The sequence below is a fragment of the Schistocerca cancellata genome, chromosome 7 (genome assembly GCF_023864275.1).
Source record: "Schistocerca cancellata isolate TAMUIC-IGC-003103 chromosome 7, iqSchCanc2.1, whole genome shotgun sequence".
Taxonomy (NCBI): Eukaryota; Metazoa; Arthropoda; class Insecta; order Orthoptera; family Acrididae; genus Schistocerca; species Schistocerca cancellata.
Genome location: NC_064632.1, coordinates 365,912,948 through 366,057,126, shown reverse-complemented (window position 1 = coordinate 366,057,126; position 144,179 = coordinate 365,912,948). Strand labels below are relative to the sequence as shown.

At 40.5% G+C, this 144,179-nt stretch overlaps 1 protein-coding gene across 1 annotated transcript; it reads left to right on the top strand.

Annotated features, from left to right (window-relative positions):
• Positions 1-40,088: 40,088 nt before the first annotated feature.
• Positions 40,089-109,992, top strand: LOC126092304 (UBX domain-containing protein 1-like). Its single transcript, XM_049907827.1, has 7 exons — positions 40,089-40,249; positions 40,423-40,476; positions 73,402-73,593; positions 79,875-80,126; positions 91,516-91,759; positions 101,880-102,060; positions 109,785-109,992. The coding sequence occupies exons 1-7, from the start codon at positions 40,194-40,196 to the stop codon at positions 109,829-109,831; spliced, it is 1,026 nt and encodes a 341-aa protein (XP_049763784.1). The 5' UTR covers positions 40,089-40,193; the 3' UTR covers positions 109,832-109,992.
• The last annotated feature ends 34,187 nt before the right edge of the window (positions 109,993-144,179 follow it).

Genomic DNA, 144,179 nt, shown 5'->3' with positions numbered 1-144,179 from the left:
CAGTGCAGGATCCGTACTAAAGCGTAAATTGTAAAATAAATTTTACAACAGTATCCTAGTTCAAAAACAATCTTTTCGTTGTTAAATTGTCAAAAATGTATATTTTTTAGAATTATCTGGCCCTTATGAGTGTTGTTCGTGAAGTACTCCGTTGTATATTGTGAGCTACTATAGTACCTTCTGTAAACGTCAGCAACAATATCTTTTCGGAAAATCGTTTCCCTTTACTACAGTGTAGCAACTTAACGTCACTAGTGCAACAGTATCACCTTTTACTTCTCATTGACCTAAGTAGTTTTTTAAATTTTACGGTCAGAGTTCAGCTCCAACGTTGCAATATTGTGTTTTGTACATATTACAACTATCACGTCGTGATCCATTTAGTTACCCACATCAACGTTGGTTAATACTGTCGACGTTTATGTTAAATTAACACTGTTTCGACATTGTTATTACGAGTTTATTAATAAGCATAATCTCTGCGAATTTCGAGAAACAAAGTGATTTTCGAGAAAACTGTAAATTTTATCGCAGCATTGTAGCTTCAGATATTAAAGATAACTTGTAACACTTGTAGCATAAAAGTTCCTAGAATTAAAACAGTATCAACTAGGTTAATTTGAAATTACTGTCCAAATAAACATTAGACCAGTCAGAATACAGCCCCCTGTGAAAGTTTTTCTCGGGCATGAGATGTCTTAGCTGTAGTTTGTAATCAACGGGAAATCTCCTGGACTGCTGTTAAGCAATTGGATCTGCTTGAAATGGATGAGATTATCTAAATTCAAAGAGTCATGTACCAGATGTACTAATACCAAATGTGAGCCAGTGACTATGCTCTCCAATGGCTAGCGTCACCTTTGCAGAATGTACAGGATCTATCAGCGCTCATCGACTTGACTGGATGGCGTGTCATTCGTAGGTCCAGAGGCACTGTACAGGAGAGTCAAGTCGACAACTGCTATCAAGTATTCGAATGAAGCGCCAGTGTAACGACTGAATTCACGACGTCCAGAGATTCATGGCTCTATATGACATTTTCATTTATTTGGAGAGATGCATACGGTGCCTGAAGACGGCATAGTGAAATGCTGAAACTAGTAGCCTTCAAAACAAAATAAAATAAAATAGAATCTTAAGTTGCACGGCTGTTGGTGAATTTCATTGCCACTGACAGTTATACGTGCTATCTTCCAACGACACTGAACTGAGCTTGTGAGGCACACTTCACCTATTGAGAAACCTGGTGTCTCCCTCGTCAACGAGAGGCAATCATAAAAGAATAAGACTCTGTTAATCGACAGCAGTTCAGACTTAAAGCAAATAATGGTACCTCTTGGGGAAATGGCAGCAAAGAATGGAGGAGGAAATCACTTGTTTCACTCTATGTACACCCCTGGAGGTCTCATTCAACATTACAGCAGCCAAGGAACAAGGTGCCACCAATTGCTGATTGTTGAGCGCGTTAGAAACAATTATACCTGTCATCTGTGATGTTGTTGTTATGGTCTTCAGTCCTGAGACTGGTTTGATGCAGCTCTCCATGCTACTGTACCCTGTGCAAGCTTCTTCACCTCCCAGTACTTACTGCAACCTACATCCTTCTGAATCTGCTTAGTGTATTCATCTCTTGATCTCCCTCTACGAGTTTTACCCTCCACGCTGCCCTCCAGTGCTAAATTTGTGATCCCCTGATGCCTCAGAACATGTCCTGCCAACCGGTCCCTTTTTCTTATCAAGTTGTGCCACAAACTCCTCTTCTCCCCAATTCTATTCAATACCTCCTCATTAGTTATGTGATCTACCCATTTAATCTTCAGAGCATTCTTCTGTAGCACCACATTTCGAAAGCTTCTATTATCTTCTTGTTCAAACTATTTATCGACCATGTTGCACTTCCATACCTGGCTACACTCCATACAAATACTTTCAGAAACGACTTCCTGACACTTAAATCCATACTCGATGTTAACAAATTTCTCTTCTTCAGAAACGCTTTCCTTGCCATTGCCAGTCTACATTTTATGTCCTCTCTACTTCGACCATCATTGCTCCCCAAATAGCAAAACTACTTTACTACTTTAAGTGTCTCATTTCCTAATCTAATTCCCTCAGCATCACCCGACTTAATCCGTCTACATTCCATTATTCTCGTTTTGGTTTTGTTGATGTCGATCTTATATCCTCCTTTCAAGATACTGTCCATTCCGTTCAACTGCTCTTCCAAGTCCTTTGCCGTCTATGACAGAATGATAATGTCATCGGCGAACCTCAAAGTTTTTATTTCTTCTCCATGGATTTTAATACCTACTCCGAATTTTTCTTTTGTTTCCTTTACTGGTTGCTCAAACTAAAGATTGAATAACATCGTGGAGAGGCTACAATCCTGTCTCACTCCCATCCCAACCACTGCTTCCCTTTTGCGCCCCTCGACTCTTATAACTGCCATCTGGTTTCTGTACAAATTGTAAATAGCCTTCCGCTCCCTGTATTTTACCCCTGCCACCTTCAGAATTTGAAAGAGAGTATTCCAGTCACCATTGTCAAAAGCTTTCTCTAAGTCTACAAATGCTAGAAACGTAGGTTTGCCTTTCCTTAATCTTTCTTCTAAATAAGTCGTAGGGTCAGTATTGCCTCACGTGTTCCAACATTTCTACGGAAACCAAACTGATCTTCCCCGAGATCGGCTTCTAGTAGTTTTTCCATTCGTCTGTAAAGAATTCGCGTTAGTATTTTGCAGCCGTGACTTATTAAACTGATAGTTCGGTAATTTTCACATCTGTCAACACCTGCTTTCTTTGGGATTGGAATTATTATATTATTTTTGAAGTGTGAGGGTATTTCGCCTCTCTCATATATCCTGCTCACCAGATGGTAGAGTTTTGTCAGGACTGTCTCTCCCAAGGCCGTCATCTGTGATGAGAGGCCGTATTTGGATCAATCTAGCTGCTGGCACAGAAGGTAGAGAGGATCAACCATGCTCCAGAGTTTTAAAGAAGTTCACAATCTGCACCATTGTGCCCAGATCTAATCGGTGCTCTCTGGTTCTTAGCCAAGTAAAAGGCTTGAACCAGAAACTTTGATGGTTCTGTGACAAGCTACGCTGTGACACCATGGACTTTCTCTAAATATTAAAGATTGTAAGTTAACACCTAAAGGGACCAAAGATCTATTATGGGTCAGAGGGTGCTATACACGTGACTGACGCTATGAGAGAATACACAAGGGATCTTAGCTAGGCAGCTGTCCATAAACTCTAGATAATGATAGCTGTAGGAGACTCTGGAGAATTAGAGTAAGAGCCAAAGAAAGGATCCCACAGATGAAATAATTAAAGTCCCTGTAGCCCTTGCTAAAGCCTTTGCTATAAAGTCCCAGAATTTGAAGTAGTCCTAAAACGTAATGGAGCTCATATACTACTGGATACAGAAAGCTACCTAAAACTCGAAACAGACTGTACTCAGATTTCTTCGGTAAATCTAAGTGTATATCTAAAGAAGAGGCTCATGATAAATGGAAGTGATGTATTTGTTACAATAAAAAAGAAACACAACTTCACCGAGATAGAAATTGAAGAAGCATACGAGATTGGGTAGGACTCAGCATCAATGGTGGGCATAAAGTTGTACCTGGATCTTTCTATGAACCACCAGCGTCACCCCCAGATATAACAGATAACTTCAGAGAAAACCTCATATCGTTAGTACAAATGTTCCACAACTATTAAGTCATGACTGGAAGAGATTTTAACCATCCAACATTACACTGGGATAACTACAGAGGGAGCGTGACAAGACATCCTTTGAAACATTAGTAAATGCCTTTTAAATAGAAAACCACGTAGAACAAATAATTCAGTAGCCCACTCGTGATGGAATATGTTAGACATAATTGCAACTAATAGATCTAACCTCTTTCACAATGATTTTAACAAAAATGATTATTAAAGTACAAAGAGCCGGTAAAACAAGTAGGAAGATTTATATAGTTATCAGGCAGCCGTGTCACATGTCAAAGTGGATCTCAAAACATTTACCTCTCGGCATGTAGAAAAACGGTGGTTCAAGATTAAAATCAAATGGCTCTATGTACTATGGGACTTAATATCTGAGGTCATCACTCCCCTAGACTTAGAACTACTTAAACCTAACAACATCACACACATCCACGCCCGGGGCAGGATTCGAACCTGCGACCGTAGCAGCAGCGCCATTCCCGAATGAAGCGCCTAGAATCGCTCGGCCACAGCGACCGGCCAAGATTAAAAGAACGGTTTAGCATATTCTGCACACCTACGTACTTGGCAGAATACTTCATCACGGAAGGCGCAGTCAATGGCATACACTCACAGAAAATAAACTTTTAAAGAAACAGCAACTTCTGTAGTTAAGGGGCAAAACGAAGTATAGCGTTACAGACAGTTCCTGAACGAAACGTACTTGGCTGTCAAAAGGGCAATACGCTGCAAAGCAAAAGCAGAAATTCTTAATCATATTTTCGAATATTCCTTGACTGAGGAAGAGAAAGATGCATTGCAAAGCAGCACTCCAGAGATGAGTGATATAGATATTAGTATCAGTGGCGTTGAGAAGCAGCTATGATTGCTAAAGTTAAACTATGCTCCAAAACTCAACGGAATCGTAGCTAAGATTCTATACCAAATCTGCAGCATGTTAGTTCCTATTTTAACCATACCATACCATAGAGCCCTTGATGCAAAAACAGTGGTAAATGATTTGTAGAAAAGCACGGACCACACCCTTCTACAAGAAAGACAACAAAAGTTATCCACAGAGCTACTGTCCAGTTTCATTGAGATCCATCTGTTGTAGGATCCTAGAATATATTCCGAACTCAAAGGGGTAATGATTACGTTCTCCATGGCAATCAGCATGAATTCCGAAAACATCGATCATCCGAAACCCAACTTGCGCATTCTTACATGACATCTTGAAAGCCTTGGATCAAGGAAATCAGGCAGATGTAGTATTTACTGACTGTATCGGTACCACACAAACGTGTATTAGCAAATGCATGATTATATGGGGTATCAAAAAAAATTGTGACGGGGTTAAGAATTTCTTGATATAAACAGGACGCAGCATGTTACCTAGGCTGGAGAGTCACCGACATGAGTAGAAGAAACTTCAGCTATGTAGAAGGGAAATGTGTAGGATCCCTTTTTGTTCATTTTGTACACCAACGACCTGGCACACAAAGTTAACAGCAACCTCAGATTTTTCACAGACGATGCAGTTATCTATAGCGAAGAACTGTCTTAAAAAAATGCTTCAGAAACATCCAGTCTGATTTTGATAAGATTTCAAATTGGTACAAAGACTGTCGGCTTTGAAACTTCCTAGCAGATTAAATCTGTGTGCCGGATCGAGACTCGAACTCGGGACCTTTGCCTCTCAGGAGCAAGTGCTCTATCAGCTGAACTACCCAAGCACGACTTAAGACCCGACCTTACAGCTTCAATTCTGTCAGTATCTCGTCTCCTACCTTCTAAATTTCACAGAAGCTCTTCTGCGAACCTTGCAGAACTAGCACTCCTGGAAGAAAGGGTATTGCGGAGACGTGGCTTAGCCATAGCCTGGGGGATGGGGGATTCATATCAGCGCACACTCCGCTGCGGAGTGAAAATCTCATTCTGGAAACATACCCCAGGCTGTGGCTAAGCCATGTCTCCGCAATATCCTTTCTTCCAGGAGTGCTAGTTCTGCGAGGTTCACAGAAGAGCTTCTGTAAAGTTTGGAAGATAGGAGACAAGGTACTGGTAGAATTGAAGCTGTGAGGGCGGGTCGTGAGTCGTGCTTGGGTAGCTCAGACGGTAGAGCACTTGCCTGTGAAAGGCTTAAGTCCCGAGTTCGAGTCTCGGTCCGGAACACAGTTTTAATCTGCCAAGAAGTTTCATATCAGTGCACACTCCGCTGCAGAGTGAAAATCCCATTCTGGAAACATCCCCCAGGCTGTGGCTAAAAATGGCAATCACAGAAGTTGCAAATAAATACATAGACAAAAGAAAGGAACTGTGAAGAGACCATGGTTAACAGAAGAAATACTTCAGTTGATCGATGAAAGAAGGAAGTACAAAAATGTTCAGGGAAATTCAGGAATACAGAAAGTCGCTGAGGAATGAAATAAACAGGAAGCTAAGACGGAATGGCTGCATGAAAAATGGGGAGAAATCGGAAAAGCAATTATTGTCGAAAAGACTGACTCAGCATATCATCATCATCATCATTTAAGACTGATTATGCCTTTCAGCGTTCAGTCTGGAGCATAGCCCCCCTTATACAGTTCCTCCATGATCCCCTATTCAGTGCTAACATTGGTGCCTCTTCTGATGTTAAACCTATTACGTCAAAATCATTCTTAACCGAATCCAGGTACCTTCTCCTCGGTCTGCCCCGACTCCTCCTACCCTCTACTGCTGAATCCATGAGTCTCTTGGGTAACCTTGCTTCTCCCATGCGTGTAACATGACCCCACCATCTAAGCCTGTTCGCCCTGACTGCTACATCTATAGAGTTCATTCCCAGTTTTTCTTTGATTTCCTCATTGTGGACACCCTCCTGTCATTGTTCCCATCTACTAGTACCTGCAATCATCCTAGCTACTTTCATATCCGTAACCTCAACCTTGTTGATAAGGTAACCAGAATCCACCCAGCTTTCGCTCCCATACAACAAAGTTGGTCGAAAGATTGAACGGTGCACAGATAACTTAGTCTTGGTACTGACTTCCTTCTTGCAGAAGAGAGTAGATCGTAGCTGAGCGCTCACTGCATTAGCTTTGCTACACCTCGCTTCCAGTTCTTTCACTATGTTGCCATCCTGTGAGAATATGCATCCTAAGTACTTGAAACCGTCCACCTGTTCTAACTTTGTTCATCCTATAGGGAATTCAAAATAACCTTCGGTGAAATTAAAACCTAGGATGGCAACATTAAGAGTGGAACTGGAATTCCACTATTAAATGCAGAAGAGAGAGTGGATAGGTGGAAAGAGTAAATTGAAGGCCTCTATGAGGAAGGAGGAAGATTTATCTGATGTGATAGAAGAAGAAACAAGAGTCGATTTAGAAGAGATAGAGTATCCAGTATTAGATTCAGAATGTAGCAGAGCTTTGGAGGACTTAAGATCAAATAAGACGGGATGGATAACATTCCACCACAATTTCTAAAATCATTGGGGAAGTGGCAACAAAACGACTATTCACGTTGTGTGCAGAATATATGAGTCTGGGGAAATAGCATTTGACTTTCGGAAAAATATCATCCACACAATTAGGAAGACTGCAAGAGTTGACAACTGCGAGAATTATCGCAGAGTCAGCTTAACAGTTCATGCATCCAAGTTGCTGACAAGAATAATATACAGGAAAATGGAAAATAAAATTGAGAACGCGTCAGATGACGATCAGTTTCGCTTTAGAAAAGGTAAAGGCACGAGAAAGGCAGTTCTGACATTGTGGTTGATAATCGAAGCAAGACTAAAGAAAAATCAAGACATGTTCATAGGATTTTCTTCCTGGAAAAAGCGTTCGACAGTGTAAAATGGTGCAAGTTGTTCGAAATTCTGTGAAAAATAGGGGTAAGCTAAAGGGCGAGGCGGCTAGTATAATATACGCACAAGAGCCAAGAGGGAAAATAATAGGAGTGAAATGAAATGAAATGATCGAATGTCATTGTTGGCCGGGAGTCCCCATGCGGGGGAGTTCGGCCGCCGTATTGCAAGTCCTTCTTAGTTGACGCCACTTCGGCGACTTGCGGGTCAATGTTGAAAATGATGGTGAAGGACACACAACACCCAGTCCCCAGCCGGGAATCGAACCCGGGCCCCTCGCGTGGTAGACGGAAACGTTACTGCTATGCTATGGGGAGCGCTTCAATAGGGGTGAAGCGCTCGGATTAAAAAGAGTGTAAGACAGGGATGTGGTCTTTCGCCGCTCCTGTTCAATCTGTCCATAGAAGGAGCAATGATGGAAATAAAAGAAAGATTCAAGAGTGGAATTAAAATTCAAGGTGAAAGTATATGAATGATACGATTCGTTAATGACATTGCTATCCTGACTGAAAGTGAAGGAGAAGTACATGATCTGCTGGATGAAATGTAGAGTCTATTGATTACAGAATATGGATTGAGAGTAAATCGAAGAAAGACGAAAGTAATGAGAAGTAGCAGAAATGAGAACAGCGTGAGACTTAACATCAGGATTGACGGTCACGAAGTAGATGAAGTTTAGGAATTCTGCTACCTAGGTAGCAAAATAATCAATGACAGACGGAGCAAAGAGGACATCAAAAGCAGACGAGCACTGGCAAAAAGAGCATTCTTGGCTAAGAGAAATCCAGTGGCATTCACCACTTTTCTCCTGAAGAAGTGTAGAGTCATCAGAATTACGACATTCTTCCTCGATGCTCTCGGAGGTACGCTACCTGGAAGAAAGGAATTTGCATCACTTTCCCTCCTCCTTTCAAAAAGTCTGTATATATGAGTCACTAATGCATTGACATTGCTTGACAATACCCCAAATCCTGTTCACTTAAACCTATACAGACATGATCGAAAACCCCCAAAAATAACACTTGATAATAACAAAAACAGACTCGTAATGCACACCGACCACATCAGAACAGTGAAAAAGACTAGCTCACACACTATTCCAAAAACACTCCATAAACCATGTCATATCACTATTTACCCACACGATCTAAACCCATGAGGCAACGTGTGTGGGGTAAATCCGGGAGAGGTGTCGCTTGCGGTATAGACAGCGCATCCCTCGTAGTTTCAGCCAAGACCAACTTAGCGTGTGCTCAATGGACGCCAGGCTACAATAAAAGCGTTTACTTCCAGTATATCCACTTTGGATGGCGAACTGCGACTGTGATTTAAACTGGCGATTTATCTGGTAATACATATGCAACCAGTCGCTTTTTTTAGTTTGTTGATACGATTTATTAAACCATGACATGTTTTCGAGCCACTGCAGGCTCGTCATCAGATTGAGGTGTAGACGAAGAGTACCTAGATGCAGTGCTGATGCTGCAGACGGAACTGACGGAAATTCAGTAATCGGTGACGTAGCTTTTATGAAACCTAAAGTTTCTTGTGTTTTAGGTACGTAAGTGTACTGCCTTATAGTATCCATATAAAATCTGCTCGTATAGTGTACATTATCAAACTATATACACTAATATACACAGTATTTAGGTGCACTTGGTTTTACACTGATTCACAGAAAGTAAACACTGGATGTTTTTATAAAGAATGTGGATATGATAGATATTTGATAGATATTACACTTTAATTCATCATGATCTTTGGCATGACATACATTGTACTGTCTTACAGTAGAAATATTACTAGTACAGATATTATATTCAAGTAAATTTTGCTTGCTGCAGGAGTGTTTTTATATTTGCAATATAAATGTAATATGGGTTAAAAGGTGTACAAAGATAAACAAATAAAGTGGAATATTTACTTTGTAATTAATTTTTTTATATAAATTACAGAAGCCATAGCTGTCGCAAGTCAAGGAGAACAAAATTAATGCAGGAAGATCAATATGTGTTATTGTTGTCATTGTTGTTGTTTTGGCATCAGGACATCCTGGAAATTCTGGAAGAAAAAGTTGTGTGTTGATTCAGTTTGTTCATTTAGGTTTTTTTTGAGATGATTTTAGTTTGTGGATGTAAATCTCTAATTTTTCAAGGAGCTCCATCTGTACTCCTTTCTCATCAATACGTAGCACAGAAAGATTGTGATTGATATGGCCAACAGAGTGTTCGTGATGAGCAATGTTTGATACAAAGCTGGACTTACTTAAGTTTTTCAGTCGAAAGGAGTCCATATGTTCTTTCGCTACTGCAGGATTTCTCCCTGTTTGACCTATGTAGAAGTAAGAACAGAAGCATGTGAGTTTGTATATGTCAGAATTTTTATGCCAGTCTCCAGTGGATTTATTATTGTGAACAGTCTTATTTTGTAGTTTATTGTCAGAGTGGAAGGACATTTTTATGTTGTGTGGTCTGAAAAGATTTTCAAGTTTATACGACACCTTGCCAAGGAATGGAAGACAGAAAGATTTTGGCATTTCTGCCTTAGCTTGTAATGGTGATGGTGCTTAAGTTTACTTTGCATTTTTCAGCTAGGCTGTTTACCAAAGAGGTGTTACAATCATTGTCTTGAGCTATAGATTTAAGTACAGTGTATTCATTTCTTTACGTTCTATGTTGACAGCTTGGGTCAATGACTTCGTGGGGTCTGCGCCACACTCGATTCCTACCATCAGCTCTTACCATCTGAAATTGGGTCAATGCCTGAAATTTGATGTTCTCAGCACCCTCTTCTCACTGTGGATCTAGGAACACTGAATTCTTTAACGATTTCCGAAGTGGAATATCTCTTGCGTCTAGCTCCAATTACCATTCACAGAGCGAGGTAGCTAAGTGGTTAGCACACTGGTCTCGCATCCGGGAGGATGACGGTTCAAACCCGTGTCCGGCATTCCTGATGTAGGTTTTCCGTGATTTCCCTAAATCACTTGAGGCAGATGGGGGGATGGTTCCTTCGAAAGGGCACCGCCGATTTCCGTCTCCATCCTTCCCCAATCCGAGATTGTGTGTCGTCTCTGATCTCGTCATCGACGGGACGTTAAACACTAATCTCTTCCTCCTCCTCCTCCAACTACCATTCCACGTTCAAAGTCTGTTAATTCTAGTCGTGCAACCATAATCACATCGGAAACCCTTTAATACCTTGTGTACCTGACACTACCGCTGCCTGTATATGTGCATATCGCTGTTCCGTGAGTCTTATCATCTCAGTGTAATTGTTACACCAATATATGCCTTTATTTGAACCACGTTCAAGATCCACTGTACCGGTTTGCCAAGGCATTAGCTTGTTATTGTCGATGTTTGTTAAACCGTTTACTTTGTATTTACTTATAATAAATTGAGTTAGCTGACTTCCTTGTTTAATTTCGTAGATAATTGAAATCCTTTATTATTATATAATTATGTGGTATCTGTTCTTTCGGACATACCCGAAAGACCAGCTGAAAACATTAATTCCTACGTATCCTGTATCGTTATTTTGTTGGGCAGCGATTTTATTATGTCAGATGCACAAGACAGGTTTATATATCCGATTAAATCAACACATTTTTAGACCACCGGCACCCACAAAATACTAAATCCGACAAATTACAGATATCACCCACACGTCCTTATAGTTTTGCTGTTAATGATTCTGCTTCAAACTGACAGCTGTTTAAATAGGATAGCGGAGCAACTGTTACGCCAGTGTACCGCTTCTAGTGATGTATTAACGACGCCGCTGAAGCCCGTTGCTCTAGAAGTACTGTACTGCAAGAAACGTGTTTTACTGTTGTGGTGGCACGGTTTGCAGTGCCGAGCCTGGCCCATCTCACAACGAATCAACAGTCTTGTTACTGGAATTGGAATGCCAACACCTAGGACTTCCCAGCTCCCAGTGGCTGCTGTAGTGCTGTGCCACAATACTCGCATAGATCTGTAAATACAAAAATAGTTATAAGTTCAGGTTCTAAAATGTCGGATAAAATATATATAAATCGAAGTGTTCGACTAGGGTGCAGTCTATCACCCATTTTATTTAATTTATGTACTGACAACACAGTTATGAAGTGGAAAGATTCAATACACTTAGGAATTAAAATAGGATCTAGTGTAGCATTAAATACTCTGTTATGACCAGATAATAATACAGGAAACAGAAAGAGCAGTATGTACAGTAGGCCAAAAGTCGAATATTACAATTAACTATATCGTCAAATAAACAAAGCTAATGGCTTTCAAAGGAAAGAATCCAATCAGGTCGAAAATAATAATAAATGAGAAACTTTTATAACAAGTATCACACTTAAATTATCTAAAACGTGATATTAGTTTTAATTATGACAGATATATTGAGAAGAAGGTTGATAAATATCAAGCTGTCTGCGGAGCAATTCGAAGAACTTTGTGAACAAAAACATGGAAAGAAACGTAAATGAAATTCTATAAAGTTATGGCTTTACTTACTCTTGTATAGGATTCCGAATCATGGACAGTAACAAAGCAAAAGAAAAATCACGCATACGGGCAGCAGAAATGAAGTTCACGACATGTTTAAGAGTCTGTAATAAAATGAATAAAATTAGGTATTGAACAGTAACACCAGGTTTAAAAATCTTTACAGTTAATGATGAGGTAGAAGAGAAGAGAATAGAATGAAATGGAAGGAGCATGTTGATAGAATGACAGAAGACAGATTCCCGAAAAAGATAATGAATTATCGGCCGACTGGGAAGAGAGAACTAGGTAGACCTAGTAAGACGTGTATGAATGGATGGATGGATGGATGATAGAGACCAGAACAAATCACTACAACAATACAATAATTTCGGTAATGGTTAGTCATATTAAAATGGAGAACAATGTGATGAAATGTCGCAATAATAAACAAAAATAGTCAGCATTCGCACAATAAACAATTTAGAATGCAGGATATGACAGCACGCTAATGGTGGGTAATCGTCACATCAACAAACTTTTGCTTCCCAGCGGAATTAAGCTACTGAAATATGTAACAAAATTGCACAGATAATTAGTGTTATTTAAGGTACATATTCAATAAACAGTAAGTTATTTTAAGTCAGTAGCAAGATTATTATTCATAATTAACTTACAGCTGCAAACAAGGCGATCTTACTGGCATCTAGACAGATGAAGGTGTGTGAAGTAAATAGGACTCTAAGGAACTTCCTTTGTTTCACATAGAAAAAATAATGACTTTATTCCCTTCACTGGAGAACATCGAGTGTAACGACATACATATCTCTCTGCGTGCTACTTAAACAAACGACAAAATTTAATTTATTACAATTCATACTATAATATCACTCATCTACGCAGTACAGCTACAGTAATCTTGGAATCTCCTCTTGTGTTTCTCAACCTCACAACATCTCTGAAGAGCCCCATGTCCTGCTCATTATCTTAAATAGTAGGAAACATTTCACTACTATGCACCATGCCATGATTACGCAAACACAGCTTCTAACTCTTCATTCCACACTTACAATATAAAAATGGCAATGGTTCCACTTGCAACTAAAAGTGACGCTGGAGAACTCTATCTCAATAAATTACCCTTAACGTATTACCTGTAACAATATGTGGTCTGCCTCCATTAAACTCGTACTCTCGGCATCTCTTTTGTCTGTCCAGTGGGTTTTCAACTAATTATATTCGAACATCCTTCGGAATATTGTCAACAGTTCCCCTTATTCTTTCCTAGAAAACATATTTCCGAACCTAGCCTCACAAATGAATCACATATGGTACTATCACTGGCAATATTTTAACAATTATTCCCATTAGCCTCTCTCTTTTTAATGCTCACCACAGATTGAATTCCTCCGAAAATGCTTGGCTTTCTTGTACTCCTGCTCACCCAAAACAACTTCCTGGCGTCTTGTGCCATTACATAATATTAATTAAACCTTGGCATAATTTTATGCAATTTAACTGGTCTTTACCTGGTTAACTGGTGGCACCTTCCCGCATATCCACACTCGCAGCAGTTTCCTGTCTCTGAAGGTTGACTGTGACATGACCTCTATTCATAATGTTTACTTTCAGGTTCACCTCGTAACCTTCACCTACTGCACACTTGTCGCGGGTTTCAGATTGTGGTTACGTTACAAACAGGACATAGCACATGTCAGCAGCTTTCTCTGTACATCTGTGACCTAGTCTTCGTGCAGCCATTCCTAGCCTCTGACATACACTCCTCAAGAGATTCAGCCCTTTCGACTTGATCACGAACTTCACCTTCAGTCCGGAACCTCACTGCTTCTACGGTCGCAGGTTCGAATCCTGCCTCTGGAATGGATGTGTGTGATGTCCTTAGGTTAGTTAGGTTTAAGTAGTTCTAACTCTAGGGGCTGATGACCTCAGATGTTAAGTCCCATAGTGCTAAGAGCCATTTGAATCATTTGAACGAACTTCACGAGCACGTCCACGTTACATTTTCTACGCTCTCCCTGTTTGTGGAGAAATACAGGGTGAACGTTAGTAAAACCGAGAAACTGCAGGGACGGTTTCCTGACTGGAAATGAAGGGAAAAAAGGGACTGTATCCGGAAATGGACGGTGTGCGTGCGACGACAATAAGTCGTCTGGGAACACAGTACACAGTTGCATCGCATCCACTTCACAACAGATGTTCAAATTGACCTACATGGGGCTGCAATTGATAGGGGCAGTAGCGGTTGTCAAGCAGTATACACATAATCGAACTTTATCTTACACTTTGTTGATGGGCCACTTGCCTGGAGCTTGCACTAGACTTCGTCTCAGTACCCTGTAGAGCCCGGTCCTCCAAACCTGGTGTACCCACGGCCCACCGCCTCCCTCCACGTTCGTCTGTCTGGAAGGACCCATTATCACACAACGCCCAAAAACAGCTTGAAATGTGTGATGTGGCTGATGTCTCTGTGGGTACTTGTTTTGGATAGCCGTGCTCCCTCTCGACCATTTTTATCCGCTCGGCCGTAACAAATCCATCTCGGCTTTGTAACCGCTCTTTAGAGAGTGGTTATACAGAAACGAGGATTAGATTAAACTCTGTAATACGAAATGACCTAAGAGCCAAAAAACGGTAGTAGTATTTCGAAGTAATAGTAAGTTGAAATTTGACAAAGAGCAGATATTCGAAATAGATTAACGCAAAGTAGTACAAAGGGAATCCAAGGAAGACATAACAGAGCTGCGTTTTGTTTTGAATGTAATACATAAACCCATGCGCAGCATTGTTAGGTCTCTTGAGTTTTTGTTTTCAGCGGTGGCGAGTGTGTTCGCATTTCTTCCGTGGTAGTCGGAATTTTGGGATTAAAAGCCGAATTAAATCGCATTCTTAGAACTGGATTAGACATTGGAGTGGTGGAGAATAGATTATTTTGGGATAAATTCAGAGACGGAGTCAATTAGAGGTGATTGGGTGTACGAACATTGATATTCAAGTGAATGGTGATTGTACGTGTTAAACGAAACGCTACGATCGTATACTTACGATTGCGAAGAGATTTATTGACAATACGGAAACTTTTATGTTGAATTAGGACTTTATTCTCTGTATGCGAATTATTAAAGAGTACTGGGAGCGAAAATAGTTTGGACCTTGCTAAAGAAAAGAAAAAACAATTCCTTGAGGTCTATGTTTATGTGCTGCTCCGTGACTCTGCTGTCAATATCTTTATTCTTTGCTTTTGTGTAACTTCTGTGTTTTTTCAGTAAATGTGTTTTTTTCGTATCCAGGGTGTAATTATAAAGTTAATAAAATGTTTACTTGCCTTTAAAATAATATTTTTCATCAGGTTGTGGGCCCAGTACACGTGTAAAGGCAAACAACATAGTTTAATTAAAACAATATTTGAAATGAGCCTATGTCTGTAAAGAAACATGATTGCTAACGGCGATTATAAGGTCAGCACTGATAAGCTTGAAGGACCTGAGGACTGGGCCAAGTAGAAATGGCATATTTCTATGGTGCTGCGTTCATATGGACTAGAAGATATTATTAACGGTACGCGTGAACGTGTAGAGCTGCCGCATATGCGACAAGTGCACAAAAAGAAGCGTATGTGGAATGGCACAAGGACGACGCAAAGGCAGCAAGTCTTATAGCAAGTGCGCTCAGTAAACCTGCTGCAGAACTCGTCTTAACGTGCAAGAATGCTAAAGAAATCTGGGACAAATTACGCGCCCAATTTGAACGTAGCAGTACTCAGCGTTTGAATATGTTGATTTAAACATTTTCCCGTGTTAAACCTGATGAAACGGTAGATATTAGTGCACATGTGGCCAAACTGCAAAAATTATTTGTGGACCTGAACGACGAATTAGCAAAACATGAAGAAAATACGCTATCTGAAAGAATCTTAAATGGTCGAATTTTGACTGCACTGGGAAAAGACTACGACAATTTTAAGGATTTCTGGGATACGATACCGACAGAAAAGCAAAGCTTGAATTTATTAACTGAAAAACTCTGTACTATTGAACTGCGTGAACAAGACATTAATGGAAGTGCAGCTTTCGCCGTTTCTAAAACAAGAAAACGCAAACAAGTAATCAGCAAGTAAAGATGACGAAGTCACAATTAAAACAGAAGTTTCCCTGTAATATACGTAAACAATTAGGTCACTGGGCAGCAGAGTGCCCACAGAACACTCGTGACAGCAATAAAAAAAAAGAGAAGAAGCGAGAAAGTGAACACGCTGCATTTACTTCATACGCTATGGGTGTGGGTACCAGTAATCACAGTGACCCAAATAAATGGTATTGCGACAGTGGCGCTACAAATCATATCACTCCCAACGAACAGTATTTTGTTTCGTATAGTGAATATGATGCTCCTCAAGTAATTTCATTCGGAAAACAAGATGTCAAAATGTGTGCGTACGGTCAAGGAACAGTTTACATCCAAATTCGACGAAACAATAAATGGTACAATGCGAGAATGGACAATGTTTTGTACGTCCCTGATGCAAGTGCTAATCTGTTTTCTGTGAGAGCCATTGCCTGCAGAGGCTACAGTACTAATTTTAGTTATAATAACGTCTGTGTTCGAAAACAAGTCAATGGCAATATTGTTATGACAGGTTATGTGAAAAATGGACTTTATGTGTTGAACTTGCGTGTTGTTAAAAATGCAAAAATGAATCATGTGAACTTGATGACTTCATCCAAAACATTGCAAGTGTACCATGAAAGGTTTGGTCATCAAAATAAACAACATGTGAAGAATATTTTAAAAGGAATGAACATTAATGTGGAAGATGCTAAGAGTGAATTTTGTGACGGCTGTGCGGTTGGAAAGATGCATAAGCTGCCATTCAAAACACGAACAACACGCTCTACCAGTACTGGTGAATTAATCCACGCGGATGTCAATGGACCAACGAGCACGAAATCTTTTGGAGGTAAGCATTATTATGTATGTTTCAAAGACGATTTTAGTAAATTTCGTCGAATTTTCTTTTTAAGACACAAAAGTGAAGTGTGTTCAGTGCTTAATCAGTTTTTAAATGAAGTACGAACTAATGGACATGTTGTCAAACAATTTAGATGTGATGGTGGCAAAGAATTTAACAATAAGAATGATCCGAATTCATCTAAAGATGACCATTGTAAATCTCCTAGGCTGTACACTTCTGGAGGAAGTCAAACTCAAGAAAAAATTGGCACTCTCGATTCTAGAGAAAGTCAAGAGTCGAGCAAATCTGATGAAAATAAAGAATTAACAGAATTTCTAAAAGCTGAATGTGCTGAATCTTCTAATGAAGAGAAACAGAAGAATAAAAGACAACGAAGAAAAGCCCGCATCTCGTGGTTGTGCGGTAGCGTTATCGCTTCCCACGCCCGGGTTCCCGGGTTCGATTCCCGGCGGGGTCAGGGATTTTCTCTGCCTCGTGATGGCTGGGTGTTGTGTGCTGTCCTTAGGTTAGTTAGGTTTAAGTAGTTCTAAGTTCTAGGGGACTGATGACCATAGATGTTAAGTCCCATAGTGCTCAGAGCCATCTGAACCACAACGAAGAAAACCAACCTGATGGAAAGTGGTGAATTTTGTATGGCAACAAAAGTTGATGCACTTGACTACAAAGATCCAAACTGTTTTTCAGAAATATGGCATGCAAGAGACAAAGCAATAATTTCATGATTTTTTTTTTTGGAGGAAGTGTTAAAAGAAAAGAAAAAAAATTCCTTGAGGTCTTTGTTTATGTGCTGCTCCGTGACCCTGCTGTCAATATCTTTATTCTTTGATTTTGTGTAACTTCTGTGTTTTTTTCAGTAAATGTGTTTTTTTCGTATCCAGGATGTAATTATAAAGTTAATAAAATGTTTTCTTGCCTTTAAAATAATATTTTTCATCAGACCTTATAACACTAGTATCTTTGCCGCTCGTTGTCAAGATGATTCCGCTAATAAACGAGAAGTGAAAAATAGTGCCCGTTAAAAGACTAAACTTCTGCTGAACAGCCATTGAAAGGATTCGAACCCATAATTAACATCGTGTCGTGAGAATTGAGAAGCTTAGACATTGTAAGGGCCAAGGACATATTTATAATTTATCGGACATTAATGGCAAAGGATAGTTTGATGGGAAAGCATATCTTTGGTGATAGGTACACGAAGGAATGTAGTACTGACTGACTGTTATCATACCGAAACAATACACACTAGGATCAACTCTCCTTTCATTGATCCCCCAGTGCCATGTCTCATTAATTTAAGAGCTTAATTGTGTCAATAAAACAGAAGTATACGAGACATTCTCAGTGTTTACTAAACTCCATAATCAGCTATTACATAGACAATAATATCTGTGAACATTCAAGGATTATTGAAGGAAGCTGCTAAACCTTTTTACAAACAGATTTAATAGCGTTCAACGAATGCATACAGACTGCTAAAGTAACTAAATCAAATTACTCAGGGAAACAAACTAGTAAAAAAAAAGACTGAAACTCAATTGATCTTACTCCAGAGTAGTAAAAGAAAAACTGTCTTTGGATCCGTCGTGGTAGAAAGTCTATGAAATATCTCTAGAAAAAACGCGATCAATTTTCAACTGCCAGTTCACACGACTAGATTCACAACGTAATTCAGAGCTGTTTTATGCGCGACCCACATGGCAGGGAATTGTTCTTAACTAGCCGGTACAATATGTGCACAAACTTTTGAGATCAGCTCTGCTGCTGGGGGGAGGGGGGGGGGGGCAGGGGGGCAGGGGAGGGGGGGACAGCGAAGCGATATCTGTGCAGTCGCGACGACGGTGGGTGTGAGGGCATAGCTTGTTCTCGAGATGAATATCGAACTACCCTTCCGCTTACAGTACGCTTTGTCAATCACACAGCCTGCAAAAACAAGGCATACACATCACGTGATCAGAGGAACTGTCTTTAGTCAGCGCCAACTACCGCGGCAACGGTCCATTTCCAGACACATTTTCATAGGACCTTTTTTCCTCCATTTCCAGTCAGAAATCTGTCCCTGCAGTTTGTCGGTTTTATTAATGTTCACACTGTATGTGCGTCTGTAACATTCTGGCCACAACACAACTATCAGCAACCTCTGTGTCTCTACCACAATATCTAAAGGAACATATAGCTTCAGTTCCCTGGGCATCTGGCCCAGGAACCGCAGCCTCTGAAACAACACCCATTAACCTCCAGCGTAGTAGACACTGCTGCACTTGTTGAACCCCTGTTGCTGACCCCACGCTTAATCACTTTGATACACCCACACTCATTCCTTCTACCAAAGACTCCACAATTCTACATTATACACGAGCCGGAACTTCTATGTTACACTCCTTGACTTTAGCAAAGTTATCATTCTGCACCATGTGTAAACTCTCAGGAATTTGTATAAAGTCACGACTCTCTTTATTTATTATCTTCCCATTCTCCAACTAGCCACACCAATCGTCAAATTCTGTCTTCCCCCTTAGCTGACTGACAGGTTAAACCAGACCAATGGTAGCTGGACATATTGGGAAAAGAGGCAAACTATCCATAGATCAGTCCCTGTCCCTTTCAGTTTTCTCCTTCTCTCTCATCTCTGCTTCCTCTCTTTCCCTTCTTTCCGTCCTCTCCAAAATCGTTCTATTCCTCACTTTCTAAGACTCGGTTTCAACCCACCAGCTGTCAAGTTTTCTCTGCAATTACTCTGCGTACCTTGGAGTTTTGAGAGAAGCTGTTTCTTTCCACTTGTCCTGAAGTGCACACTGTCACTCTGATTTGCATTTTCTGCTTGCGTCGAATCCACTTCAGCTTCTTCTATTTTTAACACGTTGTCTATGGTAAAACTCGCGGTACTGAAAACTTTGCTTCTTTTTATCAGTTAAACGCCAAAACGACAAATACGCTTAAACGTATTACTACAACACACTTAATACTTCAATATGCTTACACACTGAGTCCACAAATGCAGTTACGCATCTGACCAAAGACTTGTCATGATACTCGCAAACACGATAGGAGGAAGGGCAGCATTGTTTAACATGTTTGCTATCTGTAATGTATGCTGTTACATTTACAATGAGTTGTCATAACTTAGATATAATGCACTGAAAATAGCTGCACAGTAGCTGAAATCGACCTACAATAAACAGATTAAAAATTTATGACTGATTCTGCCCTTCCTCCTACCGTGAATCTCATTAATATGGTTGTGGAGCAAGCTGTTCCTGATGGAACCAAACCAGATGAAAGGGGGAAAAAAACAGGGAGACTGTAGTCAGCCCACCATGTGTTGTCGAGACTGCAACCCTGCACTAGTTGAGTCATCTTCTCCATCCACAGATGGCAGCTGTAGGTGTTGTAGATTCTTCTTCTGTCACTAGGGATTGTGGTGGGTTTGGAGGCCGGCGGCAGCCCGACTGTCAAAAGTACTGTATGTCGCTCAGTCGCACACTGCCAGCATACGGAAGCGACCACCACCTCACAGCAAGTGACGAGGTCCGTATGGGCGGCGAGGTGGCAGGTAGCGTCCAGTAGGCTATCTGCAACGCACATGTCCAGGATTTCTGACGCCAGTGCCCAGTATGCGGTACGGGACCCAGTTAAGTGAGTCGCACCACCAGCGTACTGTATCAGCGGCACTCACTGGTGGTCGGAAATCTTGCAGCAGGAGTCATCTCCATGGTGGATACCTGTAACCCCAGTGAGCTAGGCCATGAGGTGCGATGTTGTCTACACTGTCAATGGCAGAAGGCAGCTGTCGTTCCTGGCACTCAACCGGCTGCTTCCCATGGCAGGAGTATATCTCACTGATGGAGTGGGCCTAGGATAGTCCTGCTGCGCCGTGACACCATGTCGGTCTGGCGTACTTAGTACAAGAGGCAAGTATGGCAATAAAGATCTGAACTCGTGACTGCTGATGATGGCTACATGTCGTCCTCTCATCAGGGTAACCCCCACACCCTGATAGTACTGCTGGGCTGTCAATGACGCTGCTACAAAATGACAGCTGTTTATAAAGGATAGCGGCACGCCTGTTATGCCAATGAGCTGCTTCTGGTCACTTTCTTGACAACATCACTGAACCCTATCAGTGGAGAAATCCCCTTGCCTGTACTGCAAGAACCGTGTCTTACTGTTGTGCTGACAGGATATGGAGAGCCGAGCCTGGTCCATATCACGACGAATCAACAGCCTTATTACTGCAACTGGAATGCCAATCTGTTGTGCTTGGCAGCTACCATAAGCTGCTGCAATGCTTTACTGCGAATCCCGCACAGACTTGCCCACAAAATACACTGACGCAAAAAAAATCTCGACACCAAGAAGGAGTTGTGTGACATAAACGAATCTTGGTAGACATCTTTCGACATCAGAAAGATGAAGTCTATTTAGATGCTGTGCCAGTCACGTAAGAGTGGCACTAGTAGGGCCATATGAGGGTGCAAATCAGGTTTGCTTAAAATACACGCTGTAATGGTCGTGAGCATTGGTTACATTTGAGATTCGATGTGATGAGTTGATGTTACTCAAGAATGCCTTTAAGGTGACAAAGATGCCGTTGTCAGTACCTTACGGGGTTTAAACGAGATCCTGTGACAGGTCTACAAGAAGCTGGATGTTCCTTCTGCAATATTACAGAGACTTGGCAGGAATGTAGCCACTGTACATAATTGCTGACTGCAGTCATCACGAGAATGTTTGGTTGCAAGAAGAACTGGCTCCATACAGCTACGTGGCACTACTGGGAGTGAAGACCATCACGTTCAGAATATGGCCAGTCGCATCGTACTGCATCTGCAGCAGCAATTTGAAGAGCAGTTGGGACCACAGTGACACAACGAAATGTTTCAAATTCGTTACTTCAGGGAGAGCTGCGATCCAGGTGCACTGTAATGTGCATTCCACTGACCCCAGACCACCACTATTTTCGACATGGTATCAAGTGAGAGCTCACTGAAGGGCAGGGTGGAGGTCTGTTGTGTTTGCTAATGAAAGTTGGTTCAAACGGTTCAAATGGCTCTGAGCACTATGGGACTCAACTTCTGAGGGCATTAGTCGCCTAGAACTTAGAACTAGTTAAACCTAACTAACCTAAGGACATCACACACATCCATGCCCGAGGCAGGATTCGAACCTGCGACCATAGTGGTCCCGAGGTTCCAGACTGCAGCGCCTAGAACCGCACGGCCACTTCGGCCGGCAAAGTTGGTTCAACGTTGGTGCCAGTGGTGGCCATGTGTTAGTGATAAGGGAGCCAGGTGAATGCCTGAAACACATTGGATCTACACTTGGCGTTATGGTCTGGGGTGTAATCCGTATGACAGCAGCAGCGGCCTTGTGGTTATTCCACTGACCAAAAATCTGTACATCAGTAAGGTGATTCGACCTGTTGTGCTGCCATTCATGAACAGCATTCCAGGGGTGTTTTCCAACAGGACAACGCTCGCCCACATACTGCTGTTGTGGCACAACATGCTCTAGAGATTGTATACATGTAACCTTGGCTTGCCCAGTCAGCAGATACGTTTTCAATCAAGCAGATATGGACATCATCAGACGAAAATTTCAGCATCATTCACAACCAGAATTTACTGTCCCTGTATTGGCTAACGGTATGCAATAAGCATGGAACTCCATCCCACAAACTGACATATAGCAGTTGTACACCACAATGCATGCACATTGGCATGCTTAAATTCAACGTTCTGACATTAACACTAGTTATTAATACACCACATTTCTTAATTGAAACAGCTTTTCTGGTGCTTACGTTAACCTTTTATCTTGCAACTTTAATCAAAGATATGTTACCTAGACAAATGTATTCTTAGAATTTCATTATTCTACATTAATTATTTTTTGTCAGTGTAAGTGTAGTAGTGGCATTGCTTTCCATATATATCTTATATGGTGAGAACCTAACACTACTACGTACTTTAGAGTTATATACTGATATGACATATGGGAGATAGACATCCCAACCTTTTTGATGGCTGTTTACATAACAGCTCGATATTTTGGCAATAATATCGACATGCTCCCTGTTTTTCATTTGATTGAAAGCAAAAAGAACTAGTTCTGAGTTTTCGAATGTTGTTGGCAACACTGCGCCGACGCAGACTCTTCGAGTATTTGCTGCAATAAATAATTATAAAAAAATGTTGTTATTAAGGTGTTTTTAAACGTTTATAGTTGTTATAAATATAATCTAAGTGTTGTTAAATTAGTGGAAGTGTTAGTGAAGTATAAAATAAGATTAAACGGGGTAAGAAGCGTATTTTTCTTCGCTCGCCTGTAGCACGAATCCTAGGCCTAATTTCACGCGCGCGAATTATAAGTAAGTATTGAATTAAACTTACAGGTAATTGTTTCCAGTTGATATAAATATAAGTGTTGTTACATTAGTGGAAACGTTAGTGAAGTTTTAAAGAAGATTAAATGGGGTAAGAAGTTTATTTTCCTTCTCGCGCCTATAGCACGGATTTTAGGTTCAATTTCACGCGCGCGTATCGTAAGCTAACAGTGACTTAAACTTATATGTAATCACCAGTTTTTTTATTCAGTACTCTTTCAATTTATTTATATCTGCCTGAACAGTTTCTAGGGTCCTTTGTTTACGTTTTAGTCAGTTCTTAAATCAGTTTATACGATTTCTGTTTTTACCATGAGTGAGAAGTGTGTAACATGCCGTACGATCGTTAGTTCTGGGGTGTGGTATGATGGGTGCTGTAGTTTCTTTCATTGTGGCGAATGTAGTGGCTTGGGAAATGGGGACCTAAATGAGGCTCACCAGTGGTATTGTAGGATCTGCAGCAGAGACAGGAAAATACTGGAACAGGAAGGGAAAATTGCAGCTCTTCAAGCAGACTTACACAAGGCAAGGGAGGATTTGGACAGGTTAAAGAGGGAGAAGGGTGAACAGAGGTGGGAAGTGGCAACAGGTAATAGGGGGAACAGGCAAAGGAGAGCATCAGACAGCTTTGTCATAAATCTTGAAAATAGATTTGACCTGTTGCCTCAGTCAGAATCGGATGAGCCTCATGTAGCTGAAGCTATAGAAAGGGCACAACAAGCTTCCAAGGACTTGAAAAAGGTAGGAAAATTTGTAAAGAGAAAGAAAGTTCTGTTGTTAGGTAGCTCCCATGGTAGAGGTGTTGCCCAACTACTGCAGGAAAATCTAGGTCCAGAGTACCAGGTCACAAACGTTTTCAAGCCTAGTGCAGATCTGGGTCAGGTAACAGAGGATGTAGGTTCTTTATGGAAGGATTTCACAAAGGAGGATGCCATGGTTATAGTGGGTGGTCTGGGAATTAGCATTGACAGAGACTCTGAATATTCTATAGAGAGTGTCCTGTTGAAGATAGCATCAGCAACGAAGCATATGAGTGTGGAATTTGAGTCTGTGTTCAGACACCATGATCGGCCTCATTTGAACTCTTTCATCAGGAGGGTGAATTTGGACTTGGAGTGGCTGCTTAGGACAGATATAGGGTCCCATATTGGTTTGATTCCTGTGGATGCTATCGATAGGTGGGACTACACTAGGCATGGCCTTCACCTCAATAGGAAAGGGAAGGGAAAACTGTCTGGGTTGATTGCAGAAAACTTAAGGGGGGACACTGTCACAAGTAGTAAAATACCAGTAGTCAAGGTGTCAGAGGGATGCCTTTTTTAGGATAGGGAAAGGGGAAATAAAACGAGTTTTAAGAGAGATTGCCAGACACATTCAGTTTGAGAAAACAAATGACAGGAGTCAGATTTTAGCATACAGCCTCCATTGTAACAATGTTTAACAGGAAGTAATCAGAAACTGCCAGTTCATCTTCGCCAAAGCAGTTATACTCATTAGTATGCAGTATCAGTTATCTTTATTACACTAGAACATTCCAGGAATCAGAAATAAAGTTGATGAACTACTCATTTGTATTGATGAAATGAATTCATCTAACCAAATTGACATATCTGCCTCTCTGAACATCAAGTGACCGCTGGTATAGATATGTTAGACATTTCAGGATTTAAGCTAGCTTCCTACTTCTGCAGGGCGGATATAGATGGAGGAAAAGTTGCCATATTTATTAAAAACTGCCATAAATTCAAGAACATTGACATTAATAAATTCTGTTTAGAGCAGCATCTAGAAGCATGTGCAACAGAAGCAGAGTTCCATAACAGATCCTATATAATAGTAACTATTTACTGAGTTCAATGCAGGAAATTATAATCTATTCATAAATCATCTAGAAGTTCTTTTGGGTTATTTAACAGGAAGGAACAAAGAAATTATGATTGCTGGTAACTGTAATACAGATTTTCTAATGCAATCTTCCAGTAAACAGTTACTCCAGTTAGTAATGTTGCCTTTCAATCTAACTCATACTGTAAACCTTCCAACTAGGATCACCAAATCCTCAAGGACAGCCATTGATAACATTTTTATAGACAAATCAAAGGAACAAAATCATATCATAAAACTTGTAATAAATGGACTATCAGATCATGACATGCAGCTCCTTGTTTTAGATGTAAATTCTAAGCAGATTATCAAGACTGATAAATCTGAGTACAGGAGAGTAGTCAATCACCTAAAAATTTAGTGTTTTAGAAAATGACTCAAAGATATGAACTAGAAAGATGTTTATAGTGATAATGACATGAATGAAAGATATAACACATTCATGAACAATGTCAGTACCATGTTTGAAAACTGTTTTCCTCTAAAAGTTACTCAAATTAAACAGAAGTCTATAATAAAACCATGGATTATACAAGGAATAAAGATTTCCTGTAAGACAAAAAGGAAAATGTATCTGTTGACAAAGAATGGCTCCAATGCTGAAGATTTAGCTAACTACAAGGAATACTGTAAAATATTTAAAAAAGTAATCAGACATCTAAACAAATGCACTATGAAAAGAAGATAGCAATGTCAGGGAACGTAATAAAAACAATATGGAATATAGCGAAAGAGGAGAAAGGAACAGGAGCAAATAGTATTAAGGGTAGATGACACATCAGTAACCGATGGGGAAAGTGTGGCAAATCTATTTAACAAGTACTTTATATCTGTTACTGATAAAATGGGATTGTCAGGATCATTAAATAATGCCCTTGAATATCTGAAACTAGCCTCTACAAATAGCTTCAGGTGCATGAATATGTCATTCACTTCTCCACAAGAAATAACTTCCATTATAAAATCTTTAAAAACAAAGCATTCTAGTGGTTGCGATGAAATATCAACAAAGATAATTAAGGCAAGTTCTTGTGAGTTTAGTACAATTCTAAGTTACTTGTGTAACCAGTCAATTATAACTGAGACATTTCCTGACTGGCTAAAATATGCAGATGTTAAGCCTCTATTCAAGAAAGGGGATAAAGAGATACCATCAAACTATTGAACAATTTCAGTTTTGCCAGCATTCTCAAAAATTTTAGATAAAGTAACGTACAGGCAGCTTCTCAACTATCTGACAACAAATAACATATTATCAAGAATACAGTTTGGATATCGAGAAGGCTATTTACAACTACAGTGAAAATTTACTTAATTGATTAAATAACAAATTACAAGCAGCAGGTATTTTCTGTGATTTGTCAAAAGCATTTGATTGTGTGAACCACAACATCCTTTTAAATAAATTAGAATTCTATGGCGTCATGGGCAGTGCTGCAAAATGGATCAAGTTGTACCTCACTAACAGGAAACAAACGGTGTTAGTGTGAGAGACTAGTGAATTAAGTCATCAGTCATCATCAGAATGGGTAGAAATTACATGTGGTGTCCCACAAGGATCCATCTTAGGGCCATTGCTTTTTCTTGTGTACATTAATGATCTCTCATCAGTTACACTGCCAGAAGTAGAGTTCCTTTTGTTTGCAATAAATAGTATGTCGAGTGTAGTTCTAGAAAGAGCTGCTAATGATATTTTCATGGATATTAATAAATGATTTAAGGCCAACTCACTGACATTAAACTTCGAAAAGACTCACTATATGTAACTCAGGACCTGTAAGAGGTTTCCACCCAGCATATGCATATAGTATGAAGAAGAGCAGATAGAAGTGGTTGACAGTCTTAAATTCTTGGGATTACAACTTGATAATAAATTCAGATGGAAGGAGTACACCACAGAACTGCAGAAACGCCTTAACAAATCTGTATTGGCAATTCGAGTGTTAGCTGACATAGGCGACAAAAAAATGAAAAAGTTTGCATACTTTGCCTACTTTCATTCCATAATGTCATATAGTATAACATTTTGGGGTAACTCTTTGAGTCAAACAAAAGTTTTCAGAGCCCAAAAGCGTGTAATACATATTATTTGTGGGGTAAATTCAGAGACGTCCTGTAGAAACCTCTTCAAAGAACTGGGTATACTAACTACTGCCTCTCAGTATATTTACTCCTTAATGAAATTTGTCCTAAATAATATATCTCTTTTTCCAACAAACAGCTCAGTTCATACATACAATACCAGGAACAAAAATGATCTGCACAAAGACTTAAAAGCACTTACTTTAGTTCAAAAAGGGGTCCACTAATCAGGAAAGCTCATCTTCAATAATTTGCCAGCAAACATAAAAAATTTAGTTACAAATAGAGATCAGTTTAAAAGGAGCCTGAAAGACTTACTAGTGGCCAACTCCTTCTACTCCATTGACGAATTTTTCAATAGAAACAAATGATGTTCTACATATATTCATACTATTAGTATTTTTATTTCAACTTAAAAAAATATTGACATGTTCCACATCCACGAGGATCTCCTCAACACGGATCTACAGAATGAAAAACTAATCTAATCTCTAGTAGATGGCACATTTGTTTCTTCATACCAGATAAAAAATTAGTAGTCTCATCTTCGATTATTATGTTGGGAATGCCAAACTTTGGCAACCAGTTTTTCACCATGGTATGGAACTGCACCCATTGTGAGAAAATGTGAAATTGATCCATAATGGTCAATATGTTATGTTTACCCTCTAGTGTTCGATTGAAAGGCCATATAATATCCATTCCCACCATTTCAAATGGTTTGAATGCTTCTGAAAACCTTTGTAATGGCACCTCTTGATAGTTATGGTCAGCACATTGTGTGCACTTACAGCATTCTTGACATACTGCTTAGTATCCTGTCTCCTAGTTCTCCACCAAAACTTTTTTGTTACCCATTGATCAGTTGTTCTGTGACCTCTATGATCCACTAAAACATGGTCATGTGCTTGCTGTAACACTCTATTCTTCAAAGCTCCAGTTATTATTGCACATGGTCTCCACTTTGTCATTCTAAACAACAAGCTCTCCTGTGTGGTAAACTACAGTGATGCCCTAAATCCCTGTCTGTCAGCGTCAGCAGCCTGTGTTTCTTGTCACTCAGCACAGCTTTTACCTGGCACTTGCAAGACTCCAACCTTCATACTCAAGCCATCGGCATTGCTATCCTTTTTGCCTGGTTTATGTACAACAACATAATCATATTCACTTAATTTCAGAGCCAATCACGTTAGCCAGCTTGAAGGAACCTTAAGTTCTAGCAACCACATCAGTACAGCATGGTCTGTTACAACTTTAAGTTTTCTCCTTTACAGGTGACAATTAAAATACGTAATACTATAGATGACATCCAATATCTCCTTTTCAGTTGTGGAATAATTCCACTCTGCTTTATTTAACTATCTCATGTGTATGTCACTGTGAATTCCTTGCCATCCACATTTTGGGAGAGACTACATCCAGTGGCCAGACTGCTTGCATCACAGTATAAAACAAACCCTTCCTCAAAATCTGGAAACACCAATACCAGACTCTTTATCAATGTTTGCTTTAAATTCTCAATTCAGTCTCACAGTCCGCAGATTATTGGAATTTCGCTCCTTTCCTTAACAAATGGTTTAACGGTTTAATAATTTTGGCAAATCCTTAACAAATGGTCTGTAATAATTTGCATGATACTAGGGATGATGGTAGCTGCTTTGTAGTATGTGGTGGTCACATGCAACAGACATGTATCAGTTTCACGTCCTCCTGACTAACTACATGGCAGAGATAATTCGCCTCTGTTGATGCAAATTGATATTTATCAACACTGAGTGTCAAACATGTTGTACATAGTGCCTGGAACATGTCCTCTAGTTGTTGCAAATGTTCTTACATGTCTTTAGAAAATACAATTATGTAATAAATATAAAACAGACACTGTTTCGATTTCAATCTTCTGAGTACTTCACCTAACAGTTTTTGGAAAGTAGCTGCCGACAATGTCCCTCAAAATTCCATTTAAAGAACGTTAATCTTAAAAGATAAATCCTGAAATATCAGCAAAACAATTGGGGCAGATGTCATTGCCACAACAAATAAAATTTGAAGTCTTATCTCCAATACAAAAGCGTTTATTCGATTTCACAACCACTAAAGGACTTACCTTCCATAAGCCAAGAAGGACAACGATTGTAAAAAGGGCATAACAACAATTTTGTCTCTACATGCGATGACCATGTCTACATCTGCAACCACAAAGAAACTGATAAACTTTTGAAAGAGACAGAAGAGGAAAGCAATCATGGTCCTAGGATGAGATACAAAAGCTACATACCAAAAGTTATACTAGGTACTGTTTCTTGACTTGTAACTTTTTATTTTAATAATTGCGTATATAAAATGAATGAAACTGTGCTTGAAATCTGATTCAGTATGGCAGATTGTCAGATATATGGAACTTCTGCAGTAGGCATCAATATAGGAGATTTAGTAATTCATATTGTAAGATAACCTACAAGAAGATTCCAAAACCTGTTCCAAATTATATTTGCTAAATTGAGTTACATGGTGTGTAATGTTCATCATCAGCCATTTGACAGCCACTACTACATTAAGGCCTGTTCTAGGCTTTTCCATACAATCCTTGGCTACACTTATTCACATTGGTACTTCATATTTTGTAATGATGTTTCCTCATCTTCCTCTAGGATCTTGAATCGATATTTTCTTTCGTCTTGGAATATAGTAAGCAAACCTTCTTGGCCCATCTACCATCCATTAGACCAACTGCATGTCTCATAGACTATAACTTTCTTTTATTCCAGTTATAATTATGTTTTCTACTCCAGTCTATTTCTTGATCAATTGACTCATTTTCTGTCCCTCCCAACAATTTCCAGCACCCACTTCTTAAATTCTCGCCAAGCAAGCACAGTTTTAGAATGGCTTTCACATTAAAAGTTCATCTCTCATTGCTATATGTCAAAACTGGGAACACACTGATTGTAAACTTCTTTCCTTGTTAATAGAGATGGGGAAGATGTGAACTACAAAAGACTTCCATTTTTTGACCCTTTCTTTATTCACCCAGCTTTGAAAAATGGCATCATCCCACCATGCTATGTTTTAAAATATTTTATTTGCACTACTAGTTTTGGACTCTGTTAATTCTCATGTTCATCTAAACAACATACAATTGACTATAATAAAACAAAAGAGCAAAAACGTGAAAGTCTTGTAACATTAGACGTAGAGTTAAACAAAGATAGTAGTTACCTATGGTAACAGGCGTGGATATGTCATGTCAATTTGTTCAAAAATTGCCTGCCTTATGTGTTTGTGCACATGCTCACCAACTGTACTCTTCTAAAATACAAGGTGCATGACATAAAAGTGCTTTCAAGAACTATAACATTGTGACACTATTAAAATGTCACTTCTAGCCAAAAACACCACAAAAACAGACCTTGTAATGTTTACTACATATCACATTATATACACTCATTCATATAACTATCACATATGCCTGACTGCGTGGGAAAATTTTAAGTGTCATTCAGATGCGACATTTTAATAGCAGTTACGTTATTGTTCTAAAAACTATTTTCATGTCATGTACCTTGTATTTTAGAAGATCACTGTTGACGACCACACTGTGCACAAATATACATGGCACATGATTTTTTTAGCGAATTGGCATGATGTGTCTACATTTTGTTACCATAGATAAATAGTATGTGTGTGTTTAAATCCAATGTAATTATATGACTTTCAGGTTTTTGCTGTTTCCTTTTATTATGGTATGTTGTACATTTTTAAAATCACTTGACAATTATCAGTGTTTGAAACTAGTATTGCAAATAAAATATTTTGAAACACAGCCGGGTGGGATAATATCTTTTTCAAATTTATTGAGACTGTGGGACCCACCCAGAAGAAAATGATCACACAGCTTTATTTATTGTTTCAAGATTTACATGCTATCAACTTCGAAGTCAAATGGCTACATCCTAAGGCACCTTACAGAGATGTGAAAAAGCATGTACATCTGCAGTTTGTCATCTTCTTGCCATATATTGCACAAAGCTTAAGATTTTTCATGAATTCTGTTGTTATTAATAATATTTCTTTTCTTCCAGCACAACTCCAATTTCTTCTTCTGGCTAGGGGTCCAATCAACTGACCCTCAGTCCAGGAAAATATTTTCTACAAAACTATGATGTCAAAAAGTGTCACAAATACTTAATACGAATTGTTAAGAAATGTACAATCTGTTGTGTTCTGAACAGACACATATAGAATCCACTACATCAAAAAGGTAAGAAAAAAAAAGAGACGAATAGCGTGTTTGTGACAGAGTAAATAAAACTTCTGAAGGATCAATCAGATATGATGGTTCATGGTGCAACGACCATTGGATAGCCCACTATTATGACTGAAGACAGACCCACATCACTCAGAAAACAGAAAATCCAAAACATGCTACAGAAGAATCAGAAGGTTACCAACTTCCTACTCTACTCTGATAAACAAACAACAGAAGAATCAGAAGGTTAACAAACTTCCTGCTCCACTATGACGAAACCAGTGTGGCATCACACTACCAGGTGAAAACCCAGTATATTAATAAACACCAATATATTATTTCGTAAATAAATAGATTCACAAATGACCTTATACTTAGATTCTTCTGTTTTGGAAAACAATTATTGGTTTGCTTTTCTTAGGTTACAACTATTTTCCTTTCTCTGACAAAAAGTCAATACACTATTTTTAACTCATTTTTGTCTTGCAGTCTAAAATTCTAGCTTCTTTACATTTTCTTGCCCTAATGCCTTACATAGATTTTCGATACCAGCATACTTTTCGCCATTTAGCTAACTGAAAAATTTTTACATTTATCCATCAGTTACTTTCATCTGACCATGAATTAGCGCAACTATTATAAGTTTCCTTGTTTAAAACTTGTTACTTTGACCTTTCGATTATGCTACTCCATTCAGAGTTCTATCTATCTCCAGAGGACAACCTGAGTGCATCGGTATGCATGAAATAGTATGCGTTCCTAATATGTTCCAAAACGCCATGCATAAAAACGGATTTTCTGGTGCTCATACCTCATGTTCCATTGATGATACAAAGGTAAGGTACAGTGTTCTGGATAGGCCTTGGGCTAGGAGCCATTTCTATACATAACAAAAGGATTACCTTAGTGTCACTGTTACACAGTACAGGTTCAAAGTATGAATATTATACTCTTCCTCATGCTCAGGCAAATGGAGCAAATTGGCTGGTTCTTTTTGCATTTGATGTTGTCTGTGTTGGTACTGATGGAACTTGTGGAGGCACCATTAGTTCATGGCCAGTTCGTCGGAAATACCCAAAAACGGTTCTTTTTACCATAGTTTCTCCTTCACCAGCGGACCAAAACCCAGCTGAAGGTTCAAAGCAAATGCCTGAAATTTTACGATATCCTAAGATCCCCATCTCAAAGCAACTTTGAAATTTTTTGATATCTCTATTAATTTCCAAACTACAGAGGTTCAAATTTATCCTACTTCCACACGTAAAATTCGGTGTGAGGCCACATGTAAATAATAAATAACTGTAGCAAATTACTCAGATTTTAACGGTTTATACTTTAGGCGCTTATCTAGAGGAGCCATCTCCCTCTTTTCAAAAATCTTTATTCGTTATTGAGAGACACTCCAATACTATGTTTTTTGGGTACCAAAGCCCAGTCGCGGATTCCCAGATGACTATGCACAATAAATAGCTGTAATTTCTATAATGTATTGCTAAGATCCCGATATCGATTGCTAAGATCCCGATATCGAGCAACTTTGAAAATTTTCTTCATATCTTTATCCATTTCTGAGATACATAGGTTCAAATTTACTCTACCTGTACACATAAAAGACACACATAAATCCGGTGTGAGGCGAAAACGTAGTTTATAAAGTGACTTGGCGCGGAGAAATACGCTGTAAAGTACATCCGTCATCATCTGGGAACCCATGTTGTAGTACTGAAGCACATGCAAAATTTGTTTGCACATTAAAACGGGTTTGGGATGTTAAATTGGTTTTGCATTGTTTTAGTTTCAGATAAGTAAATTGTCTAAACTTTACTGACAAATATATTTCTTCTTGCATGAGTAATATGCCCTGCTGCAATATGGAAAAGAAGAAAACCAGCAGAAAATGCTCCTGTTGGCACACAAAAAATACGAATATGTTCCTGTTTTTTTAAAAGACACTGGCTGAAATGTGGGGAACCAGCTGTCTCATTCTAACTTCCTCAGTACCTTTCAAAATATTCACAAAAAATTTAACATGCACATAAACTTCAGTTAATGACAAAAATTACAAGGTCAACGTCTATTGCGATATGTGGTAACTGGAAGAAGTCCACGGGCTACTTCAGTGGAGTTCCATGCAAAATTTATTTTATTTTAAAATTGTTTTCATTCTGGAAAACAAATAAAATCACTGCTAATATATTACTCAGTTTAGCTGTAGTGTACACTCCTGGAAATGGAAAAAAGAACACAATGACACCGGTGTGTCAGACCCACCATACTTGCTCCGGACACTGCGAGAGGGCTGTACAAGCAATGATCACACGCACGGCACAGCGGACACACCAGGAACCGCGGTGTTGGCCGTCGAATGGCGCTAGCTGCGCAGCATTTGTCCACCGCCGCCGTCAGTGTCAGCCAGTTTGCCGTGGCATACGGAGCTCCATCGCAGTCTTTAACACTGATAGCATGCCGCGACAGCATGGACGTGAACCGTATGTGCAGTTGACGGACTTTGAGCGAGGGCGTATAGTGGGCATGCGGGAGGCCGGGTGGACGTACCGCCGAATTGCTCAACACGTGGGGCGTGAGGTCTCCACAGTACATCGATGTTGTCGCCAGTGGTCGGCGGAAGGTGCACGTGCTCGTCGACCTGGGACCGGACCGCAGCGATGCACGGATGCATGCCGAGACCATAGGATCCTACGCAGTGCCGTAGGGGACCGCACCGCCATTTCCCAGCAAATTAGGGACACTGTTGCTCCTGGGGTATCGGCGAGGACCATTCGCAACCGTCTCCATGAAGGTGGGCTACGGTTCCGCACACCGTTAGGCCGTCTTCCGCTCACGCCCCAACATCGTGCAGCCCGCCTCCAGTGGTGTCGCGACAGGCGTGAATGGAGGGACGAATGGAGACATGTCGTCTTCAGCGATGAGAGTCGCTTCTGCCTTGGTGCCAATGATGGTCGTATGCGTGTTTGGCGCTGTGCAGGTGAGCGCCACAATCAGGACTGCATACGACCGAGGCACACAGGGCCAACACCCGGCATCATGGTGTGGGGAGCGATCTCCTACACTGGCCGTACACCACTGGTGATCGTCGAGGGGACACTGAATAGTGCACGGTACATCCAAACCGTCATCGAACCCATCGTTCTACCATTCCTAGACCGGCAAGGGAACTTGCTGTTCCAACGGGACAATGCACGTCCGCATGTATCCCGTGCCACCCAACGTGCTCTAGAAGGTGTAAGTCAACTACCCTGGCCAGCAAGATCTCCGGATCTGTCCCCCATTGAGCATGTTTGGGACTGGATGAAGCGTCGTCTCACGCGGTCTGCACGTCCAGCACGAACGCTGGTCCAACTGAGGCGCCAGGTGGAAATGGCATGGCAAGCCGTTCCACAGGACTACATCCAGCATCTATACGATCGTCTCCATGGGAGAATAGCAGCCTGCATTGCTGCGAAAGGTGGATATACACTGTACTAGTGCCGACATTGTGCATGCTCTGTTGCCTGTGTCTATGTGCCTGTGGTTCTGTCAGTGTGATCATGTGATGTATCTGACCCCAGGAATGTGTCAATAAAGTTTCCCCTTCCTGGGACAATGAATTCACGGTGTTCTTATTTCAATTTCCAGGAGTGTATATTTGTATGACATTCTTCAGAGTGCAGTGAAACATTTCAGTATTTCCATTAACCTGTTAGTGGTATGCAGTAGTCTAGGCAGTTTATAAACACAAATCTTCATCAAGGCTTACAACATATTACACTGAAACTGTGGTTCTTGATCTGTTATTACCTATTCTGATGTTCCAAATTTGGTAATCCAGGAATTAAAAAACACCATTGCTACTATCTCTGTTTCAATGTTTTAAAGTGGAACAACTCATGTGCACTTCCTGAATCTACCCATACAAGTTAAACAGTAAGTAAATTCATTGGAGGGTAGCTGAGGACACATTGTAAAATGTGCATGAGCTGAAAATATTCGTTGACAATGAGTAATTATGTAACAGGTGATTCAGTATGCCTTGTAGTTTTGCTCTTCTGCCAAGTTGTGCGTATTGTAGTCCAACACTGCACATCTAACTTTGCTTTTGACCATTCAGATTTGGATGATACAAGTTTCCTGAAAATTTCACATCAAGCTAAGCCACCCTGTGGTAGTGTTCAAAAACTGTGATCTTAAATCGTTTTGGTGTATTTGGAGGGCAAGTTCCAATTAATATGTCACACCACAACTGGGAATAATTGAACTGCTTACATTTCGTTGAACTCTACATATTCTTATTCTTGTGAGATTGCAGTAGCTAGTTCCTTGTTATGCATGATTAATTTAGAAGTACACATCCTCTTTGTAGTGAAGCAGCTAAAATCACTTAATAAAAGCATTGCCTGCAGTCCTGATTGTATTCCAGTCAGGTTCCTTTCAGAGTATGCAGATACAATAGCTCCATACTTTAACAGTCATATACAACCACTCACTCATCGCAATACTTGTACCTAAAACTGGAAAGTTGCACAAGTCATACTAACATGCAAGAAAGGAGATAGGAGTAATGCGCTGAATTAAAGACCCATTTCGCTAATGTCGATTTTCAGTAGAATTTTGGAACATATACTGTGTTTAGACATTATGGGTTTCCTCAAAGAAAAAAATTTACAGACAAACAGCCAACTTGGATTCAGAAACTATCGTTCTTGTGAAACTCATCTAGCTCTTTATTCTCATGAAGTAATGAGTGCTCTCGACAGGAGATGTCAAATTGATTCCATCCTTTTATATCTCCAGAAGGCTTTTTACACCATTCCTCACAAGCGATCTCTCGGTTGCGCGATTGGATTCGAGAGTTCCTGTCAGAAAGGTTACACTTCATAGTAATTGACGGAAAGTCATCGAGTAAAACAAAAGTAATATCTGGCGTCCCCCAAGAATGTGTTAGAGGCTCTCTGTCGTTCATGATCTACATAAACAATTTAGGAGTCAATCTGAGCAGCCCTCTTAAATTGTTAGAGATGATGCTGTTATTCTAAAGTCATCAGATGATCAGAACAAACTGCAAAACGATTTACACAAGATATCTGTATTATGAGAAGAGTGGCGATTGGCTCTAAATAATGAAATTGTGGAAGTCATTCACATAAGCACTAAGAGGAATTGGCTAAATTTCGGTTAAAGGATAAAATACGCAACCGTAAAAGCTATAAATTCCGCTAAATACTTAGGAACCCAACCAAAGACTGCGATTTGTTGGCAGAACACTTCGAAAACGCAACAGGTCTACTACAGAGACTGCTTACACTGTGTTGTCCGCCATCTTCTGGACTACTGCTGTGTGGTGTGGGATCTGCGTAAGGTAGGATTGATGGAGGACATCGAAAAAGTTCAAAGAAGAGAAATAGGGGTGAGTCATGCATATGATACGCTAAGTGGGGCGGCGATTTTCATTGTGGCAGGATCTTTCACAAAATTTCAATCGCCAACTTTGTCCACAAGGTACGCCTCTTGCTGAATCGCGCAAAGTGCCATATACCAATTTTCTTTCATCTCTTCTATCGTTGCAAATCTTTGTCCTTTCAGCGGGGTGTTCAACTTTGGAAATTAAAAAAACGGCCGCAGGGGCTAGGACTGGAGAGTACAGAAGATAAGGCACCACAGTGATTTCGTTTTTTGTGCAATAGTCACGTGCCAACAGGGGTGAATGTGCGGGTGTGTCATCGTGATGCAAGAGCCACGAGTTGTCTCCACATTTCAGACCGTTTCCTTCTCATATTTTCTAGGAGGCGTCGCATCACGTCCCAATAGTACCATCGAGTAATGGTTTGTCCCTTGGCACTAATTCATAATGAACTAATCCTTCAAAGTCAAAGAAAACTATCGCCATGGCTTTGATATTTGACCTGGTCTTGGAGAACATTTCCGGACCGATACTCAAGATTGAAACTTGGTCTCAGCACCATAACTCTTGAGGAACATCTCGTTCTCATACAAAAGCTCTTTACAGATTGCGAGGCGAAAGTCTTTCTGGTCCTGACTCTTGAGCTGTGGGACGAACTTGGCAGCGACGCGATGCATTCCAAGATTGTCAGGATTTCATGACGTGATCCAACTGAACAGTCAGTCTTTGATTGGCACACACAATTTCGTTGACGTTCCTGACATGAGCATTGTCAGTAGACGTCGAAGGGCGTCGTCAACGAGGGTAGTCTTTAATTTCCGTCTGTCGATTTTTAATCTGTGTGATCCATTCGCAATACCGATGTCTCTGTAAAGGTTTCCTTGAGTTTCACGCAAAATTTAATGCAGACGCGTTGCTCCTCTAACCTGCCATCTCGAAATTCACAAACTGTGCGACACTATGTTCTGCTCAATACAGCACAGAACAATAACTAACAGACATACAACAATGGAACTTCCGGCAGTTACACATTAAACACAAACGTGTGCAGGGGTGCCAGTCGCATTTCGTTCCAACACATCATTGGCGCGAAATTACGAGTACAATTGTTTTGGAATTTTTTGAACAGACCTCATAGGATGGAATGACCATCATAATAAAATAAGAATAAATCAGAGCTTGCACGGAAAGATTTAAGTGTTCGTTTTTCCCACGAGGTATTCGAAAGTGGAATGGTAGAGAAATAGCTTGAAGGTGGTTTGGTGAGCCCTCTGCGAGGCATTTAATTGTGAATTGCAGAGTAATTATCCATATGTAGCTGTAGATGCATCATCTCCAATTTTTCCACCCTAGGCTTATAATCAGCAGCTACATTTTCCACAACAGACACATGACACAAATCAACTGAGGACTAAGAAATATTCTGGAGATAATGAAGTTACAATGATATAGCCTTTTCATTCTTTTATATGAACACACAAGTTAATGAGGCATGATTTGTGTAGACTGGTACCACTAGCTCACAAAAAAAGGAAAGCTGTATTCATTCTATTATTGCAAACTTTGATAAAGCTCAGGTTCCACCAGCGAGGTAAGATTAAACTCGTTGAGTTCTTCGTACTTTCAGGCTTTGTAGGGATTCAGACTGTGTTTTGTGAAAGTTGTTTCTGGTATCAGACGATGGGGAGTGCCTCACGTCAGTAAAATGTCTGGCTGCACTGAAGTATTGGACCAGATATTGACAGCTTGACCATACAGACCTGGCTCCAGAGAACACCAGGCTGTGTGTGAGTTCTGTCATTCTGAAAGTGGCTGCTAAGACTGTGCTATGGTTGTCTACTCCCATATTGCTTCCAAATTCTCATTTTGCTTGCTTTCTTTGTTATTTTTCGCTTGTTGTTTTATATCTACTGCTGGAATTTACTTTTACTTTATGTAGTTTATGCTGTTAAAGAGATGAATACAGTTAGCAAGCTCGAAATTGTTTACATTGTAGTAGTTATTCGGGGATTAAAAGGCTTGCACAATATAGAGCAGTGTGGAGAGCTGGATCAAAACATTCTTTGGACTGGAGACCACAAGAACAACAACAACAACATTATTATGGCGATAATTGTCACTGTTTAAATAATCTGCTGTTCTTTGCCCATTATGCTGGTATTAAAAAACGAGTCTCCATAAAGTAAATACGCGGTAAAGGTAGAACAGCTAAACTCAAACAGAGACTTACAGGAGTTTCTAGGTTTACATCGTTTATAATTCTAATGTCTTTTTTTCGTATTCTGCTGTCAAATCACCCAAGAATATGACTCCACATGTAAGGTGGGAAAGAGATTAAGCATACTAGGTCTCTTAATAATTTTTCAAATGACATCCATATTTTGAATAACACTAAAGCTGATGCCATTTAAATTTACCATCACAAACTCAATGATGGAGTGAATAAGTCTGGTCACACATACAGACGACTATTCATACACCTAGAACTTAAATTGACATGATAGACACACACTCGCTGGCATATAGCAAGCTATTAAAAGTGTTGCATCCTTCACAAGTTAGGAGCCATTGTAATTGAAAAACATTTCCTTGCATGCTACCTTTTCTTCTGTTAAACGTTTCTTCTTTGTGTTAGTCTCAGTGGAAACTATACACTAACGGCATTCCTGTTGCAAAAGAAAACAACCAGAGACGTTTTTTATTTGGTTTGGACAAAAAATTATACAACATTGAAGTAATTTATGGGCATAGAGTAATAAGTGAATTTAAAATATATGTATAAATGTATTTAAAGTAATCTCCAATGGGCCAGTAGTATATTGTACAGTCTTGTATTAATTTTGCGGGAAAGGTTTGAGTACCGTAATACGTTTTGGTCCTAAGTCACAAAAACAAAATCATCAAAATGTAAATTTAGTCAGTTGATCATATTTCTAATAGGACAGCAACGACATTATATTCGTTGAGTTGCTACAAAAAATGCGTCCGCGAAAGGGTTCAGAGATAACCTTTGGTAAGCACGTAAACAAAGAGGCAAGCGGAATATCTTACAGTCGAATATTTTTGGCAGTGCTTCACCGTTGTATGTGTTTGATATAACGTGAGAGGAAAGAAGTGGACATTGTTTATTAAAAAGAAATATTAAAAAATCGGATTGCAATGGCAACCCAGGACATTGAAACGTTAATTGATATGGGATTCCCGAAAGAAAAAGCGTTAGTATTATTGTGTCCCTTTTTGACCAGCTTCAGCTTTAAGAATAATGTGATTATTCATCGTGTACAACAACGAAGGATTGGGACACATCGAGTACCATGAGTTGCCATTAGTTCTTTTGAGCGGAATAATGAACCGACTGAAACATACTTTTCTTTTTTGTGTAATTTAGGGTACGAGCTTTGGAGGTTACCGGAAATCAAGGTGTGGAGCCGGCAATGGAATGGTGAGTTACTAGTACGTGATAAAGCTGTAAGAATGGAGCTCAGTGTTTGTGATTTCGATGTAAACTATCACGAAAAATGTGTGGTAATAGATATGTCGTGCATAAACTACGAAAAATTCAAGTGGTTCCACTACATAACTTGTAGCGAGAAGTGCCTGTCTTTTAATTTAGAAAATATCCTCCATATATGCTACTATACGATTGACATTTCTAGGCGTTATGCAACGTTCTCAGGTATTTTGTTTCATTTGAATATTATCCCATTGCAAGTTTTGAATATTGCCATTTATAAATGTAATACCTTATTTACCATATAATAAAATCACTTGTAATAACACATGAATCAGTGATTCTGTTCAGTCACAACAAATGGTGCAGGAAGTCATGCAGTGACCAGTAGTGAATCAGGCTGTTAAGCCACCAGACATGACATTTGCGTCAGCAACAAAAAAATGCACTGTACACAAAAGCTTCGTAAACGTCGACTTAACAATGAATTCTGGACACACAAACAATTGCAAACAGTCTCTTACTGGAAATTGTTTTTGCTCTAAAGACACAATAAGATGCAAAGGTTGCACTTCTGTTCAACCATCTTGTTGCAACAGCTAGATAAGGAAATAATTTAGCACTACACTAACAAATGCATTTTTTTGGGGGAGGGGGGTGTTGTTTGTAATAAAAACTGAAATCATTTATGTAGTGACATTTTTAATAAATTTATTTACTGTAACAACAATGTACACTTATCACCTGGAAAGGTAACAGTACAATATAAAGTGAAGTAGAGCATGGTAACACAGCTGTCAAAAGTGACTACACACAGTATTGTCAGCTAGGTAACATCGGCTGCAGCTTAACACAAATGACTTCTTCCAGTTCAAGTATAGGGAGCTAATTGCCCAACTTAAGTTAACACAGTGTATGGTTGAGCATTTTTTCCATTATAGTGAGAAAAAATGATTTAGGGACAAAAGATCACAGACAACTTGTTCAAACTATGAGGGCACAATGAATTGGTTATGTCTGATGAATTACGATGTGACACTCAAGTTTTTGGACTTGGAGATCTGGTTGAGCGAAACGACAAGCCCCTCAGCTAAACTTTTAAGCACTGCTGATTCCACAGCTCAGCAGATGGGGAAAGAAAAAAAAATGTCACCCCTGAATTTACTCTCTTGTCATAGTGAAATATTTTTAAATTCAGGTAACTTATGGAGGAATAAAGGCACTATGCACTGAAAGTATCCATGCATCTGCATATCTAGAAGAGACATTTTAAATACTGTTGGTCCTTTGCTAAGCGGTTGTGGGTCATTCCAAATCAAGTTACCCAGTGTGCCTGCTCAACAATGTTAAAGTTTGGTAAAACTTTCTACAGAATCTCATTCAGGATTTGAATGGACTAATGCCGAGCTTCAGCTCCATTTATAACTTGCTGTAGATGCTAGTGCTGTTTTCGCAACTTCAATTTTCTTTGGAACTTTAAACACATGAATAAATTCTCAAGTTTGGCCAGCAGTGATTCCTGACCCAATACTGTTAGGGACCTGTAATAAATCATCTTGGAAAAACTTTCTCGTCCGGAAAACAGAAATAAAACGAATGAAGATCGGAAATCATTTACCATTGCACAATTTCCCTTAAACCTGCATGAAAATATTACAGTGACAAATGTTTGCCACATTCCAACAAGGTATCGACGTGAGTAGAAGGCACTGGAAACATGATAATGTGTTAGTGCAAATTGTCAGTTTGCCTGTAGAAAGATTTGCATCAAATATATTCACCATGTTATTGCCTCCTGAATATATCAACAATGTTCAACAACTACATTTTGCCTGTATATGTCTCCATGTATATCTTATAATTAGCACCTTTTGTATTACAATTCTGAACACTAAAGCTCTGTTCCTAGCCATTCTTGACGGCAATCAGGCATACGGTCTTTTGATTGTAAACTACAAACTGTATGTCTGACTCATATTTTCCACTGGGCTGTGCACAAAAATTAGTTTTACATTCTGACGTGTTGGACAGACGCACACACATGCACACACTCACACTGACTGAATGTGACGCACATGCAATGACACACCAATTTGGATGTAACCCAAAAAGATTTGATAAACAACCTCAGGCTGATTGCTGTTTCAAAAAGCAACAAACATTAGCTTTAAATCATTAGTGGCAAATTGGCCTCCTTTTGCTTCCTAACTTCTTTCCCTTACTAATATGTAGACAGAGCTCACTGTGTCTGAACAAATTGCTATAAATTCTTAACCACCTTAAAGCTTCATAATAGTTTGCCTTATGTTTTCTAGAAGCCTGTTCGCACACTTGATTTTTGGATATACCTATACTCATTTTTTCCATCTTCAACTTTCCTGACTTTTTATCATTCTCTCTAAAACAGAATTCTTCCTTAGTTCTGTAATAATATATTAAAATTTCCTATCATTTTGCTGATCAACTGGTTGTAATCAGCCTATTGCTTGCTTGCACAACGTTGCTCCAGTACTCTTGCTTCAAGGTCAATCCATTTTCGCATCTTTTATTATTATTATTATTATTATTATTAACAATTGCAGCTGCAACTTGATGTGCCTTTCAGTTTGCCACAGCCTTTTTTATCTTTCAAACCAGTTCATTGGAACTTCAGTCGTGATGTTCCAACAGAAAACAAATTCACATCCATATCTTCAAAAATGTTGGCCTTACCTACTTGGAGTTTTCTATGAGGAATAATTTTTTCTGCTTGATATACACAGCTTTTCACCTTGTTTTACATCATCAGTCTGTGTCATACATTTTACCTTATTGGCTATTTCTAAATCAGTTGTGCATAGGCATATTGTACATGACTTTTTATGCAAAAAGAATTACCTTTTTAAAAATTCATGCGTATGTAAAAGCAGTGCTTCATGCTGAAAGCACATGTGGGCATCATCATCTAACCATAAGTCACTTCATCTGTTTGTTCTTTAAAGGAAATTCGTTCAAAGCTTGTAAGTCTTTGCAGACTTAAGACACTGTTAAATGGCCTGCAGAATTGAGAATTTTTCATAGTTGAAAGAACTTGATTGATATTTCATTTCCATATGACAAATTCACTTGGTACGATGGATGATAGGAAAGACTGTAAATGACAGAATCGTTTATGGCCCTCCTGTTAGCCATTGCATCAATGTCAGCTTTGGAATGTGTGCGTAGTAACTATGATGGTTTTCAAAGCATTACATTGCAGGGCAGTAATCTGGTTTGAAATTGTCAACTTATAGCATAATATAATTCAGCACAGTATTACTTCAAACACATTTTGTAAAGAAAGTGGGGAACATGGATTTAGTGGCAACCTAATTAACAAACAGTATTTAAATATGCTGACAAAACCCATACTTTTGCATTCTATCTGAAATTACTCCAAAATAAAAATAGACATTTCTGATACTGTTAAGTCGTAACCAGAATCAAGTCCAAACCTGAAATCAGGGTTGTCTTTGAAGCAGAACACTTGGCACAAAAGAACATTTATTACAAACACCAACTTAGTACCAGGCCAGAACTGAACTTCTGGATGGAGAACACGGCGATTTTATACAAACATTGAATATTCCAGAAAACATAAACAAGTACAAGCATAAGAAATTTCAGTAGCCTCCCAGATCCGAGAAGAGCTAACTGTCAAATAATAGCAGGCAGTTGGGTTTGAACGGGCGACCAGCTGCACACCAACTAGTGACACTAGCTGGTGCATCACACTTCGTGCAGTAGTCCTCACAGTTCTATGTATTTAAACTCACTGTTTTCTGTGATGCAAACTGTTATAAGATCAGAGATGTCAGGAATCATCATGTTTTCAATGCCTTTTACTCACAAACTATTCCTTGTTGAAGTCAGCTGACAGTCCCCCCCCCCCCCCAGAAGTGTATTTCGTTATGTTTGAATAGAGATTGTGCTTTGAGTATTGCTTTCGTGTTAACGGAAGCATCCGATTCCATCTGCTTTGACCCATGACGTTGCCAATATGGCGGAAGTGACCATTCGCAACAACTCCCATATTGCGCCTATGATGTCATTACATAAACATGTCAACAAACGTGAGAATAGCACGAAAAACCATTAAACACACATTTCTCCAAAAATATAACTAACGGGACAAGCAGGGGAATTTGGGGGTTTTTGGGTGGGGACAAACTAAAAACAAACACACGCCACTAAACCAAACAAGAAAAATGATAAAACAACCACAACCTTCCCAAAATCAACTAAAAACAATATCCACTGGAATCAGTCACTTCCCTTGACCTATATAGGTCAACAGAAACTACCAATACCAATTCATACAACCCAAAACTACAACCACCTACCTCAAAAAAAAAAAAAAAAACCACCTACAACAACAAAATCGGAATCAAACCCTTCCCTTGACCTATATAGCTCAACAGAAAGTACCGATACCACTTCATACAACCCAAAACTACAACCACCTCCACAATCACTGCTACCTCAAAAAACCAACTATGACAACAAAATCGGAATCAAACCCTTCCCTTCACCTAGACAGGTTACCAACTCAAAATACCAAACCATCCACAGCTACAACCATACATTGAAATCGAATACTCCCCTTCACATTCACAGGTCAACAACAACTTACAAAACCATATCACCAATACCAGCAGCAGCCCCCTCCCCCCCCCCCCCCCCACACACACACACACATAATCCACAAACCACCTAAACAGACAAAAAAATAATCAAAAAAGAAACAACTCCCCCCGACAAAGCATTGGTGCTGCCCCCAAGGTCAGACAACACACACACACACACACACACACACACACACACACACACACACACAAACAAACAACCATACCATCAGAATAAAACACAACCAAATAAAATTCCCCCCCCCCCCAAAAAAAAAAATCAAAAACCATGAAACAAATAATATTCAAAAACAAAAAAGGCACAATCACACCCCACAACTAAAAAAGAAAACTACAGCAAAACAAATCCTCCACAACAAAATCAAAAATCCGTGACGACCCCCCCCACCCACCTACCTCCCCAAACCTTACCAACCCTCACCCCTCCCAGAGCCAGTGCCCCCCCCCCCCCCCCCAAACCTAACTAACCCACAACCGTCGGGCTATACATCTTACTGACAGCCCTTAAGTAAACCCTAAAACTACAATAACCCTCAGGGACGCTCTTCCGCCAACAGTACTCATCTAAATGAGACTGTAGGATAGAAAATCGTCTCTTCCCCCTCTCAGTAATAGATTTAACAGCCCCCCAAAACCCCTCTATTGTAATAGTACAGGCCCTGCTCTCATAATTCTTTAACTTGATGTTGTGGTTAACTACCAAGTGCTGGTAACCCCCCTGACCCAACCCACTATAAGAAGAAAACCCATCAGAAACTACAGTGCTACCCATTTCTACATACTCCTGAATCAAACCCACTAACTCCCTTTTTGTATGCCGTTCAGCAACCCTAAAAACACATTCAGAACACCCAGCCTCCGATACCACAGCCCCCCACACCCATAAGCCAACCACAGGCTTACCCCTCCCATACTTCCTCCTACCAAACTGTGACTCGTCAATCTTTACAACTACTCCAGGCCCACCCAACTTACCCCTGTATTTAATGTATTCAGAACAAACCCCACAATAAAAAGAATACCAGCCAAGCACTCACACCCACCTCATGCGCACAAAAACTATGGGAGGACTGATAATAAAAATGATAACTCATCAACATATTTTCTCGCATGCCCAACCTAGACTTCTTGAACCAGGAACCTCGGTGTATGGAGCGCCATATGTCATCCCACCGACACCTCCATATGTAGTCAGAGACGCCGGAACTTTGGTTATCCTCATATTTTCTCCGCAGGCTGAACGTTTCACCAACTCAGCCAGAGTACCTAAAAGCTGAAGAAACTTTATCAGCGGCATTGGATTGTCGTCCATCATCCCCCACAAACGAAAACTGTTAATCTAAAGTAATCAAAAAAATTCAGACACAACAAACCAAAAACGACACTACGGTAACTTAGAAATAACAAAAACTAAACCGTCAGCTCACTGCAAAATATTCCACTAGACAGTCAGTAATCACCACAACGAAACCCATCAACGGCCACAACTCAAATGAACCCAATTGACACACAACACGCAACCCACAAACACCACCAGAGAGCACCACCGACCACAACTATACGCCACCTACAAACATATCACAAGCACACACTAAACCCACTACACAACCAAACACGCATCCGACAAACACACCACCAGAGAGCACTACCGACAGCATAACACAACATGTACAAACACATGACACTCACAAGCTGAACTTTGCACTGTCGTGACGTCACATACCACAACACTCTTATGTGATGGGTCAAAGCCAACGGGTGGGATCAGATGCCTCTGTTGACCCTTGCTTTCTGATCTTCACTTGAATTATTTCTGTGTTTTGCACTAAAGTTTTTTGAGGATCACAAATTGCAGGTTCCAGGCACTGTTAGGTCAGAAAGAGTAGCTTGCCAAACTTCAGGTTTTTTTATGCAAAGAAATATCCCCTTTTAAAATGGCCCGAAACATACACCAAGTTACAGATGGAGATGAAACTTGGCAGACGTTCATGCAGGTACCTTGGATAGATTCTGTAAAAATCTCAACAAAATTTAAACTCTTCGTCACTTGGAATAGGCTCATTCCTTTGTTCTCTACAGAAAGAAAAGTAGTTATCTTCATGATTCTTGCTGCTTGTTGCTCTCCCCACTGGCACCAACCTATTGCTGTTACAATGCATATGTGAAGTAAGGATACTTCATGTTTCTTGTATTTGCCAAATGAGGGTGGCTGGACAAAGTGACTCTTAATACTTAACACAGCTGCCCCTCCTTTTTCTCCTCTGTGTAGTTTTTTGTTATCAGAATATTGTGTCTTTTGAATACATATGGAATCTGATTTTCAGTACAGCTAGGAAGCCGTTCTCCATCATTGACGTCTGTGCATGCTTCCAAGCCTTTATCAACATTGCTAAGTGAGTTGTAGTACAGATTTGCTCTCCATGCATCACTTTCTAATCTGGGCACACCTGGCAGCTAATCACCATCCAAATATAAGCTGCTTAGTAGGGAAATCTAATTGCTGTACACCTAACTTGTGTCAAACAGTATGCAAAAATGGATCATAATATCAACACAGTTCACCAAACTGCTGAAGCATCCATTCCACATCCTCAGACCAACCAAGAAAGCGACTGCTTCCTGGTGAAGTGTCTAGTGCCATTTCAAGGACAGAATGGGGAAGGGGGTTGGTTTTATGTAGATTCATGAGCTGGCCAAATACAAAGTATTTCAGGCCATGTAAGGAAAATATTGCAGTAATACCAAGTAGTGCAAGAAAAGATCGTAGCAAGAGTGCCTGATTGTCATAAACTCTTCCACTAAATGTAGGGTGTGACCAGGAATATTTCGTGGGGAGTTAGCATATTAATGCTATCATGGGGGAGGGGGGGGGGGGGAGGAATTGATGTCTCCAGACTCGCAAGAGAAATGTTGTTCAGCATTTCACTCAAGTCACTGCCGGCATCCTGCACTTTGATAGGCTGATGAGTCTTCAGTTCCACCAGTAATGTTAATAACTGCCCTTCCTCTGTACTTGGTTTGGGTTTGGCCTTGTCTGCAGCATGTAACATAACAATCGGTAAAAATAAAAATCCATTGCAATATGTGACATCACCTCACGGTCAGGTATAGCCTTACTGTGGGAGACAGGGTTATTTCCCATCTCATTACCCCACTTAAATCTGACAATGATGGTACATGCCCACATAACCATTATATTGCTCGCACTAACTGTATAGTAACCATTTTGTAGCAAAATGCTCAAAGCTCTTACAGTGGCAACTAAGCTGCTTTTTAATGGGTTCAAGAGAAATCATTCACCCATCGATGGTCTGACCCTGCCGTACCAGCTACCAGACACTGTACTCTTACAGCCCCCAGGGGCTCAGCATTCATTTGCTGGGTACGGGCTTGGCGACCCCGGGGTTCCTGAGCTGGAGACTGGTAGGCGCCACCAGTCCCCCGTCACCGTAAGCTCTGAGCGTACTTCAGCGACCACCGTGCGGCGCGGCGGTGGAACGTTGTGTGTCTCAGGGAATGGGGATCTTGGCTTGACCGCCCGGATCGCGAGGATGGAACAAACCTCTATAAAAAACCCCTCAATCTCAAGGTGTGCTGCGCGCTGATGAGATGCATGGCTGTTGAGGTGGAACAGTCGTTAGCGGGCAACCTCTGGGGAACCTGCCGCACCTCAGTTGTATAAGGCTTACCTAGGCACGCGGGGCTCTGTCTAGGCTGACTTCTAGTTCCCTAGCTGCTTGTGGGACCGAGATGGATCCTTCGAACTCCTCTTTTCTTCCTCCCAGCGGAAAGGGTGGGCCGCTGGAAGGTTCTAACACCCAGTCTCTTAAGAGGGCCCGTGCAGTCAGTCCCCCTGACTCCGGCGCTTCTTTAAAAAGTCCAGTCTTAGGTAACAGAATACATTCTGGTAATCCGAATGTGTTTCTCATTGTGAAACGGAAGGAGGGTAGTTTCGAGAAGGTTTCGCCCTTCTATATACAAAAGGGATTGGAGGGAATCTGTGGCTCCTTAAAATCGGTAAAGCGCTTACGTAATGGAACCTTGCTAGTGGAAACTTCCACTTCCCAGCAAGCTAATAAACTTCAGTCTGCTAAATGCCTTGGAGAGTTTGCCATAGACACTGAACTGCACAGCACCTTGAACTACAGCAAAGGTGTTGTGACATGCCGAGATCTAGCTGATATTCCCAAGGAAGAACTGCAACGTGAGTGGGCTCCAGAAGGTATCGTTGATGTCCAACACATCATGAAGAGGGTTGATGGCACTCTTGTCAAATCCGACTCCTTTATTCTGACCTTCAGTTGCACAAAACTTCCTGAACATGTTAAAGCTGGCTTCTTTCGCCTTAGTGTGAGGCCTTATTTCCCGGCCCCAATGCGCTGTTTCAAATGCCAGCGTTTTGGGCATACCACCTTAGGCTGTAAAGGCGAAGCGACTTGTGGAAACTGTGGTCTGGCTGCTCATGAAGGAGTTGGTTGCTCGCGTCCGGCAAAATGTATTAATTGCTCTGGGAACCACCCTGTTTGGAGTAGGGACTGCCGCATATTTTTAGAGGAACGCAAGGTCCAGGAAATAAAAACAACCCAGCGTATCCCCTATGGTGAGGCCAAGAAGATCTTTAAGTCGATGCAACCTCCCACATTTGCTACATCTTTTGCCTCCCTGGTTCAGAAGCCTACTCCAAAAGTCGATGCCTCAACGCAGACCGAGGTGGTGAGTGTTGGCACTAACACCTGTAGCTGTCAGTGCACTTGCAACGCGCCCAGTGTTTCAGAGCCAGTAGCCCCTACTCGAATGGCAGACAAAGGTACAGTGGCGAACTTGGGCCAGCCCCTAGCTCCTCCAACAGCTGAGGCTGTTCCCAAACCCAGTGCGCCAATTCCCACTCCCACATCAGCTCCCCCAAAGTCCACCAAACCACAGAAAGCTACCGTACAGCAGCAACAGCGCGTCAAATCCCGTGGTAAACCATCGGACCATGCGGCTGTTGTTTTACGTGAGGCTTCATCTGACTCTTCCCCAGAGTTGATGGAATACGATGTATGTGTGGGGCAATCATCTCGTCCCACGCCTGCCCCTACACCTGCTGCGGTCTCCCCGCCCCGTCGGAGAGACAGGATGAAGGTGCTACCCCCAACATAGATGGCTCCCATACTCCAGTGGAACTTGCAAGGGTTCAGGACGCATGTGGAGGAACTTCGTCTACTGTCTCAGGGTAGACCACTGTGTCTCTGTCTCCAGGAGACGTATTTCCATCCATCTTACTCCCCTGAGCTACGAGGCTACACACTCCATAAAAAGGACGACCTGCGTGGAGAGAGAGCTAGAGGAGGCGTAGGTATTTTCGTCAGGACGGACTACCACTCCTCGCCTCTCTCACTTACAACGACTCTACAGGCCGTCGCTGTGTCTGTGCACGTGCATCATCCATTGACAGTATGTTCACTTTACTTGCCCCCACATGATGCTCTTGATGAAGCAGCCCTCACCGACCTTCTTACCCAGCTCCCCCAGCCATTCATTATTTGTGGTGATTTTAATGCCCACAATGTGCTTTGGGGCTCTGCAATTACCTGCCCCAGGGGTAGAGCAATTGAGAGGCTTCTCCTGTCATCCTGTGCCTACTTGCTCAATGGAGGACAGAGTACTCATTTCTCCACAGCGACTGGGTCGTTCTCTGCCATTGATCTCTCGCTTTGCTCTCCGGCTCTTGCCGCCAGTGCTCACTGGGAAGTGGTCGCTGACTTGCACGGCAGTGATCATTTCCCAATCTGGATTCACCTGCCCGATGGCGTGGGCTCCGAAAGGAGACCACCACGATGGGTGCTCAGTGGAGCTGACTGGACACTTTATAGCCAGTTGGCCCAATTCGACCACTGTGCGAATGTTGAGATGTGGGTGGATCATATTACCAAAACGGTCCACCACGCCGCTGCAGCATCCATTCCACAGTCCACAGGCCACCGGCAGAGGCCACCTGTGCCTTGGTGGAGTGCCGAATGCCGCTCTGCGATCAGGACCCGGCGTGCGGCTCTGCGTCGGTTCAAGTGTCGGCCGACTGCTGAGAATCTTGCAGCCTTTCGGGTGGCGAGGGCAAGATGTCGCCGCATTATTCGTGAGAGCAAGAAGAGGTCATGGCAAACGTTCCTGAACACCATTAATCGTTCCACCAAAAGTTCCATTGTGTGGGAGACCATCAGGAGAATTTCTGGCAGAGGAGGGCGGTGCCCCATAGCTGCTGTAATGAATAATGGCACTCTCCACACGGATCCGCGAGACATTGCCCAGACTATGGCAGCGTATTTCGCCACAGTTACTGCAACAACCAGTCAGGATCCAGGTTTCCAGCGCCATAGAGCCGTTGCTGAGAGATGTAGTCTGGACTTCCATTCCACCTCTCATGAAGTTTACAACTGCCCATTTTCTATGTGGGAGCTGGATTCTGCATTGTCTGGCGCTCGTGACACATCCCCTGGCCACGACAGGATCCACTACAGTATGCTGTGGCACCTCACAATGCGCAACAAAGACATCCTCCTCGCACTTTTTAATGCCATTTGGGCGTCGGGTCACTTTCCTGACGCGTGGCGTGAGGCGGTTTTAATCCCTTTTTTAAAACCCGGGAAAGACCGCTCGAGCCCAAGTAGCTACCGTAGCATTGCCCTCACTAGTTGCCTAGGGAAGACCTTGGAGCGGATGGTCAACCGCCGCCTTGTCTGGATGTTAGAATCCCGGCAACTCCTTAGTCGCTTTCAGTGTGGGTTCAGGAGGTTTCGTTCCACCTTCGATAACCTTGCCCTCCTGGAGGCGGCTATCCAACAGGCTTTCCTACGCCGTCATCACCTTCTAGGTGTATTTTTCGACATCGAGAAGGCCTACGATACTACTTGGAGGCGTCTCATCCTGGAGCAGCTTCACGAATGGGGTTTTCGTGGTTGTCTCCCTCTTTTTCTTCAGTCTTTCCTCTCGCCACGATATTTTAGATACCGAATTGGTGACGTCCTGTCTGATCGCTTTGAGCAGGAGAATGGTGTCCCTCAGGGTAGCGTTTTAAGTGTGACTCTGTTTGCCATCGCTATTAATAGCATTACGTCCATAGTGAAAAGTCCTGTCCAGTGTTCTTTGTTTGTGGATGATTTCTCTTTGTTCTGCTCTTCTTCAAGCCTTGCAACGACAACCCGTCAGTTGCAACTTACGATTAGGCGTTTGGATGATTGGGCGAAGAAGAGTGGTTTTCAGTTTTCCACCGAGAAGTCTGTATGTGTTCTGTTTAACCGTTCTCGTTCGCTTTTAACCTTTCCTGAGTTGCGCTTGAGGGATACTATTCTTACTTTTAAAGACACGGTGAGATTTCTGGGGCTCATTTTTGACTCGAGGCTCACGTGGTTACCTCATCTTAAAGACCTGAAACGGCGGTCGCTTCAGGCTTTAAATATTTTAAAATGTCTTAGCCACAGTACATGGGGAGCTGACAGGACTTGTCTGCTCCAGTTTTACAGGGCGTTTGTGCGGTCTCGGCTCGATTATGGGTGCACGGTGTATGGGTCTGCGAGGCCTTCTTACTTAAAAATGTTGGACGTTGTGCACCATGAAGGGCTTCGGTTGGCCACTGGGGCATTCCGAACTAGCCCCATACCAAGCCTCTGTGCAGAGGCTGGTGAACCGCCACTTCATATGCGGCGACGGCTACTTACAGTGCGCCAGGCGTATAAAACTTTGTCCACACCCTACACCCCTGCATACCATACCGTTGCTCAGCCTCCTCTGGCACGATTGTTTCATAACCGGCAACGTGCGACGCAGCCCTATGGGATTCGCGCACAGGATTGCCTCAGTGCGATGTCTATGGCTGGTCTTCGTGTTTTACGTCGCGGTTGGAGCAGATCTCCACCTTGGCTCCTCCGGAGACCCAAACTTATTTTAGATTTGACTAATTTTAAGAAAGATGGCACACCAGATTCTACATTCCAATCTCTGTTTTTTAACATTTTAGATGTGCATCACGGTTTCACTGTCGTTTATACTGATGGCTCCAAACAGGAGACTTTCCTTGGCTGTTCTGTGGTGTTCCCTGCTCATGTTACCCGGATTCGCCTCCCTGCTGAATATACCGTTTTCGCAGCGGAGCTCCACGCGATCCTGACGGCACTGGAGCAGATGAATCGAGTTCGGGGCGATCGATTTCTTCTCTGCTCCGATTCTCTTAGTGCCTTACAATCACTGCAGAACCTGTACCCGACTGAAGAGATGGTCCAGCTGATACATGACAAACTGTACTCGCTCCAACGGCGGGGTAAAGAGGTATCCTTCTGCTGGGTGCCTGGTCATGTCGGCATATGGGGCAACGAACAGGCTGATCGGGCTGCCAAGGAGGCCTGCAGAGAGCAGGATGTGGTCCAGTGTCCTATCCCCTTGCAGTCAGTCATCGCTGCACTCCACAGGAAGTGCATGGAGTTGTGGGAGGCTGAATGGCTGGCGGTGACGGCCAGTAAACTGCGGTTAGTAAAGTCAACCACTCGGCCGTGGCGTTCCTCCTGCCGGCTGCTCAGGCGGGAAGAGGTGGCGCTCACACGTCTTCGGATCGGGCACTGTCCTCTGACACATAGCTATTTATTACAGCGGGAGGATCCTCCGTTTTGTGATGCTTGTGGTGTGCACATCACTGTCCGGCACATTTTGACAGACTGCGTTTTATACCGTGATGCAAGGGCAGAAGCACAAGTTGATGGGGATCTGCCCTGTGTTTTAGCTAATGATGAGACGTGTGTGTCTAGGGTTTTTAAGTTTTGTGATGTGTCTGGACTCTGGCCTAAGCTTTTAGGCTGGCGGTTTTAGTGTATTGCAGAGTGGCTGACTCCTCCCTTTTTTCCTTGCGGTCAGCCAGCCACTTCCATCTGCTCCATTGTTTTAGCTCCCTCTACCTTTTTCTTCCTGTGTTGTCCATGTTTTACTGCTGACGCCCTGCTTCATCCCACGCTTCGGTGTGGGTGAGCACATATTTTTCAATGATTGTTCCCCGTGTTTTATGTTCCGTTTTATGTTGCGTTAGATGTAAATGTTCTGAGTTTTTTCTTGACACCCGTCTCACTATGATACTGAACGGGCGCTGAAGACCTTGCTGTCGTGCGCCCACAAAACCCATCTACTACTACTACTGTACTCTTACACTTAAAAAAAGTCTTGACGAGGCATCAACTCCTATGACAATTCCACACGTGTTGGTTACCAGAATGCCTCCCAGTTTATCTACAGCTCTTCCTTCCGAGACATTATTTTATGTAAATGACTCCCATTATATGGATGACTCGAGATCAGGCCCATCTTTGTAACTAAATTTCTGGATGATAGGGTAAATCATGAAAACAAGTCATTTCTTCAAATAAAAAAAAAAATGAGCTAAATTCATGTATATATACTGTTGTTGTTGTGGTCGTGGTCTGATTTGATGCAGCTCTCCATGCTACTCTATCCTGTGCATAAACATTCTTCTGTAACATTAATTTAATGACTAAAAAACAATGTTGTTTGAATTTTGTGCAGTATTGGAATTCCATACAGTGTCAGTTTGGTCAGAGTTTTTTTTGCTGTCTTCAATCATTTTTGTGTGGCTAAGTCTCTTATCTGCTTGATGGTGAGCAGCTGTATATGGTCACACGCAGGCTGCTGCTCCATCTACATCTACATCCATACTCCGCAAGCCACCTGACGGTGTGTGGCGGAGGGTACCTTGAGTACCTCTATCGGTTCTCCCTTCTATTCCAGTCTCGTATTGTTCGTGGAAAGAAGGATTGTCGGTATGCCTCTGTGTGGGCTCTAATCTCTCTGATTTTATCCTCGTGGTCTCTTCGCGAGATATACGTAGGAGGGAGCAATATACTGCTTGACTCTTCGGTGAAGGTATGTTCTCGAAACTTTGACAAAAGCCCGTACCGAGCTACTGAGCGTCTCTCCTGCAGAGTCTTCCACTGGAGTTTATCTATCATCTCCGTAACGCTTTCGCAATTACTAAATGATCCTGTAACGAAGCGCGCTGCTCTCTGTTGGATCTTCTGTACATCTTCTATCAACCCTATCTGGTACAGATCCCACACTGCTGACCAGTATTCAAGCAGTGGGCGAACAAGCGTACTGTAACCTACTTCCTTTGTTTTCGGATTGCATTTCCTTAGGATTCTTCCAATGAATCTCAGTCTGGCATCTGCTTTACCGACGATCAACATTATATGATCATTCCATTTTAAATCACTCCTAATGCGTACTCCCAGATAATTTATGGTATTAACTGCTTCCAGTTGCTGACCTGCTATTTTGTAGCTAAATGATAAAGGATCTATCTTTCTGTGTATTCGCAGCACATTACACTTGTCTACATTGAGATTCAATTGCCATTCCCTGCACCATGCGTCAATTCGCTGCAGATCCTCCTGCATTTCAGTACAATTTTCCATTGTTACATGATAGTACAGTGTCAAGACGAGTAAACTTCTCACCAGCTGACATTGTCATCCTCCCGTCCATCAGTTTCCTCTCTCACACTTTGAATGATTTCATTGGCACTGAGAATTTGGAATCCAAGGTCCAAAGAATCACAAGTGAGCCACTCACTCATATCCTCTACACTGCAATCAGAGTGCTCAGGGGTTTTCAAAAGGATCGTATGTTCTCAAGTGATATTTCGTCCTCTACCAGTTCTCTTTCTTCCTCTTCCTTTTCATCCCTCTTATTTTCATATTTGTCTTTCTGTACCTCATCTTTGTTTCAAATACCTTTCAATCTATTCCACACTCTTCTTAGTATGGTTGTCTTCACAAAATTGCCTGCTGCCACATCAGAGCATTTTTTATTATTATTATTATTTTTTATTTGATGATGAGCTGCAATATGTTCGTCATTGTCTATGTTCTTCATTTCCATCTTCTATCAAAAGCTTTGTCAACAGTTGTCTTCTGTAATGTCACTCCATAGTTTTGATAACTGATTGGCCCATTGTCTGCAGTGAACTCATTGTGTTTAGTGGCAGGAAGAGTGTTTCTCTATCAAGAAGGCTGTCTGCGGTGTGAGTGGATGCCTTGTTGAGAGTTAACAGCGCCTTAGTGCCTTCTTTCCCCGTTAGTAATTTTTTTACTTCAGATATGAAAATTGAATCATACAATTTGCAAAATGAAACAAAGTAACAATCATTCACACCATTCGTTGGTTCTTGTAAAAAATGGGAAGCTTTTTAAAATTTTTTGAAGCCTGGGGATTTTCACTAAAACCTGTCAACAGAAAGGGTGTTTTGTGGTTTCCTGTAGAGTTGGCACAGCTCAGCGCGGTAACATGGTCTTTACTAACCGTATGGACAGAAGCTGTAGTTTCCCTTTTAGAAGCTAAAATTGTTTCAAAGTATTCCAAATAAGGCCTGTCTCGTCTGTGCTGTATAAAAATTCAGGGTCATAAGATTCTGCTTCAGTTTTGAATTTTTCGATAAGATTTTCTGCAGCTTTGGGTCAGCTGGTAATTTTTCACTAGTTAAATCCAACTCACAAACCTCATCCCTTGCCGTCAATTTTCTTAGCTAAATGTCTTGCTTTTTTGCAGACAGTCCTTGAAAGAAGGTTTTCCAGTACTCTCTGCTGCAAAAAAACTATTTGAATATGGTCCCTTCCAGCTCTTTGTTTTCTGCTGTTTTCATTGCTTTTCTTGACAAACTCCCATGTTCATTCTCAGTGACAGACACAGTTTGTTGATGTTCCCACACTAAACATCTCAGCAACTGCTTACCACTCGTGCCTTTGTCTAATTGTTCTAGGACTTTTATTTTGTCACACACACACACACACACACACACACACACACACACACACACACAAATGGGCAAAAGACAACAACAAATCAGTGTATATATTTAGGTCACGGCGCAGACTGATGTAGGCCACACAAAATGACAGCCACTATAAAATACAACAATGCGCATACTGTATTCATTGTTCACTGAAAGATTTTTGTCTTTTAATACTTTTGCTGTGGATTGATTTTAGAATGGCAAAGAAATGTACATTGTACTGTATACTGTAATAACTGTCAAATGAAACCAACAGTTTTAGTCAGACAGTACAAATTTCACTTTCCCCATAGCGATCCGGACAATTGGTGATCCTGATAACTGGAGTTCAGATGATAGGAGTGCTGTAGATTAAACAGTGCCCCATCTAATCTTTCTACACAAGAGAATTATTTTCCTCATTGTAGTGTTTTAATTGTGACTAAATTTTAAGAGTTGGGGGGGGGGGGGGGGGTGCTCTGTGGGCTTGTGCCAGACTACAAATTCAAAGGTCCAATCACACTTAGGATTTTTCCTTTCACCTCTGACAATAATTTTTTATTCCAATAAAACTATGGCTAGTGAAGAATTGCAGAGTTCAAGCCAGCATTCAGGCTGAAAACAGCTTCACTTACTGTGATAGCATTACACCCACAGGAATGGATCCCATTCAGTGCTCATTATTTGTTGATAACAACAATTTTTATTTGTCTTTTTTTTCTGTCCTACTCACCATAGGTAGGGTAAGATTCAGTATGAAACTGTACATGGTAAACTGCTGGAATAAATGACAGTAACAAGTGTTTGGTGACAACTGAGTTCACATAATAAATGGCTGGCTATAAACAGAATCCAAAACAGAGCAAGGTTGTAGAAGTGTAGATCAGTCTAGAAAGGCTACAAAAAGAGAGTGAACTATAAACAGCAATAGTTGGAGCACTGTATCAAATTGTCATTGTCAATTAAATTCCCCAACAGCCGTGTATTTTAAGATATTATTTTATTTTATTCTGAAATCAAGCAGTTTCAGCATTTCATTATGCCATCTTCAGCCCACATATGCTTCTATCCAAATAAGCGAACTTGTCATATAGCACAGTAAATCACTGGATATCATGAATTCCAATCGTGATACAATTGCTTCATACAAAAACGTGACAGCAACTCCATATCAAGTGACAGCTCACTGCTATATGGATTCATTGCCATCACTGTGTTCAATTCACGAGGAAGTGGCTTAGAAAGTGACAGTGGCTCCACTCCGTTAGCTCCCATTGCTGGCCATCGTCAACCTCCATCCCTCCCCAGTCACTATAAGCACTTTTGGGACCAGAGATCATACCGATGTCAGGAGGCAGTCTGAGAGGCAAGCTTGTTGTGGCTCTGGTTGCTACTTGCCCTAGTCAGCTACAGGCAGAAATGACACAAACTGCTGCAACTGGAGCTGGTATAAAGACCAAAACATCAGTTCATTTCTGGCCCTAACTTCAAACAACTCTTTCCCTCCCCCCTTCCTTCTCCCCATGAACAATCAACATAAATAGAGTTCAGCCTGAAGAAGGTTTTAATCTTTCAAATAATAAAAGAAAGCAGTTCTTTTCAGCAGTTCTGTTAATATAAACAAGAGGTGCAGTTTTAGATCATCTTTTACCATTTACTGCTGGCTTTGTTTTTTAACGATGTAGTAATGGTTAGAAAGAGCCTAAACTGCTACTAAGTCTTCAGTAAATTCCTTCCACACCAGTTGTGTGGCTTCAAGTGTGTCCTGGTCATTGTGCAACCATTGTTTGAATTGAATTGTATCTGTGGGATCAGTATTTTCAAGTTTGAATTCACCTTTCTGAAAAATTTTTCAGACAGTCCATTCTTAGCCATTCTTCACAGTGATGAGCATACAGCCTTTTTAATTCCAAACTACAGGCGATTATGCTTTTTATCTTGGGATGTCCACCAAAATTAGGTGCTCACCAGCTGATTGAATGTTATGCAGTACAGTAACACAACAATTTGGACACCATCCATAGAATTTTGAAAATCTGACTTCAGGTCAGTTTTTGTTTCCCTAAGCATCAGTCATTATTTTCAAATTGTTCAATACTTTTTTCTGTCTACTCAAATAAAACAGTCTTTTTTTGCCTGAAATAATTCCATTACATTCTTAATTACCAAAAAGTTCTGTAACATTTCATGTTATGTTTTCTGCAAGTGTCTATTCACACTTAACTTTATTTGTGTACCAGTATTTCTTTTTCCACCTTCAGCTTCCTTAATGCTTTTGCCAGTTTTCCTGAAACTCAAAAATCTTGCTTAATTTTGTTGGATCGGCTCCAAAGACTTTATTTTCTGACAAACATAATAATGTTTCCCTTCATTTCATTGATCAATTGGTTATAATAAAAACAATCAGGATATTGCTTGCTTGCTCTATGCTGCTCCATTTCACTAGTTTCAAGTGCAACAATGATTGCAATTTTTGGGAATACAGAAGTGTCCAATTCCACACGTCTGCTTTGACCCATGATGTCATCAGTATGGCAGAAATGGCTATTCTAAGCGTCTCCAATATGGCGTCTATGACGTCACTTCATACACACGGCAACAAACACAAAAATACGTATAAAGTAGACAGTAACGTCTCCTTCCAAAAATTCATTCAAACTAATGGGACAACTGTGGGAAATTGGGGGTTTTAGGATGAGGACAAACTAAATACAATAGTAAAAAGAACCAAACTATGATCCCGAAACACAAAATGATGAACAAAAAGAAAAGGGGAAAAAGAATTACAACATTCCGCCACACCTACAAAATCTGCAGGAATCGGACACCTCCCATGACCTATATAGGTCAGTCACAGGTAACAATACCAAAACACCAATACCTTCAAATAAAATTATGAACATTGGAATCGGACATTTCCCTTGACCTATACAGGTCAACCACATATGATGATACCAAAACACCACCTACAACTATGAAAAAAAAAACCAAAACCACAACCTCAAAAATCCACAAATCAAAAATCCCTGCATAAATTAAAACACATTCAGTAAACCATAAATACTCAAAACATCACAACTCAAGAAGAATAGACCAAAAAAAAAAAAACTTACCACCAACAAATTCCAGTGCTGCAAACTACGTTGATCAGCCCCCCCCCCCCCCCCTCCCCCCCCCCCCCCACACACACACACACACACACACACACACAAATTAAACGTCTTACCACACTACAGACAATAAACCAATAACACCCAACGAAAACTCCTTCCTTACAATGGCATTCCAATCACACATGATTATTAGATTTTCAACTGCCTTTATGCACTGAATTACCCTTTCAATATTCTCATATACTTTTCTATCTCCTCATATTCTGCTTGTGGTGTCAGCACGTATAGCTGAACGATTGCTGTTGGTGTTGCTTTGCTGCCAATTCTGATGAGAACAACTCTATCACTGAAGTAAGTTAAAGTAACTGCCTCTGCGCTACCTTCCTAGCCATTATGAAACCCTCTCCTGTAATACTATATTCTGCTGCTGTTGATATTACCCTATACTTTTCTGACCAAAATCCTTGTCTTCTTCCCATTTTACTTCACTGACATCCACTATATCTAGATTGATACTCAACATTGGCCTCTTCAGATTTTCCATACTTCTGACATTCCATGCCCTGACTTGTAGAATGTTGCCCTTCTGTTAATCATTCAATCTTTCCTCGTGGTCACCTCCCCCTTGGCAGTCCCTTCCTGGAGATCTGACTGGGGGACTAGTCTGATATCTTTTGACAACGAAGAGATCATCACGACACTTTTCAATTACAGGCCTCATGTCCAGGGGGTACACCCTGTTCTGTTCTCTTTAATGCAGTGGTTCCCATTGTCTTTAGCATCCTTGTGCTGTTGATCATTCCTGAATTTTCCATCTTTTAGGGGCAGTTTCCTACCATAAGACCCAGAGGGTGTCCTGAACCTCTGTCTGCTCCTCCGCCCTCTTTGACAAGGCCAATGGCAGAAAGAGGGTGACTTTTCAAGCCAGAAGGCCATGGCCACCATTACTGATGACTTTCATTCAAAATTTTGAATGGCAAGGTTCGAACATAGGGCCCACAATGTTTTGATTGCCAGTCAAAGACACTGCCCCTAAACCGCAGGTGAGCTTAATGGTAGAATAATTATTGTCAGAACAGTAGCCAGAATTGCAGTGCTTTATAAGCAAAGTCGTAAAAGATGATGGAAATACAAATAAAATAAGTTACTAAATAAATCAATTGATGAAATAGTAAAAGAAAATGTAAATCAAGTGACAGTGTTGTTAGATGAAAATAGGGATAACAGTGTCACTAGAATAAACAAATTACTTGGGAGAAGAGAAAAATAGTGTGGTTTTCATATTTTCCATTACATGCAAACATCTTATAGCAGACACACCAGTCAGAATTACATGAAAATATGTTCTTGAAGATCATAGGTTACATAATATGTTAGGAAATCATGATGTAGATAAGACAGTAACAGTGAAACGTAAGTTGAAGAACAAAAGAAGAAATTAAAAGGAGAACCACATGAGAAAAGCAGACACTGATAAGTTAGAAAATAATTAGAGGAATTTGTATTTACAAGCAAAAACTACTGGCCAACTAAAAGCTGAGATAGTGATTCAGTGATACAGGAGGAGGATACACTACAACAGAAAATAATTAATTTACGAGCAGCCAAGATATAGACAAGGAAGGCAGGAATAAAAAAGACCTGAAGAAGAAATATGTTAGCTTATAACTGAAACAAGGATATACAAAAATACTTTGGATGCAAAACATAAGCAGGGCAAGCTGTTTGGAACCAAAATAAAAAGCACAATGGCTTGAAGATAGGAAAGAAATTGATAAAGAAAAAGCCATTAGGACACACTGATTTTGCATGCCACGCAGTACTGTGATTTCTCGAAAAGGAAATACAAGCATGTTAATATTAGAAATGCAAAAGGGATACCAATTTAAAATCAGAGGAAAGATCAAACAAGTATGCATTATGTGACTTGGGGGGGAGGGGGCATTGTGGTAGTAGTGCAGGAGAGAGCGAAGGGGGGGGGAAAACAAGCAAGTTCTCTGTATCAATGACAACTAAAAATACATTATAAGCTGCATTACATAGACTCAGTATGGCCTAAATACATTTCTGGATTCAATACTACCTCTGTACAATTCTATGCTACATGGGATGTCACAATGTTATGGCTGAGTGTAGTACTTTGAATGTTTTACAATATTTATGTAATATTAAAAATCCACTTCACTTAAAGCCACATTAAAATGCCAAACTGCTCACATGGAGTGTAGTAGTGGAAGGAAATATTGCAGGGAAGTGTTTACATCGGAAACTACATATCAATGACCATGTGAGGGGATTTTCAAAGATCTTTCAGGGGAAATTATTCTGTTATATTTTTGGAATGTCAGTTCTTCTAATTATAGTTTGAACTTTTTAACAGCACAGGTTGGCGTGTCATGGTATGTGCATTCATATCTACATCACTACTATGCCAGATATAATTACATACTTGACAATAATTTACAGAACAACTTTCAGACTTTTTCTCGACCATTCCACTCTTGAATAGCATGTGAGAGAAGTGAATACCAAAATCTTTTCTTGTGTGGTCTGATTTATCTTATTTTATTATGATGGCCAATTCTTCCTATGGAGTCGAGATCAAACAAAATATTTTTGCTTTTGGGGAATAAAGTTTGCGATTAAAATTTCATGAAAACACATTGCTGCAATGAAAAATACCTTTGTATTAATGACTGCCACTCCAACACACTTATCATAGCTTAACTTTGGCTCCCCAATTCCATGATAAAATGAAATGAGCTGCCCTTCAATGAACTATTTTGATGTCCTTTGTCAATCCTATCCAGTAAGGATTCCATTCCACACAGCAATACCCCAGGAGAGAGTGGACAATTAGCAGCCAAACTGCTCAACCAAGATGAGACTTTCGAGCTCAAAAATAATTTAAAAAAAAAAAAAAAAACTCATTTCATGTTTCTTCTCTCAGACGAACTGTTTTTCTGAGTCTTCAGTGCCTGACATTCTAACACATGCCATTCATTTTAATAATTACATAATTTATAACCATTGTGGCTTTGTTGGCTCAGTGCTTGCTACACTTTATTCTTACAAGGGAACCTCCCCATCGCACCCCCCTCAGATTTAGTTATAAGTGGGCACAGTCGATAGGCCTTGAAAAACTGAACACAGATCAATCGAGAAAACAGGAAGAAGTTGTGTGGAACTATGAAAAAATAAGCAGAATATACAAACTGAGTAGTCCATGCGCAAGATTGGCAACATCAAGGATAACATCAGTGCAGGAGCGCCGTGGTCCCATGTCTAGTGTGAGCAGCTGCGGAACGAGAGGTCCTAGGTTCAAGTCTTCCCTCACTTGAAAAGTTTAATTTTTTATTTTCAGACAATTATCAAAGTTGAGGCACTCACACATAATCAACTTCGCTCTCCAAAATTCCAGGACATGTTCAGTTTTGCTTGGACATATGCAGGATTTGACGGTCTCCACACAGAAAAATTTGAAAACGTTAAAAACATATGTTTTTACAGAGCACAGGGAAAACTGTGAAACTGTTGCATTCATTTTTTACAGTTTATGTGACAAACTCTTATGTTTTCATCACTTTTTTGGGAGTGATTATCACATCCACAAGAAAACCTAAATCGGGCAAGGTAGAAGAATCTTTTTACCCATTTGCCAAGTGTACAAGTTAGGTGGGTCGACAACATAATCCTGTCATGTGATGCACATGCCGTCACCAGTGTCGTATAGAATATATCAGACGTGTTTTCCTGTGGCGGAATCAGTTGACCTATGACCTTGTGATAAAATGTTTTCGGTTCCCATTCGTCTACTAATCCCACGGTTTTGCGGTGCGGTCGCAAAAAACAGCAACTAAACTTATTACAGTGAACAGAGACGTCAATGAATGGACGGACAGATCATAAATTTGCAAAAATAAAGAAAGTAAAATTTTCACTTGAAGAAAGTCTTGAACCAAGGACCTCTCGTTCCGCAGCTGCTCACGCTAACCACGGGACCACGACGCTCCTGAGCTCACTCTCTCCTTTATGTTGCCTATCTTGCGCATAGACTATTCACTTTGTATATTTTGCTTATTTTTTTCATAGTTCCACATAACTTATTCCTGTTTTCTCGATTGATCTGTGTTCAATTTTTCATGGCCTATCCACTGTGCCAACTTATAACTAAATCTGAGGGGGGTGCGATGGGGAGGTTCCCTTGTTAGAAGCATTAAGTTTTATGTATTAATTGAGCATTTACTCCACAGTATATCTTTGTGTCGTGTGGTTTTAATTGTCACTGTCTCACCTTGAAGATGACTATAGTTATCAGCCAAAATGTTGGAAGCAGAAATATTGCTGTCCCATGTGCATCCCTAAAAGATGACGGACCTTTGAGCAAATCTGCAGTGCCAACACACTGCTTCATTTGTGAACAACTGGTGACACACTTGTTCCAGTCCATGGTCAAATCATGCAGTGTCAAAAGGCTGCATATTCTATTAACAATGCCTAAATTGGCCTTTGGCTGGAGCAACACTGTCACCAGTCTTCCAAAAAATGAAGCAGTATGTAGTTATTGCAAACATAATTTCAAGCTGAAATCATAGACATCGCCCGTCAGGAACGGATACGTGCATGCACTTACATCTACATCCATACTCCGCAAGTCACCTGACGGTGTGTGGCGGAGGGTACCTTGAGTACCTCTATCGGTTCTCCCTTCTATTCCAGTCTCATATTGTTCGTGAAAAGAAGGATTGTCAGTATGCTTCTGTATGGACTCTAATCTCTGATTTTATCCTCATGGTCTCTTCGTGAGATATACATTGGATCTTCTCTCTCTCTTCTATCAACCCTATCTGGTATGGATCCCACACTGCTGAGCAGTATTCAAGCAGTGGGCAAACAAGTGTACTGTAACCTACTTCCTTTGTTTTCGAATTGCATTTCCTTAGGATTCTTCCAATGAATCTCAATCTGGCATCTGCTTTACCGACGATCAACTTTATATGATCATTCCATTTTAAATCGCTCCTAATGCATACTCCCAGATAGTTTATGGAATTAACTGCTTCCAGTTGCTGACCTGCTATTTTATAGCTAAATGATAAGGGATTTATCTTTCTATGTATTCGCAGCACATTACACTTACCTACATTGAGATTCAATTGCCATTCCCTGCACCATGCGTCAATTCACTGCTGATCCTCCTGCATTTCAGTACAATTTTCCATTGTTATAACCTCTCGATATACCACAGCACCATCCGCAAAAAGCCTCAGTGAACTTCCGATGTCATCCACAAGGTCATTTATGTATATTGTGAATAGCAACAGTCCTACGACACTCCCATGTGGCACACCTGAAATCACTCTTACTTCAGAAGACTTCTCTCCATTGAGAATGACATGCTGTGTTCTGTTATCTAGGAACTCTTTAATCCAATCACACAATTGGTCTGATAGTCCATATGCTCTTACTTTGTTCATTAAATGACTGTGGGGAACTGTATCGAACGCCTTGCGGAAGTCAAGAAACATGGCATCTACTTGTGAACCCGTGTCTATGGCCCTCTGAGTCTCGTTGACGAATAGCGCAAGCTGGGTTTCACACGACCGTCTTTTTCGAAACCCATGCTGAATCCTACAGAGTAGATTTCTAGTCTCCAGAAAAGTCATTATACTTGAACATAATACGTGTTCCAAAATTCTACAACTGATCGACGTTAGAGATATAGGTCTATAGTTTTGCACATCTGTTCGACGTCCCTTCTTCAAAACGGGGATGACCTGTGCCCTTTTCCAATCCTTTGGAACGCTACGCTCTTCTAGAGACCTACGGTACACCGCTGCAAGAAGGGGGGCAAGTTCCTTCGTGTACTCTGTGTAAAATCAAACTGGTATCCCATCAGGTCCAGCGGCCTTTCCTCTTCTGAGCGATTTTAATTGTTTCTCTATCCCTCTGTCGTCTGTTTCGATATCTACCATTTTGTCATCTGTGCGACAGTCTAGAGAAGGAACTACAGTGCAGTCTTCCTCTGTGAAACAGCTTTGGAAAAAGACATTTAGTATTTCGGCCTTTAGTGTGTCACCCTCTGTTTCAGTACCATTTTGGTCACAGAGTGTCTAGACATTTTGTTTCGATCCGCCTACCGCTTTGACATAAGACCAAAATTTCTTACGATTTTCTGCCAAGTCAGTACATAGAACTTTACTTTCAAATTCATTGAACGCCTCTCGCATAGCCCTCCTCACACTACATTTCACTTCGCGTAATTTTTGTTTGTGTGCAAGGCTTTGGCTATGTTTATGTTTGCTGTTAAGTTCCCTTTGCTTCCGCAGCAGTTTTCTAACTCGGTTGTTATACCACGGTGGCTCTTTTCCATCTCTTACGATCTTGCTTGGCACATACTCATCTGACGCATATTGTACGATGGTTTTGAAGTTTGTCCACTGATCCTCAACACTATCTGTACTTGAGACAAAACTTTTGTGTTGAGCCATCAGGTACTCTGTAATCTGCTTTTTGTCACTTTTGCTAAACAGAAAAATCTTCCTACCTTTTTTAATATTTCCATTTACGGCTGAAATCATCGATGCAGTAACCGCTTTATGATCGCTGATTCCCTGTTCTGCATAACTGTTTCAAATAGTTCGGGTCTGTTTGTCACCAGAAGGTCTAATATGTTATCGCCACGAGTCAGTTCTCTGTTTAACTGCTCAAGGTAGTTTTCAGATAAAGCACTTTAAAAAATTTCACTGGATTCTTTTTCCCTGCCACCTGTTATGAACGTTTGAGTTTCCCAGTCTATATCCGGCAAATTAAAATCTCCATCCAGAACTATAACATGGTGGGGAAATCTACTCGAAATATTTTCCAAATTATCCTTCAGGTGCTCAGCCACAACAGCTGCTGAGCCAGGGGGCCTATAGAGCCATCCAATTACCATGATAAAGTAGATACTGGGCCATTCCATGCTAAGTGGTCTAGTTTTGGAAAAAAATACCGCATGTCCATCATAGATTGTGCTGAAATTTTGTTTGAATGTTCGCACGTTTTCCCAATGAACAATGGTAAAGCTTTACTTTCACCAATATAATACTCCCAGATATATAGTCATTCCATAGTGCAACTATTTAAAGTACACCCTGAGTTTTCTGCAACTTTGAGACATAATATCTCGGAAATATTTCCTTAGAAAAGCCACCTTGCCGTTGAGCAATTTTCCATGTGAGTAGTTTGGAGCAAAGTTGGCCGGGGGAGGAGTAGGGAGAGGGGGGTAAGAAAAACAGAAAGAAAGAAAAAGGGAAGTTTAATTTTTTTATGTCTCCAGAAGTAATAACTGACCAATAGAAAGATTCAGAATATAAAAGATAACAAAATTTTATTTTCCTACTGCTTTCCAATAGTTTACAAATTGAAGGCAAAGTTGAAGATTTTTTCAAAAGGACCAAAAATGGCTCTTTGTAGTCCACTTTAAAAAAAATAAACCAGTTTCATTAGAAGGACCATGCCCTAAACCCCTGAAAAATTAAATTTGGTTTTGCAGTGTGAGCATGTATGGTCCTAAAAAACAATGACAAGTTGGAGATACATTTAAAATATGTTCATTTCACTGGTCCTCAAGTTAAATATGACATCTTTTATTATGTTCTACAATTGTTTATTACTCTTTGGGGAAGTTAATAGTGTGAAGTCCTGATGACCAGGAAGTGAGATCAAGTCAGAACAACTGCAAAAGGAGGCTCATTTGTCACAACACATCATGATGTATTTCAGCCTGGTTTTCTGCTATGATAACTACAGAATCAAACTGGTTACGAACTTGAAAATTACCAATGCACTGGACAACATCATAGTAAAAGTGTTGCATAACAGCTGCAAGCACATTGCATAACGTATATATAAATACTACAGAAATGTTGACTACTGTCCTCGCCTCATTCTTTTTCTCCACCACAGATGAGGCATGCACCACAACTGTCTCCAACAATGGCCCTCAATTTATGGCATCTCCATTTCAGTCATTCTGTCAGTCTGATGGCATCGAGCATCTGACCCTTGCTATGTTCCACCCACTATCAAATTTAGTAATGGAGTGGTTAGTTGGAACACTAAAAACATGGATGCTTGGCAATAATGGGAAAAATATGTTTGAATTCATAGCCGGACAGGAACATACGGTCTAGATCATACATCAGCTCCAGCTATGCAGTCTGTGGTGTCACTGCAAGGCACCACACTGGACAGATTGTAGGCTTCAAATCGGCCGCGGTTAGTCAGTACACATCGGACCCGCGAGTCACCACTGTCGACGCTAGCAGACCGAGCGGCACCACTCAGCTGGTCTTACGAGACAAGCTAGTGCACTGCCCAGTTCTACAGCCGACATTAATAAGAATGGTTCACTTGTTATAGCTTCAGAGATCTCATCTGCAGACACGCTAGTTAGCATAGCCTTCAGCTAAGTCAGTAGCTACGACCTAACCCGGCACCACATACAGTTCATGCATTGCCAATTGATCTATATGTGTGAAGCAATCAGAATTGTAAAGGAGTATTCGCTTTTCAGTTTATAACTGCACTTGTAAATATTATTGTACAAACTCAAGATCGATGTTCATTGCTGATGCTGAATTAAAGCTGTATTCCTGTCTACTAACTTTTAATCACCTAAGATGTTCCAGGTACGTCCTGTCAAGTATAGTTCATTGATCCTCACGTCAGTCTACGTGATCCACGCATGCAATAGTGGCCACCCCTTGTGATCCGACTAAGAGTCAAATTGTGTGACACGGCCGGGTCACCCTTTTTCCATGAGGCCCATAGTTCCGCCTCATACATAACACAGTCAACATTACCTCTTCCCTTTAGCTGATTGGGGCAAGTCTAAGCAACCACAGCCATTTGTCCTCATAGAAAACTCTACAGCTGTTCATTCCATCTCAGCCATAGTAAGTACAAGCGTGTTAGCAGTTGGAATATCATCACTGTAATTTTAACGAATTGTTTTGAGATATGCAGGGAGTAGACGTAGACTCAGATCACAATTTAGTAACAATGAAGAGTAGGCTCAAGTTCAAGAGACTAGTCAGCAAGAATATATGCAGCAAGAAGTGGGGTTCAAGAGATATGCATGAAGTAACTCTGGCTGTAGATACTTCGATAATGAGCAGCTTAGTAGGCAGTAACTGAATAGGAATGGACATCTCTAAAAAGGACAATCACAGAAGCTGGAAAGAAGGACGTAGGTACAATGCAAAGAAACCATGGGTAACAGAAAAAACACTTCAGCTAATCGATGAAAGAAGGCAGTACTAAAATGTTCAGGGAACTTCAGGAGTACAAAAATACAGCTTACTTGGGAATGAAACATACAGGGAAGCCAAGGCGAAATGGTTGCATGAAAAACATGAGGGAATCAAGAAAGAAATGATTGTTCGCTTTTGACTAGGCATATGCATTGACGGGAAAAGTAATCACAACACCAAGAAAGAATTGTGTGACATAAACGAAAGGTGGTAGGCATATTTCTAAATCTGAAAGATGACATCTATTCAGTCAAATAAGAGTGGCACTAATAGTGGAACTACGAGGAAGCAGATCATATTTGCTTTAAATACACGATGTAACGGTTGTGAGCATTAGTTACCATTGAGACTGAATGTGATGCATCAATGTTGGTCATGAGTGCCTTTAAGGCAACAAAGACTACCGCACTAAGTTTGTACGACATAGTGTAATAGGGCTACAAGATGCTGGATGCCCTTCTGCGATATTGCAGCTGGTCTCCAGGCGACCAAATGGCATTAGCAATAGGGAAGACCACTGTAATCGGCCTGTGGCTCTGGTGCATCGTGCTGCATCTGCAGCAGTAACTTGATCAGCATTTGGCACCACAGTGACACAACAAACTGTTAAACACCAGTTACTTCAAGGATAGCTCAGCCAGGAGTCCTGTAGTTTGCATTCCACTGATCCCAAACCAGTTTTATGTGCAACTTCAGTGGTGTCAAGCAAGAGCTCATTGGAGGGCAGGGTGGACATCTGTCTCGTTTTCTGATGAAATCTGGTTCTGCCTCGGTGCCAGTGACCCCGACTGCAAAACTGTATGTCTGTCTGGTGATTCAACCTGTTGTGCTGCCTCCCATTTGTGAACAGCATTCCAGGGGGTGATTTCCAGTAGGATAACACTCACCCACATACCGCTGTTGTTACCCAACATGTTCTGTAGTGCCCACATGTTGATTTGGCCTGCTTAATTATGGCCTGCCTGCATGTCTGCCATATCTGTCTCCAGTCGAACAATATGGGACATCATCAGACAACTATTCAAGCGTCATCCACAACAATTCAAGCGTCATCCACAGGCTGGCTATTCTTCTGGAGAGCATGGAGTTCTCAGGGAATTACATTTTACCTGGAAAAACCAGGGAAATCTCAAGGAATTCCACATTATTAACCTAGGATTGAAATGTAATTTTATTGAATTTAAATTCACAAATTTTAAAATACTTAATGTTTCAAAATGTATTAATTATATGAATATTATTCCAGGTAAATTATCAATGTTTAAAAATTGCTGTTAAACTCCCTGTGGTTGGTATATGGCCCAGCTGAGAGGAAAACAGTCATTATTGTGGTGTGCTCCCCTCCCCCCTTAAATCCATTCACTAAGAATTTATCAGGAGCTTTTTGACACCACCTTCCTCCTCACACCTGGAATTCACAGAGACCTTTTTTTTCCAAATTTGAGTACCCACCCTAAATCCACAGACAGTACTAACCATCCTTTATTGACTGACATAAAGTGCAGCAGGCATAAAACTCCATTCCACAAACTAACATCCGGCACCTGTTCAACATGAAGAATGCTCTTTTGCATGCTTGCATTCAACAGGCTGATACACCAGTTATTAATGTATCAGCATTTCACATTTTCAATGGCTTACCTCACATTTACATTAATCTGTGATCTTGCAATGTTAATCACTTAACTATATTACCGAGTCAAATGAATTTCTGAAATTTTATTACTCTGCCTCAATTATTTTTTGATACTGCAGTTTTTTCCATCAGTGTAGAAAAGTCAAATCAAACTTTGGTGAAAGTAAAAGGAATGGTGGTAACATTAAGAGTGCAATGGAAATTCCACTGTTAAATGCAGAGGAGAAAGTGCATAGGTAGAAAGAGTACAAGGCCTCTATGAGGAGGAGGAGGACATGTCTGATGATGTGCTAGAAGAAGAAAAAGGAGCCAACAGGGAAGAGGTAAGGTGATCTAGTATTATAGCGAGAATTTGAAAGAGCTTTGGGCGACTCTAGATTAAATAAGGTGAAAGTGATAGATAACATTCCATCTAAAATCATTGGAGGAAGTTCTGAAGATAGCAAGAGCCAACAAGTGCAAGAATTACTGCGCAATGAGCTGAACAGCTCATGCATCCAGTTGCAGACAAGGGTAATATACAGAAGAGTGGAAAAGGAAATTGTGGATCTCTCAGATGATGGTCAATTTGGCTTTAGGAAAGGCAAAAGTACCAGAGAGGCAGTTCTGATGCAGTTGATAATGGAAATGAGATTGAAGAAAAATCAAGACACATTCATAGGCTTTGTCAACCCGGAGAAAGTGTTTGACCATGTAAAATGGTGCAAGACATTTGAAATTCTGAGAAAAAGAAGGGTAAGCTGTAGGAAAAAGCAGGTAATATATAATATGTGCAAGAACAGAGAGGGGACAACAAGACTGAAAGACAAAGAAGAAAGTGCCCCTACTGTTCACTGTGTATATAGAGGAAGCAGTGACAGAAATAAAAGTTCAAGAGTGGGATTAAAATTCAAGGTGAAAGGATATCAGTGATAAGATGACATTGCTATCCTCAGTGAATCAAGCATTATAGGATGTGTTGAATGGAATGAGCAGTCTAATGAATACAGAATGTGGATTGAGAGTAATTCAAAGAAAGGAAAAAGAAATGAGAACAATGAGAAACATAATATTGGAATTGGAAATCACGAAGTAGATGAAGTTTGGGAATTCTGCTATGTAGGCAGCAAAATAACCCATGATGGACAAAACAAAGAGGACATAAAAACCATACTAACACTGACAAAGAGGCATTCCTGGCCAGGAGAAGTTCACTAGTATCAAAAATAGACCTTAATTTGAGGAAGAAATTGCTGAGTTTGTACATCTGGAGCACAGTATCCTATGGTAATGAAACATGGATTGTGGGAAAACTGGAACAGAAGAGAATCAAAGCATTTGAGGTGAGATGCTACAGAGGAATGCTGAAAATTAAATGGACCAATAAGATAAGAAATGACGAGGTTTTCAGCAGAATCGATGAGGAAGGTATATATGGAAAACACTGACATGAAGAAATGACAGGATGATAGGACTTGTGCGAACACAACAGGGAATAACTTCCATGGTATTAGAGGGAGCTGTAGAGGGTGAAAACAGTAAGGGAAGACAGAGATTGGAATACATCCAGCAAATAATTGAGAAAATAGGGTACAAGTGCTTCTCTGGTGTGAAACTGTTGGCACAGGAGAGGAATTCGTGGCGGGCAGGCGATCTCAAACCCATCAGAATCTAGGTTATCATTTCTAGTATTGCACAATGCTGTGTGGTGCACATTACCACAGTCCTTCTCTGAAGATTAAATCTTTTTTCCACCTATTGAATATGGTACAGTGCTTCACGATGATTGTTCCACTTGTTAGAGCTTAATACTGTTTTTTATCTCCATTTTTTTCACTCTTCTGTTGGGTTGTGAATTTGTCTTTATTGTTGAGAATTATTGATACAAAGCATATTTTTAAATAATGTATACATGTACTGGGCACAGTGAAGCCAAGTGAATAATGGCTGAATTTAAATTTTGAAACTACTAAAAGTGAATGAATTTTGGATTTTCAAATAACGATTAAAATAAAAATAAAAGAAATTCAAGCTATGTTAAAGTTTTTGTTAATGTATTGTGTTGCACATTTCACACTTGGCTCCAGTCACATCCAGATTTGTGCCGTCTAAGAAGCATTTTGGACAACAAATGACAAGTTTCATCTTCTTCTCACTCCTTCGTTGCTAATACTGAATGTATACTTACATACGTACCTTATAGTGGAATGATGACTGAATAAACCAGAAACACAAAGTTGTGAATTTGAAGACTGTAGAGAAATAATTGTCACCAAAGTTACATTAAATTTAATTTATTAATATTAATTTGTCTTGTTTTCCATTTAAGTATTTAGTTTTACCTTCTCATAGAAGACTGATGACTCACTAGGTCTAGGATTGTTTACTGAAGTAATTGAAGGTTAACCTCTGGTGGTTGCAGGTTGCTTGCTCATGCAGATGAATCCATTCCATTTTCTTCTTCTGAAGCCACCACTGATGCAATGGAGACAACACAGCCTTCTGTGATAGATACAGCACCTATTGGTGATAGTACTGAAAATTCTGTGGAGACTTCCAAAAGCACTGAAAGTGCCAGCAGCTCTGAAACAGCCAAGTCTTTAAAGTGTAATGAGTGAGTTTAACAAAATTTTATAATGTTTTATATTTTATGTGCTATTGGTATTTAAGTTGGACCAGTATTTGTGAAGAAGTTTATTTGGAAATAGTGATAGATGTCCTTCAGTTACTGCAATGTCAATTTGCAAAATGAGATTCGTCACCTATGAATATTTGTAAACTGTAACTGCAATGGTGTTACTACCAGTACAATTATGGATGAGTGTTGTGGTGGTGTTGTGTCAATAGTTTTTGTGATGTTTTCAACCTGGCTTCCATATATGTATGCCACTATTGATCCAGCAATTACATGATGGTTGTCTGTCTTCCCCCTTAGCTCCCATGTAGACACTAGAGTGAAATTCACATTTGCACAAATGCTTCAAATTATTTGAAAATGACATTATTTTCTAGTATCACAGAAGTACACATTGTTTAAATTCACGTGTAATGGCTTTTAACTGACATGTGTACTTGACCCACTGTGAACTTTAAATTTGGATCATGCATTTGTGATGAATTGTACCACTGTGTTTGCGGATTAAAGAAATTAAAATATATAAAGATGTACCAAATCAGAAAGTCTACCATGTTATGGGTATTTATGATCTTTTCTTTCTCTTGAATCCTACCTTTTGCTCCCTTACAATTGCTCTATATTTCTTATTTGCTTATTTGACCACTTCCCAGACCCGTGTTCCTTCTAGCATTTAGCAAATCAAATTTTGCTGGCACATTTGTGTGATATGTCTTAAAGTGTAACACACGCAAAAAAGATCAAAATCATATGCAAAATCTTAGCTTCTCTTGCAGCTTATTAACCTTGGAGACCAATATTATATGTGAAAGCTTTGCTTTTCTTGTAGCAACACTGTGTATATTTATTTAAACTATTAACTTTCTCTGTTTGTGTGTTTGTGCTACATGACAGTGATGTTGCTGTTGGCTGACTACATCACGTGTCCTTTGCTCTGAATATCCGCTGTCATCGGCTGCCGAGATCACATGACATGAGCTATGATTGGCTTGTTGTTGTTGTTGTTGTTGTTGTTGTTGTTGTCTTCAGTCCTGAGACTGGTTTGATGCAGCTCTCCATGCTACTCTATCCTGTGCAAGCTTCTTCATCTCCCAGTGCCTACTGCAACCTACATCCTTCTGAATCTGCTTAGTGTATTCATCTCTTGGTCTCCCCCTACGATTTTTACCCTCCACGCTGCCCTCCAATATTAAATTGGTGATCCCTTGATGCCTCAGAACATGTCCTACCAACCGATCCCTTCTTCTGGTCAAGTTGTGCCACAAACTTCTCTTCTCCCCAATCCTATTCAATACTTCCTCATTAGTTATGTGATCTACCCATCTAATCTTCAGCATTCTTCTGTAGCACCACATTTCGAAAGCTTCTATTCTCTTCTCTTCTTGTCCAAACTATTTACCGTCCATGTTTCACTTCCATACATGGCTACACTCCATACAAATACTTTCAGAAATAACTTCCTGACACTTAAATCTATACTCAATGTTGACAAATTTCTCTTCTTCAGAAACGCTTTCCTTGCCATTGCCAGTCTACATTTTATATCCTCTCTACTTCGACCATCATAAGTTATTTTGCTCCCCAAATAGCAAAACTCCTTTACTACTTTAAGTGTCTCATTTCCTAATCTAATTCCCTCAGCATCACCTGACTTAATTCGACTACATTCCATTATCCTCGTTTTGCTTTTGTTGATGTTCATCTTATATCCTCCTTTCAAGACACTGTCCATTCCGTTCAACTGCTCTTCCAGGTCCTTTGCTGTCTCTGACAGAATTACAATGTCATCGGCAAACCTCAAGGTTTTTATTTCTTCTCCATGGATTTTAGTACCTACTCCAAATTTTTCTTTTGTTTCCTTTACTGCTTGCTCAATATACAGATTGAATAACATCGGGGAGAGGCTACAACCCTGTCTCACTCCCTTCCCAACCACTGCTTCCCTTTCATGTCCCTCGACTCTTATAACTGCCATCTGGTTTCTGTACAAATTGTAAATAGCCTTTCGCTCCCTGTATTTTACCCCTGCCACCTTTAGAATTTGAAAGAGAGTATTCCAGTCAACATTGTCAAAAGCTTTCTCTAAGTCTACAAATGCTAGAAACGTAGGTTTGCCTTTCCTTAATCTTTCTTCTAAGATAAGTCGTAAGGTCAGTATTGCCTCACGTGTTCCAGTATTTCTACGGAATCCAAACTGATCTTCCCCGAGGTCGGCTTCTACAAGTTTTTCCATTCGTCTGTAAAGAATTCATGTTAGTATTTTGCAGCTGTGGCTTATTAAACTGATTGTTCGGTAATTTTCACATCTGTCAACACCTGCTTTCTTTGGGATTGGAATTATTATATTCTTCTTGAAGTCTGAGGGTATTTCGCCTGTTTCATACATCTTGCTCACCAGATGGTAGAGTTTTGTCAGGACTGGCTCTCCCAAGGCCGTCAGTAGTTCCAATGGAATGTTGTCTACTCCGGGGGCCTTGTTTCGACTCAGGTCTTTCAGTGCTCTGTCAAACTCTTCACGCAGTAATCGTATCTCCCATTTCATCTTCATCTACATCCTCTTCCATTTCCATAATATTGTCCTCAAGTACATCGCCCTTGTATAGACCCTCTATATACTCCTTCCACCTTTCTGCTTTCCCTTCTTTGCTTAGAACTGGGTTTCCGTCTGAGCTCTTGATGTTCATACAAGTGGTTCTCTTATCTCCAAAGGTCTCTTTAATTTTCCTGTAGGCAGTATCTATCTTACCCCTAGTGAGATAAGCCGCTACATCCTTACATTTGTCCTCTAGCCATCCCTGCTTAGCCATTTCGCACTTCCTGTCGATCTCATTTTTGAGACGTTTATATTCCTTTTTGCCTGCTTCATTAACTGCATTTTTATATTTTCTCCTTTCATCAATTAAATTCAATATTTCTTCTGTTACCCAAGGATTTCTAAGAGCCCTCGTCTTTTTACCTACTTGATCCTCTGCTGCCTTCACTACTTCATCCCTCAAAGGTACCCATTCTTCTTCTACTTATTTCTTTCCCCCATTCCCGTCAATTGTTCCCTTATGCTCTCTCTAAAACTCTGTACAAACTCTGGTTCTTTCAGTTTATCCAGGTCCCATCTCCTTAAATTCCCACCTTTTTGCAGTTTCTTCAGTTTTAATTTACAGGTCATAACCAATAGATTGTGGTCAGAGTCCACATCTGCCCCTGGAAATATCTTACAATTTAAAACCTGGTTCTTAAATCTCTGTCTTACCATTATATAATCTATCTGATACCTTTTAGTATCTCCAGGGTTCTTCCATGTATACAACCTTCTATCATGATTCTTAAACCAAGTGTTAGCTATAATTAAGTTGTGCTCTGTGCAAAATTCTACCAGGCGGCTTCCTCTTTCATTTCTTAGCCCCAATTCATATTCACCTACTACGTTTCCTTCTCTCCCTTTTCCTACACTCGAATTCCAGTCACCCATGACTATTAAATTTTCGTCTCCCTTCACTATCTGAATAATTTCTTTTATATCATCATACATTTCTTCAATTTCTTTGTCTTCTGCAGAGCTAGTTGGCATATAAACTTGTACTACTGTAGTAGGCTTGGGCTTCGTGTCTATCTTGGCCACAATAATGCGTTCACTATGCTGTTTGTAGTAGCTTACCAGCATTCCTATTTTCCTATTCATTATTAAACCTACTCCTGCATTACCCCTATTTGACTTTGTGTTTATAACCCTGTAGTCACCTGACCAGAAGTCTTGTTCCTCCTGCCACCGAACTTCACTAATTCCCACTATATCTAACTTTAACCTATCCATTTCCCTTTTTAAATTTTCTAACCTACCTGCCCGATTAAGGGATCTGACATTCCACGCTCCGATCCGTAGGACGCCAGTTTTTTCTTCTGATAACGACATCCTCTTGAGTAGTCCCCGCCCGGAGATCCGAATGGGGGACTATTTTACCTCCGGAATATTTTACCCAAGACGACACCATCATCATTTAATCATACAGTAAAGCTGCATGCCCTCGGGAAAAATTACGGCCGTAGTTTCCCCTTGCCTTCAGCCGTTCGCAGTACCAGCACAGCAAGGCCGTTTTGGTTATTGTTACAAGGCCAGATCAGTCAATCATCCAGACTGTTGCCCTTGCTACTACTGAAAAGGCTGCTGCCCCTCTTCAGGAACCACACGTTTGTCTGGCCTGTCAACAGATACCCCTCCGTTGTGGTTGTACCTACGGTACGGCCATCTGTATCGCTGAGGCACGCAAGCCTCCCCACCAACGGCAAGGTCCATGGTTCATGGGGGGGGGGGCTTACAGAAATGAATCGCAATCTCGATTTCAATGATTCAGAAAGTAACATGCGGTGTTTGGTGGAATTACAATGTATACTTTCGTAATACAAAAATATGCAACGTACATGTTGCTGCACATAACAGATATTTCCAAAACTTGTCTTTTTCTCTGAGTTTCGTTTTCTAAAGTGCCCGTGTATAAAACCTTAACCATTCAAAGGATTGATAAGGGAAAATATACTGTCACTTAACATGGAAAAAGTGTGTTTTCACCCGGGAGAAAATGTATTTTTAACTGGAAAAAATTCAGGTATTTTTCTTCCTTGTCCGCATATACACCCGGATGTTACCGTATTTACTCGAATCTAAGCCGCACTTTTTTTCCGGTTTTTGTAATCCAAAACGCCGCCTGCGGCTTAGAATCGAGTGCAAAGCAAGTGGAAGTTCTGAAAAATGTTGGTAGGTGCCGCCACAACTAACTTCTGCCGTTGAATATATGTAGCGCTACACAGGCATGGCGCCAAAACCTCCGCGTCAGTAAATAAATTAAAAAAAAAAAGTAAGAAAAAAAGGTGGAAGACGAGCTTTTTTTTCTCCGCCCCGAGTTTCGACCACTGCACTTTCATACATTATCCAACAAAGTAAATACAAATTCCGTATTGTTCATCTTCGAATGTAGCAGAATGTCGATGTACTACGAAAATCCGACATGCAAGACTGTTTGGGATGTTTGTCAATATGGCCAACTCTACTTTCTGAATTTTTTCCTACCTGTGAGAAGAGATGGTTGCTAATAGGAACCTGATGAAATGTGAATCACATGCAGTATTCTCTTCACCATAAGAATAATACGAATATCAACATTTTGTCATGTATTCTTTCGTGTTTGCTGCTATCTCATTTAAATCCTGCCTGCCTAATAAACTACGAAACTAGAGTGAGACAACAGCAAACGCGGAAGAATATGCGTATTGTGTCATGTTTATATTCGTATTATTCTTATGCCTAATACTGATACTGTCAGAAATGAAGCATGGCAACTGACTAGATTTTTAATTCTAAGATGACTAATTTCTGTGCAGAATTTGATGCACTAAAGAAGCGGCCGCAAAGATTTTCAAACGGAGAAACATTTTCGCCTAACTCTCGTTCAGAACATGTTCTATCATATGCAGGCTATTATTTGGTTCTTTTGATCATTATCAAAGAAAGCAACAGTGTAAGTAACAACAAATAACAGTCTCTTGCCACTGTTTCGCTAATGAGACGATTACTCTCTCTTTTTTTTTTTTTTTTTTTTAATTGTAAGCGGCGGTAGAGCGCACAAAACAAAGCCATGCCGCCGACGACAGGCCGTAAACACGCACTGTCAGAATGCGACAAACAATGCGTGACACAGTACAGTAATGCATTTTCAGCTTAGAGTGACGCAAACACCTATAACAAAGAAAACAGCACTAATCAGATCAAAGCAAAATAAGCAATCGATTCAAACCAGACGAAGCATGTGAAAAAGGAAGGGTACCCGTATAAATACGGACGGAGCGCCTGACATGTAGCAACGGCTACCTGGTAAAGCTTAACTGCTAAGCTTACGACTCGAACCAAACTACTGTAGCTGTATCGTCATTCATTCGACCTAAATTGTCTCTCATATTACAATGTTTCGATATTACTTTGTTTCGATTTGGAGGTGCGGCCTAAAACTTTACTCTCCCCTTGAATTTCGAGTCTCAAATTTCCTGTGCGGCTTAGATTCGGGAATTTTTTTTTTGCTTTATTTCGAGTCTCATTTTTCAGGTGCGGCTTAGATTCGAGTAAATACGGTAATCTGTCGTGTAGTGTTATTGGATGTAGATAATGCACATGATTCTGGATAACAGAACTTTCTCAAAACGGAAAGAAAATATAAAACATGTCATCACTTGAGAACTTTTATCATTTATGAGTTTTTCAACTTTTTTCTTTACAGCTGTGGGAAGCTTTTTTCTACCCAGCTTGAAATAGAATACCATGCTGCAAAATCTGGACATAGTAGTTTCTCAGAGTCAACAGAAGAGAAGAAACCATTGACAGAGGAAGAGAAAAAAGAACAACTTAAGAAGCTAGAAGAAAAAATGAGACAGAAGCGGCTAGAGCGAGAAGAAAAGGAGAAGCAAGAAGCTTTAGAAAGAGAAAGGCTGAGAATTCGCTCAGGGAAAGAAATGACTGCAGCAAGAAAGAAGTAAGGGTCATTATCATTTTCTACTATGATAACAGTGTTGCTTATTTGTTGTAATAGTAGTAGAAGTAGTAGTATAATGACTCTCTTAAGTTAAAAAATATTTAATGTCAATGTATAACACAACTTAAAACTCTTGATAATATATTTTACAGTGAATACTGCGCAAATTTCAACACCAGGAAGTGTAACAGATACGGTAAAGCCCTTTTTTTTACATTTTTCAGTGGACTGACCCAAAAGAGGTATAAAATACAGGAAATGAGAGAAAACATAACAAGCTGTAGATTTTGGCCTGTTGCTCTCTGTTTGCAGACCACCAACTTTAATGTTGTAACCAATGTTGTGTTACAAGTTGTATTTACCATAATTTTGTAGTGATTATTAATAATTATTTCACATTAGAACACAGATGTTGTTTAATGTAGTTTCACAGAAGATTTTTGCTTCCGTGCTCTATTTACATCATTGTACATGATCGGAACAAAGAAGGAAATGCGCATTTGTGTATGTTAGCACTTGGCCACTGTTTTAACGATAATCACAAAGGCAGTGGCTGATTCATGAAACCACATTAAAATGATATTAATGTTCTAATGTGAAACTTAATATTGGTAATAATTATAAAATTATAGTAAATAAAACTTGTAACACAATAGTGGTTAAAAATCTGAAGCTGCCAGTCTTTGTAAACAGAGAACAGTGGGTACAAAATCTGCAGCTTGTTGCTGACAGGTCACTCCATTCAGGAACATCTTGGTTCAGAAAGAGGGCAGAAATTGTTGTTATGTTACGGAGCATCTTGAGAAATTTTTATGTCTGTCATCAGGTTGTACAAATCTAAGACCGCACGCCTAGTATGGATTAGCGTATTTCACACGGAAGTAACAATGATTCATGAAAGACCATTATTGATATGGCCATCTTCAAAAGTGGTGTTTATTTGTATAAATGACGATGGAATTAAATTAAAGCTGTTGTAATACAACACAATTAGCAGAAGGAAGGTTGCTACTAGAATAACTATTGTCAGATCGTGTTTATCATTAAGGCAGTGACTCAGCATACTTTCCAGAATTTCAAACACTGCGAATCTATAATACAGCCGTTCATGACCCAACATGCTGTCAACTAAAATCTTGCTTACCACACTAATGCTGCATTAAACAATCAGTAACTTTGCATATCGTCTGTGTTTTCTGCTTAGTTCCAAATCTGACTTTGAGCAGGAGTGTGATGTGCATTTTGCAGAAAACTGTATGAAAATCCATATTGATGGCTGTAATAACGTCAGAGAAAACTTAAAATGCAGGAAATGTTACATGAATCATTAATGATGGGAAAGCAGTGTGTTGAGAGAATAGGACTTCTGTTGGGACCAACAAAAATAAATGAGAAAAGCGGGAAAACATAAAATGTGGCAACTTAAAAACGGGGTTTTATTGCACTAAAATTTTTCTTATTGTGTGTATACAATATGATAGAAAGCATATGTGATTAATTTTGTTTGTGATTTGTGCATCAGTGAAAAGTTTGCCACCTCTGACAGCAACAATAGTTTTAACATGTCGAGATAGTAAGTCAGACTGACCTTGGATGACAGATACGGATATGTCATTCCATGCTGCTTCACCTCGACACCAGAGTTCATTTATCAGAGTGGCTGGCAAGTAGTGGCATGCCAGTCTCTCAGCAACCCGTGACTGTACTCTCAGTGGCTGAATCATCTGGAGAACATGCTGGACTATGAACTAAACAAACACACTGTCTGTCAAGGCAGATCAGCATGGCATGGACAGTGTGCAGTCATGCATTATCTTATTGTAATATAATCTGTATCTACATGTACACTTTGCAAGCCACCGTGAAGTGTATGCCAGAGGGTACGTCCCAGTAATTATGGTTTCTTCCTGTTTCATTCATGTACGGAACACAGGAAGAATGGTTGTTTGAATGCCTCTGTGCATGCAATAATTATTCTAATATTATCTTCATGATCCCTATATGAGCGATACAGAGAGGGTTGTTGTATATTCCCAGAGTTTCTTGAAACTTTGTTAACAGACTTTCTCGGCATAGTTAACATCTATCCTCAAGAGTCTTCTAGCTCAGTTCCTTCAGTATCTCTGTGGCACACTTCCACAGATCAAATAAATCTGTGACAACCTGCAGTTTGTGTTGTCCTTCTCTGTATATGTTTAATATACCCTGTTAGTCCTATTGGTACAGATCCCACACATTTGAGCAATATTCTAGAACCAGTTCCACGAGTGATTTGTCAGTAGTCTCCTTTGTACGCTTATTGCACTTCCCCAGTATTCAGCCAATAAAACAAAGTCTACAGCCTGTGTTACCCATGACTGAGCCTATGTGATCATTCTATTTCATATCCCTACAAATCATTACATCCAAGTTTTTGTATGGATCGGCCGGTTCCAACAGTGACTCATTGATATTATAGTTAGAGGATGCTATGTTTTTTTCGTTTTATGAAGTGCACAATTTTACATTTCTGAACAGTTTATTGAAGTTGCTAATCTGCGCACCACTTTGAAATCTTATTAAGATCTGGCTGAATATTTATGCAAAATAATATTGCATAGATTAAAAATCTACTCACCAAGCGGTGGCTGAACAACACACAAAGGAAGATTATAATTAGGCAAGCTTTCGGAGCAAGCGACTCCTTCTTCATGCAGAAGGATTGAAGGGCAAGAAACAGAGCTGGAGGAAAAGGACTAGAGAGGTCTAGGAAAAGGCATAGATTTCATGAAGTCACTCAGAACATCAGGTCAGGGGAGACTTACCAGACGGGATGAGAAGGAAAGACTGATTGTTGAGGACTGCATCAGAGGAGATTTGAAAATCTGAGAGCTTAATTGTGAAAGGCAGGGTAATATGCAAGGCAGAGATTACTGCTTAAACATCATGCATGAGTTAATAAGAATGAAAAATGAAGTGCATTGTACATAACAGAGGTGGGAGGGGGTGCGAAAAACAGGCCAGTAATAAAATGAAAGACATAGAAAACTGAAACGTAGTGAAGAAAGGAATAGTTACTATGAAGAATTGCAAAGACGGAAGAAATTAACATAAATTAAGGCCAAGTGGGTCAAGACAGAAGAAATTAACATAAATTAAGGCCAAGTGGGTGGCAAGAACCAAGGACATGTTGTAGCGCTAGTTCCCACCTACGGAGTTCTGAGAAACTGGTGTCTGGGAGAAGAATCCAGATGGAGTGTGTGGTGAAACAGGCACTGAGGTCACTGTCATCATGTTGTAGAGCATTCTTTGCAACAGGATATTGTGTGTTGCCAGTTTATATCCTTAGCTTATGCCCATTCATCCTAATTGATAGTTTGGTAGCAGTCATGCCAATGTAAAAGGCCGAACACTGTTTGCATAACAGCTGGTATATGACGTGTCGTTTCACATGTGGCTCTCCCTTTGATAGTAGATGTTTCGCCAGTTACAGGGCTGGTACAGGTGGTGGTACGAGAGTGCATAGGCCAAGTCTTGCTATGGGGCAGTCCCGAGGGTAGGAGCCATATGGTAGGGAGATGAGTGCAGAAGGATCATAGGGCCTGACAAGAATATTGCTGAGATTAGGAGGACAGCAAAAAGCTATTCTAGGTGTTGTGGGCAAAATCTCAGACAGAATGGGTCTTGTTTCAGGGCATGATTTTAGGGAGTCATGGCCTCGTCAACGTAGCTGATTAATACAATCTAGACCACGATAATACTGAGGGACCAGTGGTGTGCTCCAAAGTTGTTGTTTGGAGGGATCAACATATCAGAAGTGGATGTGATGGCCCAGGAAATCTGCTTTTGAACTAGGCTGATGGTGTTATTACATCCACTGAAGGCTGAGGTGAGAATGGTGGTGTGTTCCTGTAAAGAGTCTGCATCCGAACAAATACGTTTGCCTCAAATGCCAAGGCTGTATGGGAGGAAATGTTTCAAATGGAAATGATGGCAACTGTCAAAATGTAAGTTCTGTTGTTTGTTAGCAGGTTGAATGTGGACAGAATGTAACTGGTCTTCAGTGAGAATGAGATCAACATCAAGGAAAATGGCACGGGATTTGGAATAGGTCCATGTGAAAAATAATTGGGAGAAGGTATTCAGAGAGTCCAGGAATATTAACAGGTCAGCCTCACCATGGCTCCATATGGTATAAATGTCATCATCATATCTAAACCAAACCAGGGGCTGAAGACTTACGGATCCCAGGAAAGCCGCCTCCAAGTGAACCATTAAAAGATTGGCATAGGAAGAAGCCATCTTGGTTCCCATGGCCATACCCCTGATCAGTTTGTATGTCTGCCTCACAAAGGTGAAATAGTTGTTAGTAAGTATAAAGTTGATCAAAGTGAGTGGTAAGGATGTCACAGGTTTGGAAGCAGGTGGATGCTGACTGAGGAAGTGTTCAGTAGCAGACAAACCACGTATGTGGGCGATGTTGGTATAGAGAGAGGTAGCATCAGTGGTGACAAGCAAGGTGTGGTGGAAGTGGGACAGGCACGGATTTCAAGACGATCTTGGAAATGGTTGGTATCTTTGATATAGGAGGGAGGTCCTTGTACTATAGGTTGCAGGTTCTGATCAACTTAGATATATGCTCAGTGGGTGCTTTGAAGCCAGCAACTATAGGACGGCCAGGATAATTGGGTTTGTGGATCTTAGGAAGAAGGTAAAAGGTGGAGCTGCGTGGTTTGGGTGGGGTGAGAAGTTCTATGGATAAAGGTGTTAGTCCTTGTGAAGGGCTTGAGGGTTTAAGGAGAGACTGCAGGTCAGTTTGAATCACAGGAATGGGATCTTATTATTCTGTAAATAATTGGTTGATTTTGTTGATTATTTATGCAGCTTCTTTCAGGCAGTACTTTGGTGTAGATAACTGCATCATCTGCAAAAAGTATGAGGTTACTATTAATATTGTCTGTGAGATCCTTAATATACAACATGAACATCAAAGGATCCCAACACACTTCCCCAGGTACCACCTGAAATTACTTCTACATCTGACCATGACATGCTGCATCCTCCTTACCAAAAAGTCCTCTGTCCAGTTGCAAATTTCACTTGACATCACATATGACCATACTTTTGACACTAAGCATAGGTGTGGTACTGAGTCAAATGTTTTTCAGAAATCAAGAAATATTGCAATCTACCTACTGCTTTGATCCAAAGCTTTCGGTATGTCATGTGAGAAAAGTGCGATTTGGGTTTCATATGACCAGTGTGTTCAGAATCCATTCTGGTTGGCATAGAGGAGGTCATTCTGTTTGAGATACTCATTTTGTTTGAGCTCCAAGTATGTTCTAAGATTCTACAACATATTGATGTCAAGGGTATTGAATGTTAAGCTTTGTGGATCACTTCTACTACCCTTCTTGTAGGTGGGTGCGACCTGTGCATTTTTCCAAGAACTGAGCACAGTTTTTTGCTCAAGGTATCTATGATAGGTTATAATTAGAAGAAGGGCTAATTCGGCCAAAAATTCAGTACAGAATCTGATAGGGATTCCATTGGGCCCTGGAGCTTTGTTCCATTTTAACGATTTCAGTTGTTTCTCAACACCACTGACAGTAATACTTATTTCATTCAACCTTTCAGTGGTTTCGAGGATTAAATTGAGACAATTCTCCTCGGTTCTCCTTTGTAAAGGAACATTTGAAAATAGAGTTTAGCTTGTCACATACCTGGAAGGTAGGACTGCCTATACAAACTAGGGGCTAATGTATTGTGTACCCGAGAGAGAGAGAGAGAGAGAGAGAGAGAGAAAATATCATGAACGCAAAAACTGCAAGTTCAATTTAGAAAACCTATATTAGATAATGTACATATCTCTGATGCATATTATTACATATATTATACATAAACTACAAAAATTGCAAGACTTTTACCCAAACATTGGCTCTGTATGACAGAGACAAATGCAGTCTGGTAACATTTGTTCTACTCGTAGCCTCCACAAGTGGATACATCCATCATGGCGCTGTATGCAGGACCAGGACTTGTCTGAAAAAATGTGGTGCCACTCTAGGTTCCAGTGTTGTCATTGGGCATGCGCCTCTCTGCTGCGGCGTCAGGGGAAGTCGCAACAAATGTCACCTGACAGTCCTTGCTGCTCCAGGCATCATCACAATGTCCATGTGGATAGCTGTGTTGCTGCAAATAAGTCAATTTCCTGACACATAGTCAGAATGTCAGTGGTGTTACTCCTACATACTTCGTGTGGTTGTGCTATGCATATGCAAGAATGAAGTGAAATTCATGCCAGTTTGACACCTGTTGCATTACACACACTTGTACAGGCTTCAGAGGCAGATCATTTTCTTGCTGTCTATTTAGCATTATGTTGTAAAATTCGAATTTTATTTTCAGAATGAACAAAATTGTTTATATTATGTGTAGTTCATAGTCGAGTCACTTGTCCTGGGTCTCCAAGAAATTAGAATACGAAGGTTAACGAAAGGATTTCAAAGGCCTCATAACACACTGCAATAGTCTCGAGTGATGAATCAGATGATAACCAAAATACAAATGACAGAAATGTCTAACAAGGAATCCCATGAGTGTAAAGTTGCAAGTTCAGTCTTTAGCCAGGCTCATTTGAAAGTGGTGTGTTAACAGTTATCACAAGAAAAATGTTAGCTGCTAATTACTTACCATGTGCATCAGGAGGGTGATAGAAAATTAGTTTTTAGGAAGTACAGAGATCAACCTCCTGTGGGATGTATTTATTACACTTCACAAAATAGACATCATTGACATTCAAGAAATGTTCAAAACAAACCATTAACTTGCATCATGAACACCAAATTAAAAATGCTGCACCACAGTGATCACAAAGATTTGTACCATCAAGATCGAAAGTGAACTCCTTGGAAGTTATAAACCGAGCAGGATGTTCAGTTTATGTACCTACTCTTAAAGAGTGCATATACAGGATGTAAATACACTGGGACAACCGGAAAATCACTTCAGGACAACCAGGAAATCTATGAAAAACACGTTAATTTTTTCATCTTGTTCACCTATACACCCTGATATAGAATCATATTGGTGTAACAGGGTGATGAGAAATGATGGAATGTCATGGCATGCATTCAAATGCGAAACAGTCTGTCATGTAGTTTATCATGAAACTGGCTATCCTTCAAGGCTTTGCTGCAGGTAGTGTGATAATATGTTTTATAGGAACGGAGGGGAAAAAATCCGGAGATTGAATTTGTCCAGTGGTTCCAGGTGGTATGAATTGCTGTCACACACTTTTGAGGAGAGATAGTTTGCTCTAAAGGGATATGGTTTTTGCACACAGTCCAAGAATCGAGCAAAAGCAAATTATTTTCTCTAGCTATTGGCCAAAAGCAGTGCTCATACCATAGCTGTAGTTTTCTTATGCCCTTTTCCAACTTTTGCTTGCTGTGATGTAAATTTTCCCTACTGTCCTTGCAAGACCATGTACTCGAGAACTGGTTGTAGGGGCAGAGTACCTCCAACTTCTCAAAGCACAATAAATAACTTTCCAGCCCATTTACCATCCAGATTAATAGTTGGCATAATTGTTTATGAATATGTCTAGGCATTGATGTTAGTCGTTCTTGATATTACTCTCTTGGTACCTCCTATTCCGGGGTTCCTTCCACATGCGTTCACTCTTCAAATCCCGTTCGGTCGGAGTTGAAAACAAATTCCGTACTAAATGATGGGATAAGTTTGTTCATCTCGTCTACAAATTTTCAGGTTGATTCCTTAGTTTGCTATGCATCATCAAGTTGACACTTTGTCTGAAATTTTGTTGCTTTACATCTTCCAAATCTGCAGTACTCTTCGAAGTTTGCAATCATCCACAGCTTCTCTTAAAATCTCTGTAATCTCTACCGTGTGCAATTTGATGTGCATAACATAGTAGGTCACTATCATGCACATCCTATAAATTGTATCTAGCAACCTTGAAATGTGCTAATGCCAGTTTTGTAACAAGTGCACCTAGTCCTCCCTTGAATATCTATAGTTTTTCTTATGCACTACACAACCATATTCCTCGGTAGTGGTGTAAGATTGCTGGACATTTATAAGCTGGGGCAAATTCCCAGAATAAATCCCTGGGAAAATGCCCAAAATTCATAAATTGCCAGGCATTCATACATTTTAAAGATTAATTGATAAGCAACGTTTACATTTTGCATTAGAAAGGTGTTTTGCAACACTGCTTCTGTAGTGATTGGGTAACCAAGTTGAAAAAGCTGCTTGAGACTTACGGAAGAGTTATTAGGGGAAATAAATTTGGACCGTTAACAAATCTTTTTACATCTTTAATGAGATCAATTCTTGGGGTTGTGCAAAATTAAAAAAAAAACTCAAGTTTAAAAGTAATTTTTGAAATGAATTATAGATTATATTAAGTTGGTAGCCAGTACATAGTATTTTCGCTTATGCTATAATACTGGGGGAAAAAAGAAAAAAAGGTTTATCCAGTGAAGAGTAGAACTGATAAAAGGAAAAAGTACGTTGTAAATGATAAGCAGGCCTAGCTCGAGGCAGCCAGACTGTGTATGTTGCCAGGCAGCAACATCATGCATACACAAGTTGTTTCCTGAACGTCATACATAAATTACAGTTTATTGCCATAATAGTGGGTTAACAAAGTGAAGTTTCATAGCCTAGATTAATAAAAGTTATAGTTGTATCACAGTGTGGCAAATCACAGACTAAAAAATGCAGGAACAGTTTGAAAAATTTTAAATATCGTAGGTGTCATCCGCTTTTTTGTTTGAAAGCATCAACATCTAAAGTGTTTATTTTGACAATCTTGTCATAAAACTTTAGCTACTTTTGTTACAGTTTTCACAACAATTACATCAACACCAAAAGAAAATATTAGACCTCTAAATTATTGACCAATAGACGGGTATCAGAATTCAGCAAAGTATGTGCATTTTTATTTTTTCGTATGTATCTATGTGGTGTGCTTTTCAATAGTAAAATATTGTAAATCGCTCATCCTTCTTTTTTTTCCCAACCGGGTTGTGAAGGAGTGGAGAGAGTGTCAGGGATAAGAAAAGCGAGTTGGAGTGGCAGTCATTAAAAGCAAGGCATTTTTTATTGCAGCGAGATCTTGTTATGGAATTTCGATCACAATATTTCTGCTCTGAATCATAAAATATTTTGCTAACTCCCATCTGCATAGGGAAAGTGACCATCATAATAAAATAAGACAATAATATGAAAAGAATAGTTGAGCCATAAAGCGAAAACGCTGACTCTCAGATAGGCACAACAAAAAGACTTGTCAGACAAAGCTTTCAGCCAAACAGGCCTTCATCAGAATTAGACAAAACACACACACACACACCTTTTTGTTGTGCCCTAGCAACTATCCTTGGTTGTCATGACCATGTAGAAAGCAGCACAGTGGTTGCAGCTTAGCTTGTAGATCACATGACTGGTTTCACAGGCAGCCTTGCCTTTGATGGGATAGGTAATGTTTCTCATTATTCCATCCTGGACTTACCATCATTTGATCAAAATAAATAAGAGAAATTGAACTTTGCGCAGACACATTTGTATGTTTATTTTGCCCATGAGCTATTCAAGACAGGGACAGTCAGGTTGAGAAATAATCTGAAAGTGGTTCTTAACACGCATTGCCAGACACTGTAATGTAATCATGTAAACGTAGAAATTAATGAAAAGTTTTATCTGATAATTTAACACTACCTTGGCTCCCATTCCAGAGCCAGCACGAATGCACTTATCACCAGTCAGCTCCATGCTGTTATCAAAGCTTTGTTCTAAATGTCTCATAAAAGCTAAGAACCATACTTTGCTTTAGTTGCTGCTCTATTTGATGCTTTTATCACTATCACAGCTCCTACATAAACTTAGCGAAGGCCTGCTGTTACAGCTTGAGTGCCTGTCTGTGGGTAGGTGGGGGCAAACAGGTGACATGCAGCAATCGGACAACCAACTGCTAGCATGTGTGAGCAGGCATGGTCATGCATGTGCAGAATGTGCACAATAGGGCTTCCTTGGGGGGGGGGGGGGGGGGGGGGGGGGTAGCCTAAGCATCCAGCATCTGCTCCCAGCAGGAAGAGCGTCCTTACACCACGGGACAGCAAAGGAACATCCTTCCCTGAAGGATCTGAAAGTGTGGTTCCACATAGCACATATCTTACTGCCTATGCCAGGAGGTCGTGCTGATGGAAGGGTAAGAGGGCAACCAGTAAGCGAGAGTTGTCCAGCCAAGACTTTTTTTCTTTCCAGTCGTCAAGATGGGACTCAGGTCTGTGGAGAACTGTCAAATAAAAACAGCGAAAATATCCTCAGTAAGAACAGTGACATTCAGCTGAGTGTGGTTAGATCCCAGCTATCACAGGGTTGAAATGACTGTCAAATAAATCTTACCTTGTAAGATAATTGGCAAGTCACCTCTGATTCCATGACCAGCAGTTGTAGTTGGGGGGTACGGAGCTCAAAGGAGGAACAATCCATCAAGAGATGTTAGCACTTATTTTCATAGCAATGTTGCTGTCCAGAAGTACTGATAAGTCTCTTGAGTAGCGGAAGGAGTCTTAATGCATGAATAAAAAAATATAAATACCTGTTGTGGTTATTTGCTTAAGGCAGGACCACATTTATATTTGATATATAACTGTCTTATAATGATGATGACATGTAATTCAATATCTTTGAGCTTTTTCACTTGTTTGAGCTTCTTCCGTAAGTTTTATTTGATTGGAAAATGATAGTGTTTATTTTTAGACAATAACTTCCACTCTACAGTGTGGCAACATTTTTTTCTACATCAGTGTTCCAAAATTCCTGCTTACAAAGTAAGGACATATTCTGGGGTGGATTACTGGACTGAGATGCTCAAAGCTCTTAACTGCAACCGCATCAAAGATCCTGAGGATTAACTAGAGTATTGATTGTTGATCGGATGTATTTGCCACGAGTCCAGATGTGATTACTCATCATGCTGCTGGAGAAATGGACACACATTCTTTATTCAGTGAATCAATACTTATGGGAAAGTCGTCCCCAGTACTTGAAATCTTGAACCACAAAAGGAGGTTATAAATGCCGTTTATTGCATACAGTGTTTGGAATGAACAGCAATGGCTGTCAGCAACTTTTGCCCATATGTTTTATGTGCAAACAAGCTGCTGTTACTACAACAAAGCCTGCTACAAAAATTTTCATTTTTTTTATTGTGACTCAGGAATATATCGTAATTAGTGTAAAATCATAAGATAGTGCATTTCAATAGAACAGTTATTCTGTGGCCATGTGGATCTCTGTTAATGTTCATCGCTGTTATGTTTCTCTTTTCTTTTTTTATGTTGTACATATTCTTATTATATCTGTTTTCTTTGACCAGGCTTGAGGAGGAAGAAATGAAAAAGCTGGTGGAACAGCGGAAGCGTGAGAAATTAGAAGAGAAAATGGCTCGGCAGAGAGTCAAGGATCAGATAGAACAGGACAAGATTGCAAGGCGCACAAAGTTTGCAATGGGCCCAGCGCCAGAAGCTGGAGCTACTTCTCCGACCGCATCACCTGTGCCTACGCCAGTATCTCAGGTGCAGCCCCCACCTCAGAAGGATTACACTCAAGCCAAACTGCAGGTATGTGGCCACGCATATAACACTAGAGTTTGTCAGACAGAAACTGCATATTCTGTTCTAAAGTTTTTATGAAGAAATTTATGATCAGAATGAAGCTAAAATCAAAAGAATTACGTAAATTTCTGAATAAATTTCAAACAATGCCATTAGTATGAGTGAAGTGCATGTGTGACCATGCAATTGGGTGTGTGATGTGCATGCAGTGCTCAGTGGTGCTTCTCTGTGTTGTAAGTAGTTGTCCCTGATCATCCCATTGTTTGTAAACTTCAGAGATAATTGAATATTTTAATATGCTATCTACCAAATGACACCAGGAGATGATTGTTTGTACTTGGCATTGGTACAGCCTTTGTTTTATTCATAACATTTAGCTCACTTTCCTATCAACAGTGGATCCCAGTGTGGGCTCCCTAGCTTTTATATTATTAGTGAAGTGGCATAGTAATACTGATGTTATAACTGAGGACAGAAAAATCATTTTCTGTCTTCTAATCATCTCCTCCTCCTCCCTCCCCCCTCCCCCCACCCTTTCACGAGTATTTTCTTCTATTTGTTTTCCTTGTGATCATTCTAAGGCATTTGACTATGCCAGTCACAAGATACAGGATACTTTGAGGAAGCACACCACTGTGGACTCGGCGAAATAGTGACCAACTGACAAATTCTTCTCTCTGAATTGAGAATTGAATCACTTGAGGTGAATACCAGAATGGTTTGCTTTAATGGGTCACAGCCGATTTCCTGCTTCATTCTTGTTCTGATCAAGATGGTCCTTCCTTTCCTTAAGGGGTCTATCCTCTTGCCCTTTCTTTTTGTCATTTGAATTAATAAGTTATTGTCTGCTAACAGAGGATGCGAATTTACAGTGTCAGTACTAATCTCGTGTTACGGAACAGCTCACTCACTAGAAAAAGCTGGTGTTAACCACTTTCTTTTGACCTCATCCAGAATAAATTTAGAATCAACTAGTAACCAGCCCCAGCTTCACATTGGTAGCACTAAGTATATAAGGCAGGATGACTTGTCTGTCACTCCAGTATTAAGTTACATGATCCTTCCTCATTAATCAGCCTCTGTATTAGCAAAAACCATATTAAAATCCCTACAGTAGTTCCTCAAATTAGCCTTCACATACAGACAGAAAAACAGAGCAGAGGCTTTTAGTAATATACATAGATAAAAGCTCAGCAGAAATGACTATATACCTACCAATATGATTATAGAAGCCTTTGAAAGGTATTACCTCACATAATGACCAGCACATTCAGAGGTCCCCCCAGGGGACTTGCCACACTCTGGCGGGTTCGTGCTTGGCTACCATGGGACCCCAGTCTTTGCAGCATCTTTCCCCTTCCGTGCTGCATGTCTATCCTCTTGCTATTCTTTTTCCTGTTCCTTGGGGAACATGTCTGGTGTGTTTTCGGGAATGTTTCGCATTGTCTGTAGTTGACATAAGAACAGTCTCACCACTGTTTCTCGTTCCCTTTTCCTTTCTTCATTCACCTTCTCCTGTCCTTCCTTTGCTTCAGCGTTGGAGACTCCTCTTTTTCTTCTTCATCCCTCTGCACTCATGAAGGCCAGCCCATGTGTCTTGACACCTAACAGGTGACTGGATAACGCGTAATTCCCATCTCCAGGAGATCCGGGTAAAGTAAAAAGTTCCGTATCCAGTTGCTCACAAGTTATTTGCTAGTCACAAACCCTGCTTTCTACTGTCTGGCCCCCCGTGCGGGTTCGGGGGTTAGAATAGGCCCGCGGTATTCCTGCCTGTCGTAAGAGGCGACTAAAAGGAGTCTCAAATGTTTCGGCCTTATGTGATGGTCCCCTCTCGGGTTTGACCTCCATCTTTCTAAATTATTCCGAAGAGCGAGCCAATTGGGGAAGGGCGCCTTACATGGTGCACTGTATCCATCGTGCATTGAGACCTTTAGCCGGCTTTTTCGTCGTTACAATGGTGTCCCGCTCGTTTTCCATCACTTGGGCGAGGATACGTCCCTGGGTGCGATTCCCACGCTGCACTCTGCAGTGTTTCTTTTGACTGCGACGACGACCTTGGCCAGTTTTGCACCTAAGATCCAGTACGGTAGCCAGTCCGTTGTGGTGGGGCCGCCATGTACCCTCTTGGTTGTAGCCCCCTGACAACACGTATCGCTCTACTGATGCCTGCGCCGTTAACTCCCCACTTATGCCAAGGAGTAGATGCCCGTCTCCCTGGGGCATCAGAACTCCCGGCAATGGACATCCTGCCAGGTGGCTATTGCTGCGTCTGGGTGGCGCCCGTGGGGAGGGCCCTTGGTCGGAGTAGGTGGCATCAGGGCGGATGACCCGCAATGAAGCGTGGTACATCATCTCTCGCTGGCGGCCAGCCGCCAGCAGTCTCTAAGCGTTCTCGGGCTCAATTTAATGCTGAAAAGTACAATCCGAAAACGTTCCCCCCTCTGGCCACGCCATGGGAGGAGCGTAAGTCTCAGGATGGAGGTAATAGTTATTCACCCCGATTCTTAGTTTGTACGAGAGCTGATGGGGCGTCTTTTCTCTCCACGAAGCCTCAGTTCTTCGTCGAGCATTTAGAGGACAAGTTTGGGGAGGTGGAGGGCTTGTCAAAAATGCGCTCTGGATCGGTCCTGATCCAAACGGCATCCTCTGCCCAGTCACGACGGTTGCTTGCTTGTGACAAGTTGGGGGATGTTGCTGTTACGATCACACCGCATAAGAGTTTAAATATGGTCCAGGGAGTTATTTACCATAAGGACCTTCTTTTGCAGTCTGATGACGAGCTGCGCGCCAACTTAGAGCGCAGGGGTGTACATTTCGTCCGGCGCGTTCATCGGGGTCCGACGGAAAATCAGATAGCTACTGGTGCCTTCATCTTGGCATTCGAGGGTGATACGTTACCGGAAAAGGTCAAGGTGATGGTCTACCGATGTGACGTCAGGCCCTATATTCCTCCCCCGATGCGGTGCTTCAAGTGCTGGAAGTTCGGCCATATGTCTTCCCGCTGCACTTCCAGCCTCACATGTCGAGATTGCGGACGCCCGTCTCATCCCGATACTCCATGTGCCCCGCCTCCCATCTGTGTCAACTGCGGGGAGCACCATTCACCTTGCTCGCCAGACTGCAGAATCTTCCAGAAAGAACGCAAAATCATGGAATATAAGACCCTGGACCGACTGACTTATACTGAGGCCAAAAGGAAATATGACCGATTACATCCCGTGAGAATGACATCATCCTACGCCGCTGCTACAACACCTGTGCTCGCCCCATCAGTTTCGCGACTTCCGGCCGGATCGCTGAGTGCTACAACTCCTCCTGCCCCCTTGCCAGTGGGGGGCTCTACCCACCGGGTTGCTCCTGCGCCACCTACCTCAGGGGCAACACCATCCCCCCCCCATCAGGGACGTCCGTCCCTGCTTCTAAGCCGGAGAAGTGTCCAACTTCTTCGGCTTCTCATGCTCGCAAGGGGTCCCTTGGGTCCCTCCCTTCCCAGGTTTCCACCAGTGGGAAGGCTGACGACCGACAGTGGCGTAAGTGCCCGCAATCAGCTGGTCGCAGGGCTTCACGATCCTCCTCAGTCCCGGAGGCTGAATCGGTGAAGCCCTCCCAGCCAGTTAAACCTAAGGAGCAGCGTGAGAAATCCAAGAAGAAGAGCTCTAAGCCCAAGGAATTCGCGGTGGCAGCCACCCCACCGCCACCTTCCAGCTCTGCGTCTGAGGACGAGGTGGAGATACTGGCGTCCACTGAGGACCTCGATCTCGCCAGTCCCTCAGACGCCATGGATAGCACTAGCACGGGTGCTCAATCGGAGGCAGCAGGTGACCCAGCGGCGTAATCTGCCTTCCCAGTCCCTTCATGCCTTTCTCCGCCATGGACAATACCATCCTCCAGTGGAACTGCAGCGGTTTCTTCCACCATCTAGCTGAGCTCCGCCAGCTTATCAGCCTTCATCCTTTCCTTTGCATTGCTCTGCAGGAAACTTGGTTTCCGGCAATGCGAACCCCCTCCCTCCGTGGCTATCGGGTGGCTTATGGAAGGGTGTCTGGTGGCGTCTGCATATATGTCCTTCACACTCTGCACAGCGAGTCCGTCCCTCTCCAAACACCTTTAGAGGCTGTCGCTGTTCGGGTGTGGACGCCACAGGCTGTTACCGTTTGCAGTCTTTACCTTCCACCGGATGGTGAGGTCTCGCAGCATGTCCTGGCTGCACTGGTAGCCCAATTGCCACCACCTTTCGTGCTATTGGGCGACTTCAACGCCCATAACCCTCTGTGGGGTGGGTCAGTGGTAACAGGTCGAGGCGCCATCGTTGAGCATTTATTGTCGCAGCTCAATCTCTCGCTGTTAAATGATGGTGCCTTCACACACTTCAGTGTGGCGCATGGCACCTACTCCGCCATTGACCTTTCCATCTGTAGCCATAGCCTCTTACCGTCTGTCCAATGGAGCGTGCATGATGACCTGTGTCTTTCTGTCACTACCACAGCGTCACTCTTCTGGGCGCCCTAGCAGATGGGCTATGAATAAGGCTGACTGGGACTTGTTTTCCTCCACTGCCGCTCTTGAGTCTCTCTCTAATGTCGACATTGATGCGGTGGTTCAATCGGTCACCACCGGCATCGTTCCTGCCGCCGAATCTGCCATTCCCCGTTCTTCTGGGTCCCCTCGGCGGAAGGCTGTGCCTTGGTGGTCGCCTGAGATCGCTGAAGCAATTAAAGATCGCCGGCGGGCGCTCCAGCGTCACAAGCGACATCCCTCCATAGACCACCTTATCGCCTTCAAACGGCTGCGTGTGCGGGCCCGCCTCCTTATCCGCCAAGACAAGAAGGAGTGCTGGGAGCGGTATGTGTCCACCATTGGCCTCCATGTCACTCCTTCGCAGGTCTGGGCCAAGATTCGACGCGTCTACGGCTATCGGACCCCTGCCAGCGTCCCTGCGCTCTCACTGAATGGAGCAGTTTGTACTGACTCCGACGTCATTGCCAATCGCTTAGCAGAGCATTTTGCTATGAGTTCCGCTTCTGTGAATTACCCCCAGGCCTTCCGCTCCATTAAAGAGCAGATGGAACGTCGGAGCCTTTCGTTTCGCACCAACCACCCAGAATCTTACAATGCTCCATTCAGTGAGTGGGAATTTCGCAGTGCCCTAGCTGCTTGCCCTGATACCGCTCCTGGGCCAGATGGCATCCACTGTCAGATGCTGAAACACCTTTCAGTGGACTGCCAGCGGCGCCTTCTCGATCTTTACAACCTTCTTTGGGTCGAGGGGGAGTTTCCGTCGCAATGGCGGGAAGGCGTTGTCATCCCCGTTTTGAAACCTGGAAAGACTCCTCTGGAGGTGGACAGCTACCGTCCCATTAGCCTCACCAACGTTCTTTGCAAGTTGCTTGAACGGATGGTGAGCCGGCGCTTGCATTGGGTACTGGAGTCTCGGGGCCTTCTGGCTCCGTCTCAGGCTGGGTTCCGTAAAGGCCGCTCCGCCACCGACAATCTGGTGAGCCTGGAGTCGGCCATCCGTACTGCCTTTGCCCGCCGTCAGTACCTGGTCGCTGTCTTTTTCGACATGCGGAAGGCGTACAATACGACATGGCGTCATCACATCCTTTCTACACTTCATGGATGGGGTCTTCGGGGCCCTCTGCCGATCTTTATCCGCAATTTCCTGTCGTGTCGTACCTTCCGCGTGCAAGTCGCGGCCTCCTATAGTTCCACCCATGTCCAGGAGAACGGTGTGCCACAGGGTTCTGTTTTAAGTGTCTGCCTGTTTTTAATAGCCATTAACGAGCTTGCTGCGGCTGTGGGAAATTCTGTCTCCGCTTCCCTGTATGCTGACGACTTCTGCCTTTACTACAGCTCTACTGGCATTGCAGCTGTTGAACGTCAGCTACAGGGCGCGGCATCTCAATGCTCTGCGATGTTTGAGCCACACCCGCTGGGGCGCCGACCGATCTACACTGTTGCGGCTCTACCAGGCATTAATCCAGTCTCACTTGGATTATGGGAGCCTAGCCTATGGCTCAGCATCCCCATCTGCGTTGCAGGTGCTGGACCCAATCCTCCATAGCGGGATAGCCTTGCCACTGGTGCTTTTTGGACCAGCCCTGTGGACAGCATACTGGTGGAGGCAGGTGTCCCTCCACTGCGGTTACGACGCCAACAATTACTGGCCGCTTATGCTGTCCATGTTTTTAGCTTGCCCGGGCATCCAGATTACCGTGTCCTGTTCCCGCAGTCTGTCGTCCATCTGCCAGACCGTCGGCCCCGGTCGGGTTGTCCGATCGCCGTGCGCGTCAAAGAGCTTCTCTCCGGGATTAGGGGTTTCCCTGTTCCACCTCCTTTCCGGGCCCCTTTGTGTACACCCCCATGGTGTGTTCCTCGCCCTTGCCTTCGGCTCGACTTGGCACAGGGCCCGAAGGACTCAGTCCCTCCAGAGGCCTTCCGCCGCCGCTTTTCTTCTATCCTGGCCACGTATCAGGGCTCTGGCATTGTTTACACTGACGGTTCGATGGTTGCTGGTCGTGTTGGGTATCCATTAACTCTAGGGGACCATTTCGAACAACGTTCGTTGCCGGATGGCTGCAGCGTTTACACTGCTGAGCTGGTCGCCATCTTTCGTGCCCTAGAGTATATCCGCTCCTGCTCGGGTGAGTCCTTCATAATCTGTAGCGATTCCCTGAGCGGTTTACGAGCTCTCGACCAGTGTTTTCCTCGTTCTCGTCTGGTGATGGCTATCCATGAGTCCCTGCATACTCTTGCGCGTTGCGGCTGCTCTGTGGTCTTTGTGTGGACCCCCGGTCATGTCGGTATCCCGGGCAATGAACATGTTGACCGCCTGGCGAAAGAGGCCACGAGACAACCGTCTCTGGATGTTGGCCTCCCAGAGACTGATTTGCGGGCAGTCCTCCGCCGTAAAGTTTTTGGTTTTTGGGACGCTGAATGGCGCGATCGGATCACGCTCAATAAACTCCGTGCCATTAAGGAGACGACGACTGTGTGGCGGTCATCCATGCGAGCCAACCGCAGGGACTCAGTCGTCCTTTGTCGGCTCCGCATTGGCCACTCCCGGCTGACACACAGTCATTTACTGCGCCGGGAGGACCCTCCTGTATGTCGCTGTGGGCTGGCTTGGACAGTGGCCCACATTTTGTTGGCCTGCCCCCTTTTAGCTGTGGTCAGGCAGACATTTGCGCTGCCTGATACGCTCCCTGCCCTTTTATCTGATGACCCTGTTATTGCTGACTTAGTTTTACATTTTATTCTTTAATCTGAGTGTTTCTGTTTTATTTTCTTGTTTTGTGTTGTTTCTGGTCTTTGGCCTAAGGTTTTAAACTAAGTTTTTAATGTGTTTTCGGTGGTTGGCTTTTCCTTTTTTTGTTCCTATGGTCGGCCAACCACCGTCATACTCCGTGTGATTTTATTTCGTTTTGTCTGGCCATTGTCTCTGTTTCTTTTGTTCTCTGTCGTCTGTCTCCTATTTTGTTGAACTTTTTAATTCTCTGTGGCTATTTTTAGAATTTTGGAAAAAGGGACCGATGACCTCTGTAGTTTGGTCCCTTTAATCCTTAAACCAACCAACCAACCTACTGTCTGGCACATACAGTACTGTTCTTGCTACATCTCACTCCATGAAGGACATGGCCACACAGACATGTAATGTCAGATTCACCTCTCAGGTTGGAAAATTGCCCAGTGTCATGGTAGTGTCGCTGTCCCCTTGTCCAGCTGTGCAAAAGGCCATCAGACTCTCGCCTCATGGGGCAAAGTCACCAGCTGCACAACAGGCAGGCCGGAAAGGACAGAAGGAATACTCCCATCGAGACTTCCTATGTCCCCCCAGCCAAGCGACACCTGATTCTTCCTGTGCTAACCAGAAAGGCTCAAAGAAGTCCAACAAAGGCAAACAGTCTTCTAATCTCCTTCACCGACTCAAAGATCCCCATCAACGGTGTCACCATGAATTACCTTCACCTGTCCGGCCTCCATGTCACAGGTGCACACTTCCAACCGTTTTTCTGATTGGGCTCCACATGCAGACTGCACAAAGAAGCCGACACTTCTGTGGACCTCATGGAGCACAATCCTCTTGCCTCTGTGCCCTGTAGCAGAGTGTCTTCACAGGCTGGCTCTCAGCGGCCACCGAGGTGACACCCCTTCTTTTTTCCTCCTCATGACTCTCCTCCAATGGAACATTTGTGGACATCGATCCCACAAAGAAGATTTACAGTTGATTTTAGAATCCCAGCGTCCACTTGTACTCTGCCTTCGTGAAAGACAATTGCGTCCTCATGACACTTTGAGCTTTCGCATTTCTTTCTGGTCCATTTTGACATTCCCCCGAGTTCAGCATTCTGTCTCATGGAGGAGTCATGCTGCTCATACGGGATGACGTTCATAGTCAACCCATCTCCCTGACTACCCATCTTCAAGCTGTTGCAGTTTGCCTTTTCCTTCCTCACTTGACCTTTTCCATTTGTACCATTTATATCCCTACATCATTTGATGTCACTTGGGCAGACTTCCTCCAGCTTATGGGGCAGCTACCTCACCCATTTGTGCTATTTGGTGACTTTAATATGCACCATCCCCTCTGAGGTACTCCCAGAACCTGTCAGAGGTGCCCTCATGGCTAACCTTCATAATCAACTTAATCTATTCTGCCTTAACACAGGAGCGCTCATGTTCCTTTCTGACTCCTCACACACTTATTCCCCTTTGGACCTATCCTTCTACACTGCCCAGCTTGCCCATCATCTTGAGTGTCTGTGCTTTCTGACACCTACTTGCGCGACCATTTCCTATGTGCTATCCGTTTGTAGACTCCTACCCCACCTGTATGAACACCCAAATGGCAACTTATGAAGACCGACTCGTGGCTTTACTCCTCCCTGGCAACCTTTGACGAACAAGTTTTCCCCAGTTGTGATAACCAGGTGGAATATCTTATAAACGTTTTCCTTATTGCTGCAGAATGTTCCATTCCTTGCACCTCCTCTTTACCATGCCGTGTCCCAGTTCCTTGGTGGAATGAGGCATGCCACGACGCAATTCGTGTGCAGTGACGTGCTGTCCGCTTTTTTAACCATCATCCTGTGACAGCAAACTGCATTCATTACAAATAAATCCGTGCACAGTGTCGGTGGATTCTTTGGGATAGCAAAAAAGCTAGCTGGATTTTGTTCACTAGTTCTTTTAACAGTTCCACCCCCTCCTCTGTCATGTGGGCCAACGTCCAGCAGCTCTCTGGGACCAAGATCTATTCCCCAATTTCTGGCCTGACAGCACCTTGGTCCGCCATATTGCGGAAATTTTGAGCTTTTCCCACTATCACCCTGCCTTCCTCCATCAGAAACGAGTAGAGGAGGCTCGGGCAGTACCCTTCTCTTCTCAGAATCGTGAGTGCTACAGTGCTGCCTTTACTGTGAGGGAGATAGGTCATTCTCTCACTTCATTCTGATCCTCCGCCCCAGGGCCAGACACTGTTCACATTCAGATGTTGCAACACCTTTCTCATGTTGCAAGCAAGCACTTTCTGCTTAATATGTACAACCGCATATGGGCAGAGGGCATGTTTCCCAGATGCTGGCATGAAGCCACTGTCACATCCATACCTAAGCACGGTAAGGGCAAACACCTTCCTTCTAGCTACCGCCCCATCTCTCTCACCAGCTGTGAACATTGTAGGTATTGGTTCCATATATTCTTTTACATGGATACATGTATTATGTTTAGCGGAATCAAATCCTAAAACAGTTTACTCATGTCAAAAATGTTTACTGTTCTGTTGCCTAAATTATATATGAAATGTTACCAGGACCCACTTTTCACAAATGTTTTGAGCTAGTTGGGATGCTGATAACTGCTTCCATGTGTACCCCTTAACGAAGATTCTGGATTTGTTAGTACACTTCACATCCTTTGATCCTCAGTTTTCTTTGCTGCTACCACATGTACATTTTCTATTACCTTTCCCATTGTGTTTTCACCTTTTAGACTAGCCTGTCTGGATCTGGCAGTTGACAACCAAACTTGACGTTGGCAGACAGAAGACAATTCCTTTTTGAGTACTTGAATTTCATATTCAGCAGATTTTGAAAATAAATTGTTTATTTTATTTGTGTTTCAGATAAGATTAACAAATGGACAAGCCCTCACACAAACGTTTGGAGCAAAAGAACAGTTGGCAGCAGTTAGATTGTATGTTGAGTTGAACAGGACAGATGGAGCTGGACCATTCTCTCTAATGACAAATTTTCCTAAGAAAATATTTACAGATGATGACTACAATAAATCGTTGGAAGCTCTTGGTAAAGTATTAAGTTTATTTTTATTATTACAGAGAATAAGTGTGGTATATGTTTCGGAACTCATCCATTAAGATCTCTAGCATAAATTGTATGCTTGTTAATTGATTGATAGTGTGATGTTTAAATTGGCTATCCAGTTGGGCCGCAATGCTGAGGAAATGTAGCTCTTGTTTGTCCTGTTCTATCCTGTACAAAGTGTAAGAGAAAAGTAATGAGTCTGACTTTAATCTAGTAAAGTTTTTATTGTTTTCAAACAATAACTTTGTTCCCTTCAAAGTAGTTCTCTTCAGAAGCTATATGCCAGTGGAGTCATCATGTCCATTCTTGCTACTAACACTGAAAGGCTTTAATTATTAGGGCCTTTAATATGTTGGTCATATTCTTTTGAATATTCTTCAGAGTCGCAAAATGATGCCCTTTTGACATTTTTCAATTTCGGGAAAATAAAAATGTCACAAGGACTCAGTTGAGGTAAATAGGTGGAGGGGGGGGGGGCCTGGGGACCAACAGGGGTGTCTTTAGAGGACAAAAATTCTGTGACAGGAGTAGCCTTGTGGCGTGGGCATTGTCATGTTGCAGCATCCACTTATCTGCAGTATCTGGTCTCACTCGATTCACCCCTTACCTGAGCCTTTTAAGAACATCTTTGTAAAACACTTGATTGTCAGTCTGTCCTGGAAGAACAATCTCACAAGAGCAAGCACATGTTCAGCATTTTCATCAGTTTTTGAAGTTGAAGGTCTCCCTGAGTGACGTTCATCTTCAATTTGCTCTCTGCCTTCCAAAAATTATTTGTGCCAGCAAAAAACTTCTACTCTTGATGAAGATTGTTCCCCCTAGGCCTGTTTCAACTTTTCAAAGGTATAACTCACAGATCCCTAAGTTTAACATACAATTTGATGGCGTAGTGTTGCTCTAAATTCCACTTCTCCATTTTTGTAACATGCAAGAGAAACACAACTTCACTAATGGCACTCTCAAAAATCGCATGATGGCCATACGGAGCTGAAACTCAGACTGAGCATCTGGAAAGGATGAACACACTGGTCTACACAAGTAGAACAACACAACATTGCCCGATAGCTCACAATGTTGTCAGTCTCATGACTTTTCACACATGCCTCATATTTTTCCAGTTGATTCCAAATGCCAGTGTTTGTTTTCCAACTTATTTAGGTTTGTTATGCGTACCATACAAGGTGCTAATATACTTTATAACAGCTGTGAGTAGTTAGATTTCATGGATGACAAATCCAGAATTTGTTCTCGACACATTCCCCATTAACAAGAGAAATTGAGGTGCTGACAATTTTCTTTACTAAAATGTTACTAGAGGTATAACACTTTTTTTAAAATTGTGTATGTGTGAGAAAACTTAATGAAAATGTCAATAGCTCTCAGTAGTGTGAAGCAGTGATTCAACATTCTCATTCCGATTACATTATAACGTAAGTGTGACTTACGGGAAATAGTGAGAGAACAAAACTGCTTTTGGGTACTAAATTTTTTTTACATGATAACAGTCTGCAACTTCACAAATTGAAACTATCAAAACAGCTATCTGAAGCTATCAAACTAGAATGTTTCAGTGATAAGATTTGGTGGCACATAATAATTGTCACTCCATGACGATGTAGTGTCACTGAAATTAATTGCTTTGATCATGTCATGTTCAAAACTGGTTTCCTTAACTTGCTTCGTATTGAATTTGCAGTGACTTGAAATGTTTGAATTGTAATTTGCATTAAAAAAAGAAAATATTTACTTACATCAATAATGTTATTGTCAAATAAGGAGTTTCATGGGCAGGTTGATGACTCCAGCTTGTTACGTTTCTATTCATATACATTCGTGAGTATGGGCACTGTCTGAAAATGAAACAAGGAATTGTGATGGAAGCAAAGAAACTGTCATGGAAGCAGCACAATGATAAAAATAATGCACATCAAATGTGGGAAATCTGTCATTAAAGTCCCAATTTCCTTAATGAGCCCAGACAAATGTGAACATATAATAATTGCTCCTAACTTCATTGTGGTTGTACCTGTTAGTTCATTTACAAGAGAACAATAATGCATACGCCCTGACAAGTCAGCCATCTGCTGTGGAATAACTTGTGATCACACGTTTAACAGAAGCCACCTGAAATTAATTTGTATTTGTGCACTTTCTCATTGCCACTTCCAGAAAGAAGGAATAAAAGTAGTAGTTTTGTTTCCACAATTCATACTTTTTTGTGATTCAGTTTTTGCTTTTTGTAATGGTATTTGATGATGGTAAGCCTAATGTGTAGAGTTGAAAAGGCCATTTAAAGGCCACATTGTATCAAAGGGAAAATTGTCTCAAGAAAACTATAATGTCAGTGCTGTCAATACATTATTCTGGCTTTTAGAACTAATAGTTACTTCTTCAAGGAAGAGGGAGGGATTAATTGGCCAGTGTTGAAAAGGAAGGACAGGTCACTCAGAATTCAGGACAGGAGTGACTCATCTTTGTTAACCTTCTCCAATCTATCCCTTTCCACTCCCCGAAGAAGGAACTATTAGTTTCAAAAGATAGGATATTGTGTGTGATTTCTAGAGACTGGAAAAAATTTCATTTTGCAATAAATGCGAAATAGATGCGAATTCTGCCTCACAGTGTGAAACTGTGAAATTACCTAATACACTCTCTGATAAAATAGTTCACCTTGATACAGTTCATTACGAAATGGTGAATTGTATCAAGGCAAACTATTTTATCAGAGATAGTTTGCAGTAGCTTTATTTTCTGCATATAAATATTGAAATGTAATCAATTTTCAGTTACTGGTATTTCTATCATCTGGCGAAGTCCATTTTGGAAAGATACTGTGTGTAAGGATCTGCTTGCAAAATAAAAAGTTTACGAATGCAATGACATATCAGTGCATTCAGTGATCTGGTGCCATATCTATTGTGGGCAGTTGTATGGTCTATTTAAGATAGATGCTGCGTAATCCGACACATTACTCAGCCATGGGACCTAGCATTTTAAAACTTAGAAATGCGTACATTTGTTCATTAGCTAAAGCTCAAAAGACAGTATAATGCAGGAAATTTTAATGTGGCAAATTAGGTGGCGAATGTTTTGAACTGTGATAGACCCAGTACGACTAGAAGTCGGGCGTGAACTACATTGTTAACAATAGTCTGCTAACCTCAAAAACCAGTTACACAGTAACGATTCCAGAGTGTTTTCTATTGTGCATTGCTCGTTGTTTTCTTGCCTTGTTTTAAATAAGTGAGGTGACTAACCGTGGTTCATCAAGGATTTCGATTACGACCCTTACATCATCAGGAGAGATCGGCGATCCCTGTGACAATGTGTGTAATTTTTGCTGTGGGCTGATACACTGTGAAAGTGAGGAGCAGCTTGTTTCCCCACACTGCTCGTCTTCCTTCTGGATGTCAAAATTTTAGTTTGCTTATGCTCACGGCCATCTGCCACTACAGCTTATAGTGCCTGCACTCTGTGCTGTAGCTTTTGGAAAACAAAACCTGTAACTTTTTTTGTCTCCGCCAATGTTCTTCTGCTAATGCAGGCTGTATAAGCTCCAAGACAACCAGGAAATCCAGGAAAAACATGGAATTTTTTCATCCAGGAAAAATGCGGGAATTTTTTAGCATTCAGGGGGATTTTTCACTGTTTTAGTTCCCAGTTAAATTTTTGTAATTTTGATAGGTAAGAACTGGTATTCTGTTACAAAGACCTTTACTACTACAGAATAATACTGCAGCAATAAAACATAAACGAGAGAATAACACCGAAATAAAACTTCAGTTACATGCACTATGCACTATTTACACCCACAAAACGCAGTGCATACACAAGCGTCTGGCGTCAGCAAAATGTGTCACAGACTAAGCAACACTTCGTAATAATAAATTGCTTTCAATGCGTCTTTCTCGTGGACCTTGTTTCGATGAGGATGATGTCACAACTGTTTACACTTCAAACAAGTGGCGGGAAAATATTGCAAGTGGTGGTTTGAGAAGTATTCCTTTCAAAGTAACTTACGTTTCAGGCAAGATGAATTTGTGATGCGTTTCTTAAATCACAGAGCGTTAGACTCTCATTCAAAATTTAACACTGAGAGACAGGTGCTTAGAAAGATTTTGGGTTCCAAAAGACCAGCCAATTATGCCATTACTTAAAATTTTACTGGCACACTTGTGTTTCATGTCTTAAAGGATAAAAAATGCTAAAAAGACCAAATTTGAAGGTTAGCTTGTCACATTTCTTTTAATACTATCATGGTTTACAAAGTATGCAGAAACATTGGCAAAAGTATAATTATTCTTCAAAAAAACTGCGAAATGAGTTCTTGAGCAGTTCCACACACAACACGTTTTTACGCAAAAGTTGACAGAACGTGTATTCAGCCAGGTAGCCTTGAAATGTTTGGTGCACAGCAGTGAAGTTCATAATCATGCTTGTCAGAAATATTCCACTGCTGCTATTCAATTGCTCTGCTTGTAGCTAATATGTATGCATATTAATGTTTCTTATTTGTGTGTTTGCGCTACTTACCAATGGTGTTGCTATAGGCTGACTTCATCACGTGTCCTATTGCTCTGAATATCTGCTGTCATTGGCTGGTGAGATTGTGTGACATGAGCTGCAAATGGGTGACAAAATTGTGTTGCAATCTAGATTTCAGTGCTTCAGAAGCTATCATGCTGTATTTGGTGGAATGTGTGTGTACTTTCATAATACGAAAATATGCACTGTAAATTTTGTCGTACATCAACGATCTTTACAAAAGTGTTGTTCCTTGCTGGGTTTCATTTCCGAAAGTGTCAGGAAGTTCTTTGCTGTATATAAAACCTTCACTATTCAAAGGATTGAAAAGTTTGTCACTAAACACAGAAAAAAATTACTTTCCCCTAGGGAAAAGTGAATTTTTGCTTGGGAAAAAGTGTGTTTTTAACCGGAAAATCCAGGAAAAATAAATTCATGCATGGTGCCAGAAAATTGAGCTTGCCTATATTTACACCAAGTGTTTGGTGGAAGTGCACACAAAGCATGACATGGCATTTCATCGGTTGATATTCGATGAAAGAAAGTGCTCCACACAGCTCTTTTCAACTTCTCTAAATTTTCACAGTTATATCAAATGGCCTTCCCATAATATTCCTGTAATTCATCAATTACTTTGCCCGTTAGTCTTCCAGCACATTCTCCTGTCTTGCCATCAGACAGTTTTGTGTTACCCAGCTTGGTTTTCAGGTTACGCAGACGTGTTCCCATCCTTTTCTTGACATGTCCTACACACTCAAGTTTTTGTATAGGAACATCATATGGCTTACTGTTTTGTACTGCAATGAAAGCCTTGCTGTCTCCATCACCTAAGTACCGTAATTCACATATCTGACACCTCTCTCCTTCCGCGAACGCTGGAATATGTACTCTCCTTTTACCTCATTCCTCTTCTTGTGCCATCATAATTTTTTATACACTGCTGCTTATGAAGTAATCTGTTCTCCTGGTTCACTGTACAACCTTGGCAATACTTACTGTGAACTTCAAAATCCATAACTTTTCCAGTGTCAATACCTATTGCAGATGTAAAACCATTTTTAGAACTAAACCCATACTTTTGTCAGGATCCATCCACAGCAATGCTGATGTCTGTGTCACCCTCATTTCGTTCAACAGCTTCTGATGCAGCAACCATTGAATTTTCAGCCACAGCATTTACAGAGTCTCCAATTGCTGTTACATATTTCGTATACCTAGGTGGTTTTGGCAAATTCATCACAGTGCAGAGAACATTACCAGCCCTTGCGTCTTAATCAATGCACCTAAGGCCATAGAACAGTCTCTCATTAGTTTCATACAATTCGTTACCTGAACAGTTTTGATGAAGTATGAAATGCTTTTTCATTTTTGCACTTCTGACATTTAATTATTAATTTAGACACAGCACCAATTCTAGCTCCAATATCCTCATAACGTTTAACTTCACCACCACAAAGATAGCAAGAGACAGTTTCAGAAAAAACTTGTGCAATGATTTGCAGATCAATAATGACAGTGTCCATAGTATCGTTACTTTTATCACTGTTGCCCATTTCTAAAGTTACTTTCCTTTTCGATGCACATGGGGGCTTGGTCACTTCAGAAACATTATTGTGGTTTCCTTCCCTGCTACCACACATGTTTTCAAGTACTTCAGAAGAAAATGCAAGTCTCACATATCTGTTACCCACAAATTTGCGTTTCTTGAAGTTACTTTTATGGTTAGTTATTTTATTTACGTATAAAAAGCAATAGAAGCAGAACAATTGATTACTACAAAAATAGCTGATAATCATGCTACTTTCAACGAAAAATAGTATCAGAAACAAAGGACTGATTTGTTCATTCGTAATGCCAACTTCTGAGACGTGGCAGTAGGCACAAAACAAAGCAATTCACAGCCTTCTAGACTGTATAGTTTCCAAAATACAACTGCTCGGCTGTGGCAGTATATGCGTAGCCGCAAAATTTGACAGTCACACGTCAGTATTAAAAATATTATGTGAAGGTCTCACAATTGTCTGATTTTAATGTATTATATACCAAAATGTTCAGGAAAGTCCAAAATACGTTATGGAGTAGAAAACAGAAAATGTCAAATTTCAATGAATTTCGTGTACAATCGGAGATGCATTCAGTTCATCGGTGGGAAAGTGCTACTGCTATTCGACAGAACAATCATTTTTGAAAGCTCAAATACAGCCAAAAGAAGAGCCTTTCAGAAGAAAAAGGAGTTAAAGTTTTTGCAAAAGCAAACATTCCAGTCACAAAGTTCCCAATCAGTACTTTCTTTTTAACAGTCAATTTCAAAGAACAAAGGCTTTGTGTGTCTTCACTTTTAAATTTGTGTGTTTAGTCATTTACCCCAAAAGAATGTAAATTTTTGCCAAAAATAGATGTTACAGTTTCTGATACCTAGTAATTTTGTACGTTATCTATTGACAGTACTGATATTTCTCCTGAAGATAAGTACTAGACAGCATGTAAATGTCCAAGTGGTGGTGGTGGTGGAAGAAGAAGAAGATAGACTGACACCAATACTGATACAGCGCTTTCCCGAAGTGTTCTGGTTAGTGCCTATTCAGAACTGGGTAGCCGAGAGGCAAATTGTGTGTCATATTCATTCTTTTCTTTTCTCGTCTCAGATTTAGTCTCATTGTCTCAGATTTATTCTCACTGCCAGGATAGACACAGTATCGTGGTAAATTAGCCATAACACCACAACAGTAAGAGGCCTGCCATCTTGGTTCAGTGATCTGCTGGTCTGCACTGGAAGGATCCTAACTTTTATGGATGCAGCCTTCTTCTAGTCCTGCTTCTTGTGCATCAATTTGTACAAAGAAATTAATGTGAATTTGTCTGTACTGGCTAAACGCAGAGCCAGAATATGTCTCTTGCTTATTTTTGACACTGTGTTGGGATGTGCTTGTCTTTCCATTGTTTCAACCACATATATTTGTGGGTGTTGTTAATATGCTATAGTCCACAAATAGGCCATGCTGTTCTTATTAATGTCCATAAAACATGAAGTTTTCCCTCTCTAAATCACTTTATTGGATCCAAATAGTATTATGGGAGCTACTAATTGAAATATGTGAGCACAGTTACTAAGTGACTACAAAAATTAACATACTATTTTCATGGATAACATGTTTCTAAAAATCATTTTATTCCATTTCTAGGTCTAGTGCCTTCTGCTGTGGTCATTGTTTCACGGGTGCAGCATTAACACCAAAGCCATCTTCAAGCAGCTGCACTCTTTTTTTCAAGCTAATTCCATAAATGGAGATTATATATTTATGGTCTAATGCTGTACATTTGTTTTAAATGTGTATTTTGTTACTGTATATGTCTTGGCAAGTTAAAATAAAAATGGTTGATTTTTAATGTTATTAATTTTTCAAAGTTGACAAGTACTTGGCACACTAAAACTTGTTACAGTACACTTTGTTGTAAAGATATCTTCCTGCCACTTCAAAGTGTACAGGTGTTTGTATTGTCATTTGCTGTAATTAATCTTTTCTTATAAAACAGAGCTTCAAATGATGTTATTCTTTTATGATTTTTATAAAATAAATTACTGCAAGAGACTGAACATGTGGAAAGGCCTGAAAATGCAATAAACTGTGAGATACAGTAAATATATTGGTTTGATTTCAAAGATATTTTAACTGTGGATATATCCAACAAAAGTAACCACTCAGTCTTTTGGTGGTTGAACTATTTTACAGACACACAACTAGCTTTTGAGCTGCTACTGTTTGTCAAGAGCAAATGCACATACGCACTCACTCTCGTTAATGCACACGCCTGTAGCTGCATCACCTCTGGCTAACAGCAGTTTGAAGGAGGTCTGAGGTCAGAATGGAAGGTAAGATGTATGGCTGAGAGGTATGGTAGAGGGGGCAGGTTTCTGTCAAAAGATGCAGCAGTGTTAGAGTGGTTATGAGAGAGTTTTCTTACTACAAGAAGAGCAGTAACTTGAAAGTTAAATCTCTGTGGTGGTGCGTGTGCCTATATACGACATGTCAATCAGTTAGAGATGGTTACCTTTTCTCATCTTTGTTTATTGTTTACATTCTGTAATTTTCATTATTGCAGTAAAAAGGAACATTATTTTTACATGTTATCCTAATAATATTCTGCTTAGCTGCCTGGCTTAAAAATATTTGATTCAGTTTTTTCCCAAGTATCAATGATGTACAGTGGCGGTCGAAATAATAGAGCCACCTCTATTGACGAGATTAAGAACTAGGATATCTATTAGTACGCGAAATCGCCACGAGTGCCGTGTTGTCAGTCCCTTGTAGACAACATCAGGGAAGACGTTGCTGCTATCTTTAGTCGTCCGAAAGGAAGCGTTTGAGCTAGACGTGTGACAAGAGGCATAAAGGTAAGAATCTTGTGGGTCAAAATAATAGAGCCGCTTTACACATGTGCCTTTAAATTGATTTTTATGCAGTTGTTTTGTATGTAAATTGACGTGTGGTTTTGTTTACATTCGTCTAGATGGGCAGAGCAAAGCATACCAGTGAAGATGAGCGTATAGTAATGTTCCGGATGTTCAAAAGTGGGATGTCCATGAATAAAATAGCCAATGTCTTGCACGTTTCGCGAAAACGAGTCCAGAACGCCATGAGACGGTCAAAACAAACAAAGCCGCAGGTGGAGAACAGGGGGCGACCTCGTGTAACTACTCCTCGCGTAGACAGACTCATCACTAGGGAAGTGAAGAAAGACCCATTTTTGTCAACACCACGACTGAAAGCCATTTTGTTTAGCGACGAACATGATGTTCAACCATCAACCTCAACGATTCAAAGACGACTGAGATCTGCAAAATTGAATGGGCGCATTGCAAGAAAGAAGCCACATGTTTCACAAGCTAATGTTCGGAAAAGGTTAGCCTTTGCCCGGAGAAATGAACAAAAACCTAATACTTGGTGGAGGAACATCCTTTGGTCCGATGAATCCAAGTTTAATAGGTTTGCCTCAGACGGAAAAGTCTATGTGCGCCGCCCACCAAACCAGGAATTTAATCCCAAGTACACTTTAAAAACTGTGAAATACGGTGGCGGAAGTGTTATGGTATGGGGATGTTTTTCGTGGTACGGCATTGGTCCAATACACCGTATCAACGGCATAATGAACGCAGAAATGTACAAAGACATCTTGGCAAATGTGATGCTGCCTTATGCTGAAGAGGAAATGCCGCTGAAATGGAAATTTCAGCACGATAACGATCCAAAGCATACTGCAAGGATCATAAGGCAGTTTGTTCAAGAGCACAATATCGAAGTATTAGAATGGCCACCTCAGTCCCCTGACGCATCACCCATTGAGAACTTATGGGAGATCTTAGACAAGAGAATCGACCGCTCAAAAGCTACATCTTCAGAAAAACTGTGGGAAGAAATCCAGAGAGCCTGGTATGCGATCAGTAGTGACGAATGCAGGCGTTTAGTAGACTCTATGGGTAAGAGGTGCAGGGCAATCCTCAAAAATAAGGGTTACCCCACGAAGTACTAATGCAGTCCTATGCAAAAAAGACTGTTCCTGTACGTTTCATAAGACTGAGATCAAGTACAATATATTTGTTTCAATTGGCTCTATTTTTTTGACCCTGTGGTCTGGTATTCTTTTGAATATTATTGATTATTACTGATTATTTTGTGTTGTGTTATCGATATAACTGACTATAGTACAATGTGACTCGGTTGTAATGGTTTCCATCATAGTTCAAACATGTCTAGTAATAAATGTGCACTTTATTCCAAACCTTTGCCAGGTGGCTCTATTATTTTGACCGCCACTGTATGTGTGTATTAGGCTGTGACTTCAGAAAGTAAGTTCTTTAGGCAATTGGATCAACTGGATACAATGAACAAGGGAAAGAAATGGAAGTAAGTGTTGGACGTATGAATGTGAAGAGAGAAAAAAGATGATGACCTAATCACCTACAAAAAATGCCTGGAGAAGCAAGTAGAATAAAAAGTTGGAAGAAGTGGCCAAGGATTTAAAATAAAGAAGATGAAGTCAGGGTAGTAGCTTTACTTATGCAAACTATTAGTTCTAATCAAGACATAAAAATGCACTTCCATTAATTATGTGTAATACTGTTGTCATCCAAAAGGCTGAAACCATGTTCAATATACAAAAAAATCATTATTCCAAGAATGAAGCAATGGAAGTTTGGAGCAGTACACTAGTGGATAATGAAAATTTTAAATAAATAATTTCAACTATCTTGTATATTTGCATCTGCCAAATCAAAAATTAATTCAGAAATATTAAAAAAAAACTTTTTTCACGTTTATTAGCGTAGGGTGCTGAAAACAGTGATTGAGAGAATTTAATTGTGTCAACAGTTGATATAATTGCTTTAGGTGATTGTAGTCTGTGATTTCAGGAATGACAAAAACATTTAACAGTGAACTTTCCCTCATGATAATGGCTTTCCCACCCCAGTGAAACTTTGCTCCAACAGTGGATAAGCAAAAAGATTTGTTATGGGTAGAAAATGTTTTGCTCAGTTGCCACAGGAGTAGAAGCTTTGTTTAATGTAGTGTGTTCTTCAGCTGTGAATTGACAAGTGTAGGGTCAGGTAATAGTATGTTTTCTAAAGCATTGTGTTTCAAAAGGAGGAACATGTCTTGCAAATGTGTAGATGATTAAAACATTTTTTTCTTATGTTTGTGCCAAACTCACTTTAAAAGTTACAGAGGGGAAATTTGACTCTTCAAATTAAAAGAGTTTACAAATGTTATTTTGACAATAACACAGACAAGAATAAGTTTGGGCCTCCAGAAATCTTTTGTGCCAAATGTGTAACATAAAAATGGACCCCTCATATACCTTTCGCAGTCCCCATGGTATGGTGCAACCCTAGGGATTCTGTTTGACAAGTATATCTGGAATTAGTTGGAAGTCTAAACATACAGTTAAATATTCATCTCTAAAATCAGCAGTTCATCCTGTGCCTCATGGAACAGGCCCACACCAGCTCCAACTGACAACAAAAATGTGACCGAAGATTTGATTTCGAATGCACTGACAACATTGGTGAATTAAAACAGAGTGACCCAAAAATTGGCATTTGTTCAATGACCCTTCAAAAATCAGCTTGAAAGGAGTCTTGCTACATAATGGAAATAATCTTCCATCCATTCCTAAAGCTCATGCAGTTGGTACGAAGAAAAGTTGTATGACTACACATCTGTTATGCAGTATCGTATATGATGGCTATTCATGACAGATGTGTGGAGATTTTCAAGTGATAGCAATTCTGTTTCTATAACATCTTCACTGTGCAAAATTGTGCTGCATCGTGTGCATGTGGAATAGCTGAGATAGAAGCAAACATTATATTAAGAAAAGCTAGCCTTAGAGTCATTCAATCCAGGACAGGCAATTGTTGTTCACCAACCTGACAAAATCTTGTCATCTCTATTACATATCGCACTAGGTTTGATTCAGAATTTGTGAAATAAGTGGATGGTGATGAGAGTGCATATCTGTTCCTAAAAACAAAGTTCCCAGAGACCAGCGGAACGAAATTGAAAGAGTGAATATTTGTTGGCCCTCAAATTAGGGAACAAAAGATTCACTGTCTGGATGTCTGTTAAATATGCAAGAATCAACTGCATGTTTCTCTTTAAAAATATTGTAAACTTTCTAGGAAACAGCAGGTTTGGCCATTAGAAGAACTAATCAGCAAGTGGATTGAGAAGTATCACGTCATGGAATTCAATGACATCATGTGTGGAACCAGGAGTGCACTGTTTGGAATGCCAACTGTCTTAACCGGATAACCGATGCATTGACTCGCTCTAATCTGAACAGCTATTCTGATTACTTCTAACTTTAAGCATTAACAGGGTAGTGCAGTGGTTAGCACTCTGGACTTGCATTTGGATGACTCTTCAAATCCCTATCTGGCCACACTGATTTACGTTTCCAGTGATTTCCCTAAATAACTTAAGGCAAATGCGGGGATTGTTCCTTTGAAAGGGCAACACCAATTTCCTTCCCTGTCCTTCCTAAATCCAAGCTTGTGTTCCATCTCCAATGACATTGATGTTCATGGGATGTTAAACACTTATCTTCATTCCTTGTTCTAACTGTAAGCTGTTGATCAGTGTCTGAAAACTAGAAACGGACCATTTGCAAAAAGACCAAGAATTTTGTTCACACTACGAGTCAGGCACATGCACATAGCTACTCATTTGTGATGTGTTCTGTGCTTTATTGCCCTGTGTAGCGTTCTTCAGGTAAATATTAATTTATTAATTCATCTTCTGATAATCTTCCTCACTGTAGCTAAGGTAAGCTCATCTATACATTCTTTTGTTTTCTTACATAGTTCACATTTTTTTAGAAGCCTAACTGAACCAATCATTAAAAAATTGAAAACTTTGTCATTTAAAATATTTAATCCTGTAAAGTTTTATCACTGTAGTAAATTGCTAATGTGCACTAGAAAATTTAATTGCCTGTAAACCAGTGCTCTGAAAAACAAATTAAACCTGTTGTCTGAGTGTCTTCTCTATTCATTTTTTTCACAATACAAGTCTAAAATGTTACAGTCAATTTTGTTAACAAAAGGTACATCTAAACTCTGCAAGCCACCATATGGTATGTGCTGGAGAGTACTTTGTGTATCACTCTTACTTCCCCTTTTTCCTGTTACAGTTGTGAGTGATTTGCGGGAAGAACAATTGGTGGCATTCTCTGCATGAGCTTAAATATCTCTGATTTCACCTTCACAGTGTTTTCGCAAGGTATAAGTTGGAGGAAGTAATATATTGGTTGATTTTCTTCAGAAAGTATGCTTTTAAAACTTTAACAGTAAACCGTATTATGATGCAGAATGCATTTCTTGCAGCATCTTCCACGGGGGTGGCTAGAGCATGTCCATGGTGCTTTTGCACCTACTAAATTAGCCTTTAACAAAACACACTGTTCTTCTTTGTATCGTCTCTGTTTCTTAAATCAGTTGTAATCTGGTACAGGTCCCAGACTGATTAGTAATATTTAGGTGTTGTTTGAATGAGGGTTTTGTAAACTCTCTCCTTTGTGGGTGTACTACATTTTCTGAAGATTCTTCCAGTGCATCTCAGTTTGGCATGTGTCTTATCTGCAGTTAGTTTCATGTGTCTGTTTCGCTTTAAATAGCTCCATACGCATACTCTAGACTTTTATGGATATCTCCTTATGCATACTCCTAGATATTTCATGGATGTGACTGCTTCCAGTTATTGTTCTGCAGTCATACAATAACGGTTTTTCTCTGTATATTTATGTGCAATACATTTGAGGGTTAGTTGCCACTCCCTGTGCCAAGTGTAGATCCTCTCCAGGTCTTCCAACTTTTACTACAATTTTCCAGCATTGCAACTTCTCTGTCTACAACAGTGTCATCCACGAAAAGTGTAATGGACCTTTGACATTAGGCACTAGGTCATTTATATATACTGTGAAAAGTAATGGCCTGATGGCTTTGTCTGGGTTATTAATAACGGAGAGAATCTTAACCTTCACACTTCTTAGTGCAGCATGTGTTAAGAGTTTCGCCTGTGTAGTACAGTGTAATGTAATTCACATGCTGCTGTGTAGAAATAGGCTTGTAACGGACTCACACATGAAACTAAAAATTCTTTCTACCTTTCCTTTGGCACAAGCTACACATTTTGTGGAACTGTGAGATCAGTCTCATTGCCAACAGCTGCAGTGGGTTAATGCTGTATGTTTGGCAGCTAAGAGGTTTATTATTATTAATGAATGATAAAAGAAATCAAAAAGTTAGCAGCCAAAAATGTTTTCCTGTGAATTACATTTGTGCATAGTCAATAATATTTCAGTCCCATATGCAACAAATTTCTGTATTGGAATACAGAATGTCAGTACTAAAATTAAACCCAAATTGTCTTTGAAATATTTTAGCATGTTCTCTGCTGACACATGCAGACAGTGTGATTCTGAAGTAGTTTGTACTTCTGTTCCCAATTAATTGTTTGGTATAAATCACCAGAAAATAAGATTCATTAATTCTAATGTAATTCATATGAGATTATCAGTGTTATCCCTACACAATTTTTAACCCTGAAGAAATTTGGTTTCTCACTTGTGATCTCATTAGGAAAGACATTATTGAAATGAGTTCTCCTAATGCCTGTTAGCTCCATATTGCATATGGGAATTTTGATTAAATAATTACTTATTTAATAAAGAGTGTATCACATTTAAATGTGTAATAATAGACTATACATTTCTTTTTGTAATATATCACACTTCCTCTGGCTTTGAAATTACACTTTTTAGTTTAGCAGTTTCATGTAACATTTTCATCTTTTTTTCTTGTCAATTATCCTTTATTATTTTTTATCCCCTCACTTGAGGAATTTTACATTGTCACAGTTTTATTTTAGTTGTACTAAAATAAAGGAAGAGAGAAACAGACTAATTTGCTTTTTCCTGGTATTCACTTTTATTAAAATAAAGAAAGAGAGACAAACTAATTTGTCTTTTCCTGGTAAATGTGGAGTTGAGCAGATACGAAGAGAGGTACAATCAGATAAAGAGTTTTGACAAAATAAAAAAAGTTAGTCTCCAAATAGGACGGTGTACCCTACACTAACTATTTAACATATCCAGTTGTTTTATATTTGGTAACTGAAGAAACCTTTAGAAGCAAAGACAACTAAAAAACACTTTATTGGATGAGCAATTTTAACAGGGCTGTGCTGTCATCATCGTATCTTATACTTTTTGAATTCTTACAACATATTATTCTTCACCTCATGTTAGCGTGTCAAAAGGCTTATGTACAAACATAAACATAACTATATAGCATCAACTGCAACTAGTCATGATCACTGCTAGGTGGCAACTGACAGATAGTGTGAACACGATGACCTCAATGTACCCGGTGTACCGGTATGACATGAGCGTTCTTTTGTAAAATGAAACACTAATTTTAAATTGAAAAGTGAAAACATTTTATTCAAAGTACTGACCATTGCTTTCTATATACGAGTATTTTGACCACCTTTCTGGCAATTTGTGGACACAGTGCCAATAGAAATGTTTGTCTTTTGAAGCAAACCAATCAGACGCCCTACTTTCGACTTCTTCGTAGGAATCGAAGTGTTCCTCAGCCAATGCGTGTCCCATTGATGAAAATAAATGATAGTCGGAAGGGGCCAAGTCTGGTGAATACGGCGGGTGGGGTAGCAGCTCCCAGCCAAGTGTTTTGATTGTATCCTGAACCAGTTTTGCTTTGTGTGCAGGTGCATTGTCGTGTAAAAAAATTACTTCTTCTGGCCCATTCTGGTATTTTTTTGATCAATGCATAGTTCAAATTGATCATTTGTTGTCTGTAGCGATTAATATTCACAGTTTCACCGAGTTTTAGAAGCTCATAATACACCACACCTTTCTGATCCCACCAAACACAGAGCATTGTCTTCTTGCCGAATCAATCTGGTTTTGCAGTCGACGTTGATGGTTGTCCCTGATTAACCCATGATTTTTCGTGTTTAGGATTCTTAAAATAAATCCATTTTCATTGCCAATAACAATTCGATGCAAAATTGATTTTCTTTCATGTCTTTGAAGCAAAATTTGACAAATGGTTTTTCGGTTTTCCATCTGTCTTTAATTCAATTCATATGGCACCCATTTCCCACACTTTTGGATCTTTCCCATAGCTTTCAAACGGTCAGAAATTGTTTGTTGTGCAACATTTAGCATTGCTGCCATTTGCTTCTGACTCAAAGTATCATCTTCATCCAATAATGCTTGCAATTCGGCGTCTTCGATCTTTTTTGGTGGTCTTCCACGTTCTTCATTTCTTACATCAAAATCATTATTTCTGAACCGTTGAAACCATCTTTTGCATGTTTGCTTCTGATAGAGCATGATCACCATATGCCTTGACAAGCATTCGATGCGACTCTGCAGCACTTTTTTTTCAAATGAAAACAAAAAATTAATGCTTTCCGCAGATCATCACTTTCTGGTACAAAATTCGACATTGTTAACACGATGAAAACATATGATGTTGTTTGTTCCATGACTAAATATCTTTGACAATGTCATACCAACCAAACAAATAAAAAATTAAGGCTCGTTCACAACAAATGTTCCCTATCGACACATTTGTATCTTAACGCTCATTTCATTCTGGTACACCTGGTACATTCACGAGGCTAATGTATGGTGTAGGTCTTCGTGGTAGTGGGAAGTGCACATGCATGTGAAGTAATTTGTAACACTGGTGGTTAGTATGTCATGATGACAGTGTAGCCCTGTTGAAATCAGTCATCCAAATCCTTTTTTAGCTACCTTATTTACTCGAATCTAAGCCGCACTTTTTTCCGGTTTTTGTAATCCAAAAAACCGCCTGCGGCTTAGAATCGAGTGCAAAGCAAGCGGAAGTTCTGAAAAATGTTGGTAGGTGCCGCCACAACTAACTTCTGCCGTCGAATATATGTAGCGCTACAAGGGGATGCTTTGTAGGCACAGAGATAAATACTGGCGCCAAAATCTCTGCGTCAGTAAATAAATTAAAAAAAGGTGGAAGACGAGCTTTTTTTCTCCGCCCCGAGTTTCGACCACTGCATTTTCGTACATTATCCAACGAAGTAAATACAAATTCCGTATTGTTCATCTTCGAATGTAGCAGAATTTCAATGTACTACGAAAATCCGACTGGCAAGACTGTTTGGGATGTTTGTCAATATGGCCAACTCTACGTGTTGAATTTTTTACTACCTGTGAGAAGAGGTGGTTGCTAATAGGAACCTGACGAAATGTAAATCACATGCAGTATTCTCTTCACCATCAGAATAATATGAATGTAAACATTATGCCACGTATTCTTTCGTGTTTGCTGCTATTTCATTTAAATCCTATCTGCCTAATAAACTACGAAACTAGAGTGAGACAACAGCAAACGCGGAAGAATATACGTATCGTGTCATGTTTACATTCGTATTTTTCTTATGCCTAATAGTGATAGAAATTAAGCACGACAACTGATTAGATTTTTAAATCTAAGATGACTAATTCCTGTGCAGAATTTGACGTACTAGAGAAGCGGCCGCAAAGATTTTCAAACGGAGAAAAATTTTCGCCTAACTCTCGTTCAGAACATATTCTATCATATGCAGTCTATTATTTGGTTCTTGTTGATCATTATCAAAGAAAGCAGTGTAAGTAACAACAAATAGCAGTCTCTTGCCATTGTTTCGCTAGTGAGACGATTCCTCTCTTCTTTTTTTTTTTTTTAAATTGTAAGCGGCGGTAGCGCGCACAATAGCAAGCCATGCCGCGCGCGGCGACAGGCCGTAAACACGCACTATCAGAATGAGACAAACAATGCATGACACAGTACAGTAATGCATTTTCAGCTCAGAGTGACGTTAACACCTATAACAAAGAAAACGGCACTTATCAGATCAAAGCAAAATAAGCAATCGATTCAAACCAGACGAAGCACGTGAAAAGGAAGGGTACCCGTATAAATACGGACGGAGCGCCTGACGTATAGCAATGGCTACCTGGTAAAACTTAACTGTTAAGCTTACGACTCGAACCAAACTCCTGTAGCTGTATCGTCATTCATTCGACCTAAATTGTGTCTCGTATTACAATGGACCAACTTTGTTTTGATTTGGAGGTGCGCCCTAAAACTTTTCTCTCCCCTTGAATTTCGAGTCTCAAATTTCAGGTGCGGCTTAGATTCGGGAAAATTTTTTTCCTCGATTTCGAGTCTCATTTTTCGGGTGCGGCTTAGATTCGAGTGCGTCTTAGATTCGAGTAAATACGGTATCTTGGCATATGAAGTTTTCTTCTGTTACCATACATTGCAGATCACCTCCAGACTGACCATGTTAGGAATGTACGAAGAGTACAGGAAAAAACATGCTTCGTCCACTTTTCTTCAAAAATGGGTTACGTGTGCCACGAGATGTAGGACTCCATGTCATATATGTTGCTGATCGATCATTGCGGTGATATAAATAATCCACACGGTATAACTGATTTTAGATAAGGCATCCACGGAAAGAGAGTTCTAATGTTTCTTGCTACAGGGAATAAATGTGCTTTATCCAATGTTGTGTGTCTAGTTTTAGATTCCTTGTGGATTGGCAAACAACGTCAAAGCAAAAAATAGATAATCTTCCTTTGTTGTGCATTGTTGTTACTAGTGAAAACCATTGCTTTAGTTTGAGACATTCTGTTTAGTAATGCATGTGTTGTAAGAGATTCATTTCAGTTTAAATAGTTTATTATTTTGATTGGATGATTGATACTTCATCTGGTGACGAAAGATGGAGACCTTAAGATTCCAATAGTGTTAAGAAAAGGGGAGTTCAACTACAAATGAGTTCGGTCATGAAGAAATTAAGGGTTCAGTCACACAAACTAGGAGAAGGCCACAGCTGTAACTTAAAGTATTTTGAGGTGGTAAGTAGTGATAAGGTAGAGTGGAACAATCGTTGTATATGACAGGCCTCCTTACAACACTTCACAGTAGGCAATCAAGAAAGAATGAAGATGAAGCATAGCTTCAAGAGAGGCATTCCTAGACAGAAAAGCCTCCATGGCAGTATGTGGAGTGTGTGATCACATTCATTCATTTTAGTTTAGGTCAAGTCATTATCGAAATCACGAGATCAAGAAGATGTAACTCCCAGAGGAGTGTTTCATGCAAAAATTGCATGAAATGTTCCACGAAAAATACCCAAATTTTGACATGCTTATCCAAGGACTGATACATGCTTAACCTGCAATAAGCACAGTGCTCCGGTGAAAGTGCAGAATGCAATGTTACCTGAAAATTTTGATAATGACATGAAGAAAAAGAGTATTGAAAGAAATTAATAAGATAACCATTGACTAGAAAGTACACAAAGTCAAAGCCAAAACATTTTATTCCAGAAAGAGAGAGGTTTGTTTAAGAGACCAAAAGTCAAATACAGAAGTGATCTGTGTGTACTACCAAAAGAATGTATACTTACCAAGCATAAGTACTTGTGAAATCTCGTGTAAAAGGTAGTTGTCTGTTTATTCATTAAATATTACTCAGCTTTCAGATGCAGCTTAAGTGTTCTATACTTACACTAAAAATGTTGGAAGAAAAGGAGCTAGTAAAGTTGTTTCCTTTTTAAATCACTTTACAAAATTATTGCACAAGAAAATCAAACATCTTGAAGTTCTTTGTGATTTGTTTTCAGGCCAAAGCAAGAATTATACTGTACCTAGGTACCTTAATTATCCTATGAGAGGGATGATGATGTTTGGTTTGTGGGGCGCTCAACTGCGTGGTTATCAGCGCCCGTACAATTTCCCAACCTTTGCTCAGTCCAATTTCACCAATTTCCTGGATGATGATGAAATGATGAGGACAACACAAACACCCAGTCATCTCGAGGCAGGTGAAAATCCCTGACCCCGCCGGGAATCGAACCCAGGACCCCGTGCTCGGGAAGCGAGAACGCTACCGCGAGACCACGAGCGGCGGACAATTATCCTATGAGTGATCTGAAACTTTTGGAGATGGTGAAAGTAACTTCTCCTATTAGAGAAGACACTTTTATGGAGTATGATAAGAATATGGGACTGATTAACACATTAGCAGTAGCAGAAGTTCCAAAGAATTGGGAGCAGATCACAGTTGAAGCTCAATGTAAACCTAAGCCATTTAATGTTGTGTCAATCAACATTTGATACAAAATTAGGAGTCATTTATGAAGAAGAAATATTTGAGAAAATATCCATTCCTGACAAAGCCTGTCAGAGAGGTAGTCATCACAAAAAAACATCCCCCTCTTTTTCAACATTGAGAAACTTATAATGGAGCTCAGATTTCATTGGTGGTGAGAGCTTCACTTTGACTTGAAGAGCAACAGTGTGGAGAATATCAATCTTCTATTTGCAGAGGTAAAATATAATAAAACAATAATAATAATTTGTTTTTATCAGTCCTCTGGTAACATCAAAAGAAAAAAGTAACTCCAGGTTTTGAAGGATTGTTGCAGACAAGAAGTAAAACTGCTCTACACAAACCTTTCACATTGGGCCAAGAAGCGCATGTTGGAACAAAGTAATGCTATTTTCTTCCTATTACCAACTGATCACATGAAGTTAAAACAGCAAATAAAAGCTGCTTTCCAAGAAATGTCTTTGTTTCAAACATTGTTTTTCGTTGCGAAAAAATCTTACACACAATGTTTAACATAAAAATTTACTTTTGTCTGCAATATTTTCTATTCCACTATTTACAAGTAGCATGTTTTTCCCTTGTAACACAAGATGTTACCTTACATATCATGCCAATACATGGTGTCTACATGTTATGAAAGTTGTGAAAATAACCAGGTAGTCACGAAAGTAATGACATTGAGTGGGTGGTCATGCATTTTGTTTTGTGTGTCAGTCAGGTGTGGTTCTAGAAGAGACTAGTAAGTTAATGCTAACCCCAAACATGTTGTATCCAGTAGTCCTTTTAATGTACCAGGTGTACCGGTATGAAATGAGCGTTTTCTTGTGAAAATAAAACACTAATTTTGAATTGAAAAGTTAAAACATTCAAAGTACTGACCATTGCTTTCTATACATTTTGACCACCTTTCTGGCAATTTGTGGACACCACGCCAATAGAAATGTTTGTCTTTTGAAGCAAACAAATCAGACACCCAATTTTCGACTTCTTCGTAGGTACAGCTGGTATTCATCAGAATTCTTAAAAGAGTTTTGTCTGTAGGGGACATATTTGTCCGTCTGTGCAAGCCACGTTAGCAAATCTGCTATTGTGGTTTGCAGGTACAGATGGAGAAATTGGGAGGTGTGGCTTCATTGAGTTATAAGTGGGTATTTTCAGAAATGAGTGCATAGGTATTTTACAAAGTCTGTATCTAAAAGTTGCTGAGAAGAGTTATTTGAAATTAAATTAGTTAAAGGTGGCTGACATTTATCACCCTGAGTCGCAGTTATGCAGAGCTCTAGTCTGAGAAATTCTCAACTGACAATTGTGTGGGCGAATTTGTGTCAAGAAACATATGACTCCATCAACAGCTGACATAGTGAAGAGAGAATACTTTAAATTTTGTGAATGTTCTGAAAAACAACTGAAACAATTCAATCCTTAGAAGGATAAACTTGATAACTTTCTGGTGAATTTATTGCAAAGTACAAACCATGACTTCATCAAGTATGTGCAGGAGTTGTTATGCATGTTTCATGGAAATGCTGCAGTTGAAAGAGGCTTTGCTATTAACAAAGAAGTTTTAGTTGAAAACTTAGGAGAAGGTACAATTGTTGCAGAAAGAAGCATTTCAATGTAGTATAATATTTCAATGGTTTGCTTAATAGTGAGAAACAACTGAATGTGGACATAACAAAATCAGTGATATTAGCTGTGAAGAATGCTTCGTCAAAAAGAGTAGATGCCCGAAAAAAGAAAAAATCTGATGAATCAAGAAATAAAAGAGCTTAAAAATAAAAAAGAATGATTATAGAAAAGGCAAAAGAAGAAGCTGAAGTTTTAGATGTTGAAGTTTCAAGTTTACGTTTCTTATCTAAACACTGAATCTTTTACTGAGAAGTTGTATATGTGGCATAAATTTCGTACCTTCAGAATTGTTATATTTTCTTAAGGAATATTATAAATTTCCACTACATTTGTGCATTAAAACAATTTTTTTATATATCTGAAAATATTTGTGCCCATCCTAGTGAGAGATTATAATGTTTTTACAGCATCTGATGAATGGTGACTACAAGTCACACATAGCTCCATTATTTGTCTGACACACAGTATAAGTGATATAAGAATTATTATATTCAGCTTACATTTCAACCAACTTTCAGGTTCATAAAAAAGTGTTTTTGCCATCGTACCCCACATATTTTCAAGAAGCGATGAATATAACTAAATACATAATGAAATGATCATGAATTTCATGCCCTGAAAATCTCTACACCCTGCAAAAAAAACAACTAGAATTTAAATATTTGAGGAATCAGTTTATATTTAATATAGTCTGTAACATTTTCTTCCAAATGACTTAAGCATTCATTAACTTTGTCAATTAGTATCAATGTAATTTGGCTTCAAACCTTTAAAATTGCTACCTTGAACAATTTGCTAATGTGGACAAAGTTCATTCTTTTTCTGTGCTCTTCATATTTTTTATATTTATGTTTAAGAATGATGAAGAAGCAACCAAAAGATTTCTTCCACCATTCGCAAAGAACAAGCTTTAATATATGAGCTCTTGCTCCACGAATTAGCTTAACTTTTTACATTCCTGCATCTGTATATCTTGATATCTGATGATTCTCATCAGCAGACTGCTTGAAACACAGGAATGTGTATTAAGAGATAATACATTCAAAAAGCCGTAACTAAAGCTGCATCATATGAGGAATGTGTCAAGAGCTCAGATGATTCACAGTACTTCAAGTCCTTTTCCTTCATCCTTCTTCCATCCCCTTCAACCCTCCTGCCTGAAGAAGGAGCTACTGGCTCTGAAAGCTTGCCAATCACAACAGTATTTTATGTGTGTGTTCAGCCACTGCTTCGTGAGTAGATTTTTTATCTATCCAATTAAATAACAGTACTCCAAGTGGTACACCAAGGGCACGTATACAATAGTTTGTAGTGGGGTGAGGGCACTAGACCTGGGGATATGGCATATTTTTAATTTTGGAAGGTGAATTGTGTTTTGTAAATAGCCATAAAAAGTTTCAGTTTAAGCCCTTTTAAAATCCTGCATAATACCACCTTTTAAATCAGTTTATTGAAAGAAAAACACCTGACTACAGTATATTTTATCCTGTGTTTGAGAGCTAGGGGAGCTGCGGCCCCCACTTGCCTCCAGGTATGGGTGCCCTTGTGATACACAGCATTTAAGCAGTGCAGATGATGAAACTGTTGTAGAAAAGTGTGCATAGAAGAACCAGTTTGCAAACTACCATGAACTATCAGGGATTTGCTGTTCAAACTAGCCCACTAACCTCTTTACAGAACATAACAGCAGGAGAACTTGCATCTTTAACTCCATCAAATTTTTAATGATTATGTGCACATTATTTGATTCATGTTCAAAGTAATAAGTTTTACAAGATGAAATATGTTATTCACTAAAAAGGTTTTCATAGTTTGCTATGAAAATAACAGCTTGCACTCATATAAACAGAAAATTCCAATGAGCTGATGACCCAAAACAATTTCACTCTCAGGCAGTTGTCTTATTACTTGTGGTCTTTGTACTTATTTTTAAGTTCAGACCCTCCACAGTGGTTCTTGCACAATAAGTGATATCTAGTTAACACAGCAGAAAAACAAATAAATAAATTTGTAAAAGAACGATGACTGCTCTGCTTTTTGTGCAATGTTGAATCTCATTTTAGTTTATTGTCCTAATCTTTATTACTTAATTTGCGAGTATCCTCATCTCTATCTCTCTCCCCCTCCCCCCCCCCCCTTTCCTTCTTCCTGCTGTTCCTTCCCCACTTTCATCCTCTCTGTCATTTTCATTAGGGAAAATTCAATTTATTAACAGACCACACTGCTTACCTTTCTACAATCTATTGATAACTGTGTTAGCCAATTTTGCGCTAACTGTAAATTGTAAAAAGAAAAAGGAAAGGAAGGGGGGAAATTTAGAAAATGCAGCAGTATCACTTTGCTACATAAAAATTTTGCAAGCCAAGAGCATTCACAGTATAACCCCCCCCCCCCCCCCCCCTCCCCCCAGAATGTTGCAGTTGTATTTTGTAGCTCAGATACTGATACTCAATCTTTACATCAGAGCATTTACATCCCATGTAAGCACCTTTTTGTTATGCTATTCATTTTTCACAAATATGGGTACATCAATTACTAGGAGGATAAAAACTTACGATACCTTATTTGCGCCTATCCCATTGTTTTGTAGCTCACAAAATTAATCAACATCAGCATGACAGAAAAATATGGGAAGTTTCCAGCCTGGTATAAAATTGCACTGATATCAGTGGAATCCATACATATAAAAATGTGTGTGTGTGTGTGTGTGTGTGTGTGTGTGTGTGTGTGTGTGTGTGTGTGTGTGTGTGGACTGATTTCAACCAAAGTTGGTACACAAATACCTTACTGACAGACAATTAGTGTGAGGGTAAGAACTACCTAACTATAAGAGGGATGGGAGTGGAAAAGAAGTGTAGCACATGACATACGAGTTCCCAGACGTCATTCGCCCAGAATTTGAGAATGAGAATGCTTAGCAACTTCCAATAAAACTTTGCATTTTTTTTCCCCCTCACAAACAGCCCCTACAAAATGATGACAGGAAAGATGTTTATTGCATACTAATTTCCCACTCTTCCTGCAGTAAAAGTACTGCATGAGATATGAAATTATAATTTATTAATTATTTACTACTAACTGTATTTGCATGATATTTGAATTTATTACTTATTTGTTACTAACTCTATTCACAATAAATTTCGTGGACAATAGGCACATATGCTGCTGAATATACTTACAGCATTATATCATTGTATGACACACAACTCATGAAATATAATGTCATAAACAGTGAGATGCCTGAAAAACTGCCGCATTGCGCAGGATGCTTAAATTTACTACTTCGTTGCTACTAACTCCATTTTCAAATTATTTTGCAGAAAATATTCACATATGCTGCTGAATGTACAGTTTTAGACAAAAAAATCTGACCGCCAGACGGCCGCCACAGAGGCTAAATCTGAGTCATTCACTTAAGACAGCCAATAAAATCTTTTGCTCCTCAGAATTGTAAGTGCGGTCATATGTGTGGTCTGGTGACACTACAGAATGTAGAAGTGTCTGGAGGAAGTGTTGTCCTTTCCTAAAGAGGCTGCAAGGCTGTAACTGCTCATGATCTAGTGGTAAATGTTGTGCAATGTAGCCATGAAGTTGCTAGATCAAATCCACCCCATTCCATTTTTAATCACATTTTAGTTGTCTGAAAAAGCAGTCAGTTTGATGAAGATCAAAAATAAAAATCTTCACTTTCTAACCCAATTGTAATAGCAGAAATCTCCATAACACTTCTGCCACACAAGTCATGGCTCTGTTGAGGCCAAGTTTATGCTTGGGGAGTTTCCCGACCCTACAGCTGCTCCTGGTATCTGGCCACACGCCACTCGTCAACTTAGGTGTCGTACAACCAGGTGAAGGCGGCACTATGATTAGTGTGTCATTTTCTAATTTGAAGTTCTTTTATCTTACAGTTACATATTGGATACTGCATGCTCGAAACTTATTAACATTGTTCAAGGATTGTAAAATAGAGTCGCAAGTGGAAACAAGGCTAACATCTACAACACATTGCTAGCTCTGGATTTAACAGGTGTGAAGGCAGCTCAGAACACTTGCACTGTGTGTAGAGCAAGTGCTTTTGGGCAAAACTCTGCAGCAAAGGATTTTACTGTTTCAAGAAATGTCATTCGTATTGTCTTGACTTGTTTTCTAAATTCAGAATGTCTCGATAACTGACATATGTGATAAACTGTGATGATTTAACTGTAGTACACCATTTTCATTCAGTAGACAAGATTCACATTGTCACTTCGCTCATTGAGAGTTCCTGTGCAGTATTGTTGCTGGTATCTAGTTATGACATCTTTGTGTTAACTTCTAAAGAGGAAATTGATGGCTGAATCGTAAGAGAAGACATCTCCTTGAGCAAAGAGCAGTGTGAAAATAATATTTTGCAGCTGGTGGCTCATAAGGATGTTATGCACTATGAAACTGTCCTCAGGGTCATATCTATCACAGCTTGTGTTTGTTGCCAACAGCTAAGAACTGTAGTTCAGCTTACCACGGTAACCTTACAACAGAAGTCTATTCTAATGAAAAAGAAAGTGCTGTAACACAAGTGTGGCTACAACAGTGTGAATGATGAATAAGGTATTACTCATTCTGGTGTAGTGCCCCAGAATTTTATGAAAGTCTGGAGACACTTGTGTTCCAGTCGTTTCGAACACGCGTTCTTTTAAAGCAGGGCGTAAGGATGAGCATGGGATACTGCACCCATTTATTGTCTGCGCAGACGAAACTGGAAGGGAGATAATTCGTCGGCGCTGGCAAGTGTTCAACGCGACCTGCCAAGAATAAACAAATATGGCCCGGAAGCTCCACGGCCGGCTACAAAGAGTAATGTAGCGTTGTATTGTTAAAAAACAAATGGAGAGACTCAAGATAGTGACTGTTTAGTAGATGTTGAAGTGCCATTGAGAGTACGTGGACAGGACGTGGATAGTCAGCCGCGATAAAAGCTAATGTATTAATTGTGTTCAAAAATGTGTAATTAACTGATTCTGGTTGCCCGGTAATGTGTGGGCTTACATCATAAAGTTTATGCAGGAGAAACTAAAGAAAGGCACAGTTTCCCAAAATATTATGTTAAATAATGACATGATAACTGATTTGCAATGGGCATTCTTCAACAAGTAAGTCCACGAAAACGCTTAAGCTGTATAGAGAGAGCTTAACATTACACCGCAAGAATGTGGCGACCATAAAGAAAGGACCTGAGGAAGAAGGGGAAATATTAAAGAAGTTACAAGAAAAAGAAAAAAAAAACAGTTGGGAGTTGCCATAGCAACCAATAACAGCGAGGCTGAAGAGCGATTCCACGATACTTATCCAGAAATATAGTGTTGACAAATGGTGAAATGATTAAGGGAATCAAGAAAATCGCACAATGCTGCAGTTAGTCTCAAATTGCCGCCGCCGCCGTCTACAAACGCTGATGCCGCCGCACACCAACGCCTACGCCGCCGTACACCAACGCCAAAGTCGCACCACACCAATGCCGACGCCGCCGTCCACAAAAACCGATGCCACTGTCTACCTACGCCGACGCCGCCATACACCAACGCCGACGTCACATCACACCAATGCCGACTCAGCTGTCCACAAAAGCTGACACCGTCCTCCACCTACGCCGATGCCGCCGTACACTGGTGCCGATGCCGGGTGAGCTAGTACTGACCTTTGATTGTTTGTGAAGTGTGGGGGGTTGTGGAAATAAGCAAGTGTACTTTTATTGAGAACTAGATTAAAGGCAAAACTAAACACAATGGAAAAGGAACATCAATCCGTAGGGTCTGTTGGGGCTATGGAAATTGAAAAACAGGGGCCAGATTTAGGTGAATTAATGAGGTTTATCAAGGCGCAGTTTGAATCACAGAACACAAAACAGCACAAACTTAGGGCAGAATTAAACTCTAAGTTAGATTTGCAAAACACAAAGCTAGAGGTTCAAGTTAATATCCTAAGTAATCAGATGCAAGAATGGAAAAAATAATTGTCCGATTCCCTGAGTGAACAGACAAATATTTTATTTAATGATTTAGAACAAAGAAATGAAGCTAATCTAAAAGGGTTAGTTCAAAAATTAGTATATGATGTAGACTGTAAATGTAGTAATTGTAGTAATTTGGAAACACTATTTAACGAAAAATATGACTCTTTGAAAAATGTATGTAATGTCACATTTCAGGTGGTCGAACGAGAATTAACTATGCTAAAAACCTGAAAAATGTATGTAATGTCACATTTCAGGTGGTCGAACGAGAATTAACTATGCTAAAAACCTGAAAAATGTATGTAATGTCACATTTCAGGTGGTCGAACGAGAATTAACTACACTAAAAACCAATGTCCAGAAACAAGATAAGTTGCTCCCCCTAGTACAGGCGCAAATTTCAGGGGTCAAATCACGGGTGGAAACTGTAGAACAGAACTTCAAAGAAAAGTTAATGACTGCAGACCTTATAAATTTGACTGGCTTAAAAGAACAAGTAGAAGAATTAATAGGACGAAAGGTTGAAGAGAAACTATGTGTTGATATCTCTTCGCCTATAGTAACTTCCGATTTAGATAACACCAAGAAAGACTTAGAAACTTTGAGGAAAGAATTCAGGCTTATGCAGGAGAAACTAAAGAAAGGCACAGTTTCCCAAAATATTATGTTAAATAAGGACATGATAACTGATTTGCAATGGGGATCAAATTCAGGCTTGTCGAGACAGTTTCCTAAATTCATAGTATTAGTAAAACAACACCTTCGAAGTTCAGCACTGAAAAAAGAAACACAACTTTTTTCTGAAATACGTAGGACCTTATCGTATTCAATCAATAGTACACCAAAAAACCCTATATTTAGTAGATCCTCTGACAGGAGAGGAAAAGGGAATGTATAATGTTAAGGATATAAAACGATACGTACAAGACTCCTAGGGACGTCCACCGGTTCCCGAGTTGGGTTCGGTGTTGCTTCCACATTTGTTTTCCTACACCGAACTCCCTTCAAATCTTCAACTATCCTGTAATCTATTTGTAGCCCTTAAGCTATCCTATCATATTAGTATTAAAAGAGACCAATTATTGACTACACGATTATGACTAATTTAAGGAGTCACAATAAACAGTAACCTCTAAGCATGAGATAAAACTAACAGGGTAACATTCTAACAGGAGATATAATATGATGGTACTGTGTAGGAAGAATGATACCTAGATGACATGAACTGAACATATATGTGAAATATAAAGTGAAGTGATTAACTGAATAACTATTTGATTATAGTGTATGTAATTTCTATTTTTATAGAATGTTTTATATTTTTTGTAAAGTGTGATGTGATTGGGGAGGGTTTATATCTAATTTTGAAAGGGGTGGGTAGCACAGGCACAGACACGACCTACACACCATGCCCTTCATACAACCCTCACAAACAAGTGTGACTGGTTCTTCATCATTTGCCGTTCCATAGGAGTTGCTAAGATCTTTTCTTCGAGGACTTCAAAGGTGACGGTGAGAATGTCCGTTCTGCAGGAGACGCCGAACATCGTATCCCCTCCGGCTTCTCACTTAAGTACCGGCAAAGTCGGGATCCTGGGGAAGCGGGGTGGATTTATTTCCTTTCTTACTTCTCTTAAGAGTACCAATCTATCTTTCCCTCTGTCCACATTCATATACTTCTATCGCTGAAGTCCTTCTCTTTTCCACGATTTCTAAAAATCTTCAACTAAGAACCTTAGTGGGCTGAAGAATCAGGACGCACGATCACACTTCCACACTCAAACAATTAAATACAAAGACGCAGACAAGTAATACACAGGGAGATGTAACAACCGTCACCGATAAGGGGGGAGGTAGTGCTCAGGAAGGGCTCGAGCACATGTGCTATGTAATGACAGTTGCACATCTCAAGTGAAATGGTATAGTAAGCTTAAGCTAAAGGAACAAGGGGGGACGAAGTGTATATCCACCTGTGTTCATAGCTATAGTAGTACAAAGTAATATGAATGGAGATTAAAAGAAATAGATATTAAGCCATAGGTATCAAGTCAAATAAGCTAAAGGAAAAAGGGGGGACGAAGTGTATATCCACCTGTGTTCATAGCTATAGTAGTACAAAGTGATCTGAATGGAGATAAAAAGAGATAGATATTAAGCCAGAGGTATCAAGTCAAATAAGTTTCTGATGAATAATAGGATTGTGCAGACCGAATACCCCGAAGAAAAGAAATAAAGTTACAACCATGGACAAAACATATTTAGTTATTAAGGCTATATAAGTGAGCTTTAAGCAATGAACAAGCGAAGAATTTAAGCAGGTAGGATGAAGGACTCAGGAGGAGGAAAGGAGAGGTAGACAGAAATTTTACCAGGAAATTTTAAATAAAATAGTGTGCAGAGGAGTACGAAAGAGACAAGAATATGAATCATTGTTAGAGGAGATAGGGAGGGCGCATCCCTATATAGATGAAATGAGAGAAAGAGAGGCAGGTAGGCAGACCCAGAGGAGGCTGACCTATACTGTGCGGGCAGGGGCACCAAAATGGGGATTGACCTGTACCATAGTTTAGTATAAATGGAAGAGGCGTACCTACCCAAGGATGAGGAAGAAGATGTTTCCATAGTATCAACCCTTACGTAGATTGGAACCCAAAGGGAAAGGGTGGTATAGTGACCTGAGAGAGTAGTGGAAATTTCTCCTGGTAAATTTGAATTCTAAAATATTTTAAATAGAAAAGGCAAGTCCTGCGCAAGGAGATAGAAGAAAGAGCAAAACCCCCGCACAACTTATTTTCTTCAGAACCGGAAAACCGGTGGTTATCATTGCAACAGCTTCTAAAAAAAAAGTAAAGACTCCACTCAGAATAACACCTGAACTTGCTAAGGAGAGGGATTTATTTTGGCTCAATCCTGGAAGCAAGAGTAGATAAATCTGTTGGAAATAGCTAATACTTGTTGTACTATTAGTTTATCATACTACTATGTCTATGAAAGATATTACCAGCAACTTAATGAAATACCAGAGATGGAAGAGAGTTTTTGTACCTAATGCTTTTATGTAGTAGAAAGTAACAAGATAAGTGTTAAGAAAAAAAATTATTAAAATATATGTTGTGTGCAAAATAATGGGTATTCAAGTTAAGGGGAGGGATATGTAGTGCCCCCAGAATTTTACGAAAGTCTGGAGACACTTGTGTTCCAGCCGTTTCGAACACGTGTTATTTTAAAGCAGGGCTTAAGGATGAGCATGGTATACTGCACCCATTTATTGTTTGTGCAGGCAAAACTGGAAGGGAGATAATTCGTCGGCGCTGGCAAGTGTTCAGCGTGACCTGCCAAGAATAAACAAATATGGCCCGGAAGCTCCGTGGCCGGCTACAAAGAGTAATGTAGCATTGTATGGTTAAAAAACAAATGGAGAGGCTCGTGATAGTGACTGTTTAGTAGACATTGAACTGCCGTTGAGAGTATGTGGACAGGACGTGGATAGTCAGTCATGATAAAAGCTTATGTATTAATTGTGTTCAAAAATGTGTAATTAACTGATTCTGGGTGCCCGGTAATGTGGGCTTACATCATAAAGTTTAGGTGTTTTTTTGTACAAAGTGGAAATAAATATGTTCTGGTGCATTGAATGATATTCCAAGAGTAGCGTATTTTTTAAATAAGGAGAGAGTGAAAATTTCTCATTCCTAGCAGTGAAATCTTCAGAGAAGCATCCGGTACTAGCAGAAGACATTGGCACTGCAAGAAAGTAGAGCTGTCATTCTTCAACAAGTAAGTCCACAAAAACAGCTTAAGCTGTATAGAGAGAGCTTAACATTACACTGGGCCACCGCACTGGACTTCAAAACAGTCTACACTCCTGGAAATTGAAATAAGAACACCGTGAATTCATTGTCCCAGGAAGGGGAAACTTTATTGACACATTCCTGGGGTCAGATACATCACATGATCACACTGACAGAACCACAGGCAAATAGACACAGGCAACAGAGCATGCACAATGTCGGCACTAGTACAGTGTATATCCACCTTTCGCAGCAATGCAGGCTGCTATTCTCCCATGGAGACGATCGTAGAGATGCTGGATGTAGTCCTGTGGAACGGCTTGCCATGCCATTTCCACCTGGCGCCTCAGTTGGACCAGCGTTTGTGCTGGACGTGCAGACCGCTTGAGACGATGCTTCATCCAGTCCCAAACATGCTCAATGGGGACAGATATGGAGATCTTGCTGGCCAGGGTAGTTGACTTACACCTTCTAGAGCACGTTGGGTGGCACGGGATACATGCGGACGTGCATTGTCCTGTTGGAACAGCAAGTTCCCTTGCCGGTCTAGGAATGGTAGAACGATGGGTTCGATGACAGTTTGGATGTACCGTGCACTATTCAGTGTCCCCTCGACGATCACCAGTGGTGTACGGCCAGTGTAGGAGATCGCTCCCCACACCATGATGCCGGGTGTTGGCCCTGTGTGCCTCGGTCGTATGCAGTCCTGATTGTGGCGCTCACCTGCATGGCGCCAAACATGCATACGACCATCATTGGCACCAAGGCAGAAGCGACTCTCATCGCTGAAGACGACACGTCTCCATTCGTCCCTCCATTCACGCCTGTCGCGACGCCATTGGAGGCGGGCTGCACGATGTTGGGGCGTGAGCGGAAGACGGCCTAATGGTGTGCGGGACCGTAGCCCAGCTTCATGGAGACGGTTGCGAATGGTCCTCGCCGATACCCCAGGAGCAACAGTGTCCCTAATTTGCTGGGAAGTGGCAGTGCGGTCCCCTACGGCACTGCGTAGGATCCTACGGTCTTGGCGTGCATCCGTGCGTCGCTGCGGTCCGGTCCCAGGTCGACGGGCACATGCACCTTCCGCCGACCACTGGCGACAACATCGATGTACTGTGGAGACCTCACGCCCCACGTGTTGAGCAATTCGGCGGTACGTCCACCCGGCCTCCCGCATGCCCACTATACGCCCTCGCTCAAAGTCCGTCAACTGCACATACGGTTCACGTCCACGCTGTCGCCGCATGCTACCAGTGTTAAAGACTGCGATGGAGCTCCGTATGCCACGGCAAACTGGCTGACACTGACGGCGACGGTGCACAAATGCTCCGCAGCTAGTGCCATTCGACGGCTGACACCGCGGTTCCTGGTGTGTCCGCTGTGCCGTGCGTGTGATCATTGCTTGTACAGCCCTCTCGCAGTGTCCGGAGCAAGTATGGTGGGTCTGACACACCGGTGTCAATGTGTTCTTTTTTCCATTTCCAGGAGTGTATATCAAACTGAAACAGTATGCAAATGTGGCATTTTGTAATTATAATTTATTTATTGATTTTGGATCTGACTACCAGTAGCTCAGTTACGAAACAACTAAAATACCTATCTTTCAGTGAGACTGGAACTGTGACCCAAAGCAGCCCTTACTGTAGAAGCAAACATATCATCCCAGTGCCACTAAAGTGCTGCTATGAACGACCCTTCCTAATTGTCCCAGTGGTGGTTAGAACTAATAAACTGAAATGTAAAAGACAAGATTAGTTGCAATTTCCATGTGGAATGACCGTCCTGGATTCAAAAACAAACAATTATATGCTGATGTAACACCTTTATAGAAAATAGTTGTATTCAATCAAACTGACAAAGAAATATCAAGTGCATTTGTCAGCACATTTATATGTCATCCAGGAAGTAACTCAGCAGTCACATCATTGCCATACACATTCTGTGTTGTTGCTAAGTTTCAGTTATACTACGAGCAGGAAGAATTCATTTCATCAGACAATGTGAAACCTGGCATGGAAGTGAGTACCTCTTGTGTATGAAAGACAAGGCAAATGAGGAACTGAATACCAGAAGTATATGTCAATGGATTGTATTCGTGTTTCTGAACTACGACATCATTACTAATAATACTCAGATGCTCCAACTGCAGATTAAACATCATAAATCAGTAACTGTTACAATTAGTTCTGTCTTTCTGTCATAAATGCATTGATAACTGAAAAGCTAATTTACCAAACAAGATCTACACATCTGAAGCATCTTGAGTGGTTACTGCATACATTACGTGAAACTAATACGTCTTTTGATCGTTACATACTTTGAAAATGTTTCTTGCTATCATAGGCACCATCACCAAAACAGTGGAGTGCAATCAAAAAACTGTATGCCATGGATGCAGATGAAGTGTGGGATGCCAAAAATGTGAGTGAACAACTGACTTTAAAAAACTGTATCACCCAATATCACACCACAACAGCTGAGGAAACACTATATGCAACCCGCACAGGCTGTGATTTCAATCATGACAAACGACGAGATGTAGCTCCACGCCAACAGAAGGCACCACTGGCAATCAATATCTGGCCAATCACTGGCACTACTTCCCTTCAAATACTCCAATAGCTACTGCAGTGACAACAGTGAATGAAACAGTTCTATGCTAAGACAATTTACTTTCAAGAACTGTCTTCAGTATGCATAAATGCATGACAATGAGCAGAAGATGCTTGTTGCAGTACTTTATATTAAATGTAAAATAAATAATTGTAACCATTAATTTTGGCCTTAGCCTGGACTAATGCAATGAGAGAATGTTCACCTTCTCGATGATATCTCATTGGCTGTGTATGCTGCAACTGTAGCCATACATTCAGATCTTCCTACAATCACATGTTTAAAGCCAGATGTTTTTCCTCTTCCTCTATTTTAATTAAAAATGACCACAATGAAATTAGCTAAAGTAATCCTATGAAACACTGAAGTTTGTAATCGTCAGAGGACTGATGGAGTTCGCTACACTATACTAGTTGTTAATATAATATTGTTTATCAGTCATAGGCACATTTATGTCATTCATTTTCATTGCATTTTGAATGGTGGAGGTGGAAGGATGGGGACATTGGATGTTCACCACAATAAAATATTAGTATTTACCTGACATCTTCATCTTCAGAGTAAAAAAGCTGACAACAAGAAGCCAATAAGGTAGGTATGAAACTGCATCGAGTGTCATACTTTAAGAAACATCTGGGGTGGTGGTTGTGTATAGGGGGGGACGGAGTGCGTGTGAGTTATAGTGTGGTAGATTGTAACAGTTGTTTATCACTTCCAAAATGAGGTGAATATACTGCAAAAGAAGAAAAAAAAGTGCTGCCAGAAAGACACAAGCATATGGCATTTCAATGTGATTTGCTGCCACATCATGGGTCTGTGTTATGTGTGGTCATGGGTCTGTGTTATGTGTGGGGCACCAGGGTGTCGATGCTATGCACCCACTGCTGTGCAACTCTTTCACAAGCAGAAAATAAGTCTGAGCTATAATCCGACATAGTGACAATTTAGCATCATGAATCAACAGCATATAGATAGTCTTTGCAAGTACAAGAACTGTCATATTACACCCTGATAATTCTCACCTGAGTATTGTGGTAGGACAGGGACATCATTCATAAATGATACCACCAGGGACTCAGGTAATAAAACTGTGCACTGACTGTGAAGCACTGCATAGAAAATTAGCACAACACTCAGCATGGTGGACATATTGTTATCTCAGGATACTCTTTGCTTTCACGACAAAACATCAGCAGTGGTTATACTGAAATCACTATGGGTAGATACTTGTTATTCTTTCAGTATTTATAGACTTAATGACAGTGTTGCTCCAGGATGATTTTTTCAGCCATTACTGTCTGCAGTTTTTGTTCCTTATTCCTTGTTCTGATGATAACTGCTTCTCCTTTCATGTTGGCAGCAGCTTGAATCAAACTAACACTATGTTTATTCACTAGCGCCAATTTTTACACTTTTTTGAGCCCACATTGCAGGTAATTCTTGATTTGGAACGTAATGTTATTTGTAGCTTACAAATATTCATGTTTTCAATGAAAGCTGAGCTGTCCTTTATTTGTGTTCGTCTATTTTGGTGGTGGTGCAAATGACAGCATTCTTAAGAGAAACATTTTCAAAGTCTGTAACACTCAAAAGACATGTTACTTTGTCGTAATATATATGCAGTATAACTAACTACTCGATATGCTCCAAACATGAGGATCACAATTCATGAATTAGCTCTTCAGTTTTCAATGTGCTTATGACAGAAAAACAGAAATAATTGTGACAGTTACTGATTTATGATGTTTAATCTGCAGTCGGAGCATCTGAGTATTATTAGTAACTGTTAGTAACTGCGCTTGTAGTTCATAAACAGGGATAAAATCCATTGACATATACTTTTGGTATCCATTTCCTCATTTGCCTTGTCTTTCACACACAAGAGGTACGCACTTCCATGCCAGGCTTCATATTGTCTGATGAAATGAATTCTTCCTGCTTGTAGTATAACTGAAACGTAACAACAACACAGAATATGTATGGCAATGATGTGACTGCCGAGTTACTTCCTGGATGACAGACAAATATGCTGACAAATTCACTTGATATTTCCTCGTCACTTTGATTGAATAACGTTATTTTCTTTAAAGGTGTGACATCTCAGTTTATGCTTTCGAGTCTAGATGGGTCATTCCTTGTGGAAATCACAACTAATTTTATCTTTTACATTGCAGTTTATTAGTTCTAGCCACTTTTTGGTTCTGAAGCAATGGCTGCTTTGGGTCATGGTTCCAATCTCACTGAAAGAAAGATATTTTAGCCGTTTCATAACAGAGCTACAGGTAGTTATATTCAAAATCAATAAATAAATTATAACTATGAAATGCTTAATTTGCATACTGTTTCAGTTTGACATAGGACAGCAAATAAACACAAATCATTTTGAAGTCCAGAATGAGTAATATATTATTCATCATTCACATTGTTGTAGCCACACTTGTGTTACAATACTTTCTGTTAGAATAGACTTTCGTTGTTAAGGTTACCGTGATAAGCTGAATTACAGTTCTTAGTTGTTGGCAACAAAGACCAGTTGCAATAGACACAACCGTTTTGTGTTTTATAGTGCACAACATCCTTACTGAGCCACCAGCTGCAAAATATTATGTTCACACTGCCCTTTGCTCAAGGAAATGTCTTCTCTTATGGCTCAGCCATCAATTTCCTTTTAAGTTAACATAAAGATGTCATAACTAGACACCAGTAACAATACTGCATAGGAATTCTCAATGAACAAAATTATGACGTGAATCTTGTCTACTGAATGCAAATAGCGTACTATGGTTAAATCATCATGGTTTATCATATATGTCAGTTATTGAGACTTCCTGAAAGTAGAAAATGGATCATGACAGAACAAATGACATTTCTTGAATACTAAAAAGTATTGCCTAAAAGTACTGCTCCACACACAGTGCAAGTGTTTTGAGCTACCTTCACACCTGTTAATACCAGAGAAAACAATATGTTGTAAATATTAGACTTTTTCCACTTGCAGCTCTATTTTACAACCCTTGAACAAAGTTCATAAGTTTTGAGCAAGCAAAGTCCAATATTTAACTGCAAGATAAAAATACTTCAAATTAGAAAATGACCATTGACAAACACAACCATAGCAATGCCTTCATCTGGTAGTAACACACGTAAGTTGGCAAATGGTGTGCAGCCAGTAGCCGGATGCTGGGGGCCACTGTAGTGCGAGTGAATTCCCAAGCACAAACAGCCGGGACCTGTGTGGGGGTGATTGTTGTGGAGATTTCTGGCATGCACAGGAGGGTTAGAAAGTACAGGGAATTATATTTGAGCTCCATCAGATTGACTGCAGACAACCAAAATACGATTAAAAAAAAATGTAATGGAGTGGATTCAGTCTCATGAGTTCCTGGATATATTGCATGACATTTATCACTAGAGCATGAGCAGTTACAGCTTTGTAGCCTCCCGAGGAAAGGACAACACTTCCAAATTCTGCAGTGTTGCCTGATCGTACGTATCGCTGGACTTAGAATTCTGTGAGGGGCGATCGAATTTACTGGCTGCCTTAAGTGAACAACTTGGACTTTGCCTCTGCAGTGGCAAGTCAGCAATCAATTTTTCTTGTCTACGAGTATATCTACATAATTATATCATTGTATGTCACACAGCTCAGGAGATATGACCTCATAAACATTAAGCACAAGGCCAAATGCTGCATGGACACAAAGCTATAAACAAATGCCTATGCAGTGCTCAGTTTCTCCGGTACTTTTATTATATTTTTACATGGTTTCACGACACAACTTATTTTGTGTAATAGTTTTGTTTATACAACTTTTTATAATATTTGTGTAGTGTTAGTTTAACTGATGTGGTAATGGCAAGTTGTGGTAGAATGTAAATAAATTAGTTGTGTAGCTTGACTGGAGTGAAGGATTGTGTCGAGTGGAGTGGGTGAGGATAGAAAGGAAACTGAGAGCAGTAGAAATGACTGGGAAAGGATGACTGATCAGTGGGAGGCAGACAGGCAGCAGGTGTGTGGGATGGAACGTGGGAGGGAGAGGCTGCATGTGCACTAGATAGAAATGCAACATGAATTCCAGTGTTGGTGAATTTGTGTAGCGTGTAATGATAATGTCAAGGAATAGTGGACTGGGAGGAGGTGACAGAACAAAGCAAGGGGAAACTGCAGGGAAAAGGGACAAATGAAGTTAGGATTCTGGGGCAGAGTGGAGGTGGGTGTGGGACAGGGCACTAGCGGAAACTAAGGCCAGGAGGATTGCGGGAGATGACGATGTGTTTCAAGGACAACACCATCTACTTAGTTCAGAGAAGCTGGTGCTGAGGGAAGAATGCACATGGCAGTGTTGTGAAGCAGCCATTGAATTGAGCATGTTGTGCTCATCAGTGTGTTTCACCATTGGCTGTCAAGCTCTATTTTTGGCCACCATTTGGCAATGCCCATTCATTCACGAGACAGCTGGTTTGATGAGTCTGGAGTCTAAAGGATGCTGAAGGCCATGGGCATGGGGAATGTAGGCGCATAGGAAGATAGTGTCAACTGTGATACGTTCAGATCCATGTGGTAATTGGGTGGGGATGGTTTAGAATCAGTGAAGGAAATGGTTCGTACGTTTAATGTGGAAGGTTAGGCTAACAGGGAATTGGTTGGATGTGTTGGTCAACAAGAGTGGAGGTTCTTTTGATGGGAGTACAATATACAGAACTGTTTGATTTGTGAATTTTTGGAAGTATGTAGATTGTATAAGATGTGCGTGGGAGGGGGCGAGGGGGGCATATTGTTGGGGTGAGGAGGGAAATGAATTTGGGGGACAGATTTGAAGTGAGCTTAAAAATTCAAGTAAAAATTTGAGATTATGCTGGGCTTCAGGGATGGAGTCATTATCACAAGAATGTAGGTAAGGGATTTATACCATTAGTTGATGCCTTCTTTCAGATAACTCTTGTGATTCATCATTGGTGGAGCCTGTGTCTCCATCCATATTTCTGTTCATACCAAGCCCATTAATTACCAAAAGTATCTGCATTTACGGTCACACTTTTTTTGTTTTGAATCATCTGTCTTCTGACTGATTTCCAATGGCCCATCACAAATCTCTCTGTTGTGCCTACAGAAGTGCAAATAGCACTTGCACCATATAACTTCAGTTATTTGTTGTTTGTCTTCCAAATGTCTTCTCTTACAGTTTTTACCCTCTACAGCTCCCTTTATTACCAAGGAAGGCATTCCCAGTTGTCTTAATACGTATCCCATCATCCTGTTCCTTCTTATTGTTTGTGTTTCCCATGTGTTCATCTCTTCACTGATTCTGCAGAGATCCTCCTCATTATTTATCTTACCAGTCCACATAGCTTTCAATATCTTTCTATGGCATTACATCTCAAATGATTTGATTCTCTTCTATTCAGGTTTTCCCACAATACATCATGTATTACCATACAATGCTGTGCTCCAGACAAATATTCTTTTTTCTCAAATTGAGGCAGCTAAAAGAAGTCTACTAGTATAAAAGTGCACAGGCCTGTGTTTTATACCAGTAGACTTCTTTTGGCCAAGAATGCCCTCTTTGCCTGTACTAAGACTCCTTTTTATGTCCTCCTTGCTTCATATCTCATGTGCTGTTTTGCTTCCAAGGTAGAATTCCTTAGCTTTGTCTACTTTGTGGTCACCAACTTTGATGTTAAGTTTATTGTTAATTTCATTTCTGCTACTCTTGTCTTTGTCTTTTGTCAGTTTACCCTCAATCCATCTTCTGTTCTCATTAGACTTTCCATTCCACTCAACAGGTCCAGTAATTCTTCTTCACTTTCACTAAGAACAGCAATTTTATCAGGGAGTCCCACCCTGAATTTTAATCCCACTCTTGAACCACTCTTTAATTTGTGTCATGTACTGGTGGTCAGAAACAGTCTTCAAAGCTTGAAAGGGTGTTCAGGAGAGGTGGTGCTGAGAAATAACTGTTCAGAAAAAAATTGATACATTGCACCATTTCTGAGTTATTTGGCATTGAAGTTACACAATCAGGTTGTAATGTACGCAAATTCAAGCAGCCTGCCAGAGGTGGTGTCACCAAACATGTTTTTCATTTAGTTTCCTCAAACCACCTAGCTTCAATTTATCACTTCAATAATGGGCACATTTTAACTGGTAAAGAGTATTTCAACGTATGGTAGTGCACAGACCGACAGATGTCCGTGCATTACTACATGTTAGCACATGCAAGTACTTGAAATTTCATGTACAACAACCTGACTGGCTAACTTCAGTACTAAATAACTCAGAAATGCTGCATTGTATTCAAATTTCTTCTTAAAAATTATTTCTTAGCACAACGTCCCCTGCAACTCCCTTACAAGCTTTTCAGACTGTTTCCGACCACCCTGTTGACTGAAGAACAAGGGCAAAAGACTACATCTCTAACTTACATATATTTTAATCTGAACACTTCATTCTAGATCTTCCATTCTTATTTTTGCCTCTTGGTTCTTGTACATATTTTATACTACCCATCTTTCACTATAGCTTACTCCTATTTTTCTCAGAATTTTGAATATCTAGCAGCATTTTATATACTGAAATTTTTTTCTGGATTGACAAATCCTATGAATCTATCTTGATTTAAGTCTTGCTTCCATTATTAATCATAACGTCAGAATTGCCTCTCTCTCTCTACACCAAAAAAGTCACACCCATATCGTCTGATCACCCGTGCATGTTGCCTCTGCAATGATAGGAATTCTCTTGCCCAGAATGCTGAAGACCGTGCTGAAGCCTTCACAGACAGGCCCTCTCACTTCAATCCTATTCCAAAGACAGATTTCCCACACAATACTCTCCTCAAACATCCCTGTTCCTCCCACTCACGCAGTATCATTCCATACTGGAACAACTGAACCATATCCTTCACCAAAACTTTGATTATTTATCACTGTACCTGGAAATGAGGACTACCCTAACCACAATCATTTCCATCCCTCCCAAAGTGGTTTTCTGCAAACCACTCAATCTAAGCAAAATCCTATCCCATCCTTACGCCACACCCACTCCCAACCTGTCATCACTTGAGTCACATCAAGACCCAGGTGCCGCAAGACCTGTCCGTTACTTCCACCCAGCACATCCTACTCCATTCCTGTCAAATGGTTATTCCATCAGAGGCACGGCAACCTGTGAAAACAGTCATGTCATATACTAACTGTGCTGCAATTTCTGCACTGCATTTTATGTGGACATGTTCTCCAACCAGCTGTACACCCAAACGAATGGCCACTGGCAAAGTGTGGCCAAGAACAGAATTGACCACCCAGTGGCAAAATATGTTGCTGAGCACAATATGTTCGATTTCAGTATCTGCTTCGCAACCAGTGCCATCTACTTTCTTTCCTCAGCACCATCCTCTCTGAACTATGTAGGTGGGAGTCATCCTTGTAACACATTCTACACTCCCATGGGCCCCCTGCCCCATACCCATCTCCACCTGGTGCCAAGACTCTAACTTCACTCATCCTGCATCCACAACCTCTTCTCCATGAACTGTAGCAACAGAAAGGCTGTCTGGCTATGCTCTACCACTCCTATTGCCAAATTCATAAACTAAGATGCTGATCCCATGAAGAATGACTGGAAACTGAAGAAGACAATTAACATCATAGTGCATCGCCTATGATGGTCACCAAACATGTGAAACACTGTTTACAAAATGACACTGCGCAAGGATAACAGCTGACAAACTGATTCAAAGCAGTGTGAAGAAGAGCCCTCAGTGGAAGAAAACTCTCAGTACTACTATTCTTTCAGGAAATGTCGTGGGGAAAGTGAACCAAAGAC

Bases quoted from the DNA above. Each gene is read 5' to 3' on its own strand.
- LOC126092304 (XM_049907827.1), top strand. From the start codon at position 40,194: ATGGCAACCCAGGACATTGAAACGTTAATTGATATGGGATTCCCGAAA. The intron at 80,127-91,515 runs GTAAGGGTCATT...TTCTTTGACCAG, and splicing joins ATGACTGCAGCAAGAAAGAA to GCTTGAGGAGGAAGAAATGA. The intron at 91,760-101,879 runs GTATGTGGCCAC...TTTGTGTTTCAG, and splicing joins ACACTCAAGCCAAACTGCAG to ATAAGATTAACAAATGGACA.